Source organism: Astatotilapia calliptera, chromosome 2 (assembly GCF_964374335.1).
Source record: "Astatotilapia calliptera chromosome 2, fAstCal68.1, whole genome shotgun sequence".
Lineage (NCBI taxonomy): Eukaryota > Metazoa > Chordata > Actinopteri > Cichliformes > Cichlidae > Astatotilapia > Astatotilapia calliptera.
The window spans coordinates 21,329,008-21,441,693 of record NC_137423.1 but is presented as its reverse complement, the minus strand read 5'-3'; the positions used below and the strand labels follow the sequence as shown (position 1 = coordinate 21,441,693).

Sequence of the window (112,686 nt, the reverse complement as noted above, 5' to 3'; positions counted from 1 at the left end):
CTGAGGGCAGATATCCTCAGTCAGACAGCTCTGACTTTGAGCACAGTAGCCCCATCAACCCTTCTGGTTGTGAGGGGCTGCCAATCAGAAGAAAGCATGGCTTAAAGTGGGAGGAGCTAGAGTGGCTTGTTTCAAAGAGTGGATGAACTGAATAAAAATGTGGAGTTGACAATGAGCATAACAGGTCCCATTAAAAGATCTACTCAGAGCATCTTTAATAATTACAGTTAATAATAAATACTATGCAGATGTTATGTTTTTAGTATTTTGATGGGAATATTCTTTATAACAAGGCTGTTCTTAACAATCCCATCTGATTTCTAATAAAAAAGACCACAAATTCATCCTTACAAACACAATTCTATCTTTAACCAACAAACAGACCCACTGAAAAGTCATTTCTCTTCTTAGGAAAACATTTTGAGAAGAAAAAAAATCAAAAATGTTATTTTCATAGTCACAAGTCTCAGTACATCCAGTACCTCAACTTCACATTTCCAAGATCAAATCAGATTAAAGACGTTTGCTACAAGCGGTCCTCTCATGCCTACAGTATCATTAGTCTGTGTTTATGCATTCTTTCCCAAATGATCCAATACCTCATAATATATTTTCACTGTCAACAAATGAACAGTGACTCTTTTAGAAACTCTCAAAGTGCAGACTTGGCAGCCATCATGCAAATATCCAGCTATCTCTCTATCCGAGCAAGACGTTGTTTAAAAGTCTGAAGAGGTGACTTTGAGGATAACTGTGTGTCCTAAATGAGCAGGCTATCCAACGTCCAGACGGTCTGCACTGGGGTTGACTATTGGCCTATTTAGAGGCACCCAATGACAGTTCAAGGTGAGAAGGAGCAAGAGAATCTCCCACTACTGTGTGTGCGTGTGCGTGTGTGTCCGGGCAAAGTAAGCATATGGCCACGTGCTTGCATAATATTCTGCCCGTGTCCTGGTTTGCATATATGTCAGAACGTCTGTTTCTGCATGTGTGTCAGCGTGTCTGTGTCTGCTGCGGTGTGCAGGCTCACGTCAGCCTGCGTTTCTGTCTGTGTGCGGGATTGAGTTCACAGGCCAGACTGGCCGACCTACTGAGATCGACACCGACTGGCTCGCTCGCCGCTAATCCCTGCTCACACACACTCTAAACGCCTTTTAGCACACAAGTTTTATTTCAACCCTACAGGAAATACGGCTGATAGGCTTCAGGTGAGGCTAATAATACCACGTAGGCTTGTATCCAAAAACATGCAGAAGGCAATCCCTTAACTACAGTCCTTAAATTCAAGCCTTAACCTACTTCTAATTATGGTTAACTCTGAACACCACCCACACTGGCCAGAAGTCATAATTAGAGGATGATGACAAATGCCCCTTAGTAGACCGAAATAACCAAAGGTGTCTTTTATTCCTCCATCAGAAGTTATGTAGTCTGTCATTAAGAGTGAGCTGATATAATACTACACACCTGCAGTCACAAAGAACCTGCCATACTCTTCAGACCGATACCGTAGTAGAATATTATCTGCTAACATGTCATTTTAATAATGTGCATCAGTACAAAAACACTTTAAGGTGCTACTGAGCCTTGTTTTTGTCCTTGTGCAAACACTTTTATGCAACAATCTCTGGCTAATCTTCAAAGCTTTGGCGAGCTGTCACAGTTATCAAAGCAACCCATCTTGGCCGTGTCACAGTTTGATATCTTAACATCTGCTCTTTTACGCCTTGTGTCACCATCTGAGGATCAATGACAGGATGTGACGGGGTTGTAATAATAATTAACAGCTTTGTCATCCGATGTCAGAGCCGAGCGGTTTCCCCGCAATAATTATTGTGCTGTGAGCTTCACATCTGTGCCAGCCAACAGAGTCCACTCACATAGTCAAAGTGCTTCTCAGCAAAAGCATTCATTTCCCAGTCTCCCTGAGATCCGTGTGTTGGACATGTAGAGGATACATATTTCTCAGACTGCCTTCTGTCAGAACTCTGTGTTTAGATAAAATTACTCCAACTCCTCCAGATCAGTGACAGAAGTCATGAATATCTTGATTTTACAATTAAATATTATACAAATACCACGTGTTAGGGAATAAAAACATTCTAAATACACGTCTAAATATGTGGGTACACCTATCTAAAGGTGCTTAATAAAGATTCAGGTCAGAGGTCACAGTAGGGATCCAATTTCCAATCTGTATGGAGCATTATCAAGTTTAAGATAAGAAAAATTAGAAGAGGAGATGGAATTACAACTTAGTATAAAGTGACAGGGCCTTCAATGCAAATCTGTGGTAACAGTGTCCAGTGGGGTCAGACCATCTCCAAAACTGCAGCTCTCATTCTGCAGCAGTCAGTATTTATCGAAACAGGTGAACCAGCGACAGGGTCATGGAATGCCAAAGCTCACAGATGCCCATGTGGACATTCTACTGTAGCTCAAATTGCTGAAAACGTTGATGCTGGTTCTGACAGAAAGATGTCAGAATACACAGTGGGTATGGGGTTGCATAGCCACAGACCATTCAAGGATCCCATACTGACCCCTATCCACCAACAATGGGGACTTGAGCATCAGAACTGGACAATGGGCAATGTTCTGCTGGGAAACCTCGGCCCTTCCATCAATGTGGTTGTAAATTTCACACGTACAACTTACATAAGGTTGTACATGTCATTTCTAAAGACCATGCAAGCAGGATTTCCTGATGGCTGTGGTCTCTTTCAGCAAGATAATGTGTCCTGCCACAAAACAGAAATGGTTCAGGAATGCTTTGAGGAGCACAACAATGTGTTTGGGGTTTTGACGCAGTCTCCAAATTCCCAGGATCGTAGTCTAATTGAGCATCTGTGGGATGTACTGGACAAACAAGTCTGATTCATTGAGTCCCCACCTCGCAGCTTATAGGACTAAAAAGATCTGTGGATGACATTTTGATGCCAGATACCACGGCACAGTTTCAGGGACCAAGTGGAGTCCATGTTTCAATGGATCAGGGCTGTTTTGGCAGAAAAGGGGGACCGGCACAAGAACAGGCAGGTGGTTCTGATGTTATGCTGCTTCTAGAATCAATTTTCAGGAAACACAATATTCCCTTTCATTGTTTTGCTGATGACATCCAAATATATTTCCCTATTAGATTTGATGCCTCTATCCCACTGACGCTTCTGTTTGATTGTCTATAAGATAGCAAACACTGGTTAACACTAAATTTTCCCCCCTTAATGTCAACAAGACCAAAATGATTGTATCTGGAAATTGTCCCTCATCTAGACTGGTTAATGGATGTCCCTGCCCCCCTTGTTTCTTATTGCTCCTCGGTGTTGGTAGTTTTTTAAAAAATGGCTTTTACATTCGAAATACAACCGACCACAGTTGTTAAGACCAGTTTTGATCATTTACATCAAATTTACAAAGGAAAATCCTACCTTCCTCCACAAAAAATACATTCACGGTCTGCATTTCTTGCAAAATATGGAGGTCAGTACCTTTTAGTTACGATTCCATGACCAATGGTTACCTTGAAGCTGGTAACACGTGGGAAACCTCCATATCTTATCTGTTTTATGGTGGCGGTGTGTGGGATGGGTAATTGCAGCCACTAAAATCACGCAGTAAGGAGGTGATGGCTAAGATATTGTGTTTTCTTTTGTTCTCTTTTTTAATATTTTGGATTTTGTTTTTCCTTTATTTTTGTAATGGGAAAAAAAGGAATATGTGAATTTCTTTTTTCTTTTTTTTTGCCCAGAAGTTAAATAAAAGAATATTTATGTAACTCAGTTTTGTTAGACACATAACAAGATGCTGACAACAGCTGTTAGCAGGGCATGCATTTGACAGTTTCTTGTGTAAGCTCAACTGGAACAGGAAGTAATGTTCTATAAAATTCCGCACACATGGGTTATTTACTTTGGAATGCCTAAATGAAGAAATCTTTTCTATAAGAAAATGTTACTGAAAACTTGAACAAATTAAAGCACATTTTAAAAACATCCTGACATGCTCTCTTTTCAGATTGTCACTAGTATGAGATAGTATGAGACACACTAAAATACATGCTGAACCATGTCAAATCTGTGACACTACAACAAATTTTCATACTCTTGGTCAATTGAGATCGATTACATGTGGTCCCACTAAATGGTGTCATTCTTTGGGAACCCTGGTCACTGTTTACAAGAAACCAGCATGCAGGTCAGACATCCCGCCCCATGGCCCCGACACTGAAACTGTTACATGGCAGATTGTTTTGTAACAGTTTTCCAAACTCGTCCAATGAGAACAGCTGGCCGGCGTCACGTGACACAACTTTTACATAACAGTTTTTTTTTCACCTCCTCGCCATGGTCCATTGAGAATAATATCGGTCCTTCCTGGACTAGGGCATGAACGTGCAGAGTTGTCAGTCGTTTGCAGCGGAGGGGACAGACGTGAATGGCAGCAGCTGGGGTGCAGACATGCACCACGTAGATGAGCTGATACGCTTCGGACAGCCTGCTCTGTATGGGGACGGAGAGTGAGAGCATGCTGCATCTCGCAGCAGAGGCTTTCAAGTCGAAAAACTTCGACCTGGCCGCGGACATCTACGAGTGCCAGCTGGCGTGTCTCGGAGATCCGCAGAGCCGGCGGGAGCTGATGGTGAAGCGGGCTGACGCGCTCGCGTTCGGGGGGAAATTCACGGAAGCGTTTGATGTGTACCGGCAAGCCTCGGAGATAGAGAGGCTGAGACCCACTCACCTGGCCAACCTCATAGAGTACCTGTCGGGTACTATACGGAGGCAAGACGAGGGTGAGAGGCAACGGGGCAACCCGTGTAGGGCAAAGGAGGCAGGTGCAACTGTATGCCCGAGAGCGGGTGCCACAGGTTGCGGGTATGAAGACTTCTCCTGCCGGATATGCCTGAGCTTTCTGTTCGAGCCGGTGACTCTGACGTGCGGTCACTGCTTTTGTAAAAAGTGTCTGGAGAGGGAGAGGAAAGAGAAAGAGCGACCGGTGGTGTGTAAGGAGTGTAAGAACGTCTCAGCAGTGAGCGACAGCCTAGGTCTCAGGGTGAATGTGGTCCTCAGCAACCTGCTGGCCAAGTGGTTCCCCACCCAGTACCAGGCCGGCCAGCTGAGGCGGGAGGGCAACGCACTGTACGCCGAGAAAAAGATGGAAGCTGCCCTGGAGAAGTATAACCAAGCAATACTCGCAGGTAAGACACCGAGCTGCTGCTTCTTATTCTTATTATTACTAAGAAGCAAAAAGAAAGGGTGTGTGTGTGACAGGGCTGCTGTAGCCTACTTCTGTAACTTTCCTATTATTCCATAACAGCATGTCAGGTGTGTTTATGTAAAAAGTACAGTAAAATAACAAGGTCGAGCTGTTCCACATTTATTAGTCATAATCGTGGCGGTGACACAGTAGCTAGCCACCTCTCTGCTGGCATCTAAGAGTCACATCGCCATGTGTTGGATAACAGGGTAATGTGGGCTGGGCCAGTGGACCAAACATTGCGTAAGCACGTAACCCCCCCGCTCCCTCATTGTGTAACGTCAAACAATGGATCAGGCAAATGTAGGTCAAGGGTATTATTGCAGGTCACCGCTGGGCACACCAGCGCTCAGTTTCTGTTTTTGTGTTTTGTTTTGTTTTTAATTGGGAAGAGCTTGGATGGTGATAACATAGGTGAACTGTGACCTTCAGACAGGAATCACTGGCAGTGAGCTAGGGGCAATCCCTAATTTAACATTTTGCTGACATGCATTAATTTAAGTAGCATTTAAAGAGCCATATGCCCCTTCGTTGTTTTCCTATTTCATCAGTTAAATGTAGTGATTAACACAGAGATCAAACTACAGCCCTCTGCGTCTTGGATCCTTAGCCTGTCCTCATTAGACTTTACAGCAGTGTGCAGCTGTAGCTCAGTCACTTAATAGGCTAGTTGTGTAAGTTTGGAGCTAGTGTTTCTCCTTTAAAAAGTGTGCCATATTTTCCATTGCTGACTATCTGACAGCTGACAGGCAGAGTATTTTTACGTTGCATAAGGACCGAACATTTCTGACTACTGGGTTCCCACATTTATCTCAAAGCAGGAGTTTAGCTGGAGAGCACCCACAGTTGTCAACTGGGCTTTTTGATGATTCAACGTGGTTCTAACATGTTTTCCTAAAGGTGTTCTGACAGATCACAATTAACAAAGGTTTTCACAGTTGCAGAAACTGAGTTCCACATCACCTTATTCATAGACAGATGGATGTATGCTGGGTTTTCCTGGATCCTGGATGACTTCTGTGCATTTTCCTGTTGTTATTTTTGGCTTTCTGTCAAAATTAAACCCCACCTCTTAAAAAAAATAGAAGAATATTCCTTTTGGGTGGAAGGCCAAAATCCTCCGTGGTGGGGGTCAAAGTTTTCAAGAACTGGTTTTTTTGTTTTTGTTTTTTTTTTTTAAAAAGGAGTCCATTCCCAAAGGACTGACCTTTTTTTTTTTTTTTTTTTTTTTTTTTTTTAAGGGTTATGCTTTCAGAGTAATGTTGGCTCGAGGTGAAGATCAGGCCCAAAGTTGCATTTAGGCATGCTGCAGTTAAGCCTGGAGATGGTCTCCAAAGAGTGAATGCCAGTCTAAAGAGTTATAATTAGAGCAGGTCTGTGTGATATGTATCTTTGTGTGTATGCATCTATGTTCAGCAAGGCTGCCTGCAGTTAACCACAGTGCTAATCAATCTTCCTTCTGTGATGCTTGTGTTGTGCCTGACGCCTGTGCAGTTACAGGCCCTACTTTGGCTCGTTCTGTCATGTTTGGGGCTCCTGTGTTGGTTTCTTTGAGTGATTTGCTGCCTGTGCCCGTAGCGAAGCTGGGGAAATATCTCCTTCCGGTTCCCATAAGGCTATCAGTGGTATTTGCATAAGTTTTTCACGTTATGAAACCTACAATGTGGGTGACCTTGATAGTACTGCATGGTTTTATAAGGCAGTCATTTTTTTTTTCTTAACACGTTTTGTAATGTCGAAACGAACCCATTTTAAACATTCACTCAGCGTTATAACATGCCAGCGGATACTGTTTAAGACATTTGAAAAGGGAAAATATAGTGGTCGTTATTTATTTGTATTCTATACTAGGCTCAGATCTTACAGGGAACAAGGGTATATTAATAAACAGTTAATTATTTATTATTATTATTTATTAAGCATGCTGGCTGCTCATATATGCGGTATGTGTCACCTCAGTGTAAATTGATATCAGTCAACAAGCAGTCTGAAGATGTTTGTGTGTGTTATGTTGTCATGTTAACATGTTTTTGTTTATGTTTTGTGTGTCTGAATGAAAAAATATCGGCTGATGTATCGGAATATCTGATTTTTAAACTGCCAAATATAGATATGGGTATTAAGAATAATCTATCGGTCGGGCTGTTGGTTTTAAAAGAATTAATTTTATTATTTTAGAAGCTAAAACTAGAATATATAGAGTTCTTGTCAGAAGAATTATTTAAATTATTGTATAACTGGTCAGTAGTCTGTTCCTTAAATGATTGCTCCTCCATATAACTGTCAAATAATCATTACTGTTTTTAATTGCTGGTTGAACAGAAAGGCCATTTAAATTCATAACTCTGGGCTCTGGAAACGTTTCCTTTTCTTTTATAGTTTAAAAAAATATTTTATTAGAAGAAGGGAAAAAATAAGTGGAAAACACGTAGCGCCATTCCTAAAATTTTACAACTAACGGTTGCTTGGGTTCTTCTCTCCAGCACCAACAGACCACATACTGTTTAGTAACCGCTCCCAGATCCACTCGAGCCTGAAACGACACGAAAAGGCTCTGATGGACGCTGAGATGGCCTGTAGACTGATGCCTCACTGGTCCAAGGTACAGCAGAGAAACTGTAGCTTTTAGTTCATTATATTAAACACTTGCCCTAGTGTAGTAGCAAAGTGAATAAGCTGCAACATGCTGCATGTTTCTTTTGTGTACAGGGTCACGTTCGCAAGGGCCAGGCCCTGGTGTCATTGGGCAGGAGTGAGGAGGCTCTAAGAGAGTACCTAGTGTGTCTGTCCATAGAGCCTGACTGTAAACTTGCTAAGACTGAGGCTTACAAGGTAAATATGACCACTGTTATCTTGTGACCTGCCCTACTGCACATTAAATACAACAAATCATTTAATGTTTTAAGGGAAAACATTAAGTGTGTATTTGCAGTGTCATCAAAATAATGACATAATGGCTTATTTTCCTCTTTCAGATCCTGAGTGATCTGCTGGCTCCAGTCAGAGATCAGGTCCCTGAACACATCTCTGACTACACCAATATACTGTCTTCCAGAGCACACATCAAAAACAGCATCGGTGCTCCCTTCCATGTAAGAGATGTTCCACGTCTGGAAGTCAGCCAATCCAAATCAAGTCCACATGAAGTTTCTCTTTAATTTATTTTCTTCTTCTCTGCATCTTTACTCTCCATCCTCAGACCCTTAGTCCCGGATCACTGTCTCCAGAGTCTTATCTTACCTCGACTCTCCCTGCACCAGAGAGGTCACCAAAGGAGAATCAAAGCAAATGTCAGGGGAGGACAGAGGTCGGGAGGTTTGACCAGTGCTTCCTTACCAAACGGAAACGAAGGATTTCAGAAGAGGAGGCAAAGGTGGAACTTCAGGGGAAGAACAACGATCACAAGAGATCCAAATCTGGTGATTATACAGCTTTGCACAATCATACGCTGTCATATACTATTAGCAACTTCAGCATTGTATTTATTGTTGATTACCTCTACATTTAGAGCCAAACGAGGAGCCGGAATATTTGAGCTCTGTGGATGACGACCTCTTTGACCCCGCAGATCTGGAGTGTCCTCTTTGTATGAGGTGAGAGCAGTTTGATTTACAGCTAGGTTTACGCAACTGACACTGGACAAGCAGGCTGTGTAGGGCCAGAATGCAAACACACTGAATCTTACGCTTTAAATAAGGCATTTTATTGCTGTTGTAGTGTAGCTTACCCTTGTTTGTCCGTGGTTTTTCACTGTTTGTGTGTTTCCCATCTAGACTGTTCTATGAACCAGTGACAACACCGTGTGGGCACACTTTCTGTCTTCAGTGTTTGGAGAGATGTCTGGACCATAACCCAAAGTGTCCCCTTTGTAAAGAGGATATGTCTGAGGTAGGTGGCATGGGAATTCAATAAACTTTTCAGACTGACCGTCCACATTCAATAAGGCCTAAGCAATGATTACCAACCAGGGGTATAATTATTCCTCTGCAGTAGCAAGGTGCTGTGTGGAAAGATAAATTACCTAATATAAAGAGAAAAAACAGTGAAATTATAGAGAATTTATGAGCTCTGAAAAGGTTTTGTGAAGAATTTAAAGTAACTGTATAGATAAGCAATAATGAAAAATTTAAAAAGCTTGTTATAGGTATGGCTAACAGTTAAAGTTTGCTAAAAGATATGCTTTGTGTGTGTGCGTGTGTGTGTGTGTGGGGGGGGGGTTAACAGTAGGCATAAACAAAAGTAATTATTAGCTACACATGATAAATAAAATGTGGCTTAAACTAGCTAGCTGAAATTCTGAAATAAAAAGTTGGAAAACTGGTAGACGTTTGGCTAGCTATTGAAATGGTTAGCTAGTAAATGAATGAATATATATATTAGGGGTGCAACGATATTCGTATCGATATTGAACCGATATCGATATTGAATATATATATATATATTACACACACATACACATATATATACATACACATACGTATATGAATAAAAAAAATAGAGGATGGATGCTTAAGGTATTTGGGTTAAAAAAAAAATGCTAATTGATAAACGGTCTACTAAACATAATTGCTAAGGATATTTGATGTTGGGGAAGGTGGTGTCAACTTATCCCACAAGTCTTTGGGGGTTATTGTAAGCTACTGATCTAAGGTGGATTCCAGAGTTGTTATAAATACAGAGTTGGTAACCTAGCATATTAATGAATGTTGAGTCTTTATAATATTGTTTATATTGTTGCAGAAACCATGTTTTATATAGTTTGGTTCATTTCTTATGCTCCAGTAATAATGTCATTGTCAGGGCTTTGAGCATATTTGATTTGTGGATCCCTTGAAACCAGTCAGACTAACAAGGTTGTGGGACAACAACCACAGGAGACATCCTTATTGTGTCATTCTGCTGCTGTTAACATATTCATTGTGTCTGTCTCCAGTATCTGGTCCAGAGGAAATACTGTAAGACGGTAATAACTGAGAACCTGATATCGAAGTATCTTCCCTCTGAGCTCATGGAAAGACAGAAAATCCACCTGGAGGAAATGGCTGAGCTCTCCAAGTAAGTTCATATTTCCCGCTCTTCTCCACTGTCTTATTATCAGGCTCTGCTTATATTTCTTTCTCCCAGCAAGTCTTTTGAGGGATTGCAGCTTACGTGTGACATTAACATTTTGAGAATATCCTCGGCTGTTTGACCTACTGACCTACAACTGACGGCACACGTGTCCGACACAGTGATCTCTGAGTGTTGGTCATTCAGGCTTCATGTGTCACTTTCCTGACGGCCGATGCATAAATTAATTCACTCTCACGTTAACCAGTGTCTTTTACATTTGGCCTAAAGTTCACCTGGAGTTTAAGTTAACTTTTTTTGTTGTTTTTTTTTACAAAAGATTTTCATTCATGTTGAATTTTTAATTGAAAGTTGTTGTTTTGTTTTTGTTTTTTTTGTTTTTTTTACACGATATCTCCTCCTTAATGAAAATAAAAAAGACTTTTTTTTTTTCCGTGTCTCCCCTTAGTCTTAACAAGAATGTGCCTATATTCGTGTGCACCATGGCCTTCCCTACTGTGCCATGCCCTCTCCATATCTTCGAGCCCTGCTACAGACTGATGATTCGCCGATGCATGGAGACGGGTACCAACTGCTTTGGCATGTGTCTGGGAGATGACCTCAAAGGGTTAGTACTTTGACTGCAGCTGTGTGGAGTTGGTGTCGGACTATGAATGCACATAATGTTAACTTGCTCCCTGCGCTTTCTCCTTCGGCCTCCAGGTTTGCCGACTACGGGTGCCTACTGGAGATCCGCGATGTCAAGTTCTTCTCCGATGGCCGCTCGGTTGTGGACACGATAGGCAAACGGAGGTTTAAAGTAATTCAGCACAGCGAGAGGGACGGCTACAACACAGCTGACATAGAGTACCTGGAAGATGTTAAGGTATGAGGTGGTGGGGGTTGTGAGCTGGGAGAGTGAGAGATGACAGGATGAGTTTAGACTTTATAAGGTGTTATTAACATCCTGGTCTGAAAACAAGTTGATGCACAAGTGTCTGAAACTAGCATTCTTTCTAATGGCCAGCAGGGGGCAACCCAACACCAACTGAAAAAGAAAAGCCAATTTCATAATTGATTTATAACCCGAGTAAACATTTTCCGATTATTTCAGAGCCCCAGTTGCACGTTTCAAGTCTTGTTTAATCCAGTGTGATGCTCATTTATTAAAATATGGTTTCATTTAGAAGAAAAAAGAGATGATAAAGCAGGATACAGTATGCTGTGGCTATTTTGGGATTTTTCAAGCATGCAGTGTCCCTCCGTTACTCAGCCAGAAGCACAAGTCAAGCTTTGCATCTGTTTTCAAAAGATTTTATGGTTGTAAGAACTAGTCTATAGATGTATGCAGCAAAGGTGAAGTTTTCCACCTGGAGAGTTATTTAGAGAAGGATGGTGAGCTGTTGCTAAGATGTTAAAGCTCAGAGGTGTTGTTGTCTGCAGGTGGAGGGCGTAGCAGAGCGCGAGCTGCAGTGTCTGCATGACGTGGTGTACGAGCAGGCCGTGTATTGGGTCAACTCTCTGAAAGCTGAGCAGAAAGCTCGCATTGAAGGCCACTTCGGACCAATGCCTGACAAAGACTCTGAACTTCAGGTACACACAGTCTGTTTCTTTTATAGCTTCTATTTCTATATAGTGGGACTAAAGTATCCAAATTTTTCTTCTACTTCATTTTGCCCTTTAAAACCATCTCACTTGTGTGTTTTTTGCTTGCAGGCCAGCCCTAACGGTCCCTCGTGGTGTTGGTGGTTACTAGCAGTTCTTCCTTTAGAGGGCCGAGCTCAGCTACCGTTCCTCGCCCTCACGTCTCTGAGAAACCGTCTCAGCGGCATCCGCAAGGTGCTGCTCTTCATGTCGCAGAACAGGAGCCGGTGACGCGCGCGGCTGACCCTAAAGCAGCAGTTGACCTGCTGTTCTTCCTTTTTGATGCACAAAGAACTGACGCTGAAGGCGTCGCACCTTCCCCGTTCCCCGCCGATGTCATCCAAGCATCAACAGCAAACTTTAACTAAGCAACAGTTGAGATAACGTGGATCTGAATGAATAACAGACGCCTTCCGTCATCACTTTCACAGAGCAGCAGTCCTGGCAGACCCACAAACTCGAGCTGTGTTCAGACAGATCGGGGAGTCTGGCATCACAATTGTCTGTTTAAAACCATCAGTCGTCACGCTGTTACATCACTGTAGTTTGTTGATCATATGCACATGCTAGGTGTACTTTTTTGGTTTGTTTTTTTTGTGTATAAGAAAAAGCTGCTGTGCTGCGATCTCTTAATCTGCCCAGATTGCTACTCTCACCTTTCTGTCTGTCTGCCATGTTTGCAGTTCTCTGCTCTTCCTTTTGCCACACTTTGCAGTTTGGTCAGAGCGTCTTCTAAAAAGATTTGTCAGAAAAACCCAATACGAGTGTCATATATGTGCTTCCTGTCTGAACATCGCCTACAGAGCAAAGACAAATGATCCTCCCAACGAAACAGCCTGCAAATCAAATCATAGCTGGACATGGCGAGTCATTTAACCGACCATGTTTGTCTTTAAGTGTACAAATGAAGAAAGATAAAACCTTAATATGAATATGAAAAATGTACTCTCCCTACATAATATACTCTGTTTACTTCAACTACTCTCTTACCACCTTTAGTGTATCTTGCAATAATTAGTCCATCAGCTCTTCCGTCTTTCCTTCATGGCTCCTCCCTTCTTCCTCTCTCATTCAAACGAATAACAAGAGAATCAGCTTTTACGTTGGTGTGCTTTAAAAGCTTTTTGTTCTTGTTTTATTCATTTTTTTGTATGTTTTGACATTGATTTCCGTTATTTATTCATAGTTTTTATTTATGCATGCAGTGACGTTGTTTACATTTCACAAAAAGAGAGCTGCTCACGTTCCAAAGTCCTCCTCTTTTTTTTTTTTTTTTAATTACATTTTTTTTTAAACTCCACCTATACGCAGCTTTTACAATCAAAATGTGGCACCAACATGAAGCTGGCACGCCCTCAAACCAAACCTTTTTCTAGATGATGGCTGGTGATCCACATTGATTATGTGTGTTGACTTGAACATATTTGGATCCTCGTGCTGTGAGAAGCATCATTCAGCATCATGGACTCACTACCAACAATATTTGGAGTTTGATGCCATTATCTGCTAAATGTATTTATTCAGTATTTATTTGCACTTTTACATCAAATAAGGGAAACGAACATTGCAGGCAGAAAAAAGCAAAGTTCTCTGTTTTTGTTTTTTTAATTAATTTTTTCTTTGGTAAAGGGTGACGCAACAAAGCAAAACACAACTGATGTTTTTTGTAAAGGCCGGTGCCTTCCATCCGCACACAAAGACGATGGTGTGGATCCAGTTGTATACCATTTAAACCAGTTTTAATGGAAAGTTGTTGCTTCCAAATAATAAATTCACAGCAGCATAAAAAAAAAACAAAAAAAACAAAGCAAAAAGCTTGTCTGGAAACCCGCCATCATATTTTTGAGAAAAAAAGTTGTTTGAAAAACAAATGAACATCGAGGCCTTGCTGATGTCTGTGACGCGACTGTTTTTACACGGCAAAAGCCGATCTCTGACAAACGCCGGAGACTGTTGGGCTTTGCCTTTAGGTTCTTTTGTTTTCTATACGTGTGTTTTGATTTCTACATGTTTTTACGTTAGTTGTATTTGATGATTTTCTTCACTCACCGATGTTTCTGCGTTTCATGTGTGAGAGCACTGGGAAGGCCTAAGCCCTGTCATGAGGCTAATACGACGTGGCTGATAAATAATTTGTCGATAAGGCGTTGATACACTTGCAATGTGACAGAGTCAAACAGCAATAATTGGCCGTGTATTGTGTCTGGCATTGTAATATCCATCCATCCATCTTCATCCGCTTTATCCGGGGCCGGGTCGCGGGGGCAGCAGCCTAAGCAAAGAGGCCCAGACCTCCCTCTCCCCAGCCACCTCCTCCAGCTTATCCGGGGGAATACCAAGGCGTTCCCAGGCCAGCCGAGAGATATAATCTCTCCAGCGTGTCCTGGGTCTGCCCCGGGGCCTCCTCCCGGTGGGACATGCCTGGAACACCTCACCCAGGAGGCGCCCAGGGGGCATCCTTGTCAGATGCCCGAACCACCTCAGCTGGCTCCTTTCGATGTGGAGCAGCAGCTGCTCTACTCTGAGCCCCTCCCGGATGGCCGAACTTCTCACCCTATCTCTAAGGGAGAGGCCAGCCACCCTTCGGAGGAAGCTCATTTCTGCCGCTTGTATCCGCGATCTCGTTCTTTCGGTCACTACCCACAGCTCGTGGCCATAGGTGAGGGTAGGGATGTAGATCGACCGGTAAATTGAGAGCTTCGCTTTTACACTCAGCTCCCTCTTCACCACGACGGACCGGTGCAGCGTCCGCATTACTGCAGCTGCAGCCCCAATCCGTCTGTCGATCTCCGGCTCCCTTCTCCCATCACTCGCGAACAAGACCCCGAGATACTTGAACTCCTCCACTTGGGGCAGGAACTCGTCCCCGACCCCGAGTGGGCACTCCACCCTTTTCCAGCTGAGAACCATGGCCTCAGCCTCTGGCATTGTAATATGTTATGTTTAATTCTTACAGAAGACTGCCTGAACAGATATTTGTACAAACAGATATAACATATAGTCATGTTATATGACTGACCCTCTGTTATGAATGGTAACTACTAATAAAAATGATAGCTCAAACTGGACAGGAAAGGGAATAGTCATCATATAATCATGCATTTGTGTGAAGGTGTCATGCTTGAACCTTTTCACATTAATCAGTCTGGAATATTTAAATAAAGGGAAATTTGCCACATATTCTAAAACAGCACGAGGAGCCAGTTCTTTAAAAAACATTAAAACAAAAATCACAGAAACATAGACTTTGGTTTGATATCTCTGAACGGTCTTTCATTCTGGCAGCAGTTTTAGTGCCTTAACTTTGAATTCTTCCATTTTTACTTAAACGCAGTGGCAACTATGGTGATGTGTTGTGCAATAACTTGGGTCTCTCTTGATAACATAGCATATGTTGTTGCAAATATCACCCTGAAAACTGAAGTTTCACTTCGCAGTAAAACCTTCAACAGCTGGTGCATTTAACTTGAAATAACGCTATGCACTGTGCTAATTTATTCCCATACAAAGAACAAAGAAGAGTGGCCAAGGCAGTTTGTAGCATTACCTTGGGACGGTACACTGAGTAGGGCAAATCTCTGTTGGTGTTTTTGGTCACTTAGCCTCTTCAGCAGGCTGCCCCACTGATGGTGGCTGGAGGTCAAAAGCTCTGCAAACCAACCACTGGCTCCACGGCTGATTTTTGGCATCTAGTAGAACTTAGTGTGACGTAATACCAACATTTCTTGTCTGTCCATACAAAAACCAACCAACTAGCAATAACCACTAATGTGGGCTATGTTTCTATTTTCTTTACATACTTTGGCAAATGTATATTCTGGCTTTCTTGCTGAGTGTTCAGTGAAACCAGACAATTTCCTCTGGCAATCGGCTATTTATAAAGTTAACCGTTAGCTTAGCAGTACACCCCCCCCCCCCCTCCTGATATGCCTCACACTTTGTGTTAAACACACATTTTAACAATAAATTGAGCAGTCCCTGATTAATTTATTCCCACTATTTACTTTTTATTCAAATCTAAGATGACCTGTTGCTAGCTTTAACTTTTAACGCACAAACAACATCTCAAACGAGTCATGACAAGAAAGCAAATATAAGATATATTTAAAAAATGTCTAAATGAGGTTAACGTCAGTGATAGGGTAATTGTTGTGACTTAGCCAGTAGTAGCTAAATGCTACAGCCCAATTTATTATTTTTAAAGCACACAGCTTCCTCATGGCTACATTAACTTTAACTAGAGGTACTCAAATTATTACAAATTTTTGTGGGTTTTGAAATTGAATGATGGTTTTGTCACCATGGAGATTCTGTACGCTCAGTCATTCACAGAAGCGAAATGAGAAAAGATGGAACAGCACCGGTTACATTGTCCTGTTGTCAGGGATTGAATCCTTAAAGGTCAAGATGAGTTTAACTGTATCACTTTGATATATTGTAGCAATCCAAAAACTGTGATCATACCAGTCAAATAAAAACTTTTTTTTAAACTAGTTCTCAACATGTAGAAAAAAATACAAATTTGGATCTTCCAGCCATCCAGCTATGCAACAGCAACAGGATGTGTCTATTGCTCACTGATTTCCTGACCTTTCATAATTCAAACACTGACTTATTAAGGAAGTGTAACCGCCATCCTATTTGAGAACTTCCAGAAAGGCAGAAAAATGCTTCCTAGTTTCTTAACAATGTTGTTTCTTCCATGTACAGTTGTGAGACTTTAATCAGTAGTCTACTCTTTTTTTATTTGTGCCCATCAGTCTTCAGATCATGAAACATGTTAGCTTACAAAGCTGTAATATCAAAGGTTTCTGTGTGATGTATTTGAAAAGTGGTTCCAAATGTTTGGTCTGATTTAAGTAGCAACTAATTGGTCTTCCCTAATGGATCGAAAGCTTCTTGGAAAAATACCTGGCTACTGAGGCTGTTTGTGAACTAAAGCACAGACGGTGTCCAGAAAAAAAGGGCAGGAAGGAAATCATTGTCTTGGTATCCTGCCCTGTCTGTTGCTAACCTCAAGAAATGTTCAAGCCCTCCTTCGCTTTTCAAATGTACGAACAGACTTCAGTTACTTCATGGCCTGCTTCTTTCAAATGTTATCAAACTAGAACTTCATAACCTCTAAATTTGTCCAGGTGAAGCAAGATGAATGTATGTATGTCTTGACATTTCTTTGATGTTTTCTGTTCACATCAGTTACTGATAGTAAAAAAAGTATGTAATAATTTGCAGAGGTACAGTCTGAAGCAGGAAGTCATGAATAAACTAAAAAAGGTTTTGTTCTTTATTTTGAACAAACTCTGGTGAGGACAAGTCTGACATCTCTTTATTTTGTGTGTGTTTGTGTGTGTGTGTGTGCACGCGCATCTGTGATTCTTAGACAATGGCAGTTCAGTTTACTTGTTACATGGCAAGATTTGTTCTGAGGCTTGTCACCTTTAGTCAACAGTTCAGGAGGAAAGAGAGGGCGACAGAGCAGGAGCACACACAGCAAAGGCCTCGGGATCAAACTCAAGCTCAATTTTTACAATTTAGAAATTATAGGGAAAAGTTACTTTTTACAAAAAAAAAGAAGCTTTGCTTTAAAACCATGATCGTTTGGAAGGACATAAAACATACAATTCCAGCTTTCAGTCCCTCTAAAAGAATATGCTTTTTGAAAAAATAAGCTCCTCTGGTTTCTTTAGAGAGCTAAGTCTCGAGTATCTGTTAAGTATAAATGAGAGGTGAGTCTGGCTAGTGTGAAATAGTAACTTATAACAAGGCTTGGGAGCAGGAGCAACAGCTATCCTAACAAAGTAGCACTTCAACTAAAATTTCCATCTCTGTCTGGTTTACCTACTAGCTCACTCACACTACAGTAAAAACATGATTGCAACCTTCCTGCAACTGGGAAAAGTCACTGGTTGCCCAGTGCCTGCACTGAGTTGTTCCAATCAGTCACTTTGAACCAATGATCTCAACTCACCCGCGATACATCTCTTTTTAATAGCAGAATTCAACTCAGCTGGTACCACATGGTTAAATTCGTATATATATAAGAAGGGTTGCTAAGCGCCTGAGTCATTTTCATATAAATTTGAAATTAAACTCGGCATCTTGCAGCAACTCTGTCACCATTTGTGGAGGAATTCCTAAATTTCTGTTTCAGATCTATTTCATCCTGGAAAAGATTTGTGATTTTTCACAGATTTATCACAGTTAATTACCACAATATTGTAAACAGATTACAAGTAATTACAAGTAAGAGAAGGCTGTCTCAAGGAGGTGGAGCAAGCCCTTCTTTAAAATGACTATTTAGTAGGCAACAACAGTGCAAATTTATTGCACATGGCTGCAGTAATTTCAACTGCTGTCATTTTGTGCAACTACTTCCGTTAGTTGCATTTTGTGCAACTACCGGAAGTAGTTGCACAAAATAAAACACTGGGTTTTTGGAGGTGTCTGAGTGTGGGTGCAGAGCTTGCTGCTCTGAGATCACTTTACACGCAGACGTGTAGAACTGACCAATGAGGCGCCTGCGTTTAGATGTGACCAACTGTGTTCACAGTTTGATTTGTTCCACGTTTGTTCCACATGTTGCAGTTATCAGTATGAATTCTTGTAGCTGGGTTGAAATATATGCAAAACAAGAAACACACACACGAGAGAGCAGGTCACATGACAGCACAGCATTTTTTACCCGCAGTTTAAACTGAATAACAAATAACTTGCAGACAATGAAAACAAACAGAAATAAGCTTAAAATTTAAAAACTTTTATTGAGGTTAACTTTTTTTCATCCATCCATTCGCTACCGCTTATCCTTTTCAGGGTTGTGGGGGGTGCTGGAGCCAATCCCAGCTGTTAACTTTTTTTTTTTTAAAGTTATTTAAAAAAAACAACCCAACAGGCAAACCCCTCTGAGCAAGAACTAGGCGACAGTGGGGAAGAAAAACTCCCTTTTAAGAGGGAGAAACTTCCGGCAGAACCAGGCTAAATGAAGGGCGGCCATCTGCCACATCTACCATTCCAAGGGATTTCAGAGGTTTTAAATTTTAAGAATAGCCAATTAAATTAAATTAAAGTCCAATTAAAGTCCCAATTAGTTTTCCAGGATTAACACAAACTACATCAAACCCAATGGGGGCTTTATCTGTGATGTGTGTTTGATTAATACTGGCAGTAGTTTTATATTGGGTGTGAATAGTGATACCAGTGGCATTTACAACCATGTTGTTCACATTCTGCAAGTTTTGTTGTGAAACAACACGTTTTGTGTCCTCTGTGTCAGAGTCGTCTGTACCCACACAGCACAGACACAAGCACCCAAGCAATTTTTTGCATTTTTGATTCTTGGGCTTGGATTCAGGTTCAGGAGCTGTCTCCTGTGTCCCTGACTGTGTGTTGGTGACGGTTGATGAATTATTGCCCATTTTAATATCTATTTGTTTGCTGATAAATTGTCTCTTTCTTAAAGCTAGCGTTTGAAAATCCGCTGTTACAGAGTGGTATTTATGGGCTCGGTTTTAACTTAAATCCTTTTCCGTCTTTGACGTCTTCAGTGTCTTTGATCTTAACTCTGCCTACTAGAGATTTCTAAAATATCGTAATTTGGTTCCCAAGCATAAATGATATATTTAAAGTAGAGCTGGGCGATAGAACGATAACGATATGTATCGCGATATAACTTTTACTCGATAGAGAAATTAAGCTATCGCGATAGACCTTGCCGCTCTTGTCCTCTTAAAAAAAAAAAAAAAAAAAAGGTCAGCCAATCCAAATTAAGTAGCGCAGAGCCGAACCAATCACAGCCGCAGCGTCACGTGGCGTGACTTGTTACAGCACAAGTGCCAAGCCGCACGTGTGTTTGTTTGGGAAGCAGCCAGCGGGTAATGGAGGAAATGAGTGTGCCGACTAGAAAAATCAACCGAGCGTGACCGAAGAGAAAACAGATGATGGTTCCAATGCCGGAGAGATTGTCGAACGGAAGAGCCATAGAAGTTCCGTAGTGTGAAGGTATTTCGGCTATTTCAAGTCTGACAAAAACAGAGTAGCGTGCACTGTAAATTGTGCCGAAAGCAAGTCTGGAAATACAATAAACTGGTGCATGCGTCACACTGTGCGCCACGTTATTGTTTCGGTGAAATGAATTTCTACAATACTGTTACTGTTAATTCTACTCTCTGCAGTGTTTAAATGCTTACATATACACACAGTTACTGTCCCTCCACACATACGACTCGGTTCTGCTTCTATGCCCCAGCTTTGTTTACTTTTTCCCACCGAGGCTTCTAGACTTCTGATTGGCCAACATTTCTGCACGGTTAGGAATCTAGCGCCACCTGCTGCTTTGGCATGTTCATAGCAGCGTTTTCCTTCATTTCTGCCTTTATGTGTGGACGGGATTATTTTTTAAAACGAAAAAGGAAAATCTCCGTTTTCAAAAATACCCGTGTACATGTGGACGTAGCCTCAGTCTCTGACTGGAAGCTCCAATTCATCATTCGGCTTTTGTCAGACTAAAGTAACTGTTAAAACTGTTTGAAAAGCTAAGCTATACAACAAGGAGAGATTGAGAATTTCCTTTTAGTTCTCAGTTTATTTGATATTGACAAAAGTTAGTCAGTTTTGTCTGTTCTTCTGTAAAACAAACTAAGATTTATTTGTAGAATTAATATTTTGTTTCTAAGTGGAATTGACAATTTAGTCTGTTTCGTTTGTTCTATTTTGAAACTTAAACGCTTTAGCGGCTGCCTTTTGTGTAGTTTGCAATATTTGCCTTTATTTATCTGAAAAAGTCTCATGTTCCTTAAGTACATCTACCCTGTTGAACTTATTATGGGAAATAAATATTTAAATAAAAACAAGCTGCTGATTATTTCACATTTTACTTGTGAGCAACGGCACATTTAAATCTTACAAATATAGTTATTTGGCTTATATCGTGATAGATATCGTTATCGCCTGAAATGAAAAAAACATATCGTGATATGAAAAAATCTCATATCGCCCAGCTCTAATTTAAAGCTATCTTGGACAGGAGAAAAGTATATATTTCTTAGACAATGTGAAATCTGCACAAAGATAACAGTTTCATGTCATAATATTCGTAAAGCTACCATAAAGCTATATTAACAATGGTGCTGTAAAGTTGTTAGCAGTGTGTCAGCTTGGTGACCTGCCACAGAGTACCTCTTCCCCACTGTTTGTATTTGGTCGTAGGAGCTGGAGTGGGCAAGCTATTTACTTGGTCTTTCTTTCTTTTACCTTTTATTATTAGGTATGTTGGATTTCATGTTGTTGTTTTTTTAATCTTATGTCAAATATGTTACGTGTAAATTCATACTTTATGTTTAATGTAAAAATAAATGCAGGCCCTTTTCTACAATTCCCCTGTGGGAGAGGAGCTGGAGTGGGCAAGCTACTTACTTGGAGGTCTTTCTTTCTTTTACTTTTTATTATCAGACACAATGCAGGAACACACCGGTTAAACACACACATCACAAAATAATAATAATAATAATAATAATAATAATAATAATAATAATAATAATTATAGTCCACACTGCTCACGGACCCCGAGTCCCCGGAACCGGGTCCGTGACAGTTACTTCATTTAAAGATCAGAAATGAAGTAAGTAAAGCTTTTTACATAATGTAAATGTCACTCAACCATCCCTTTTATTATGGATACCCAGGTGCTACAATTTTGCCTATGTCATACAAGATTAATATAGGGTTATAGAGTGTATAAAAGGCCCCAAAGTTCATAGAATAATGCTATTGTTGTTTATAAGTTTATATAAGTTTATCTACTGGTCATTTAATATTCAATCTTCTGTCAGTTTGGGCCAGCCCACCGTTTGGTGACATCATCCGGTTAGTAAGGTGGGCAGTTTAATGTCGGATGAGCAGTGTTGGTCCGGTGGGGGTGCACTGATTCCTCTGGGATGTTATGTGTGCGTGAATGATAAGTGAGTATTAACCTGTGTTGCATTTTGCCTTTGTTTATGCTGATACAGTACTATGTTTACCATTTAGGAGCTAATGTTAGTTCACAGTTGGAGCGGGGTGCAACGCGGGAGGTCATCCCCTTTTCATATGCTAATTTATGTTTGTTAGCTTATCCTGGTTTAGCTTTACTTGACGCATGTACGGTCTGTCATGTCCATAACGTCATTCCTGTCTTATCAGAGCTTCTGTGTATGTTGTATGTGGTGCTTGTGATTGTTTACTTGATAATACAGAGTTTGTAGCGGACAATTTGTTATGAGGATCGTTAATTGCCGATCGTAGTTCGACCGGAAGTATCACGTTCCCGCTTGCCCTTCATAACAAGAGCATTACGGCGGATTATAATGGGAAAGCTCTTCTACAATGATTTTCATTTCAGAGAATGAAATGTCCATGTGTTTGCTGCTGCTGCATCATTTTATCCAACTCTACATATCAGTGTTTGATATGAACTCATTTAGAGCTACCATGGGGTAGCAGTGGAACACCTCGGATCCACATTTGTGCAGACTGCACTGTCAGTGGAAGAGTGAGAGAGATGCAGTTATATATTATCAGTTAGCTAACCAGTAACACAGTTAGTAAATTGAATCGCTCTTTAACAGCAGTTCAAGTTATCAGGTTAACTGAGTCAAACCTAAATGGCTGATCCAGTAAAGGAGCGTTAGGTAGACCCTACAATAATACATACTGAGAAAAACCCAACAATCATATGACCCCTTATGAGCAAGCACTTTGGTGACAGTGGGAAGGAAAAACTCCTTTTTAACAGGAAGAAACCTCCGGCAGAACCAGGCTCAGGAAGGGGCGGGGCCATCGCTGTGATTGGTTGGGGTGAGAGAAGGAAGACAGGATAAAGACATGGTGTGGAAGAGAGAAAGAGATTAATAAAAAGTATGATTCGGTGCAGAGTAGGGCTGTGCGATATGACCAAAATCTCATATCCCGATATAAGACATCCATCGTCCCAATAACGATATAAATCACAAAAATTTAACATTTTCTGTGAATTTCGGGCAGCTCGACTTGCGTGAAGTGTTTCCAGCTGGGTGTCGTGTACCTGGAGTCGAGTGTTTTAACCGATGCATGAAACGATACATTTTTAGACATAAGTTGTAACGGCCGCTGTTTTCTTTGTATTTATTACACGGCGTGCTGCAGGGAAAAGCCTGTTCTAACGTTTGAGTCTAAGGTTTATTTTTTAGCACCTGACGGCTCTTTTTTACTTCTCATCCGTAAATACTCTGCATACTCTTTCACGTGATTCAGTTTATTTTGAAAAGTCTCAACAGGATCTTGAGCTTTATTGTGAAAGGTTTATATGGAAAATAAACAAGCGGACACGCGATGGTTTTACCGTCGTTGTTGCTAACCACAACGCATAAAAACAGGCGCTTGTCCGTCCGTAGTGTGGTTATATAAAATATAAGAGAAAGAGAGAACTTTAAGAAATGAATATAGCCACTACAGTGACCATCAAAACAGTGAAAAAATATTGTCATAAACAGTTTATTTTGCGACACCACGAAACAAACAATAGCATAAAATGAAGCGATAGACGTTTTTATATCGTCATCCGATATATATCGTTATATCGAACAGCCCTAGTGCAGAGATGTATGCAATATACATATACTGTATGTAAGAGACACTAGAGATTTTAGAGAGAAAAAAAAAGTCCAGATTTTTTGGTTTTGTAGCCAACACCTGTGAAAGTGACACCAAGTCTCCGATATGTTTGAATAATGCAAACTGCTAACACTGAGCTGAAAGATGGAGACAGAGGGGAAGCTGGGCAGACGCAACAACTGTTTATGCAAGCAAAGCAAATATACGTCAGACAGTCAAACTTAAAAAGAGATAGCTCTTCAATATAATTACACTGCAGACAGCTTAGTGCAATCACATAAGGAATGATTCCAATGTATTCTGGCATCAAGAACTCAGAGTCAAGAATTTCTCACAATAACCAGCTTAAATGGAAATCTAATTCCTCTAATAAATATTTACTGTGTTTTCATCATCGGAGTAAAGAACAGCAGGCCTTCCTCCGCAGTCTGAGAAAGTTATTAAATTTCTGTAAATGTGACCTTCTGTTAAAAGCTGCGCAACACTGTTAGCTACATCAGTACAATACTGGGGGGAGGATTGTGCGTCTGTTCCCGACATCAAACATAACTGGATGAAAGGCCACAGATTCAATTTGTTGCTTATATGTTACGGTGGCCCTGAGAGGTCAAACGAACAGACACTAAAGAAAACACAGACAAACAGAAAAACACTGCAAAAGCACACAAGATGTAGCAGGAGTTGAATAAAGTGCAAAAACAAAATCTTTGTAAATGAAATTAGCAGTGTATAAAAAAAGAAATCAATCTGTCGGACTAAGAGGTTAAATAGATCAAACAATTTGAATAAAAATTGTTATTTTTATTGAAAAAGATCCAAAATGAAGATCCCACTTGTCCCAGCACTTCCTACCTTGTTTGTGTCAAGTCCATTTAATTCGTTTGAAGATCTAAGTTATTTAAAAGTTGTTACACATAGAGATAAATATCAGTTACTATCAATGCAGGGTTTCAGTTTCCACTTCCATTCATAGATTTTGCCACTAACAGAGCATGACACAGACCTGAATAAATATAAGTAGCATCTTCTGAAGTCCACTAGAGTATGTAAAACTGCTCATTTAGCCCCTCTGGATAAATGACTGAGTAAGTGTTCCAGCTTTTTTGTGATGAAATATGATCAGAAAAAGAAAAAAAAAAAGACAGAAACTGGAAGGAGGGGAGATAATTTAACCTCCTCGGTCCACGAGTGGAAACAAAGAGTTCACTGATAGGAGAACAGGTCAGCTTTCCCTGCAAGCGTAAACCAGCCAGGATTGTCATACTCGTGTTAATTGAAATTCAGAGTCACAGTGGTGATCAAATTCTCAGATATAAGGTCACTGGAAAAAATGACAGCTAGAGAATTTGACCTCATGCAAACTGGGCTCATTACAGTTTGCACACAAAAGTCTGAGCGAGGTCAGAGCGGTCTGACAAATCCAAACACACGTTGTAAATATGTATCAGCTTATATGTGACGATCTCAGAGTAATATCAGATTTATTTAAAACTGTAAACGGCAGTATTAATACGTCTGCAGTCAGCAATCTTTAATATTTTTAGATAAACATTAAATTCAAAGCTCGTAAGTGCCTGTGGCAATGAATCTTCATAAAAGTTTTACTCAAAGGTTTGTATAGAACGCTGGAGGGTGTTTACACGTCTTTTCTGTAAATGTTTTCATTTTGGGTTAACATCACCACTTCCATTAGCATGATTTCACTGAAATCAGGCAGCTGTTAGCAATAGACATGATTTAATAGCATAGACTGTCCATTGTGATGTCACCCACTGGTCTGTGAACTAATTTTTTAAGTCTTTAGCCGGCAGTCTTAGTCTTTGTTATTTGGTTTATTTTAGCTAATGGTACTGTTAGCTAGCTTGCTTTGCAGGGTTCATCTGTAAAACTGTGACATTACCTGAGGTAGGGGCCGAGTGAAAAACAGGCTTAAACCAAAATTGCAATGGTAAACAGCTTTCAATCTGGTCGCAACAAAGAGGTTCCCAAACAGCTTGCCAGCTCCTCCTGCTGGTGGCAGCTGAGGCTGTGTGGGTAGGATGGTGCTAGAGGAGTCAACAGCTGGCTTCTCAGCATCTTTAGCATAACAGACACTAAAGGTAAGCAAACAGTATCTAACTGTCACTTAAAACAGCCATGTGACAATAGCACATATCATGATTAATTAAATTTAATTAAATTCAAATTTCAGTTACTAAGAAGAAAAAAACAACAACAAAAACAGACTCCTGATCAGGAAAAACTAAAGAACTTGGCTGGTGGAGACCAAAACTGAGTGTTCTGGACCTGAAACTGTCACGGTGTTTTTGGTTTAATATTATTTGTTTATTATTGTTCTTGGTTTTGTTTATCCTTCTTCTTAAGCTCTCAGTAATCTTAGTTCTCCCTCCCTCAGTGTTCATCTTAGCCTGTGTTTCGTTTCTGTTCTCATGTCCCACTTTTCATGTCTAGTCGTCCCTGTCTCTATGTTTCCTGTCTCCCCAGTCAGCCACGCCTCCTTGACATGCCTGTGTCTAGGGCTGAACGATTATGGAAAATAATCTAATTGCGATTTTTTGCCCCAATATTGTGATTGCGATGCGATATGCGATTATTTTTTAAGGTCTTTGTCTTCTGTATTATTAAACAAAGACAAGCAATACATCATATAGTATGGCCAATACTATATTACATTAATTTTAAACTGTTCTTTCCTGGAAGACAGACCTCTGTTATGATGACATGAGGTGATGCATGAATTGATGACTGACATTTTTATTTAACTTCTTCAATCACAACAGTATATTTGAACATACACAATAGTTTATTTTTAGCTTACAAACATCTGAGCATAAAGTGCTGACAAGGAACCCTGGTGTAAACATTAAAATGAAAGTCAGTACAATGTGCAGATTGCAGAAATATACACAAAAAAAAATCTGTGGCTTTACCACACTCAGTTTTTCGACATCTGTGAACTACTAGACAGTCATTAAATTAAAAAATAATATTAAATAAATAAAACTAATAAATAAAAAATACACACATCTTACTGATCTCTGCAGTCAGTAACATTACACATAAAGTGCAAACATAATAGCAATTGTATAAACACACACACAAACACGCCTTTAAAGTTTAAAGGCGTGAAATTGGACGGTCTAGTTCTGATTAGCGTCACCGCTGTCTCGGTGGAGTTTAATAAACTCGGCCGTCTGCTTCTTGCTATCTAAAATATAACCAGACACTGGTGTAAATTCTCGACTGTCTCATACTTCTGTTTAATAAGTTTTCTGTTTGACGTTTAGTCAGCTGTGTGAAAACCAAGGAGGAACCCACCCGGGGGATTAATAAAGTTTTATTTTATCTAATCTAATAACTTTAATCTCAGCCAAACCGATTTACTCACGAACAAACAAAACACTGAAAAAAGCCCAACAATAACATTTTTAGGTTGTCTAAGTGACTTATATATTACGTTTAACCCGAGCAGCGAAACTCCGCGGTGATCTGAAAATGATGTGCCGGGAGTTGTGCCGCTCTCGGCCGCATCAGTAACCCTCGAGCTCCCGGCTAGCTGTCGAGCTGGTGGGTAGCAGACGCCTCTGAAAACGTCGAAGCACTTTTGCAAATATGGGATATCTTGATAAACCGAGCAGATATTTGATGTTTACACAACTACTTTCTCGCCTGAAAATATGTTAAAAGTTTATTTTGTGACCCAGAAAGATTAGTATGAGTAATTTTAAAACTTAGTAGCGGCCGCCATTGCTGGAAACTGGAGTTTGGCTGGGCCGCGCTATGAATTCTGGGATATGGTAGTAATTTGGACAGCCTTCGGCACGTCGCTGTGACGTAATCGGTCTACAAATGCGGCCTCAGGAGGATGCAGCCCATGAATTTGGACATGTCCAGAGTATAATCGCAGCCTTTGCGGTTAGAAAATTGCACTTGATCATGTCGCGATATTATCGCAAATGCGATATATCGTTCAGCCCTACCTGTGTCTCCATGCCCGTCTTGTGTTTTCCTGTTTTACTTTGATAGTTTCGTGTCCCGTGTTCAGTGTTTTGCTTCCCCTATGTCTCATTATGTCTTATTAGCCCCAGCTGTGTTTCCCTCCTGTTTCCCCATTCCCTCGTTACTCGCTTGTGTATTTTAGCCCTGAGCGTTCCTCTGTCCATTGTTGCATTGTACACCCTCTTTGCTTTGTGTAACTTGTGGGCTCCTACTAAATTCCTAGTTCTCCATTTCCTTGTTTAGTTCCTTAGTTTTTTGCTTTTAGTTTCTTATTTCTAGTTCCTAGTTTTCAGTTTGGTTTCCTGTAAACGTGTAGAATTATTTTCAGCAATAAAGTTGCTGCTTTCAGTCAGCTTCCCCTGTTTGAGCCCTCCATGCTGCGACACAGCAGTACCTTGACAGTAGTGATGGGCAGATGAAGCCCCATGAAGCACTGAAGCTTTTCATCCAATTGGTTCACCCCAACGCGAAGCTTCATGAAGCTTCATTTGCTCTAGCAGGACACCTACTGGACGTAAAAATAATAGCTGGCATGAATTTGAAGAGTGTGGCATTTTGCACACAGCCTGTAAATGTCAACAACAAAAGGAGTGTGTAAAACATGTATATTGTAGTGATGGCAGTATACTGTGTATATTTATACTGGCAGTATGGGAAATGATTATTTGGAAATGCTTGAAATGGAAATGATCATTTACTGTGAGGTGAGGTGTGGTTGGGGTGTGGACAGTGGTTGTGCTTTTGTAACGTTGAGGTATGGACAGCTACACACTGAGGCTTTGAGCCTCAGTCCTGCCTGTTCACATTTTATTCTGTAAAAACTAAATTTTCACTGCTTTTATGACCTTTTTAGTGGGGAGAACATAGCTAGGATTTAATGATTTAACAAATCTTTTAAATCCTTTGTCCTCCACGATGCTAAATGGCTGGGAGTCCTCAATCACCATGCTGACCAGGTCTTCATCTATTTGAGATTGTTCTCCTGAGGAAAGACAATAAAGATAAAGCACAAATATAAATATCACACACGTAACTTATAACAGTTGTATAATATTGTTATATCATTTAGTAACATTACTGCATCCTATATTATCATTGCATTTGATGGCTCACCTGGTCTTGCTCCACAATCGGTGTTCCTCTTATTCTCATGCAAAGCTCTGTAGTGCCTAAGCATGGATGAGGTGTTGCTGTTATATCCCAGCTCCCTGGCACATAGCAAACACTTCACCTTGTACAAAAGTACAGACAGCTTAACATAAATTGTATTGCACCATCAGTATCATGAAAATACATCTTCTGTAGAAATTTACATACCTTGTTGGGAGGAATAAGATCAAAATGTTCCCACACAGGGGAGGACATCCTCCTCTTCTTAGCTGGCTCTATTCTCTCCTGACTTTCTCTCTTCACTCTCATAAACCTCCAAACTGTCTCCAAACTCTCACTAACCGCAACTCTCCATCAAACACCCACATTTTTGAATGAAGTCTGAGGGGTTTATATCGCTGTCATATCTCGCGGCAAAGTTTGAACCACTTCATGAACCAGTCACGTGGTACAGCCGGGCAGCGAGGCTTCGGACGTCATCATTTTCAGCTCCTCCCATAAATGAAGCAAGCCTCGATACGCGCTTCGCGGAAACGCCCCCTCCATTACTCGACACAAGCTTCGAAGCCTCGATACAGAACGTCACATCACTACTTGACAGAAACATTGTATTTGCAAATGTCATAAGTTAATGACAGGGAAATCTTGTGTCCACAGGTTATTTCACTGCTTTGCAATATTGTAAAATGCCATCCATCCATTTTGAGCTCTTTTACCAGTGGTGTTCATTGGTGCAGCTGTCCAAACAGGGGCACCCAAACATCCCCTACCCAACTTCACCAGCTCTTCCAGATGAAAGTCAAGTCACCTGAAGGACGTTCTCTCTCTAGCTTGTCCTGGGTCCTCCTCCTGGTGGTACATGCCCACAGTGCCATACCTAGACGGTTCCCAGAAAACATCCTGATCTCAAACCCAAACAACCTCCACTGGCTCCTTTCAATGTGGGGAAGAAGCGGCTGCTCTTTGAGACCCTACCTAATCCCTACACATAATTTTCAGCATAGATGGGGACAGGAAGGTAGATCAACAGCTTCATTTCATTTCACGTTCAGCTTTCTCATCACTACAACAACAAGTACAACATCACCATCACTGGTTAACAGGAAAGGATGGTTTAGTAGTGGAAACCTCTGCCCACGGCTTGTCTGTCTACCTGCAGAGAGCATCTGCTGTCAGATCACTCTATCCACCAATCAGCATTGGATCGATGCACAATGACGCTCATGTCGAGGATCGTGCAGTCGGGATCATGGAGCACTGCATGGAAGCATGTTTACACTGGCTGAACATTTCTCTCTGTAGGCACATACACAAAAGAACAATCGCAGCACCAGATATTAACCATTATGCAACACCAGTCTGTCAGCCTCATGCTCCACTGTCCCCTCAGACCATGAGATACTTAAACTCTTCCACATGGAGCAGGAACTCAGAGTGGACGCTCCACCCTTTTCCTACTGAGAACTACGACGTGAGACTTTTAGTCAGAAAATATTTATGTTTAAATCTTTGCACATTTATAATATTTGAAGTAATTTTATGATCCAGTTCAACAGACCAACTTACATCACGCTCTGTTGCCCAGAGATCAACTTGTCCACACAATATAAAGTTACACTATTCAATAAAACACTTTTAAAGGCTTTGTTGTGTTCTACTCATCACTCCTGTGTAAGTGAACGTCCAAATTTATGATGATATCTTTATAGCAGTAAGAGTTTCAGAGCAGGAGGATTTTTCGGTGACTTCTTAGAAACTGTAGTTCCCCGAGTCGACCTCAATACCACTGCCCCTCCACCCACCTCCTCACCTCTGTGCCTCTGACTCCTGCCAACTCCGTTGGTTATATAACCTGTAAATGAGAAGATCAGCACCCAGCTGTCATCACTATGGATACCTGGCATGGACTCACACACGCACTGTACATCTTGGCGGGTCCACTTTGCATGTGTGCTGTAGTGTGTGTATCAGAAGTAGGGCAGCCGCGGTGTTACCTAACTCGCCCAGAAAAGACATCTGGGGAGTTGATTACAGCTTCCTGTGCGCAAACAAAAGGCAACCATCAATCATACGCATGCAAGCGGCCCGCTCACACCCGTTCATGTGAGCAGGCGCGCACAAACATTTGGCTCACATTTTGGCCACACACAAGGAGAAAGGCACACAAACAAATAAAGGCCACATGTTTGCAGGCATGCGTACACGCCAAGACGGTCAAGTGAGTCCATGAGGCCGCGTTTGGGAGAAATTAAAGAAAAGTTTTTGCTTGAAAAATGAGCCTAAGTTTCACTTAAACAATGCAGGGAAAAAAAATATGTTACCCTACTGTACAGATCGACGTCTCGAGTGTTTGATCAGTCCACTCTGCCATAAATCACCCACAGTGGGATCGACTCGCTTGTGTTTTCTGGACTAATTTTCACATTAAGCTATTTTCCATCTGCAATAATTCCACTAGTTTAGAATCTAATCCCATTTCTTTGCTTGTTTGATGCTTACAGTAAGAGGATTGATAGTTAGGAAGGCATCAGTCTGTTACAAGAAGCACATCTGAGTCGTCTGTGTGCAAAAATTAACAATAACAACGGCATTAAAAGCAATTGAAAATAAAATGATTGTAAATATGTGAAACATGTTTTTAAGCTGGCGTGCTGATGTAAACAGATGTGTTTTGAGCTTCTGATATGAGCCAACAAGTCTGAAGTGAGGCGCTGTCAGGAGAGCAGCTGAAGCTGAGCGGAGGAAAGATGACGTTGTGCCAAGTCAGAGAGCTTTCAAAGGCAGAGGAGCAAAATCTTGTATTGGATATGTTGAGAATGTGGAGCTGGATGAGAACTGGCTTAATATGGTCAGCAGACTATACCAGTGAGGACTCATTTTATCTCTGTTTTGTTGCCAATATTTTAAAACTCATACTTGGTTGGTTTTCATTCATATTTTAAACATTAAATGAAATTTCTTTTCACTTTTTTTAAATTTCTGTGATCTTGAGCCTTAAAGGGACACTGAGATAGTGCTCCTGATGCAGTTCAGTAAGGAAGCAGTCACTGTAAACATGCATCCCATCAAACAACCTGACAAAACACCGACTGTGAGCTTGATCTCAGTCAGTCCTGAGCAGCACTTACATCCCAGTTAAAGACTTTGAGTCCGGAGACCACACTGTCAGCTAACCCTGACCTTCATTGTGTGTTTTTTTATCTTCGACTACAAACCTGTAAAGGCGTCGTTGGTGTGTATGCACGGTTCTGATTTTATTGAGATGCCATCATCTGTCTACAAACACAAACCAGCCAAAGAAGTTAAAGCCTTCTTATGATTCACTTCCTGTTTTTGCTTGAAAAGGTTTAAATGTGATGACACATGGAGAGAGTGAAGAAGAAGAAGAAGAAGAAAAAAAAGCTACCAAAACTACTACTGAAACTCACAAAGACGCCTCCTGCTTCCAGAACCATTAGGTGGTGTGGCTGATCCGCAACTATATGGCTGCCATAGTGAAATGTGAGGATGTGATGGATGTTAAGAAAATACACACAACCAAACTGAAGTTTTATTCTACAGGAAATAAAGAACAACAGGTCACACATCCTTTAAGATCAAATCTGCAAAGTTAAAGAGTTAGGGATTAGCAGTGGACCAAACCACTATTAGGCCTGTGGGGGTGGTAGGGTGTCTGTTTTAAAGCCTAAAACCATTATGTGAAGGTGAAAACACAACCAGGCCGTGGAAAGGAATCTCGATAATGTCAAAGTCCGGGGAATGAAAATGCTGTACCGGTGTGCCCAGCCTGCGAGCGTCGGACACACCGGTCATATTTGTTTTAAAGGGTTCAAATCAAACTAAAGTTTCACAGTTAAGACATCACATTTCCAACTGTGCTCCACTTCTGATGTACAAACAAACAAACAAACACAGAAACATGCTTTATAATTTGTTCTTTACTGCGCATTATTATGTACAAGACAAATTCTCAAAAGGCAATACAAAACGAGTATCACATATCTGCATATGCTTACTGCCAGACACACTGAAACGACACAGACGACGCATCCAGCAGCAAACCCAGCTCTAAGTGCCTAAGTAGCTTTATACTTATGTTTCATTTACACTGGAAAAGGATTCATAGTCGACAACACTCTGCAACGCAGCGATGCATTAAACAATTTCAAACAGATGACTGAACGCAGCGGCAGCGCTCACTGATTATCAGCTTTTTGGGGGCGGGGTTTGGGAGATTTCTGCAGGATACTTGGAGTTGATCAAAATATCAAAAAGAATTCAAAAATATCAAAAGTGAAAATGAAAAAATATAATTTACACGGACGAGTGTCCACGGACCTGATTGGACGTGCTTCTCTTAAAGTAGATTTAAAAACAAAGAACAGCTCTGGATTTAATCCTCATCTCACTCTCAGACCACGGACTATTCCATTTTCCTCAAATATATCAGCATTTATACCTGCCTTATAATAAACACACACACACACACACACACACAGGCCGGCAGCATCGTGTAGGTCCATTCTTAAGAACGAACAGAAGATTTTTTCTGTTACTTTATCATCGTTCTGGGTAAATGAAGTGTTCTCATATAAAAAAAACATCTCTGTGCTCCCTTTCCTGAAATGTTTAGTGATGTGAAGTGGATTCATCCGAGTTAAAGTTAAAACGTACTGGTGTGAGGCTGCAGGTGTCTCATTCCGGCACCTCATCCCAAACTACGAATCTTTAAAAGCAACCAAACAAACAAAGAAAAAAAAATATCCTCCTCGAGTAAGACGCGTTAACTTTCGGGGTCCTACCGTGTCATTTAGAAAACAGAAATGAAGGAGTAAAAAAGAGCCTGCCTTCAGCTGTGGAGCTGGGCATTTTACACCAATCTAAAGCCTGAAGCTCAGGATTAAAAGATATTTGTGTGCAAACCGGTTCTGCTCCATCCTGGAGCCTTTCAGGTCCCACGGGGGGCGTGGTTTCTCTAAATCTGACCTGGCCTGTCACTGGACTATCTGGGGCATCTCGCTCCAGGCTTTGGCTTTCTTCTTGGCCAGCGCCATCCAGGGGGGCTCGTCCTGGGCCAGAGTTGTGGGAGGCAGGTTTCGCTGGGAGGGCGGCGTCTGTCCAGGAAGCCCCGGCGCTCTAAGGACGGGCTTTTCCGAGGCGGTCCTCGATGGAAATGGGGAGCAGGTGAGCGGAGTTTTAGAGGGAGATGATGGAGTAGCAGGAGATTTTGGAGCGTCTGGTGTTGACAGGCATCGCTGAGGGGGGTTAGGTTGTGGTGGATACTTTTCTTGGGGTGGTGGGACATAGGGTTTGGGGGCAACACAGGGGAGGGGCTGGGATTTTAAAGGCTGAGGCGGCACTGGAGTCGGAGGAGAGAAAGGCCTTCTGGCCTCCTTGTCTGGAGACACTGACGGCTTGCTCATCTCCAAATGAGCCCCTGCGAGAAAACACACACACACACATAAACAATAAACCCGAGGAGAGACTTTGACAGAAATGTATTTTAAAGTTAAAGCTCACAGACTATTTACTTCTGACCTCTGTAAATAGTCTGAAAGACTTCAATACTAACTTCAGGCTGTTGTGCAACACCACCTTTCACTGTACACCACCCACGTGAGGCCAAGATAGTGTCTAGTGTTTTCTACACTGTATTGTTTATGTGTGGATTTCCACTAAGTTGTTATGTACAATCATTACAATCAGCCTCCAACACAAAGTGTTAATTATTTATCTACTGTAGCAGAGGCTGACCAGACGAGGGCAGCAGTGCATAGTGAAACAGACATTTGCTGAGGTACTGCACAAATGATGAAGGAGCCTAATGAATGGACTGTGTGTGTGTGTTTGCATGTGTGTGCATGCAGACCTTTGCCTTTGGTTTCAGCTGTTTTGGTGCCTTGCTCCTTGCTTGCAGCTGAGCAGACGTATGTTGGAAGTGAAGACTTTCTCTCTTGGTCCTCCTGAAAGAGCAGCAGCAGAACAGTCACATACAGATCACATGGTGGCGGCGTACTCTGCACGCATGCATCCTGTTTTTGTGCATCTCTGTAGGTCTACCTTCTTGACAGTGATCTCCTCCAGTGAGTTTTCCTTATAGATCTTCTGCTTCTGTTTGGCCACAGAGATCCAGCTGGGAGGATCAGATCCAGTAGAAACAGCGCGGCCCGCAACTGAATCTAAATTAACAGCACACACAGTTGTTACGCCACAGGCTGGCTCGCGAGCTGCTTTCTTACACTTGTCGAGTTCAGGATTGTTACGCTCGAGCAGATTAATACGGCGAGGCTGCGCAGCGCGCCTGTGATCTTGTCCGTGAGCAGTTCGAGCGGTCTTTAGTCTGAGCTGTGGCCATGTTTAATATGAACATCCACCACTGACACAGTGTATACATGACAGAAGCAAAGAAGAAGCATGATAATTCCTCTTTAAGTAAAGATGAACGTGGACACACACCTGAGACGCGCTTCAGTTTCCCTCCACTTTCAGCTTGAACCTCTGGCTTCTTAGGCAGCGCAGGTTTGATGCTGACCGGTGGACAGATGGAGGGCTTAACACTGACTGGCTGCGGGGAGTCAACTTTAGAGCTGGGTGGCTGAGTTTGTGACTCAGTCGGAGGCTAAAGGATAATAAATAAAACACAAATAATACATTTGACATGAATTTAAGCTTACAGTTTCAGGTTTCCTGCATCATGTTTGAGAGGTAAGAAGTTCAGAGTGTCCTAGAAACCCTTAAAAAGCTTTTCAATCACCTCTGTGTTTTCCTCCTCTGAGCTGAAGCGCAGCAGAGCCGAAGTCTTTCTCAGCCGAACTCCGAAGGGATTGTCCGGGTTTCCCTCTACAATCACTGAGCTCTCTGCAGGTGGCAGCGTAAGAAAAAGTGGTTATAATTTACCCTCCTGTGATACAGATTAGGACACTTCAGACAGCAAACATCCAGTGTTTGCAAGGTTCACTTTAAAGCATACACAGCATGCACGTGCTAGTCCAGTAAAATCAGCCTCGTCTAAACACAACCGAAGTGGATCCTGTCCCTGCAGAAAACGGCTTCATCATCTACCATCACACATGTTCAGCGCTCTTACCTTCAATGCTCGCAGAAGTAGAGATCTTGGGTGGAGCCGGTGTCACACTGCTTTGTGGTTTGGCGGTTTTCACCCTACTGGGGCTCAGCACCAACTCGACCTTTGGTGAAGTCGCCAGTTCTGCTTTCGTGACCGAATCCTCGGTCACAGTCTCCGGCTCCTCGCAGCTGGATGGTGCGACAGCGAAGGGGGAGGAGACAGAAGCAGGTGGGGAAGGAGGAGGGTTCAGACTTTGTGATCTCTGCCAGGCGGGAGCGATCGTGAAGCGGACTTTAGTATGATCGGGGCTGCAGGGCGGCTGGCTTGTCTTTTCCTCAGCCGGTGCAGGAGATGCAGCGTCTTGATGCGTTTCTTCTTCTTCTTCCTCCTCCACACCGTCAGCTTCCTCTTTATCTGCAGAGGTGGACTCTGTGTCATGTGAAGCCGCTTCACTGGCGCTGTCACTGGAATCTGCAGCAGCTGGAGGCAGCTGGAATAAAGACGTGGCTTTTTCTGAGCTGGGAGAAACTAGATTTATGTGGACGATCGCTGTGCTGGTCTTGGTGGGACTCCTGGCCTCGCTCTTTGGTGACTGCAGGGACAAAGGAGGCGGCTCGGGGGAGCCGTCGTCTTGTTCTGCGGCTTCACTCGGACACTCCTCCATCTGTTTAGTGTCTGACTGCGGCGTTGCTTCCTCGCTCTCCAGCTCCTGTTCGCTTTGATCTGCATCACTCTGGCTCCCTCCCACACCTTTCTCCGATTGGTCTAACCCCACGCTGAGGTCAGCCCCCTCCTCTACTGTGTCTTCTCCCTCTTCAGTCTCATCTCCAGAGTTTTGGTTGAAATCTTGCTCCTTCTGCTCCGTGGTGAGTCCTTGATCGCTCATCTCTGCTGGAATTTGATCATCATCTTTGAGTTTTACAGCGCACACTGCGTCACCTTCAAGCGCCACACCTTCATCCACCTCCTGCGCCACCACCTGAACTTCTTCACCCGGCGTATCCGGAAGCATCTCAGGCATCTCTTCTGCGCCTCTCTCCTCTCCTTCCACTGCTTCCTCTGCCTCCTCCACTTCTGTCCTTTCAGTCGTCTCAACTTCCTCATCCTCTTCCCTCATCTCCCGCCCTTCCTCCTCCATTTCAGACTTCTCCAGCTTGATTGCCTCCTCCTCGTCCCCTCCCTCACTCTCCCCATCTTCTTGTCCCACGTTGTCGTCACCTGCCTGGCTGATAGTTTGGCATGAGAGCACGCTGTCGTCCTCTTCAGGCTTGACTTCTACTGCCTGCTCTTCTCCTTTCTCCTCATCCTAGCAAGTGAAAAAAAGGGAATGTGACTGTGGCTAAATGGCATGAATGAGATTTAAGAAAACATGATCACATCCATCCATTTGCTTCCGCTTATCCTTTTTAAGGGTCACGAGGGGCGCTGGAGCCTATCCCAGCTGCCTTAGGGCGAGAGGCAGGATACACCCTGGACAGGTCGCCAGTCTGTCGCAGGGCTAACACACAAACACAGACAGTGCTCTAGACTAACTTTTTGACATGGGCGCACTGGTACGCCTAACTTTAAAAATTTAGGCGTACCGGCACAAAAGTTAGGCGCACTCAAATTTTTCAACCGCATCGCTTAACACCGCAGTTTTACATGTGCACTTTCTTTTGGGGGGGGGGAGTCCATACAGACAATATTCATTTCTAAATTATTAACTAACAAACGTGTGCTTAAAGTGCTTTGTCAATATTGTAGAAAATGTTAAACTTAATCATCATCTCGGCTCCTCTGACGACCTGTTTGCTGCTGTCTGTTGCTGAGAGGCAGTTGGGAGAGGGGACACTTGTGCATTTATTGCAGCATATAATGTGTTTTCTGGATACACTGTGCTTTTTCAAGATTGATGGCACTGTGTCAGAGCACTGGCTATGACGGTTCAGGCCTTAACTTAACAAAAAAGTTATCAATCGTTCTTTTCATCTTTTCTCATTACCCACAGCTACATCCACTTCTGTCGAGCGTAGGCTGCTCACTAGGGCTGGGTATCATTGCTGATTTCCATAATCCATTCGATTCCGGTTCTCAAAGTCCTGATTCGATTCAATTTAGCCTCAGACAGTCAGAAATATTATAATTCTGATCATTTATCAGTACTGGTACATGTGAGACTTCATCAGAATTGTGAAAATCACAGCAGATGCCTTTATGTGAAAGTAACTGAGAATAAAACACAGAAAAACATGAAGGAGATTTTCCTGGTCTGGCTTTTTATAGCAGATAACCTTAAAAATATTCTGCAATTTTGCATAATTTTAAGAAGTTTAAATTTCTTCAGTATTGAACAGCAGAAATTAGGCTTTCTTGTCCAAGGTCATTTAAGTGAAAAAAGAAAAAGACAGCGCTGTAAACAACGGTAGACTGGTGGGTAATAAGCAAATGAATAATGCAGAAAACAGATTTGAGACGGGACACTGTTCATTAACGGATTCCACACAAAGACGTAAACACAGAGCGGACCCGACGTATCAGAATCGCTAAGCTCCAACAGCGTGTCCGTGTAAAGGCTGTCGGGTGAGAAAGCCGAGAAAGACGAAGCTGATTCTGATGTGTTGGGTCCGCTCTGTGTTTAAGTCTTTGTGTGGAATCCATTAATGAATTGATATCACCTTATTCAAACTACTCACCTCTCTCTTCCACCTGCACTTTCAACTGGACCACAGCCAATCAGAGAGGTCCCGCCCCTGACTATCTCTGATTGGTTTAGTCCACGATAAAGTGTGTCTGTTGACCACACGGAGAGTTGCAGAGATTTTTATTTTTTTTTTGTTACCCGAACAGTTGGTCGCACAGGTGCCACCAAATTTTTTTATTTTTTTTAGTCGCACCACTGAAAAATTTGGTCGCATTTGCAACCAAATTGGTCGCACTCTAGAGCCCTGACAGACAACCATTCACACTCACATTCATACCTATGGGCAATTTAGAATTTCCAATTAACCTATCCCAACTAATTGCATGTCTTTGGACTGTGGGAGGAAGCCAGAGGACCCAGAGAGAACGCACGCAAACACAGGGAGAACATGCACAGAAAGACCCCGGCCTGATGGTGGAATTGAACTCAGAACCTGTGAGGCAATAGTGCCTCCCCCCAAAAAAAACCATGATCATGTTAAATCTGTTTTCTTGCATTTACCTTTTTTTCCATTTCCTGAGAGAAACTAAACTGAATAAAAAGCAAAAGTTGTAATTAAATAAAAATGTTCTAAAAATGAGAAAATAATAACTCTACGCCTCTATCACATCTGAAAGAGCTTTTAGTGACAAATGTCTTTCTGATAAAGCTTTTAGTTAATGCTGGATTTAAAAATCGAAATTCAATTTAACCTTATTTAGATTTTTAAAAATAAAGTGGATGAACATTTTTTTAAAGTTCCCTTGCACTGGAATCTGTGTTCCCTCATTTTCTCCATGCGTGGAACATTCACATCTCATGCGAGTCTAATTCTAGTTTTGGGCCGTGTCTGCATTTGTAGCTTCACATCATGCTTCCCTTTGTTCCTGCCACAGTGCGCGTTGGCTGACATATAAACTGCCTAATATATGAAGACACTCACGAAGCAGCGTCAGAGGAGTTTAGGGTAAGTGAGGAAGGCATGGGGCCTTTTATCTTCCACACAAAATCCATTTAAAATGTCAAATAACCAAAGATTCATACATCAGATCGAATAAATCTCTCCACAGCTGGTTCTTCCTCCTCTTCCTCCTCCTCCGTTTCTTCCTCAGCATCCACTCCTCCTTCTTCTTCTTCCTGCCACAAGGAAGTGACAACCTGCTCCTCTTCCTTCGTGGTCTGATCTGACAGCATGGAGCACGAGGGAGCAGCCTGAGAACTGAGGGACTCATCCACCTCTTCCTCTTCTTCCTTAACCTCCTCTTCTTCTTCCATTTCTACCTCTTCTTCCTCCTTTTCTTTGACCTCTTCCTCCTTCATCTCCAGGACGGCGCCCTCAGTTTTCATATCAAGCGAGGCAGATACGAGGGGCGTCTTCAAAGAGCTCAGCACCTCCTGTAAGAAGGAGTTCTCCTCCTCCCCGTGGTTCTGGAGCCCATCTTCTTCACTTTCAGATGCAGAGTCACTTACATTCTTACTCTCCGCTGCACTGGAAGCCATGCTTGTGTCCGTCAAGCCAGAAGGGGGCTCTGGTGTGGCCCTAGAAGCAGAAATCAAGAGATAAGATGAAACAAACCAAGCTACACTCCTGGGAGAGGAAAACCAAAAGGAAACCATTTCTATTCACCTGGGACTATCCAGAGAGGAGGCGCTTGAGCTGAGCTTGGAGGAGGGCAGGGGCTGGCTGTCGGAGTCTTCTTCCTCCGAGTGACTTGGCTCAGGAGGAGAGGAAGTGTCCGGGCCGTGAGAAACATCCTGTTCGGCATCGGACTCATCTTCTCCCTCCTCCTCATCTCCCAACAGGGATTGTATGGAATGTTGTGGTTGATCCGTCTCCTCGCTCTCCTCTTCCTCATTTTCCTCCCTCTCAACTTCTGGTTTCAGCAGAACATCAGCCACTTCTGAATCAAACACACAAAAAAGTGTCATCTTATCATCAGACTTATAAGTAACAAGGATATGGAAGCTGATGGCAGCCAATATGAACCACTTCATTATTATTTGTGTGAATTATCTATAAAAAATAATAATTATTATGAATAAATAAATATAAATATAATGAATATTAAATAACTTTGTAAAGTTATATTCATGACTGATTTTCTATTATTCAACTGTTGCAATTAAAATTATTTACACTAAAATGTGTGTCTGGTTTCTTGTAAGGTTATGCAGTAGTTAAAATTACTCACAGTAGAATTATATCTTTGTTTCCTTTAAAAACCTGATTTGTTCTCCCCTTATTCTTGTGTTTAAGTGTATGTAAATATAATTGCATTGTAATTTCACATAAAATACAGTAATATTCCATTTAATTACAGTGTTACCAAAATAACTTAAACAAATACATATATGCATCTTTTGCACTCATGTGGACTATAACCCTTCTATTTGATTAAATACTTTTGTTTTAATATTGGCATTCACAGGCTTCCATACATGAAAACTAGGGGCTTTGCGCACACACCTTCTGCCTCCTGCTGGTCTTGCAGCGGTGTGGAGGTCGTCAGCTTCGCCTCCATCTCAGACTCTTGCCCTGCTTTCCCCTCTGTTCGCTGCACAGAAACGAGACATTTGTGGTGACATCAGCATCATCAATCGCCAATGAACAGTCAGCTAAGCAGTCCTAGAAAACTGTAGCAGCACACATGTGATAACATCCAATACAGCAACAGGTCTCATGAATTTGTATCAGTAAAATCACTTTTTTTCTCAGCGTAACTTCTTTGAAAAGTTTGAATGACTGAGAAGGACGAACGCCTGTGCAGACAGGACCACCTGACCCGTTCTCTGGCTGCTGTACTTTTCTGCACTCACTTTAAGTTTAACCTCCATATAAAAAGGTTTTTAGATAATGTGGGGAAACTATTGACTAATCACTTTGATTGTCCCACTGTTTAGGTTTCTTTTTTATAGTTGGGGAATTACTTTGTTAGGTCCAGTTTTATCACAAAACAGAGACTCTATGCAATGAGAGCCACGCCATGAAAAGCTATAAAGATCCATTTAAAGTAATGGGAGTATTAGTGTTTATTCATGCTAGAGCTTTTGTTCCCCCTCTTACACTGGCAGGTCTCCTCCTGGCTTTTTGCCTCAGGGCCAGCTTGTGCTTGGCTGCAGAGTTATCCAGACAGACAAAAGGACTGGCCGGCTGGCTGAAGTCTCCTGGAACCACCAGGGGGCTCACTGCTCTGCTGGAGGCTGCGCAGGACAGCTGGGAAGACAGGAAACACTCATTTAGCATTTAGCAACACTCAACCAGGAGAGATCTCTGGGGACAGAATTTGACCATCCATCCAATTGTCCACCCCCACAAGTGGGACGGTTCCAAATAGAGGTGGTCAACTCTCAGACATCAGCCACACTTGTAAGAAGCTTAAAAGCACAAACATTGAAAAATCCCCCAAGGATGCAAACAAGTAGCCAGAGACTGAGCAGGAGAGGGGGAGTCCAGCTGTACAAACATGAGCAGTCCTTATCTGCAGAACCAACACTAGTCTGTCATCACAGAAACCTACCTCTCTCACCTCTCACAAACTTACCTTTTCACTTATTTCAACACGAAACCCACAAAAACACTGCTCTTCTTCCACTAAAGACACACACACACACACACACACACACACACACACACACACTACATGCTAATGTCTGTCTGCATCTGTTAGACTGTAAAATACCATTTCATAGTTTTCATTCTGCATGTAAACCAAAAAGTGTGTTGTGTTGTATGAACACATGGTTTGTTTTATGATCTAACTGAAATTACCCTTAAAACATATTCATGAAATATCGCATAACACAGTACTTCTTTAACAAAATATAGGTTTCCCTGTGTGTGTGTGTGTGTGTGTGTGTGTGTGTGTGTGTGTGTGTGTGTGTGAGAGAGAGAGGCAGACTCTTAATGCTTTAACTACAAGCAGACATGCTGACTGCCAAAGAAACCATTGGAATGCACTCTGAACACTCAACACACACACACACACACACACACACACACACACACACACACACACACACACACACGGTCAGTGGAATAACATGTACTGTGGCTGGAGAAAAGAAAAAGAAGGTCAGAGAGAAGGAAAGGGGGAAAGCAACATACAGAGGAAGAAGAGGTCAAGCTGCAGACTTCCATTTAAGGTTTGAAGAGAAGCTGGAGGATTGGTTATGACCACACCCAAACAGACACACACACACACACACACACGCACGCCCATCTTCCACTATCACAGACGGCACATGACAACTATTTCCTGTGCTGCAGATATGTGTTGAACATAAGCCTCTCCATTTATGTCCGTACAGGATTTAAAAACACGACACTGAAAGAAGTAAACAGCCAATCACGTTCCAGTCTCCATGGTGAGAAAGGATGCTGAGCCAATGTTATGTCTGAAGCACCGTTTCATCACCGAGTCTCAAACAGTGACTCACAATTAAAAAACACTGATTCCTTAAACCTGCAATAAGTGATACACTGTAACCTTATATGTTAGTATCCATTCGTTTCCAATTGGCCACCTGATGTTATATCCAGTATTGATTCTCCTTTTAATTCATCTAGATCTCATCTAATAACAATAAAGATTATGCTGTTAATCAGCTGGTTGCTAACGCTGTCAGTGTTCACTTACATAATAGGTGGCTTCATATACATGGCACTAATGGAACCTTTGAGGATGCTGGGAAACTTTGGGTCCTGCTTTGACACGTACCGCCTAACTAAGCACTGCTGCAGACCATGTGCAGCCTTTCATGCAAACAGTATAGATGGCTGTGAGCCCTTTCAGCGGGATAAAGGACCCTGTCACGAAGCAAATATAGTTCAGGAATGGTTTAAGAAGCACAACGACGAGTTTGAGGTGTTGATTTTGCCTCTAAATCCACTTAAGCATCTGTGGGATGTGCTGGCCAGACAAGTTCATCGTGGTGCCAGATACCACAGCACAGTTTCAGGGGTCTAGTGTTTCCTCGATGGGTTAGGACTGTTTTGGAAGAAAACAGGGGACCAAAACAATATTAGACAGGTGATTATGATGTTATGTCTGATCTATGGACAATCTGGCTTCTTTATGCAACTAGCAGAGTCGCTCCCTGCTGGGATCTGGAAGTATTACAGACATTTGTGTGCCGGCTTCACTTTACAACACAATGGAAACAATAAACTCAGGAGATGATTCTCAGATCATCTCATTCTCAAACGATGTTCTTTGTCTTACACACAGTTTGATCATCCACTGCTAATAGAAACAGGCAGTCTGAACTCCTCTAATGACCAACTTATATCCACAAACTACAGACAAGTATGTGTGAAAAGATGACAAAGTCTGCACTCTTTATATTTACTGTAAATGCATTTAACACTGGCTGACCTAGACCTAAGTCTCCACAGTGACGTATGCTGACAGCGATGGTGTGAGTCAAAGCCTGGATTGTTGCAAATAAATCAAATTCATTTTCTAAATAAAGCCTGGGGGGAAAAAACAAAAAAGAAAACAACAACAACAACAAAACCCACAATCAAGTAAACAATTGATGTCTTAGTGAATTCTCAGTGGATGGATAAACTGCACAAAGTGCCACTGTAAGTGCAGTCTATCCTTGACCACATTCCTGTGTGTGGAATTGACTTTAAAGGGGATATTTTCAGGGTTTTGTGTGCCTGTCATTGTAGCCAGCCATTTGTGGCTCTTTCCAGTGGGAGAATGACCAAAACCCGCCTGAAACTGCTAAAAGTACACTATCATTAAAGGCTCCTTTGTCATAGTTTGCTGACTGTGCTTCTAGGCCATATTATAGTCAGTGAGACTAATTGATGTTCTCGGGACATTTGCCTTATCGTGAACTGGCACTGTGATTCTCTAGATCCATAAAAAGGACTCATTTGAAATTATTGTTAGGGAGAATATGAGGCATTCTGGGTAACACTGGTTAAACCGCAGATTTATACGCAGGGTCAGGAGGACGACAATTTAAGGATACAAAAAAGAGAAAGCTGAAACAAAAAGACTAAAAGCAACAGAGGGGGAAAAAGAGCGCCAAAGAGCGGGAACATAGGGAAAGATGTCACTTTGCATGAAGGGGCTTTTATTTAGAACCAAGAGCAGCGTTTTAGTGATTAGACGGGATCATGAGATTTGTTCTCCGCCACAGTCACATGAGGAGCAATCGCACACAGCTCCAACACATCCACAAAGATTCCTCCTGGCTTTAACAAATCACATCGATCTTACTTGAATCGCTGTTTTGGTTGCAATGCCACACGCAGGACACGGTGCAGATCGTAAAGCATCGCAGCGTGGAAGTTCACTCGTCGGTAAATGTGTCGGTTGTGAATGGAACAAAGCATGAAATAAACAATGCAGTATCTTAGTTTTCGTTGCGCTGACGCTTACCCGGTCCTCATCGCTGTCTATTCCCTCCAGACTGATGGAACTGTTCGCCTGAGCCTGATTCTGGGAGACGCACCAAGAACAAGGAGAAGAATGTTAGGAGCCAAACTCAGGGGCACTAACAGAAGGAAGGCATCATTGAAAGCATGTCTTTATCAAGACCGTGTGAACTGTTGTGTATTCTGGTGGGCTGCAGGGTAGGCCGTCATCCTCAGACATGGTCGCAGGATCTTCTGCCCTCTTCACACACATCAGAGACGGTGGAGAGCCCAGTTTGATGGCCTGCTTCAGCTGAAGCTGCAGAGGAGGGAAAAAAAAAAAAAAGCACATTTATGACAGCAGGGTTAGTGTGTGCACGTTTCAGGCATGTGCTCACCTGTTTGTTTTATAAGGAAGTGAAGGTGTTTATCATTACTTACAGTTGGGGAAACACCATATCTGAGAGCCTGTTTAATAAACTACAGCTCTGTATGAAAGGCTAACAATGGCGTGTTTGAGTACATGTTTATTGAGCATTACAGCTGTTTGCAGGGGGAAAAGATCTTTACTGTGGTGGAATATGACTAACAGGGAATGACCAGTGAGGACTCATAGCTGGGCACTTGACAGAGAAGCGAAAGCCCTTTGAAAGTGATTGTGTATCTGTGTGTGTAGCTGGTATCGCAGAAACTCAAACAGTCTTTATCTGCGTGCTTCCCTGTAACAGTCAGTCAAGGACTCATTTACTCAGTTTCACAGCACAGGACAATACAGCTTTTCTGTTGCAGGGCTGGACACTGGCACGCACCAACACACACAGACACACACGGACACACAATACAAGTTTCTTGACAAAGTCACAAAGAATCTGCTGTTCTAAATGTTTCTATTTTAACATAATCAGCTTATATACTGGAAGCTGTTTGTGGGTGGAAGCTAAAATTAATCTGAAATGTAGTTTTTTAATTTAAATGTGCGTGAAAATGTGCTTAAAGGGAGGGTTCACCTCAAAAACCACATTCATGCATTTCTCCCTTTTAGCACTGGTTTGCCCATATCAGCTGTACACATGTCTGCTCTCTGTTGAATATAATGGAGCTAACTGACACTTGCACAAAGATTCTCGTGAGCATTTACCCTTCTATTAAACTGCACCTGCCAATCATATCACTCTGCTCATGATGCTAGCTGCGGTGTGACAGGGTGGACATCCTCAAATTCATCCTCCGCTCCGCTGTAATAGTGCACTGGTAGTCTATAGGTCCAACGCAGAGCACGGCAGAGCTCCACCTGTATGTAGTAGCTGTGTACTGTCACCAGGGGGCAGCATCAAAAATATGTTGAACCAGTGGTTAGTGTGTTACAGTTGTTAGTGCTTGCCCTTTAGCCACGGTCCCACAGAAGACAAAAGTCTTTGTAGTGGAGTGAAAATTGTCCACTTGTCGGGCCACAGACAGTGTAAAAGATGGAGACACTGTAGCCGCAAAGTTGCATTCTCTTTAACGGCCACCAGGGGGTGATAGCTGTGGTTGCTCCTGTATACACCAATGAGAAATCGGCTGTCAGCTGTGACCACAGTAAACGATTTCCTGATAGGTTTATGGACCAGGTTACTAGTTTTGGGTAAGAGTGAGCAAAATGTTAAACTCACTGACAGAAAGGAAGATGATCCAATGTAAATGACTTCTGATAGACATGTTACTAGCCTGTGAGCTTCCTGGTCAGATTTACCCCTCGACTGCAACATCCAGCTTCAAAACACCAAAGAAGGCAACGTTGAAACATAACACAACTTCATAAAGCAGTGGCTGACCTCACAGCAGCTACACCTGTCTTTTATATCATCTCAGTTGGCCGGTGTCCTGTTTTTGTGTGATTTTTCTGGTAGGACAGGATGCAATTGCATCTTTGTAGCTTCTGTATTGTCTGAATTCCTACGCTTAAAGAGCTATATTACTGGACAACAAACGCAGGCCCAAAAACGCCATCAAATGGAATTTTTTCTATCTGAAGCTTTCTGGACCGGTCACAGTGGCAACACCCTTGTTTAGTGAGTTACTACATGACAGTCACTCTCCTGTGCATCATGTTAATGGCCTTGTAGTGTATCGATCCTTACATAATGTGTTTATTTTTGGCTCTGGAATGGCCTCATTCTGCTTATCAAACAGGCAGCACAGCTCACAGCGAGGATTAAGGTCAGGAAATCTCCATTAGATTGTTTTTCCACAGTAAATTCACTTTATGGAAATCAATCTATTAGCAACTTGCATCTCGCCAAACTATCTGTGGCTGTTTTGCCTGAAAACTCTTGGATTTGATTATCAGGCACTCTGCCCGTGTCCGTTACACACTTTCTGATCTACAAAGGAGCCCAAATCAAACACTTCCTCTGTTTTATTTTAGCTTACAGGAGAAAGTGTTTCTTTTTAGCAAAAATCGCTTAAAGGAGTTGTTTGAGTCTCACTCCTCTGTAGCTCAGCGGAGCCGTTTCATTGGAGGTCAGCGCATCCATCTGGGTCTCATGTCTTCCCCTTTTAGCCCACTATTGTGACAGATACTCTTTCTATCTGTCTGCAGTTCTTCTCATCACGCGGTCCTTTCATTTTGCTTTGACAGAACTTTAATCTCTATTTGTGAAACACATCAGTTCCGCCTGTCCAAACCGCTGCGTTTATCACATTACACATGGATCAAAACTTGTGTGTAAAAAGTCAAAGCTTATTTAATGCCACTTATTACTCGTAATCCCACAGGCTTAATATATAGCAGATCTGCTGGCAGCACTTTGTTCAGTGCCCTGGGGCATAGAAGTGCTCACTCCCAAACACACTTAAATGTGTCAGACTGTGAATCTTTATTGTTTATTATTCCTTAATAACCCCTGTAGTCAAAGGTCAAGGGGTCGGGGATCTCTGGTGTACTAGACCTGAGAGGACTTTAACTTTAACATGTTTATCTTTGATCCGGTAACTGCGTTTGTGTGTGCATACCTGGAGTGATTTCACCTTCCCATGAATGCTGTCCTGCGATGCCCCCAGAGCCTCGTTCGCCTCCGATGAGTCAGAAACAAACACGGAGTCATGTGACAAAGCCTTGCCTCCCAGACTGATCTTCGACCTTTGGGAAACAGGAAGACAAAGAAATAAACACAGCACAGAGTGATGTTTCACAGCTTCTATAACAAGACAGGTAGAAGAAAAAAAGAACCAGATGGCGGATCACGACATACAACAACATACCATAAACTACCCATGCAGAGTGTTTGGAATGTGTCGTATAAAAATATATATCAACTGAAAAGACACTTTTAGTTTTTTAAGTGATGGTTTGTTGTCTCCCAGTAATTAGGATGATGAGAGAAATCAGTAAAATGTAACTAGATATTTCCTGTGACAGACTGAGACAAAGCAGGAAGTGGCACCGCTTAGGAAAACAAAGAAATTCAGGACTTTTCCACAGGAAAACACACATTCTTCTAATTGTTACAAAACAGGAAGCGCCGAGCCTTCGCTGAGGTGAGTTTGACAGAACAGGAGATGGATGTTAAAACACAACCTTCCTTTTTTAAATGTGCTCATGACGTTATTGACCTGAATGGATGGATGAGCTCCAACAACGTGAGCAGAAATATATCATTTGGCTACAGAACGGTGCGGTTTCTTGATGAATCCCTTAAACATGGCAGTAAAGTAATGATATAATATTCTGGATTCATATTTTGCTGGGCTCAATTAAACCCCATAATAAGAGCTAGCATTTTAGATGCTTTACATCTGAAAGGGAAATGGGAGGAAAATGGTTCTGCTTAAAAACACACCGTTTATGTAGTTTTAGTTCCATTCCATTTCCTTCAAATTGATTTTTGTCATATTGTCCTGTCCCTCACAAACAGAAGCTTTGATCAACAGGTCGGTGGGCTAGTCACAGCCCGAGATGTGTGCTACAGATGACCAGTTTTTAGATATCTCTTCTCTCTGACATCAAACACAGCCAGGAGTAGAAAAAACTGTCTAAAACTGAGTGTTCGGAGCATTCTGAAGCCTTTCGGCTCACAGGGTTTACCTAAATGGTAAATGGCCTGTATTTGTATAGCGCTTTACTAGTCCCTAAGGACCCCAAAGCGCTTTACACAACCAGTCATCCACCCAGTCACACACACACACACACACACACACACACAGGTGATGGCAGCTACATTGTAGCCACAGCCACCCTGGGGTGCACTGACAGAGGCAAGGCTGCCGGACACAGGCGCCACTGGGCCCTCTGACCACCACCAGTAGGCAACAGGTGAAGTTGTCTTCCCCAAGACTGAGACTCAGGTTGACCTAATTATTTGAAATGTTGGTCCATGCTTAAAGGTAAAGTGTGTAAAATCTCACCATTAGATGTCATTAGACTAAAAATCGCAATCAACTGAATTTTGTCTTTATCCTGTCTTCCTTCTCTCACCCCAACCAATCACAGCAGATGGCCCCGCACCTTCCTGAGCCTGGTTCTGTTGGAAGTTTCTTCCTGTTAAAAGGGAGTTTTTCCTTCCCACTGTCGCCACAGTGCTTGCTCATAGGGGGTCATATGATTGTTGGGTTTTTCTGTTTCTGCATGTATTATTGAAGGGTCTACCTTACAATACAAAGCGCCTTGAGCCGACTGCTGTGATTTGGCGCTGTATAAATAAAACTGAATTTTATTTTCCTACTCCTTCCAGTTCTCCCAGTTCATGGAGAGAAATTTGCCTCAAAAGGGTTGCAAATGATTATGATATGATCCACAAGCATAAAGTAAGATTTAGAAATGTGTACAATGATTTGTGTGTAAGGACTCACACCCACACACAAATATGAAGCAGTCTGAGGACACGTAAAACGATTTTACAAATGCGTCCATCCAAACCTGAAAAAACACCGAACATTTATGCACAATTTATCAAGTTCATGAATCCGGAACAGATTAATCCAAGTTTAGCGATTTGTTGGAAGATATATGATGCACACTACTCAATGTATATTTACGAGTATTTACAACCGACTGTAGCTTTAATACGAAGATATGACAAAATGAGCATATAATAAATAAGTAGAGGCGTGACAGGTCTTAGTTGAGCTCTGTGTACTTTCGTCAGATTGTAAATAAAAGCATTTCATTCAGCACACGTGTGCGATCTTACCCAGAGCCTTTATCCTTCTCTGCTCGAGTGAGTGTGTTGCTCTCTGATGCTTTGCTGACATTGTCACTCGACTGGCTGGCTTTAAGGCTCGCGTCCGCTCCTGCAGCTGATGGATCCTTTCTCTTCTTCCTGGCAAAGAACCTTTTAAACGTTTGGAACTTGGACTTCTTCTTTCCTGAGAAGACAGAATCATGAATCATTGCATGGTGGTGCACAGTTACATGCTGATGAGAACATTACACACACGGCATCTTTACACACTGCCCCAGTGTGAACTCGAGTTATAGAGCAATTAGTCCTGTGGTGGATGTAAAGACACAGGTAGGCAGCCCAGAGGGAACCACACAGAGCAAACGATGTGTGCATGTGTTTGCAGAGGCCAACATGAAAACTGAAAATACACATATGCATAAACAGACACAAACTCAAGCTTGTAAACCTACCCCCACAGTGGGTCCGTGTCTATTAGCACCACAGTGGAAAAACTCAACAGCTCTTTTATAACTTCTTAAACAGCTGTCATCAAGAACCTGAAATGGTCCTCGCTCCATCTCACATGCAACAGGGATGTGGGCTGGCTCAGCACTTATACACTACGCATTTGTCTTCAAACCACATGATCAGTATAAAGAATAGTGCAGAGTTGGTGTTTTTTTTTTTTTTTTTATTCATCTACATAGTAACAATGGTAACATGTATAGCACTTACAATGTTTACTATGTTCATTAGCTTAGCTAATATTTACTGGGTCAAACCATAGACTGTACATAAAAGATGAAAACAGCCTGTGGTTTAGAAAAACAAAGCCATTATAGAAGTGCACATTGTTTCTAACGGCCAGCAGGGGGCAGCGCTTCTTGTTTCAAAAAGAAGCCAGAATGATAACGTGGTGTAAGACAGCAGTTCATAAACCAGTGTGCAATGCATTGATTGCAATGGTAGAGGTGTAGACCTGTATACAGCTGAGGATGATGGGGAAAAAACAAAAAACTAAATCTGAATGTAACTAGGCTTTCCAAACTGTCAGTGGTTGAAGAGCATTGTGGGTAATGTAGGTTTTGTAAGGTGGGGAGAAAAAAAAAAGCAAAAAGCATTATTGTTGTATATTTTGAGTAAACTGAAGTAGCCATCAAATAGAAAGACTTGTAATCAGACAAAAGTCATCACAAAGTGCAACATGTTTCATTGTTTTCACAGCTAGACAGAAACGGGATTTTAGCAGCAGTGACAATATTTGGAGATTTAGATTTTCCAATATATTTCTTTCAGACACACTAAACATAAACAGATTTCTAACATTTAGTTTATGTAGTTTCTTTACTCGTCCACGTTCAGCCCGACTCTGCTCAATCAGCTGGCTGCTGTGTTTGTAGCATCCCAATGAGAGAAGAGTCCTCTGGCTGGCAAACTAAGTAAGACCTATAAAATGTTTGAACAGTGTTTTTTAATGTTTCTACTCTACTTTTTAAATTTTCATTTTGTGGCCTTTAAAATCCTGATGCCCATAGGAGTGGCAAATAGCTAATATCACCTGATAATATCGGCCAACCTATAAATCTATTGTTACACGCACCACAGGAGGCACTTAAAACATCCCCAGAGAAAGGAAACAGAAGCTGAGTTGCAAGAAAGAGAAACAACAATGAGAAAGAAGAAGTCGGGAGCAAACAGAACAACTGTAGTCAAACTATTTTGAGGACTCCTACCCCTGAGCCATCCACAGACATTCTTCAGTAGAGATTTCAAAATAAGATGCATTTTTGTTCCACGAGCTGTGTCATTTTCGTCCTCCTCCCTGTGGGGAATCCTTGAGCATTCCTTCTTTTCTAAAAATATACTTTCTGGTTGGAGCTAAGTCCCAACTGAAAAATGTTTGGAATCCAAACCTGGTGCTGAGGCCAAGATGCTTTAAATCTCTGGGTCACTCACTCAAGATCATGTTAAGCACATGTGGTGCATTTTCTTTTGGGATTTTTTTGTGTAACACAGAAACCCAAAGACGTCACTAAAATAAAAGTCTGTCAAAATATAATGAAAACCAATTTTAGCGTCTTAATGAGATGCCATTAAACCGCACACAGAACAAGTTATTGTTGGATAACTGCAGTCCACAAAGTGCTGTCTTTACTTGAGGAGGTTCCAACCTGCTTTTTGATGAAGCTTCAGAGGCCTTTCTGCATGGCCAAGATGAACTATCAGGGGGAAGCACCACCCAACAGTACCATTTATTGTGCTATTTTAGGCACAATACTCTATTAAAGCCAAAAGGTCTGCCTAGAAAAAGGCAGCTGATTCAGTGGAAGGTCAGCGTAGAGCTGAGATATTATAGTTTCTCCATATGCATTCTGTTATGACTATCAGGACCTATACACAGTCCTGAGCTCAAAATTAGGGACAACTCAGCTGAACTGTGAGAGGATGGTGACCTTTGAAAGGGAGACAATATCAGGGCTGGGATCTCCATAAAAACAAAACTACCAGAAAAATTAGAGACTGTTCATTTCTTGTGAAAAGCAAGTGAGCAAACTTGAAAATTCAGCAGGATTATTGCACCAGCATTAGCCCAAGATTCAAAACTGAACCGAGAGCTTCCTGAAAACAAACTTCTGCCTGTTATTCACTCACATTATCTTGGACCTCAAGCCTGGGCACGAAAGACCAGTTTCATCACGTCTGCTTAAGTCACTGTGTTCACAAGAAGCTCACAACTTAACCTTTCCATGTCGACACACATCTACATCCTGGTTCCCACTCTGTTTGTTGTTAATCTGTGTGCACGTCTGTGTGCGACAGCCTTGTGTTTTCCTCCATTTCCTGCCACAACCTGCAAGGAGATATTTGTGTGCGATCGTTCGAGCTGATTGGATCTTTGCTGGGAGTGAGTAGAAAATCTCATTGCTGATATCGCTGGCAAGTACCAGCATCCAACCATCTCTGAAACAACATTTATTATTGTCATCAGAGCTGAAAGCACCAGGAGTTTCTGCATGTGTTCCCACTAAATGAGACCTCAGAGATTTACAAAACATGCACTGATAAGATTCTACTGATTTGGAAAAAACATGTATTTTGTTTCAGTTGTTGCAAACTTTCAAAATAAAATTAAGCAAAAAAAAAAAAAAAGAAAGAAAGAAAAAAGTACAACGTTTGTATTAACACAATCTTTTCATGCAGAAGACTTTCATCTAGAAAACTGCCAAAGTGCCTGGATTATCTGGTTTTCACTGCTCTGTACTGTGAAATTAAAGCAAGGAAGCCTCGTTAGCTACAGCCTGAATGATTACAGGATGGACAGTAACTCATTAGCTGTGCAATCCACAGAAAGTATGAACCATCTGCCGAATAGAAACAGTTGAAAGGTCATTTTCACATTCTCCCTGTATGTCGATGACCTTGCAAACTCCAAGTTGAAGCGGAAAAGAAAAAAGGTCGAAATGATGCAAATTACAGACACGACCTTTTCATGTGATTACAGCGAAGACAGCCACTCAGCATACATTAATACTAAATATGCCTGGATTCCCAATCAAACATTTACAGAAAACATTTAATCAAACTGTTACCTGAGCACTCTTCCTGGACTTCAGCAGGCTCCTGATTGGTCGTCACGTCTGGAGTTCCTGATGCCATGGCAGCACTGTCACTGCTGGGAGGGAGACAGATGATGAGTTTGATGATTAATAATAATAATAATAATAATAATAATAATAATAATAGATACTTTATTGATCCCCATGGGGAAATTACTTGTTTTTCTCTGCATTTGACCCATTCACTCAGTGAAGCAGTGGGCAGCCCACTAAGCAGGCGCCCGGGGAGCAGTGTGTAGGGACGGTACCTTGCTCAGGGGTACCTCAGGGTAGCCGTTAAGTGGATTCGAACCGCCGACCTTCCGATCATGGGGTGACCACTTTACCTACTGAGCTATTACAAAGTCTTTCATAAGTTTCATGAACAAGACCAGAATCAGGCTGGCTGCTATAAATCAGTAGAAAAAAAATAGAAAAAAAATAAATGTCTGCATTTATCTAAACCTGCTTCTGCCTTCTTATTTGGCTGATATGGCAGCTACCTAGTTGCAATGTGATCAGATTAAAAAGTGATTAAAGTCCTACTTAGAAGTGTCAAGACTGCTGGTAAAAGTGGCTTGGCGTGGTCGGACCGCATGGACAGGCGACTGTTGGGGCGGATTACATCCATAACAAGTCACCACCTTATAAAATCCCCCCAAAGCTCATTATGCAACTCCTGGATGCATTAACGGTGATGTAGTTGTTCATTCATTAAACAGGTGGAAACGTGTGAAAAGTGCTTCTCTTTGCTATTTAAACTTTAATCTCCATCTGATGTGTCTCCACAATCCAAACAGTCCTAGCGGAGGCACGCCTGCTATGTTTCCAGTGTACTCCTGCGCCGTTAACTCAAGTGTTCATCACGTCAACAGCAGGTGCCCAGCAACCGCCGAACACAACCTTAAACAGATATGAAATCACATTATGAGCGGGTGCCTCGTTAAGGCTCTGTGTGCAGCAGGACTGAGGGCTTCACATTCGGGCTGCGAGTCAGCCTTCACTCTACAGTACAGTAGGTTCATTTGCGAGTCATCATTTTAACATTATTATTATTTTAAATCACTCTTTGCACTGCACAGAGCTCTCTCGAGCCCACAGGACGTCTGAGGCCACGTGAATGCAGTTCCAGCATGGTGAACCAGTTAGATGATCCTGTATAAATGTTTTACTCTAGTGTCAAATCTAATTAGCCGTGCACTGTGCTGTGTGTTGAGGATTTCCTGAGCCATTTGGCAGGAAGTTGACTCATTGCTGATATGGTTTTCAGCAAACATGTCTAATTGTAGCTGTGCCACCATTTATTTCAGGTCTGCGGAATCTGTGGAGGTTAGTTTGTCAATGCTTCACTGGGCTGAAAACAGAAACTCGATGATGTATCAGCGTGAAATTTCATAAGGATGTTTGCAGTTTCCAGAGATGAATTCCAAAGATTCTGGAGGTCCCCTGGCTGTTTGACAGCTAACCCCGTGATCTGACTCAATACAGAATAAATTACATTAACATGGATGTATTCATTGTGAACAAGTGCAGGTTGTCTAACCAAAGTAAAATAACAATAAATGAACGAATCTCCTTTGGTTTAAAGGTTTCTATGGAAACTGTGATATGTTGTTTTTGTTGAACCCAAAATTGGTGGGAAACGGGCACTATTCAAAACCCCTTTTTGTTAATCACAATAGTTTTATTTATTATGCATATAAAACCTTAAACTTGATTTCTTGTGCATCCAGAAGCTCCAAATTTTTAGTTTAGCAAAATCAAAAACAAGTCACATAGTTGGATTTTATCACGGATCAACTTTAACCTTTACCCCAAACTAATGTTATCTAAATGTGTGATTTCTGGCTTTTGAAATTAGTTTTCCCAAGTCCGTATTCCTCAAGCTCTTTCCAACTCAGATTCCCAGAAGTCCACGGCTCACACAAATATTTCTAAAACCAATCACTAACAATAAAAAAGATTCAAGTTTAATTTTGCACAAATAAAATAAAGGTCAGCATGATGTTTTCCCCCTGGTGATCCACACTCAAACTGCAGTCCCGATCGTGGCTTTACCACCTTTTTAAGTCTCGTCAATCAGCGAACAACAAACACTCAGAGCCTTTCTGTACTTTTCAAATGGTCCTTTTATGCTTCTCTAAAGCGTAGAGTTTACTTAGGGATTATGGTTACTGATGCCTGATCCCCGGTGTGATGACTCACAGTGTCAATGAAAAGCACCCATGAAATAAAAAATAAAATAAATAACAGGAAATTAAAAAGACTGAATGTTTATTCATTTTAATTATGAGGCACACCCGTAAAACTGCTCATTAACACAGCTATCTAAATCAGCCAATCACATCGCAGCAACTCAGTGCAATTAGATTATATAGACATGACAACCTGCTGAAGTTCAAACCAGCAACAAAGTTGCTTCAAGGGACTTAACAATTACCATGGTTACAGCCAAAGGATACAGAACAGCATCTCTGAATGCACAGCGGCCTGAACCTTTAAGCTGAAAGGCTACAACATGCTAAGAACAGGAAATTAAGGCTACAGTTTGCACATGCTCACCAAAACCTGAGCATACAAGACAAGACAAATGCTGACTGGTCTGATGGTTTTTCATTTCTGTTGTGAAATAAGGATGGTAGGGTCCAAACTTTGCATAAACAACATGAAAGCATGGATCCATCCTGCTTTGTACCAACAGTTCAGGCTGCTGCTGACGTAACAGTGAAGAGGATATTTTGTGGCACACTGTGGGCTCCTTAGTTCCAACTGAGCATCATTTAATCACCACAGTGTACACACCTTCTGATGGAGGATACCTAGTTATGTCATAAAGCTCAATCATCTCAAACTGGTTTCTTGAACATGACAATTGAGTTCACTGTACTGAAATGGCCCCAAGAATCACAGGATCTCAACCCAATAGAACAGTGGCCTCAACCCACCAGTCCATGAGTCTGTTGGTACCAGGCCGCGGGAGTTGAGACTCGGGTGTGAAATTTATGGTTTTCAGGGTTTTTATCGGTTTTATCATTAACTCAGTTTCCCTGGGTCTATTCCCGTGTGTTATGAATAAATCTTCCCTTTTTTTGGTACCGGTACTGGTTTTATTTGTTGTATTTATCCACGGCACCTTAAAGGCCAGTCCGTGAAAATATTGTTGAACATAAACCGGTCCGTAGCGAAAAAAAGGTTGGAGACTGCTGCAATAGAGCAGCTTTGGGATGTGGTGGAATGGGAGATTCTCGTCACAGTAGCTGACAAATCTGCAGAAACTATGTGATGATCTTTTGTCAGTATGGCCCCAAATCTCTGAAACAGTGCCTTGTTCTATGCACAAAGAATTAAGGCAGTTCTGAAGTCAAAAGGGAGTCAAAACTGGTACTAGAAAGGTCTACTTAGAATCTATATCCATAAATAATATTGCAGTTAATCTTAAACCTCACGTTATGTAAGCGAGGATCATGGGAAAAGTCAAACCATGAACACAGTTTACTTAACAGCAAGCCAACAAAGACGAGAAGTCCTTAAAGAACTAAACACAATCACAATAGGCATCAAGTTCTTTTTATCAGCACCCGTGTCCATGACTACAACTGACCGATGTCCATCTGCTTATGAAGGGTGTGTCGTGACTGCTCCAGGTAAGAGCTAACAGGTTAACACTGTGATAGAATCGTTTGTGCTAAAAAAAAATTTAAGGTGGAGAAACCGCCACTGTTTTTTTCCCCCCAATCGTGTTGTTAGTGTGAGAAGACTCCCTCTCTGTTAAGGAAGCAGCTGGAGAACTTCTTGTCAACTGTGTTTACAGTGAGCTGTGTGTTAAAGAAACAGAGAACATTCCAGAGGGTCTATTGACGTACTGAGGGCCTTTCACCAGTATTACTATTATATAATCATAAGCTATTATTGGTTTGTTAAAGTCGTGTGAATCATCATCATCATCATCATCCTGTACAGACTCTGTAGTCTAACACCTTCTCTTATCAGAATTTATTTCAAAGCCACAAACGACTGAACCTCACCGATTTGTATTAAACACACGGTGGTTGTATTGTTTTGCTATATACATTATTTTTTATACTTGAAGTATTTTATTTAAATGCCATGGTTACAAACTGGTATATGCCAATGCTGTTATCAGGTGATCACAGTACAACCATGAGTTAACTGCATACACACTTACATAGACTCAAGCGTATCTAGAAAGCAGCTACACGAGCAGAAATGAGCATAGACACTCATACAGTGTTGTGATATGAATGAAATCAATACCAGGTAGAGGTAAGAAATAACATCAATGTTTACAGGTGAGGGCCAAAGTATTGATGTTTAAGAATTAAATTATGGGGTCCAAACTGCTGCTCTCATGTCTGGGTATTAAGCATTTAATAGAACTGAAGCCACCATGTAGTTAGCATAGAAAAAGCTAGCATTGTTTTCTGCAAAAGACAGTACCATCATGAATATTTAATGAATGCGTTCTCATGAATGCACGTATTGTATCCTCCTGAGCAGAGTGTAGTCAAAAACACTCAGCTCAGGGCTTCATGACAGGACATTCTTAACCAGTGAATGACGTCATGGTGGCGGAAGCCATCTTTTTTATACAGTCTGTGTACTTAAAACATAGAAATTTATATAGGATCTTTGAATTCCTGGCAGGAGAGTAAAAAAAAAAAAAAAAAGTATCTGCCAAAAATAATAAATCCTGATATGTTAAAGCTCAACTTTCATTTTAAAGAATGAGCAACAGAGCTTAAATCCTGAACCTCCAAGGGACGGATCCAACAAAGTAAAAAAAACAAAAACTCTTTTACAGTGACACAGATGTGTTAGGATGAAGATCAGATGGTCAGGAGTCACAGTGACTGACCTGTGCCCATTTCCAAAGCCGGATCCCCATGGTGACATCCTCCGCTTCATTAGAAATACAGATAGACGAAGGCAGGCGAGACAGAAGGATGGATTTGCAAACTCAATGAAAAGTGCAGATGAGACGAACACAAAAAGCGAGAGGGAGTGAGAGAAAAGAGCGAGAAAACCAGAGGAAGGGACAAACACAAGAAAGCGGGAGGGGACGGGGTCAGAGAAAGGGGCTGTGGGAAAGAACAGCATGAAAGGAAAGATGAGTCTGTTAGATAAACACAAGAATATTGGGACGAAGAGAGAGACAAAAGGGAAAACAGACTTACAGTAAACACAGAGGCTTCGCAGTGGAAACAAAACACAGACTTGCAACCAAAGATGGTAAGAAGACCCTGGACAAAGTTTTCCCTCACAGAGACATTTTAGTAAATAAACAAAGGGCCTTAAATTTTAAACAGATAATCTAGGAGATCACGACCTTAATGCAAAAACTTTTTATCCAACCATATTCAGAACAAACAGGACTTTTTCCATGGCTACTATGTCTGCACTGAAGCTTGCCTGTGTTCTTTATGTAACCTTAATTTGAGTTTACGATGAAGGACTTTTTTCAGTCTATGTTAAAGAGTTGTTGGGGTCAGCTTTGTGTTTGTAGTAAAACCACATGATTGTAACTGACTTATGGCATTTCACTTTGAAGCCAAGTCTGTGGCACACAGAGCCGAGGTGGCAATGGTGCAGCTAAGATCATCTCTGGGGCTTCAACCAGTGGATTCAGAATATAACCCAGTACTTCTTAATACACACCATACACCTAAAAAAAACAAACAAAAAAACAATAATGCAGGCTTCACATGTCCATCAAGATTCTTTCTCCACAACAGGCTGTTTCACTGTACACTGATTTAAATGAAAAGAGCTGCTTCTGCCCACTCTCCTTTTAACAAAGAGTGCTGTGGCTTTTCTTGTGTTGCCATGGATATCCTACTGGAAAATAAGGAAGGGAAAAGGATAGTGACTGGAGGTTCCTCCAGTAATATAAGTGGAAAAAAATATTCAAAAACAAAAAACCAACCAAACAAAGAAAAACTCCTGCTAAAGTTTTAACAGCAAACAGTTACCATTTTTAAACTGACCATTTATTTAAAAAACAATCTAGGTCCTGTCCTTGTTTATTGCTGTCAAAGTCCGTGTTAACATTTCCAGAGTTTCTGACTAGATTAGAACAGTTAGCTCTGGAAGCTAACGGTCATGTTAGCCACATTAGCCACATGGCATGCTAACGCTAAAGATTTTGGCATAACAACAAAAATGTGAGTGCTCCGCTGGGTCTTTCTCAGATGCCAGGAGAGCATCAAAACTCCTGTGCACGCAGAGAGGAACAAGCGGGCTCGTAGCAGGGACATGTAGAGCAAAAGATAAACAGGCTGTAGCGACGGGGTAATGCTGGACTGTTAGGCAGGTGCTTATTTGGAAGAAGTGGGCCGTGCTGGAGGTGGTAACTGTGTAGCTTTTATACTAAAGAGGGCATAAATACTGTTATGAGTATAAGCAGAGTGTAATCTCAGAACACAAAACTTATATTTCACAGCAATATTTACCCAGCAATGCCACAGGAGCCATCATAAAGCCTTAATTGCTACTTTTGGTTTACCGTATTTCAGGCTTTGTTTCTTTTCAGATTAGTTAGATGTTACGGGCTTTTTTCCCCCCAAGGTTGCACTGCTTCATGAGAATCTTCTGTCAGCTGTTCATTAACTTATTCTTGTTTCATACTTATCCTTCAGCAGCCTGACTTTCATGCAGTGCAAACACTCTCAAATATATAATTAGCTTTATTTGGAAGTGCATGACTCTATGGATGGTTGACAAGGACTGTGTGTGTGTGTGTGTGTGTACCTTATTACATAACAATGGATTAGCACGAAGAGGTATTCAGACCAGCAGGGAGTTTGCCTTTATTAGACACCTGAAATAACCTTATTAGCACCCACGTAGAGTGAGCACGCACACAGTAAGCATGTCCACATTTGTCTGTCATTAGATTGTTTCTAAAAACACACAAAAGAATACTTTAAAGCCATACTGTAAACTGCTGGTGTGGACGAACCCTGACCAAATTCAGCTATGACAACGGGATTGAACAGAGCCCAGATTACACAGCAAAAACACTTCATCTAGGAGCTGTGTGGAGACCATAGTGTCACTGTAAGCTATACAGAAGTAACTAAATATAGATAACTGTGGAGAGCGGTGCCCACAGAGTTCAACAGTAAGCTCCGATGACTCCAGCCGGGTGTTGTCCATGTGGCTTCTGTCCTTCTGACGTAACGCAAATCCAATATCGCCCAGCTTTAATCTCTCAATGGATCCAGTGTTACGAGACTCATTACACTACAGGCTTATGGCGCTGACTAATTGGCTACTGTCAACAATGACATTCAATGGTACTGACTCAGAAAATAAGCTTCTGATGTGATTAATAACCCACTCATCATTCCGAAGTTGTTTGTCTGTGTTACAGCCTCTCATTTATCTGAAAGGACTAATCTAATCTGTAAGTTGCTGTAGGTCTTACATAAAACAAATCCACCCTGCTCTGGGCCCAGTTGTTGTGAATCAGCAGTTAAACTGGCGAATATCAGCCTGATTACATTACAAACAGCAATTAGGCTCTGCATAGTGAAGGGACGGAGCCTAGAAGCTTAGCAAAGTGTAGCGTTTCAAAGCTAAACACTACTGAAACCAGGCTTCCGTCATTGCAACTGTGTCTGTTCGAGGGACTCTTGTAATGGTCTGTCTCCACAGACTTAAAGCAGGGACTTCCATTAGCCTCAAACAGAACAACCCCCTTAGCTGTGCGGCTGTACGTAGCAAAAGCAGAGCTAAACCAGAGTCACGCGGCGGCTGTTAGAGCTGAATGAGTTAACAGTGTCTATGAATGAAAATTTGTTTTCTGCCTTACATTCCAGCCCCTGAAGTAGACGCGTTCATTCACAGAGCATCACCAGAGGGCTGGTATTTCCTCCTGAATTCAGCATTTCTGAATTCCTTTTATTTATTTTTTAAGGAAGGCAATATAGACCAACTCTTAAATAACAATTCCCTGAGGTACCCCTGAGCAAGGTACACACTGCTCCCCGGGCGCCCAATGGCTGCCCACTGCTTCACTGAGTGAATGGGTTAAATGCAGAGAGCAATTTCCCCACGGGGCTCAATAAAGTACAATAATGTACACACTTTCTTCTTCTTCTTCTTTCTTCTTGAGCAGGATCACCACCGACCCAACACAGCGTGGAATCCGTCACGAAAAGCTAAAGAGAAAAAAAAAGAAAGAAAAAAGCAAAAAAAAAAAAAAAAAAAAAGCTATTTTTAGGTGCTTAGCCAGCAAATCTAAAAAAAACGACATTCCCTATACTGTATGAGACACAAAGCGAGCCTTAGGAGAACATGAAAGGCTTGAGTGGAGGAAGCTGGCCGAGGGAATAAGATGTTAGTGGGTCTGTGACGAGCCGAAAGCCTTCAATTTCCACAAAGAGAAAAAAAAAAAAAAAAAAAAAAAGACAGATGCAGGAATGAATCAAGGCAGAACGGCGAGGGAAGAGAAGGAATTTTTTCTTTTCCAGGCAGCTGAAATGATAAACTTGGCCGAGTGGATGAAGCGCTCTGCGCAGATAAGTTGCAGACTGCCATGTTGTATACACAGATAGAAGCAGCATGGGAACTTCACTGTGTTTGCACAAAATAAAGCATGCAATCTGTGGTGGTGTACATTTACTGCTTTTTTAAAACTAGAATTACTGCCTTGTGGTTATACGCTAACCAACAAGATGCATATTACATCCCTGTCTGTCCTGACTTGACCTTTGACCTTTCTGATGTTTTCACTTAATCATGTTATGCTCATTTTATCCTAAACCTACAGCTAAAAATGTGGTTTTCTTGAGGTCATGGTGATCTTAACCTTTGACCACCAAAATCTAGTCAGTTCATTTTTGAGTCCTTGCAGCTTCTAAAGAGATAAATGGTCCATGGCAATGGTCATGGCTGTCATCAGCACGGCGTTATAATGACCTGTAATCGTGTTGACGTGGTTTAGACAGACATGCACATACTCACTGTGGAGAATTATAATATCTGAGGTTTAAATCAGGCTAATGCCTGTGGCTAAATCTGCCTTTTCCTTTATTTTTCTCTTCTGTGCACATGCAAGAAGAATCATAGCATTTTGCTTTAGATGAAAACTAATGATGATGTCAAATTATAGAGACTGTAGTAAACAATGTTCTTTTATTGGAAACAGCTGGAGAGGGTTCCAGCATTGTGGAGAAAATACGTCGTTTTACACAGAACTCTGTACTCACAAAGCTTTGTCATTGAGCTCTATACACTCGTCACTGAGCAGAACCAGTTTCAACAATGCAAGTGTTTTCACTGAGGACAATGACTTGTAGAAGACAATGCAACTGAAACAAAATAGAAAATGAAACGCAAATTATGATGTTTAGCCTAATGCAAAAGTCTTGTGGAGCAAAACCGAAGTCAAGTCCACTGCTTACAACAGCAATTAATCTAAATACTTAAACGGAAGTGCTAAAGCAAAGGCCCAGCCACTCTGCTCATTGAACTGAGTGAATGTTTATATCTGCACAGTAAACACGAAGCAACAGCCAACACACGATAGCTCAGCTTAGTATGAAGACTGCAAAGATGGATGAACCGCTAAAAAAAAAGGTTAGAAAATGAGCCTGGCAGCACCTCTAAAGCTCAGGAAACATGCTGTATCTTGTCTTTTGGCAGGGACCACATGAAGTCATGTTTGTCAGTCTAGTCTTTATGCTTACAATAACCTTACTGTCTACAGGTTCTACAATTCTAGAGTTTTCTCATTTATCTTAAAGGACTCTCATTTATCAGAAAGGACTAAATTTATTAAGTGTCTGAAGGCCTGGTGTGTTTGTGCTGCTCAGACTTTAATATCTTTACGGGATAGATAAAGCAGTAGTTCTTCCTGGGTCTGATGCCCCATCCCACACTGCACAGGGTACAGTCTGGTTTGATCTGCCATCTTGTCACATGCCTTTGTCTGCATTATTTAATAAAAGATTAATAGGGGAACAGCATGGAAAAAAGGCAACGTCCTCGTAGGATAAACATCTTCCATTCTCCCACTGCTCTCTTCCCAGATGTTAAAGAGCTTTTACATGACTTTTGTTATTGTCTAACCCATCTCTGTTACACGAAGGCGCTCAATGCGAGCCAAAGGGCCATAAAAGGACATGAAAAATGTATAAAGAATGCATCCAGATAACACAGCTCCACATCATCAATGCATTACCCCTCCTTTCTCCTCATTCTTTTTACCTCTCGTCTCATTATCTCACCATCCCTTCCTTTCTCCATCTTTGTGCGATTCCCAGTCTCTTGTCTAGCTGCGCATACCTAACTGGGAACATGGCCTTTAAAACTTTGGTATTTCCTCTTGACCCATTCAGCCAGTCCACGCCTGCGCGATCAGCAGGAGAAGGTGACCGAGAAGGAAATTAGTCATGAATTTTTACTCCTGAACTCCAAAGAATGTGGCTGTGACCTACCCTTGCAATGCAAAACAATTTCTGGTTTAAAAGGTGTTGGGCGACAGATGTTAAAACAAGTTTAGGAAAACCATTGAGAAAAAAATGTCAGAGTTATTCAGTACTCATTAAAGTCAAGCTCAAAACTGAATAACGTACCTACATTTTTTATGAAGAAGCTAGCATTAGCGCAAATGCTCGGCATGCTGTGAAAAGTAGCAAAACAAAATTCAACAAACTTGATTAAAATAAATTGCTCAAGAGTTTATCCTTCTCCAGCCCAACTGCACCTGCCGAGTGACTTGGCAGGACTGTTGTGAAAAGTGATTCTAGAAATAGATGCAGCTACTGTATAATGAACCCATTAGCCATTAAACATACAGATTGCTTTCAGTAGCATCTCAGTGAATGGGAAGAGAGCCACAATAACCATGCCTTTAACCATAGCGGTGTACCATTTACTATTCATCAAGTTCAAAACCAGTATACTGCAACACCTCTATGCATATGGTCTCAGGCTACAGTGCTGTTTAATACTGGAAATCCATGCCACATTAGCTAGCCAGTGCTAACACGCTGATATCGCCGTGTATTAGCCTGTCAGCTACTAAGAAAATAACAGCTTTAAATAGTATCTTGACTGGTCTCCAGCACAAAATAGACAAAAAAAAATAAAATAAAAAATATTGCTGTTGCTTGGTTGTCAGTGGGAAACCCTATTAAAGATAATGAAAACAGTCTGTCTAACTTTATCTGCCCCCAAACACAAACCTTGAAATTCCCAGCAATGCATTTAGTATTCAAGTAGTCACGATTTAATCCCATCAAGCATTATAAGAAGCCGTCGAACTACAATGACCTTTAACACTCAATATGATGCTGCACTGCTCTGCGTGCTCATATCACAGAGGAGCACCAACATAATGTCTGATATTCCCAAGCCTTCAGTTTATGTAAACATAGAGCCTGAAAAATAAGCTACTGGGAGACAGTGCAGATGAAGTATGAAGTGGCAGTTACAAAATGTGGTTTCATTTGAAATGACTGAAATAAAACAAGACACTGCTTGTTGCAAAGCAATTCAGAGTCCCAGATAAGTCAGAAGACAGCTTAGCTTTTTATTCCAAAATTGCATTCATCTGAAACAAAGTGATCAAGCAGAAAATAAACACTGGTGACAAGACATTGGTGTTTGAATCCATTCACCAGGCACTAAAAGGCAGCTGAATGTTGATCAGTTATTTATTGCTACAGAACATATATGCTCGTCCCTGCTTTGCTACTGCCACAACTGCAACACAAGTCTTTGTAAAAAAAATAAATAAACTGGACCTGCGATCACATCCAGGTCACTTCATAACTCTGAAAGTTACCAAATTAAAGGCTGGTGCATAAAATGTAGGGATATTGATTTTATGTAACTTGGAGTTTGAGTGGTTCAGACTTAAAAAAAACAAAAAAAACAAAAAACTTTTAAACAACAAACTGCAAAATGTTTTTCACCCTGAGGTTTGGTTCAAATTGAGAAATCACTCCTTTGCATTTGGAGGTTCCTGTCAACATCCGGCTCTCGTTTTCTTTGCCACATTCTCTCCTCCATCTCCTTTCCTCATCTGTCAGTGCTCTTAGCAACAAGCCTTACATGGACTCAAGACAGCAACTGACCAAACACTTTCAGTCACTCTACACAGTCTACATTCATTTCCAGCTGCATCACCATTTCTTCTATACAAACTCAACCTGCAGTAGTTGCATAATCAGTCTTGGACCAGAAAATCCCAGTGGGGACTGGTGGGAAAATGAGAATATACCTTATCATCAGCTTTGATACTTTTATTGTGGAGTTCTACTCTACTGCTGAGCCAAACTGGAAAATGACATCAGATTTAAACAAAAAACTATCTGGGTTAGGGAGATTTAAACATTAGCTTTGCTTCACTTACTAACCGCAGAGATATATTAGCCACAAAAAGGTTTCTGGTTTGACAGACAGGGTGCTTCGCCTCCGTGCTAGGGCTCTGGCTGGGCCTTGGGGGCTTAGGTCCTTGTTGGTGTGTCGCCGAGGTTGTGGGCGGGTGGGGGCACAGGGGCTCAGCCCTGGTGCAGGGGGCCACTGGTGCATCGGCCTAACTAGGGGGCTCTTCAACTGACAGGGAGTTTGTTCCATCCTTGCAGGAGTCCACTCTGCAGGTGGGAGAGAGTCACAGGAGAGGTGGAGAATAAACTTAACCTGGGTGTCTACTGTCTTGTGCAGTCTGGGAGATGATTGAATGTTAGGGTAAAGTTTCCTCTGCAGTGGGGTCAGGTGGGCTGCCCCAGGTCCTGTGGGGGCTGGGCGGTCCTGCTGCCGTAGGCCCCGGTCTGGATGGGCCTGGGCTCCCTTGCCTTGGTGGGTGCCAAAGGACGGGGGTGCCTACTGGGGTCAGCGGGGGAGCTGAAAGCCCATAGAAGTCGGAAACATTTAAAAGGTTTAAAATATACAGGGCATCCAATAGTACTCCAACTATAATGCTGTTGTAGCCACTTAAATACCAAATGCTTCAATTTGCCCTGACTGAAATAATAATCTCATGACTTCAATTTAAATGCAGGCTCAGCCTTAATTTAGTGCATTCTGCCAAAATGCACTTGAATAAAATATAGTACAAAAGTCTTTTCTCATTTTTCCCCATTTCTAAGTTGTAAGTGATCTTTAAGAAAAGCTACAAATTCATCAATATGGATGAAGGAGGTCAGAAGAGAGACAAAGTGAGTATCTACAGTCATCTATACAACACAATAGAGCCTCTGTCATGGTTTGGTGGTTCAGCCAGTGGTGGCGATATTGATGGGATTATAAACAGAAAATATTTAATCATCCTCCAATACAACCTAGAAAGTGTCTGATTGGCAACTGTTTCAGTTTTCAACATGACAATAACTCCAAACACACGGCCAAGGGAGTAAAAGCATACCTGACAGCAAAAAGCTTCTCCCCAGAGCCCAGACCTCAACATTATTGAAGCAGCGTGGCATCATGTTAGCAAAGAACAGAACAAAAAGGCAGAAACATCCAAAGAAGAGCTTTAAATGTCCTTCAAGAAGCCTGGAGAACTATTTTCAAAGACTACTTAAAGAAATAACAAGAAACTTTGCCTAAGAGAGTTCAGGTTGTTGAAGAATAAAAAAAGGTACCCAGACTAAATATCGGCAAGCTTGTTAAAATTGCACAAACACTGTTTTTGCCTTTTAGACTGTTGTTACATGTAGTTTACCCGAGGCGGGAAGTAACAAAGTATTCCTACTTCGTTACTTCACTTCACTTGAGTAGTCATTTTTCTGACCAGTTTTTACCTGCTAAAAAACAAACTGAGGTAGACTGTGTTATTTGAAGTTTGCATGAAAACACTGTTTAGTACAGGATAAACAGGTTACTTTGCTGTACTGTGATGGATTTAAAGCATGTGAGTGATGCACAGAGGCTGTAGTGCTGATGGTCAGAGTTAGGTTACATAAAAGGGTTGCAGAGATGAATTTGAAGTTAAACTGATGATCCTTAGATTCATTTACTGAATTCCACCTTCATATGAACCCATCTAGAACAGGGGTGGGAACTCCAGGCCTCAAGGGCACAGCTGATTCAAATGGCTAAATGAGCTCCTCAAAATGTCTTGCAGTTCTCCAGAGGCCTGGTAATGAACTAATCATTTGATCCAGGTGTGTTGACCCAGGGTGAGATCTAAAACCTGCAGGACTCCTGCCCTCGAGGCCTGGAGTTTGACGCCTCTGGTGTAGAGGGTGGAAATCAGATGGAAATCAGCCAGGACAACTCATGAAACAGCTTTTGACACAAAGATAAGTAAAACTCAGCGCAGCAGTAGCAGCAGGTCAGCTGACCACAGCCTGTACATGAGAATCTAATGGCTCCCCATACTGAGCCAGTACAATTGATTTTAGGGTTCCTCCACCTGCTGAATCCACTGTAAACTCTTCCCTACACATTTTCATGTTGAGAGGCAAAGTCACCCTCTACAATGGAGACAACAGAAAATAGAGCTTTTTGTTCCGTTTCCCTTCTTTCTCCCTGCTCATGTTCTACTTACCTGAGTGACAATTTAGACTGAAATAAAGTTAGTTTCCCATCTACTTATTTTATTTAATAATTTAATATAGCCCAAGGTTCAGTTTGCTTTTCATAAAAATAAGAGGTAGAAACGTTCTTCGAGGAGCTACCTTTACTTTCTTTGAGTACGTTTCAGAGCCTGTGCTTTTTACTTTTACATGAAGTTGAATCTGTACTTCTACTTAATTACAGGATGCTTTTGCCACCTCTGATGTTTACACACCTTTCATCAAGCTGGATGCACTCATTTCCCATTTTCCTGGCAAAACAAGAAAAGAGGAGAGACTCAAGATTTTTGCTCAGTGTTGTATGTGTGTGACTGACACACACACACACACACACACACACACACACACACACACACACAATTTGTTCAAGCTCCACTCAGGCGGCTGTAAAAGCTTTCACTGTTCAACTGTCATGAGGCTGGGAGGACAAAGACAAAGAAAGTTGAAGGGGGTATCAGTGTAACCAGCACCACATCTACACAGCTCTGTTACAAAAAAAGACACTTTACTGTAGTCAAAAAGCTAAAGGCACTCATTATGCTGAGCCTCTGTGGTCCAATCACACTGCCAAGCCCAGTGTCCTATATTTAGCCAATTCAAAGCATTAAAATCACAGAGGACTTCAATCAGCAAGAACAGAAACATGCATCCAAATTTAAATGAGGAAAAAACTCTTAACACGGCCACAGCTATGCAGCATCAAACCTTAATGAGCAACAACATGAACTGATCCTGTTCCAGGAAAACATACAGGAAATCATGCCCATCCACCTGATTGTAGTTTACAGCACACATGACAAAAGCGAGTTTGACTCAGATTTACAGACTAATCACTGACTTCCAGTCAAAACCCGTCTTGCGAGTTACTCAGTTGACCGTTTGTTCCCAAGCGAGTCACTAACTGTGGTGACAAAAAGAATACAGACTGATTTGACCACTGCATTAAAAGACGGTGTGCAGGATACAAATGCAGGTCAGTGCACTCTAAGAGTTTTTATTTTTCTTGCTGCATGCACTTGTAGTCATACCGTGGAAAGCAAAAAATGAGTGGAGCGCAACAAAGAAAACACATTTTGTGGTACTAGCAGCAGTCAGCAGTCTGCATTATGATAGAGTTTTACACTGAAAATGACAAATCCCGTGAAAAAGGCCGACACCACCCATATCCTGTGACACAGGTTTGCAGAGACTGTGTTGATGACCTGAGTGAGCAGTTTGATGAAGCAATATCTGTGAGCAATCCAGTTTTTTGTTTTTTTTTCTTTCCTCGTGTGATGCAAGAACAAGGTGTTGCAATCTTCAGGTAATATTTTACAACTGAAACTTACTTGCGACCCTTAAAGCATCCGTACATCCCTGCCATGGTATAACGATGAGATGAAGCCAAAACGTGATTTGTGCGTTTTCCCGATGATGCCCAGTTTCTTCTGGTCTATGAATTTAAAGCTCTCAAACCCAAAAACTTGAGGTTTTTGTCTTCCTTTGCCCCTGTATAATGAAGACTTCTCGCTCTTCGCAGTAGAAAAGATGCCACTCCACAAGAGAAGATCGCCTTCCTCCAAGTCAAACCATCCTCTGAGGTTCCTCCCACTTTTGAGTTCCACTGAAGTCAAATTTCATACTGACCTCTCTCCTTTCATAAATCTGGCAGGAAAAGCACCAAAGCTAGCCAGTCTAAACCACTCCAAGACTCGCATTCAACTGCAGCCAAAGTGGGACGATCATAATATCGTGCAAGCAGCACAAAAATAGAGTTAGAAAAACTGAATCGCCCTTTAAAAATGAACAATTCACCAGAGAGAGAGGAAAACGTCTCTTCCCCCAACGACCACGTCCCACAAAAGAAGAACAAATTCTTTGAGTGGTACAATGCAGTGATGAAAACAATGAACTATAAATGACTGACTGGCTGCTGCATGCTTTGCTCCTCTCCTCCCAGTCACCACGACTGGTAATGCTGCTGAAGCACAGAGGGAGGAAAGATAAAGAGGGAGGAGAGAGGGAGGGAGGAGGCATGTGTGAACAAGATACTCCCCCCACGACCTTATCCTTCACCGTCTCTTTCTACTGTTTAGATATAATTAACCAGTGAGTGCCAAGTGGTTTATTGTTAATGTTTACTTTTACTAATATTACCTCAGATGTTTCCCCATAAAGACAGTGAGCAAAGTATAAAGTGTGTTGTTATTTGCAGTAACAGCACACTTTATATCCAATATAGCCTTCATAGTTAACCCTAAAGACAAATGATTACAAATCACTGTCAATTGTTATATTGATACAGCCGGTTAAGACCAAACCTAAAGAAATGTTTAAACTGGGCACAAACATGCCACTGTCCTGTCTGTCCAATATGAAGCTGGAGCCAGCTAGTTCTCGTAAAAAAGTAAGAAAATCTACTAGTCTTCACCGCTGAACCTCATTAGTCACCATGTAAATTCCAAGCAGCAAGCTCCAGGACTGGATAAAGAAAAACAGAAATCAATCTGAAGAGGAAGTGATGGAAACTGTGGTTTCGTAAATGGCCGATTTACTCCCTTTTTATAACAGTTTTGGTTCTTTTTGGTAATTATATCCACAAATAATAAAAAATATATTTAAAACAAGTAAGTGCCTTAACCTGCATTCTTTTTAATAGCCACCAACAGATGATAGCGGTGGTTGCAAAAAACACTTTGGCCCTCAAACTTGATTTCAGTAAACTCTTTCCTGGTGACCCATTCAGTTTTACTAATTAAACTATTAAGTTGATTTTGTGTATTTTTTTTGTCACTTTGCATTTCAGAAAAGTAGACTTCCCTAGCTCAAGAAGTAGAGCATCTACGAATCAGAAGGTTGGTGGTTTGATCCCTGATCCATGCCAAAGTTTCTTGGGCAAGATACTGAAGTTAGTGTGTGCGCGAATGTTAGATAAAGACACTTAGAACAGAAAAAAGTGCTCCTATGAATAGTTGTAAATGAGGTATAAAGCGTCTTGAATATACTAGAGTAGAAAAGCGCTACATTTCCATTTACCATTTAGCTGTGACGGACAAATTGTTAGCTGGTGAGGATGCAGGTTCACAGTCTCTTATCAAGACAGCAATAATAAAAAAATGGTCATCTTTAAAACCGGACTTCCCGACTAAAACCTGTCACAGAAATTGCATCCATCTTTAATACCATCTAATAGATCAAGGCTCAGTGTTTTGAATTAGCAGGGTTTGGCTTCTTCAGCAGTAGCTTTAGCTGCTAGCTATCTACGGGGCTTCACCTATGCCAATTTCAACCATATTTGCTACCTTTAGAGCCATTTAAATACAATAGTCAGACAAATAAGAAGACTTGGAGTACAGTTAATTTCAATAAAAAAAACCGACCAATGCTTGCTTTAGTTTTCTTGCTTTAGTGAATGAAAATGCTGCTTAACCTTAAACACAGAGACATTGCTAATCCTAAAAAAGCCTTCAAAACAGAACTGTACCACCACAGTAGGTACACCCATGTTTAACACATCATCTGTGGTCATTTACACACAATGATGATGTCCTGACTTCATATCCTGGGCTACTTTAGTGCTGGTATGTTTACTAAGCTATTTGTTTCTATTTTTTATGCTAAGTTATGCTAGCAGTCTGGCATCACCTGGAATTAAACCATAAACTCTCCGTTACAATGCATTTGACCACATGTCAGGGTTTAAAAATTAGTGGAGCATTTCAGTGTCCTTCAAATACAAAAGGACAGAGCCCAATGTTCTCTGCATCTCAGTAGGAGGCCTAGCGGTCGCACAACAGCCTGTCGCAGCTAATCGCTATAAGTAGGAAGCTTAACCACTAACAGCCACTACAGCTCAGAGCGCTTACACTGTGTGTGAGTGGCTGTGAAGTGACTAGGGGCTGATCCTGAGATTTCCTGCTACAACACTGAGTCAATTTTAGCTAAGAGGCCAATTTTTTAAAATGATCATTAGAAGATCACTATATATCAAAACAACTAGGAGCTGTATGCCGTTATCTGTAACAGAGCATGTGTTTACATGTTTAAACAGTTAAAAATGTTGTCGGAGTGATAAGAGTGAAAGTATAAAGTCTTGCTTTTGTCACACTACAGACATTTTTATCCTAGTGATCTTATAGTGACACAAACACACAAATCACATGAATCATCATGGTGTTGACATAGTAATGCTGTTAGTGGAACAGATTTCTCAATCCCAACATGCCCAGACTGAATACTGTCTGTGTGATTCAGTATTCACTTCAGACATGTCAAAGCTTTAAAAGTCACTCTGTCTGTGTGTGTGTGTGTGGCAACGCTGTATCAGTTCCAGAGCTCAACAGCTCCATTTCAACACAATAATACACAAACACACAGATCAGTTTTAGCATGCTGGGATTGTTGGGAAATGTCTTTACTCATGCGTACACACCCCTAGCATAAAGTCCTACCAAGGACTGAAGTTGTGTAGACGGAGGATTTCCACCGATTTAATCTACGGGTTAATCGGCGTTTCCACCAATAAATTCACTGCTGAATTGGCTTTAGTTGAGATTGATGCCTGAAGCAGGCTCTTGGGATTTCCCATCCTGGTATAGTCTGTGCATTTATTCATTTCTAGTCCGTTTTCTTTTAATCGTGTCTCTCCCTGACACATTTGTTGTACAAAACATAATTTGTAGAACAATAATTCTATCACCTACATTTTTTCATATTTTAAGTCTTTCGAGGAACTTTAAAGTGCCGTTGGATGATTCCGTAGTGAAATAGAAAGAAAAGGCTCAAAATTTAAAGAAATCTAAAGTCTGCTTCCTGTCACAAAAAACTGGGTCAAACCAATTAGACAAGTTAAGTTGGTGCTCGGCTGCCAGGCAGCAGGAAAGGAAGTGATGTACAATTTTGATTAGGCAATACACCAAACGCTGCACAGACAGCACTGTAGTAATTAGGAGGCTATCAAGCTGTGTAGGGCCCCAATGTTTCTGTGTTTTCTTATTCATCGTCTCTTTTTCAGGCCATTCATACTCATAGCCCCTCAAACTAAACAGCAAAAGTTTAGAAAATAGCACGCTTATTGGTAATACTCTCCTGGTGTTTTTCACCAGTTTTCGTGACTGTACCTCGAGTCTCGCACCACCGAAAGGTCAAAGGTTAGAGATGCTATCGTTAGGCTTGGGTGCCGGACTCTGTGATTTTCAGGGTAACAACCAAATTATGTCCATACTGAGTGTCAACAACCATAAAACTACTAATCATCCAAGTTAACAATGAACAATTTGAGATTTGAACCTTCATAGTGCCCTAGTTGGAACAACCAGTGCATTACTTTTAGCTTTTATGAGTCATGTAATCCAAGGATGTCAAACTTAAGGTACAGGGGCCAAAATTGGCCCGACAAAGACTTCAATCAGGTCCACTGGAAGGCTTTGGAAAATGTAAACGAGTGAATCTTTATCTGTATTTTTAGAACTTTTACAGCTTTTCCTGCCAATAAAGACCTTTTTAAAAACTTTTTGAACAAACAAAAGCAAAAACAGTCAGTCCGTGGTTAGAAAGAAATTAAAAATTCTGTGAATAACCAAAAACATTATCTTTTACAAATACAGGACAATCTGAACAATGAGCTGTCAGGACTTTTTCTGTAATTTTACACATTTATCATGCAGAAAAACTGAGATTTACTGTTGAAATTTGTTGTTTGCGTCTCAGGAATTCAATGTTTAGGTAACTCATTCAATGCCAGCCATTGGCAGTGAATGAGTTAAACCCATTGACTCATTCACTGCAATTGACGGCTATAGACGTCAATGGCAGTGAATGAGTTAAATGTCTTCACTCAACCCACTTAAGTCCAAAGTGGGCTGTATGTGGCCCATGAAGTTTTATAGCGGTCACAGAACAACATCAGCATTTATGACCTCCGCTAAAGTTTGGCAGCGTTTGCCTGTGTGTCATTCAGTCTGTAAACACAATAGGTCAAAAAGTTTTGAATGATTCTGATAAAACTTTGTCAAGGTGTAGAGTGGGGTCGTGTTAACGAGCCATTCAAATGTAGCTTTCTCCGCCGAGGTCTTCAAGTTCAACCTAATGATTTATTGGGTGAAAGCTGATCACAAGCCTTAAAACTTAGAAACTGTGATTCTTACAAATGGAATATAGATATAGAAAGTAACACATAAAGATTTGAAATATCATGTCACATTTGAGCTCCGACCTTTCTTCAAAGTCAGTGATAACAATACTATTTAAATCTATGTTACTTACTGCCATTGTGTTTATCGACAGCATATAGACATAATTATTTATACATTATCTAATTATCACATTACAGTTTGCATCCAAATATGATGCCATTGTGTCATTTACATTTCAAATCTGTCTTTCAAGTTAACTCCACAATGTGTTACATTTTTAAAGAAAGTACCATCAAGAGAAAGAGCTGCATTGTTAGTTATAATAATACTATATAATATTTCTAAGCTCAGGTTACTCACGTCCAGTTATTTACAAATCAACACCTGTTATGTGTAACCAGAGTAGACATCGGTCATGTTACCCTCATCTAATTTTTACTGCACTACAAACTTCTTAAAGTACCTTTAAGAAGAATAAAGAAAACAAACTTAATATATACAACATACATACATACTATTCCCTTCAAAGTAAATACTGCCCTGAGTGAGGCGCTTTGCTGGAGGTTTGCACTCTGAGTGCTTCTTGTTTAGAAATGCATCTCTGACTATTTGACGTATCCAAGTCCAATATTCACTCTTCCTTTAGCTCTGTGTTGTTTTCCACCAGGTCCTGAAAGTGATAACGTGTTCAGGTTTTGTGATGTATGAAGCTGCTGAGTTATTATTTAAAGTCTGGTGCTAAACTATTAGTATACAGTAAGTCTATAAGTTACATTAATATAAACAAAACTGGAATAAAGGCAATTAAAGTGATCAACAGGCCATAAAACCAAAATATTAATGAGAGCAGCTTTAACTCTACATGTGGGGTCTGTCTGTTTTCAGGTATCAGTAACACATCCAACTGAGGCAGCTTTTAAAATGAACTCAACTCACTAAATCTCTGAGGAAAAATAGACTCCAGCCAAAGGAGATTTATAACATCCATTTGAGTAGGTTTCCAGAGTCTCTGTGTACACAAATTTCTCAGTGCAACTCATCATGGCATGGCGAGTGCATGTTCGTATGTGAACAAGCATGTGTGAATCAGACAGCTTTCTGTTTATAGAGGCACAAGGAATGTCGGTCAGTTTCCCCTGGAAGAGGGGGGGAAAAAAGTGGATACTGGTATTTCCTGAAACGACCCCGAGTCTGGACCCACTGAGAGAGAGACTCAAACAGTGATGGAGAGAACGGACGACTCGCAAAGAAACAACTAAGAGATATGAAAATGTGTCATCTGGATCCATCGGGGATGAAATACATTGATAGAAGTGAGCAAATTATAAGTTCAGCATGTTTTCAAACAAGAGTCTAAAAATAAAACGAATCTTTTTTAATTTAATGAAACTTAATATAATCAGTGATGGACACCTCCATTCATTAAGCTGGAGCCACCCTCGGCACAGCTGTGGGGTCTTCACTGAAATGACTGATGGTTTTTCATGCAGTGCTTGTCCCTCCTACCTACCGTGATGCCAGAAAAGCCTCCACTCGGCTGAAATGCCCCAAGTTAGATCTCTGGACTTGTGGTCAACCCGGAGGCCTTGCTTCTCTTCTCTATTCTTTCCATCCCCTTCCTCATCTCCACCGCTCCTTTTCCCTCGGCTGGCTCCGGTTCTGCTTCCTCACTCACCCTCAGCACAATGCATTCTCCTTCCCCTCCGGTTTGTGGTTTCTGCGCGTCGCCTATTCTCTCCAACACAACGCACACAAGCTGATCTAGATATCTCTCCCTGTATAGAGGAAGAGGAGGGGAATCACATTGCTCTGAATTCCACCTCACATCTGGAAACCATCTTCTTCCTCTCCCTCTTTTTTTCCCTTTTCTTGCCAGTCTCTCTCCCCCCTTCTCCATTGCTCTATGCTGTAATGTAAATAGGCCTGTAATCATACTCCTGCCCTTAGCCTGCCGTGCTGGGTGGTGGTGTGTGTGAGAGAAATCTTACACAGAACACACTTCGCCAACAAGCGGAGATCCCCGTCTTCCTTCCCTCTATCTCAGGCCCCAGCTGAGCTTTATGGGGCGATAAAAACAAAACCCTATTCTTCAACTCTATTTGCATCAATTGCATGCGTGTGTGTCTTTGAGTACTAAAGCAACTGGAGGCCCCTTAGCCACTAATACAAAGTATATAACTGAATGCCGATGACCTAATGACCCGAGAGTGAAGATTTTAAGAGTGTCATCTCATTGCTCCATAAACTGAACTCAAGGAGAAGCAAAGGTACCTTTGTTTAACTGAAGCAGTGAGGGTTTATTCTTGGGGTACAACACACCGTTTTCCCCTAAAACTGTTAAAGAAGGTTTTGTTTGGGTACAGTTGTCATGGCAAAGTGAAGTGCTTCTTGGTTTCCCAGCAAAACCTGGCAAGTCCATCATTAACACTACACGTTTTACTTTCTTAAAGGACCAAACCAAAGTTTGCTCATTACTGCCTGTATCTAACCAACACTTTGATTGAACACAGACTGCTAAATGCTGCCAAAGATATCAGTATTTAGCAACTACTGTGCTCATCAGCTAAAAACTTAATGAATCCCATTCGGTTTGAGAGACAAATTACATTGAACTTAGAAATTCTTCCACAATCTCAATAAGCTTTATGGGATAGCTGCTCATGTAGTCGCTCAATACTGTAGCGGTTCACACATTCGCCCAACAAGTTAGAGAAGCCGGTAAAATACCTACCAAATCCAACCGATGGAGCCATTTATAGTGTAGCTGTCCATTAATACAAAGTTTTGACTGATGACATTTAAATTTCCATCATTTCTATTCCCACCACACGACACCTGCCCAGTGTGCAGCGCCATTCAGTGCGAAAACAACCTGAAAGTTTCAACAACTATAGTTCCTCTAATGACCACTCGAGGTTGGCTTTAAAAGTGATCGATCCCCAACAGAGGCCTTCATCATTGATAAATGGAAGAGGTTTTGAACCACCAGGACTCTTCCTATAGCTAGCCGCTCAGCCAGTCTCAGTAATCGGGGATAGAAGGGCCTAACGCTGACACAGCTTCAGCACTGCTCTGTCGGCGTTAGACGAACATCCCAGAAGGACAACCATTATTGCACTGCTCCACCAATCAGGCCTGTATGGTGGAGTGGCCAGATGGAAGTCACTCTTCAGTCAATGCTGAGGAGACAGCCAGAAAATCTGCCTGGAGTTTGCAAAAAGATACCTGAATGTTGTTTCCCAGACCACGAGAAACAAAATTCTCCGGTCTGATAAAACAAATATTGAATTCTTTTGCCTGAATGCTAAGCATCATGTCTTTAGAACACCAGGCACTGCTCATCACCTGCCCAATGCTGTCCCTACAGTGAAGCATGGTGGTGGCAGCATCATGCTGCAGAGATGTTATGTGACAGGGAGATTAGTCAGGGTCCAAAGTTAAATGGAGCAATGTACAGAGACACCCCTGATGACATCCTGCTCTAGAGTGCTCTGGACCTCGGACTGGGTGAAGATTCATCTTCCAACAAGACAAACCCTAAACCCACAGCCAAGATAACAAAAGGACCGGCTTCAGGACAACTGAATGTCTCAGCCAGAGCCCAAAATTGAACCTGAACATCCCTGCAGAGATCTGAAAATGTCTGTGCACTGATGCTCTCTATCCAGCCTGATGGAGCTTAAAGGTTCTGCAAAGACAAATGGGAAAAAGTGCTCAAAAACAGGCGTGCTAACTCCTGCCACAATCGCTTCAGTCAAGTACTGAGTAAAGGCTGTGAATTCTTATGTGCATGTTATATATACATAATTTTTTTAATAGGTTTGCAAGAATTTTAAGCAAACCCTTATCCCATTAGCATTATGGGTATTATTTTGTGTGTAAAGTTTTGAGGTAAAAAGTGAATTTAATCAATTTTCGGAGGCTGTAACACAACGAAATGAGGAACAAGCAAAGTCCTGTGAATGCTTGATTGAATAGGCTGTCTCAATGCTAAAGAGGTTTTCCAGGACTTTAGCTGACACGGACTTGTTTTTCCTGACTTTGATGAGCAGGGTGGCAGATGAAACCATCCAAAAAGATTTCGTGCCTCCGAAGTATAATCGATATGAAAAGATAACGCTCACTCAGGCTGCACAGGAAGCAAGAAGTTAGGTTTTAAAGACCATCCAGTTACACTCCGAGTCAGACACACAGGAGCATGTTCTGTCAAATTATGAATGACTGAATTGTCATGACAGCACTCCCTCACAAAGAAAAACTGTTTTTTTTAAAGTGACCTAGTGATGGACGACCTAATCAGACCTTTAATAAAGAAGACTTTGACAGTTGACAGTTCACACACACTCTCACAGAAGCCTATTTCTCCAAGCTTCTCAATCCGACAACCAGCAGACAAACTCGTGCATCTTCATTCAGTGTGATAACTGGATTTACTGCAAAGTACTGAGTGATACCACGTCATTATTCATCAAGATCTCAGAGCGCTTTGACGTGTAATGGGAATCTGCTTTGTCGTCACTTCCAGAACAAAGAAATGACGCAGTCAGAAGTCAACATCGTTCTCAGATCAATAGTGTCATTTATTCAGTCACACTGACAGACAGCATGACTCTGTTCTGAATCACTCAGTGTCTGTGTTCAGAATTACGGTGGTGAAACGCAGCGAAAGATAACTGTTTAATCTGGACCGTCCTTGACCTGCCTCCACCAAACACTGAGCTCACACGCATGCACTGTGTGTGTGTGTGTGTGTGTGTGTGTGTTCTCACTAAGTCTACAGGGTTGTAGAGAGTGACTGATCAGGACAATAGGCCTAATATGCCTTTAAAGGCTACAGTAAATGAATTATATGGAAACCTTGCATGAGAGGCGGTGCATGGATGAATCACAGGCACTGAGCTGCTGAAGGAGAAAAGATCAGCTGCTGCTTATAACCAGGGTCCTTTTGACAGGTTAGCCAATTAAAACTAGTTCACTGAAAACTTACTTGGAGAATAGATTAAAACCTCAAATGCATCTTAATGTTCCCAGAATGTTTCACAATAGATAACAACAAGTGGCAATCTTTGAAGAACCAGAACAGCTTTGCTGGTGTTAAATCATGTGATGGAAAAAGTGCCTGACCAAAGTTGATTTTTAGGGGGATTACCACCAACCTACTTCCAGTTTAGCCAACGTTATACACTAATCCAAAACAGAATGTAGTTGAAACACCAGCAAAAAACAAAAAATACATAAAAACTAAGTAAAAGGACTTCAGGAACTCCAAAGAATAATTACAGCCCACCTACAGTGCTGTCTGCAAATCAGAGCCCAAAGAGGAAAAACTAAAATAAAACGTTTTATCCCCTCAACTAATTCAGTTCACACACAAACAAGCACAGCAGCGTGTCCGGCACACTGTAACAAGCACATGTATCGATTACTACCAATCAGACATCTCCATCTCCGGGCAAAACAAAGCTGAAGAGTCCCAGAGATGACGCACAGTTGGCCGGGAAAGCTTGTAGCCGTTGCGGGGATACTCACTGTGTCTGCTGAATCTCAAACGGCCTCAGGGTGAAGTCATCCCTCAGATACTGAAACCAAGACATCTGCGCCGTCACTGGACTAATGATTGGATTATTTGTCTCAGTCGTGGGCTGGCGTCCTCAGGTCCGTGATGCTGCGTTCAGGAGACACCACGGAAACTCCGCAATCCCGTCTCACCAACAAATCATTAGTGTTTAGGTTTACACTCCAATCCTATTTTTTAATATATAAATATATATAAAGTTTAATAGCGACCCACACTACTGATATCTTCCTAGGTTGGGTTCAGGAAATAAAGAGGCGTTAACCGGTTCTCGGGGTATTTAATTAGCGGGTTTTGATGCCTTTGTGGAAGATTTCCTCTGGGTGTTCTCAATGTGGAAAATGCTCTAATTGCACTTACACAAAAGCAAAAACATGCACTCTACTGGATATGTCGTAATACGTCCATTCAGCAGCGATCCTTGTGCTTTTTCCAGGATAGGTGTTTACTGAACAAAACAAGAGTACACACAGTCCAGCGTGCCTGTGGTTAATAACGTTAAAACCAACTCAAGCATGTAACCCATGAATTCTATTAGTATACTTAAAAGAAAAAAACCTGGAAAAGCTTTCGAAACAGACAGTTTGACAATAATGAGAGGATTAGGATCAAGTTACATTAAACAGCTTCCCCGTCAAGTTTCTGTTAAACACAGGTTGTAACTTATTAAGGCTGAACAAACCACTAAATGGTCTTTGACGTGGGTCCCAGTAGACTGGTTGCTAGGCTAAGGAACAAATCACAGGACGGTGTAGTATCGTTGCTGTTGATCAATACGCATTTTTCCAAGGGACACTTGAACGCACCTTAAGCACGAACTGAACACCGCCCAACTGACTTTAGATCAGATAAGAAAATTATGTCTGCAAGAAATGATCTTTTAACAAAGTCACAGCAGCTCAGAGGCAAACTGAGGTGTGTGTGTACAAACTCGCATTATACAGCTCCGACTGTCAGCGGGGCTGAAGGGGAGACACAGGTGTAGCTACGAGGCACAGGTTCAAATGAGCGCAGTACTTCAGATCCAAAAGTATGTATGTGGTGTTAAGTTAAAGAGAACCTGCTATGCTTATTGCTAGCTCCATTTTTCATTGTGTGTGTATTATTTTTATTCTCGGAATGCTACAGCAGCTTTGTATGACAATTCGATATAATCTTTATTTGTCTCATACTGGGCCTTGGTAGACCCGCCCCCCCAGTTCATGGAGCCTCCTCTAACTGGCTGCTCCTCTCAAATAGAAGGTTCGGTCGCTTTAAACTGAGAGTTTCGAGCAGTCTGAAGCCTGACCTTCAGGATTACTTCTACTGTACATGCACTGACCTCACCACTTGAAACATTGTTTAATATGGACATCAACACTGTTAAAGTGTATATATGACAGAAAATGAACGAAGTGCAACTTCATTGCGTATTTTGGTTAAAAGTGGTTGTGTTTATATGCAAAAGAAGGTTTTATAATTTGCTTTCTTTTATGACAAAGTGAGAAAAAAGTGAGACTCATGATATTACCCAGACTGGAGATTTAGTTTTACAGTCTAGCACATGCACAAGAATGTCTTATCATCGTAGGATTTATACTACCATCTAGTGCAGCAGCTGAGGAACTGTGGCTTTGGATTCTCTGCTGTTATACATGTATTCCAGTGATATGATAAAGAAGCATGTCCAAACACGCTGCCAACAGTGAAGCTATAGAATGCCCCCTGTTGGACAAAATGTGCAACATCAACCATCACAACATGCTTGCATGGGTTTCTTCAAAGGCTTCTTTGCATTTTAATTTTTGACATATCAGTCATTATAAATGCAGATACAGATGCAGCAGCTAAAAGCTAATTTTGGTTGTTGGTATTAGTTGGGCTCTTGGACTGTACCAGTTTAGCTTTCCATGATTCACAGTTTAAAATTGTCCGTATAGATCTTATCCCAGAGCTTGGTGTAACCCCCTCTGTTCATTATGTCAGAAAATAAGGCAAGAATAATAGGCCTGGTTATAATAAACCAATTATGTCTTTGAAGGATTATTGAAACCAACACTGCAAACTTAATACATTTTATTAAAGAGTTAGAAACCAAACGTACTTTAATTTAGTTGACAACATTCAGTCAAAAAGCACATCAAACACACTGATTAAAAAATGCTTCATCTACTGTTGTGTTTTTAATCACAACAAGACTAATAACAATTTCTGACACGACTACAAAAAAAACATCAGAAATATACAAATTACTTTTGAAAAAACAGAAAAGTCATAAAAACAGACTACAAACCGGATCAGAGTGTCAATAACGTTGTTCTACAACATAATGAACAGAGCTGTGAACTGGCATTAAAGGATGATCCAGTTTACAGAGACAATATTTGATATGGATTAAAAGTTATGGGCTGGAGTAGCGTGAACATTAGCATGTCAAGCCAACTGATAGCATTCAAAACAAAAAAACCCAGCTGTAAAGCTCACGGTTTGGATGGAGAGAGAGAGGCGGTGGATGGTGCTCTGAGTTTGGTTCATTACAGCCTCCCTGCCTCCTTGAACTTACTGAGCAGTCCATCATCTGCCCTCAGGGGGAAGTAGAGTGTCCGTGTTTTGTAATACTGGGGGTTTGACTGGAGGTTCTGGATGACATCAGCGATGAGATGGGCTCGCTCCACACCGCAGCCCGGCGCGTCATAGCCCAGCTTGGTGAAGTGGACGTGCAGGTGGTAATAGGAGGGCTGGTAGTGCAGGTAGACTCTCAGCTTACTGGCTGGAAGGTTGTAGCGCTGGAGGATGGCTTCCTAATTTACACAGATATCATCGCAGAGAATGAATGAAGCCACATTGAGTAAAGATGATTGATATGCATATAGCTCTCTTTAACTGAGACCTGAGGATCGCTTTAATCCCACCTTTCCTTTCTGGAAGATGTTCTGCAGCAGCGGGACATGCTCTGATGTCAGATCTCGAAGGCTCTTGATGTCTCTCTGATGTGCTATTGCAATGAGGTACAAATCATCCACCTGAAAGAAGACAGATGTGCTGAGGCTGTTAAGTGGTCTAAAAATCCAAGAACTCGCCATCCAGTAAGCTTTTGAGTAAAAAGCTCCAGGGGCTGAAAAATGAAGCTTATAGTTCTTTGAATGGCTGCTTGAAGCTGGCTCACTAAAGAGTTAATCCACAGTGACCCCATGTTAGAGAATACAATTTCAGAGCAAGGGAGTGAATTTCTATATAGCTAACCAGTTTAAATTGCATTAAGGATTGTATTAAGTTATGCAGTATTGGTGCTGTGGCAACTTTAATTGACAGGCAGATGCTTTTTCTAGTATATTCGCTGAACTGTAACGTACGAGTACATTCTAGGGAAGTTTTTCACTAGCCAAAACTTGCCTTGCTAACCAAGCTAGCCAGTGCCATTGTTAGCAGAGTCCCATGGTTTAGTTACTATGACCTGAAAAAAGCGACTCCGCCCAAAAATGTCATTAGGAAGGTTTTTCTGACGTCACAGAAGTGGGAACTCAGGGCCATTTTTCCATAGATTTCTATGAAGTTGCCCTCTGCAGGCCAGTATATGTGCAGGTTTAATCACACCTGCACATATACTGTGTAAATTTACACTCTTAACATAAAGCCTTAAGCCAAAAGACTTACTATATCAGTTACACTGTATGTCCTCTTCATGAACCGTAACCAGCGTAGGGCAAGTTCATCATAAAACACAAATAAGTTACTTTCTCCAAAGTTTCATTTTCAAAAGACACATCAGGTTTGAGATATTACCATTTATCACAATCATTAAGGAAAACTGTAGATCGATCAGTCTAATTGTGTTAATCATACAAATAATGGCAGACTGTGATTTATTTACTTATTTTTCAATAAAAGGAATATTGCATGAAGGTGTTCCATAAGCACATTGGTGCACTCCATTTTGGGCTTTTGTGCTCAAGAACATTCTTTCCAATAATACCACTTTGCATCTAAATGTATATTATAATGTTAAAATGCTCCAGCCTGGAGTTGTCATGCAATGCTAAATGAAATATTACAGAGGTACAGAAGAATAGTGTTTGTGCCACTGTAAATGTAAATATATGATTGTCTGCATAGAAATGAGGTCTGCAAAACATGCCAGAGCTTTAGTGTAAAATCATGTTCTAGTTTATTCTGGTTGATCAAGAGGTTTTAAAGTCAGTGAAGCAGTGTCAACATTAGTGGCCTCTGACCTGTTTTTGGTCCCACTTGAAATCCGGAAGGAGGACAAAGCCGACGTCAGGATCTGGATCTTCATAAACGATCCTTTCAGCCTCTGCCTTCTTCTCCAAGATGTTGTAAACCCACTGCAAGGTAAAAATCAGGGAAAAGTGAGCAATGTGCACTCCAAAGAGCAGACTGGAGCAGAAGAGGTACTCCAAAGAGACTGACCTGCACACTAAAACTCTGCTTCACAATGTGGGGTAGAGTAATATTCTTATAGTCTTCCTCCGTTTCCTCGACCAGGAAACTCTCCTTACGCTGGTATTTCTTTATATGCTTCTCAGTGGCTGGACACACCACTGTGGTCTTAATCTCTGTATAACAGAAACACGCAGGTTATCTGACTGACATCACATAACATTCAGACAGTTTACTAGTGGGGTAGCATACCATTGAGATGAGGGGGAGCCTGGAGCCGATATGTGCTGTAGATGTCGTTTTTCATCTCCAGTTTGAGTGTGGAACCACTAAAGAGCTCAGCCAGTGAGTCTTCTCTGATCGGGGTCTTTTCAAGGATAACCACAGCATCCTGATCTGCAACCTTAAGATCATAGTAAGATACCATAAGATCAAAGTTCCTATCAGGCCTGGTTTGCAAAAAACAAAAACAAAATAAATGACTATTATTTTGAAAGGTCAAACCGGAAGCTAGTGTCGTACAGTTCCTTACAAATCATTCAAAAGCCACTTTCAAAAACGGCTTCCTTTAAAACGCCGCTTGCAACTCTGTAACAATAGTTACAAGTAACAAATAGCTGCATATGGTCTGTACACTGAGCAACGGTAGCTAACTTTGCAACAACGCTACCTTTCCGTGGATAAAGATGTTTTTCTCTCGGGCGGAGTCACTCAACACGCTTGAGGTTTTGAACCCAGACAGAACATTTTCCTGGACCGACTCATTTCCACCTTCTCGCCCATTCTCATTGTCAGTTTTCCCCCTCTTGACGTCTGGAGCTGGTTCACCAGTTTTATCGCTGTCGAGTAGACGTTTGGCGCTCGTGTCCGCCATGTTCAGTGTCGCTGCTTCGAAGATTGTGTATTGTACACGATGTTTTCACCCCGACTCAAAAATAAATATTATTAAATAACAAATATGCTATTAAATGCATGTAAGATAACATTAAGAATGTATATTAACATTGTTTTCATTTCATTATCTGTAAAATTTAATAAATTGATATTTGTATTTGTACTTATTGACTTTAGTATTCATTCTCCTGTTTATATAGTTTCCAGTTGGTTTATTTATTTATTTATTTATGTAGTTTTATTATTTTGGATTTATGATTATTATTACTTATTATTACTTTTTATAGTAACTCTCATGTTTGTTTGTTTTTTGAGTTGTTTATTCAATAATTAAATAACTGTAACGGCAAAACAATGACTTTGGGCGTTTTTTTTCTCTCACACTTAGCAAACAGTAGCTTTCAGGGAATGTTCCCTATAGATTTTGCAAAATAAATAAATCAATATATTTGAAATTATTTTTTCCCGCAACACTCCAAACACTTCAGCTTTCGTTCTGTTTGTAGGCAGATCTTTCTTCTTTGGCTCTGGTACCATCAACAGCAGTTTCTTTCTTATTGTTGGTAATTCGGTTAATTTGCGGAAGTCAACAATGTGCGGAGTGAGACCTCTCACTCGCCTCCTATTCTTCAGTTACGTTAATGTAAATTTAACGGATAGAGATCATCGCCCCTATTTATTCTGTGAAAATGAAAGCTGAGAATTTCTTTTAACTCTTTTAGGGCTACTTACTCCTCAGTTGTTTTCACGGCTCTGTAATTAAACTGCATTTTCTTTATTCTGAGCCTGTTGTACAAATGAAGCTACACGCAGGCTGACTGGCAGATACTCGGGACGTAACTGATTTGTTACAACGCAAAAGTTTCATTAGACTGCGGCTATCATCTCATTTTAATTAGACTGGGTGCTGGTATTCAGCGGGACATTTAATATGACTGACACGTGACTGAACTCGTCAAATGAGCCGCGGGCGCCGAGGCCGTAGCTGAAATAGCCAATGAAGAGTGACAGCTGGTTAATCAGGAAGTAATTAAATCACTCAAACGGGCACGCTGTTTTGTTTTGACGGGAGTGCGCAGGACGGAAGTTTGAACAGCAAGAGGCTAACGTCAGGATATCACGCTATAGCCGTTTTTGGCTCCTCTAAAATGGACATATTTGTCCTGAGGTGTTTTTTCCTGCTGGTCCTTCACACGTCGACGTATCCTGCTGCCGCGGGGAGAGGTAGGTGGGGTTTGGACTTCAGGTGTAATCTGATTGCTGCTAGCAAAACTTCATAGACTTTCTAATGACTGTAACTTGGTTAACTTATATTGGCTGTAATGAGTGCAGAATATTTATTGACTCAGTGGCTGGTGCTACTGTTGGCTGTTAGTTTAATTTAATTTACCAACTGAATGGCGCTTTGTTTGGTATGTTTTACGCGTCCAGCTTATTTTCAGGTTCAATTTTTAAGTTTCTGTTCTTGGATGTTTAAATGCGCTTACTTTAAGTTTACTAGAATAATGGTACACCCTCACATTAGTGTGACTCTTCCTGGAAACTGTGCCATAGCGCTCCGTGGCTGATTTGAGGGCTTGGAGAGAAAGTGAGTAATCTGTGATTGTGTTTGCTTTCAGAGAGGAAAAATGTCCTTTTCATCATGGCAGATGATTTGCGGACATCTCTGGGGTGCTATGGGGATCCGGTGGCTAAATCGCCCAACATTGACCAGCTGGCATCCAGAGGCCAAGTCTTTCTCAATGCCTTTGCGCAGGTCAGTTGCATTGTTCGTGTTAGCTGTGGTGAATTGAACTGCATTGCTTAACCTCAATGGATCTCTCTTTTCCTCTCTCAGCAAGCTGTGTGCGGTCCCAGTCGGGTATCCATGTTAACCAGTCGGAGACCGGACACAACCAGGCTCTATGACTTCAACTCCTACTGGAGAGTCCATTCTGGAAACTACACGACTCTGCCACAGTACTTTAAATCTCAAGGGTACTTAACTATGTCTGTGGGCAAGGTGTTTCACCCAGGTAGGTTTAACCAGGTGCATTTTGAATAGAAATCCACAAAGAACTGCACATGCACCACTTTCCAGTAGAAAAGCTGTGAAAATAATTTTTTTTTCACTCTGTAGGCATTGCCTCCAACAATACTGACGACTATCCTTACAGCTGGTCCATCCCAGCCTATCACCCACCTTCATTCACATATGAGAAAAAAAAGGTACGACTTTCACCGTGTTGATTATAAAAGGAGCCTTTCAAATGGAGAGCCTGTTTCTCAATGTTAATGATCCTTTAGCACACCGTGATTCATCAGTTTCCGAGAGGTACCCCCTCAGGGAATAATTCACCTGTATCAGAATACACGCTACCAACCAGTTACCTCCTGGGCTACACATGCAGTGTCATGTCCCATTGTCCGGGCAGCTGGAGAAGTTTTAGCATTCCCAAGTGTGTTATTTACTTATTTTCAGTTGTCAACTTAAACCTGGAAATATCTAAAGTCTGTGTTGAGCACAGACCTTATTTCATCCATCTAACCAAAATTCCAGGGATCTAAATTGGTTTAGAAAAAAAGGAACTGGGAGTATAAAGTGCTAACTCATTTCCTTGTGACTCTTTTCTGTGGCAGAACTTTGATTCTATTTATGACTGAAAACTGTTTTCAACAAAACCTCTAAACGCATCATCTACACTGGGTATCAAACTGCTTCTAGCAGCTAAAGATGTTACTTAAAGTACAGCAGAGCCCAAAGACATTGGTACATAAGCAAGTCGATTCTGGAGTCTTTGTGGCCACAACACAACTTCAGATGTCACATAATTTTCATACAAACGTTGTTTCCAGATGTGTAAAGGGAAGGATGGGAAACTCCACGTCAACTTGCTCTGTGCTGTGAATGTGAGCGAGCAGCCTGGGGGAACCCTCCCTGACCTGGAGAGCACAGAGGAGGCGGTGAGGTTACTGAAGAGTCGAGTCAACGATGACGATCCTTTCTTCTTGGCTGTGGGTTTTCATAAGCCGCATATACCTTTTAGGATTCCACAGGTTTGTCACTTATTATCCATTCCTACTGTTCCTCTGGACTGCTTGAACTCTACTGTACATGTTGGTTAGCTACAGCAGTACAGTTACAAAGTATTGATATGACTTCCCGGTGACTCTCTTCTTCAGTCCAGTCACTTAATATTTGCAGGTTTCACATAACTCAGTTTCTGACTTGAACTAAGACTTTATAAGTCAGATGAATCCTCTTATATTAAGCACTGAGGAGTAGAGCTGCACCATTATGGCCAACATGATTATCCCCATTACTTTGATCTATATTGAGATCCTGAATATTTATTATGATTATTCTTATTATGATTATTCTGACAAATAGCACTTTTACAATGTTGCTGTGCTGCATTCCTGCTAATGTGCAAATGCTAAATTCAGTCAATCCCTGAAGGAAAATATAAATAAAAAAATTGCACAAAGTGAAATAAACAGGTCACTGCTTTCATTTTTGCACTGTGGTGCCGTCCTGGTGTTTAAACATGTTTCTAAATAAAGTTGCAAACGCACTCAGGCCGGGTGAAACAAATCTTTTGTTCTGTGAGTTGACAGCTTCCCTGAAGCCTTCAGATTCACCGTGTTTAGTGGACGTGATTGTGGCGGTGATTTCCGTTGGTCTTTGTGAGGTCGATGGAGTGACGAGCTGTGCGGCTTGTGTTTATGAACACAGCCATAAGCAACCACTGCACTGGTGGCAGTTTGATTGGTGTTTGTTGCTGTGTGTTACAGACGCAACTCTGCAGCTTTCTTTATGTGTGATTTGTTGTCTGTTAGTAACGCTTGCCCTAAATCTGAAGTATTTCCAAATGGTGGATAATGAGCCGCTGTGTGCAAGAATAGTCCCCGTCAGTGAACTCACTGAATGATGCGGTTTGATTGAAAGGCTCATTGTCCTTATAAAAACATGCACAATCATGTCAACTTTAATGTCAAGGATCAGATTTGAGTCTTTGCCTGCAGTCCACGGGTGAAACTGCAGTTCACTGAGCCTGAAGGAGATGCATCGGCTCAGGAGAAGCATGAAGCATGCCTGGTGTTTTTGACATTCACATGGTTGTGCACCATGAATTCGCCCTCGAGGGTCAGGCAATTCTGATCTAAGCTGTCAAAGGGAAAAGGTTTGTGCAGACGACCTGAACTGTAGCAACCTGCTGTTCAAACAAAGGCTCTCGCTGCTGTCCTTGACACAGTGAAGGAGCACGTCACAAATATGTTAGATATGGTCTGTAGCAGCAGGAGAGCTGGGAGTGCTGTATAGCTTCACGAGACGATAACCCTGAAGAAGATAAAGGGGACATCAGAAGCATTTTGAATAAGTGTGGAGCTTATTGATTGCACTTTATATCACTATTGTAGCTCTAACTTTGAATGAGTTGACAAAGATCAACATGATGTAGTGAACCTCGACTCAGAGCAGTGTTTTTAACAAGATAATACTAATTTTATTTCAGTTGCTTAATATTTTATTACTCTACTAGACTTGCTAAGTCTTGGAGTTTTGTAAGACCTGACTACAGAAAGCATTTAGTTGAATATTTCACTCATACTGACTGATTTATGAGTTTGCACAGTCCTGGAGTGAGCACTCAAAGTCTGATTGGCAGCACTGAAAAGAAACGTAACGACTGCTGATGGAATCTGGGTTATTCACACCACAAACAGTAACTCACTGATGGTATACTCTATGCAATTCAGTTAGTCCTCAGCCCCTCAGGGAACAGCCTGTCCTTAGCACAAAGGTGGCTCAGTGTGTGAAGAGTGGAAGATGTTGTTCTGCTGCTTAACAGTAATGTTCATTTGGACAAAAGAAGCCTATAAGAATATTGAAAACAATAAAGTACAACTGTAACGCAATAAAAACCAATGAGATCGATGTCTTGTGGTGGGTCAAAGGCCAGGGAGTGTCAGAAAACCCGAATCAGAAATAATTCTGAGATTTTTCCACAGGAATACCTGACCCTGTATCCTCTAGACCAAATGACTCTGGCCCCCGACCCAGATGTCCCTGAACGCCTTCCCACTGTGGCCTACAACCCCTGGACGGATATAAGGAAGAGAGAGGATGTGCAAAAACTCAACATTAGCTTCCCCTACGGCTCTATACCAAAAGACTTCCAGGTATGAACCAGCTGCTCTCAGCACCTCCAGTTTGGTTACCGTGGTTGTTCCTCCTGAAGCGAACAGCAACACTGTTTTTTTTTTTTTATTATTATCCTGTGTTCCAGCTGCGTATCCGTCAGCACTACTATGCTGCAGTGTCATATATGGATGCTCAAGTTGGTCGGCTGCTCAGTGCACTGGAAGAGCTGGGGCTGGCAGACAACACTATGGTGGTGTTCACCTCTGATCATGGTGAGGAGACGCGTAGCTGGATGAGATGTAGGCAGCTAATGTTAATCAGTTTGGTTTGTTTCTTTCTTTTTAAGCATTTAGAAAAATAAGTTGCTAAAATATCTTATCAGGTGTTCTGTGCAAATTAAACAAATGGTTTATTGAGCTTGTCATGTTTATCTTGCACCACCAGATGGCACTGTTGTAACAGCAAATTGTGCCATGATTTGTTCCCATAGGTTTTTTGTTTTTTTTCTACTCTCTCTACCCTCAGCTCTTTCTCTGCACCACTTACCTTTTTTGGTTTTTGTTTTTTTCAGCTTTGTGACTGGAAAACTCTGTTCTCTTTTAATGTCTCATTCAGTTGAGAGCACTAGACTGAATCCTCTGTGTGACTGTTTGATGAATCACTGCGTAAAGCCCAGTCAAATGCCGTCATTTTCATGACTGGGACAAACATCAGTCAAATGTGTTGCCTTAAATGAAAAGTATTATTTGTATGACTGAGACTGATCAATTTCTTTGTCTCTGGTTTGCCCGAGTCTTAATGAACTGTGTGTTCCTGGGTTTCTGTTGCTGCAGGTTGGTCACTGGGTGAGCATGGTGAATGGGCTAAATACTCGAATTTTGATGTCGCAACACGCGTACCTCTGATCTTCTCTGTTCCTGGTGGCAATGAAGCTGGTACATCAACCTTCCCGTTTATAGACGTCTTAAGGGAATCTGTGCACAGCATCAAAAGTAAGACCCCCCCCCCCCCCCCCCAAACAAAAGCATTTAATAATATGCTTGTTTAACATTAATACAGTCTTTGATTTCTATATAGAGCTTAAAAATGATTTACACAGGGATACACTTTGATATTTTGCCTCCAGAGAGCTTTTACTTCAAATGCAAGTGATGCAATAATCATGAAATTTAAGTGGAGGATATTTAGTAAATGGTAGTGGAGATCTTGACTGGCTTCGTTTTTAAGGCGTCTGTAATTGGGTGACTTTTATCTGTCTTAGGTGGCAAAGTCAGAAGTAGGGTGGTGGAGCTGGTGGATGTCTTTCCTACTGTGTCCTACCTGGCCGGCCTCGAAGTTCCCGTGCAGTGCCCTGACATTTCTTTCCAGGTATCAGGATATGAACCTCCAATCTATGTTTCTAATCACAAGAACAAATTATAATCGGTCTGCAGCTTTGACCTGGTTACCTGCAAAACAGATGATATTCCCATCAGCCTCAAAGACCAGTGTGCTCGGGACAGCACCTTTGTGCTGTCAATGAGACTTTAGTTGGATATGAGCGCCTGAAGTGTTCATGTCGAGCTAGATTTTTCTTCAAAGTGGAGAATACCACAGCTGGTAGAAGTTCCTGATGTCTAGAAGTCTTTAAAAAAAAAAAACCTCTGCGGTTTATTAAAACGGAAAATAAATTGATGCTGTGAATGTCTGCTTAATGCTAATATGTAGAGCAGGGCGATATGGCCAAAAATATTTATCACGATATATATTTGAAAATTTGCGATAACGATATAACCGACGATATAATTGATGCGAGACAAAATACAACTCCACAACATTACTAGCGCAAAAAGACAACCTTCCATTTATATTCACTTAAACAAGAAGCTGGTTTTTATGTACATTAAAGCTTTATAAAAATGTAACAGTACAAATGCAAATTGCTTGCTGAAAGTTTAACCAAAAGGCATTTCCACTAGAAATGGGCTGACATGTCCTGAGCATAACCATGTATAATATCCACTGAAGTTAAAAAGAGGTGCTTTGCAACATTAAACTGCAGTGTGCAGTACGCATTTTTCGGACCATAAGGTGCACGGGATTATAAGGCACATTAAGCGAAACAAAGCAGTCAGATGAATCAAACTTTATTAAACTCATTCTTCTTGCTTCCTCCACTTCTGTACCATTGATTCATTAATGTTGAATTCTCTGGCAGCTGCTCTATTCCCATGTTGTTGCAGTATATTAATGACTAACCTCGTATTGTGGATGGATTATCTCAGTTGTTCTCCTGACTGAAGTTTGGTCCGTTTACAGCATCCTGCCATGCGATTGCATTTGTCTCTAACCATGAAGAACCTTCACGTTAACTTTTATAAGTGGAAAAGTGTTAGTGTTCGTCCTCCAGCTTCACTGTTTATGTTATGCTAACATAGCTGTGTCGCTAGCGATCACGTAGCACATCATTATATACCAGCTAGCCCAACTTCAGTAACCCTACAAACGTCACTGCTGTTTAGTTTCCTGTCTTCATTTATGTTGCAAGTGATAGCAGAGCTGTACGTTTGATTTTTTTTTTTCAGAAATCTCTCAGTCAGAACATGCAATATCATGCTTAGGTAACTAGCAAAACTAGTGAGCTAACTTCCGCTAGCTTCCTGCTAACTTCTAACTCCGTTAAATGTAATAACTTTTGTTTTCATGGATGCCTGGAAGTTAAACTTTATAGTTACACCTGGTAAAGCAGCAATGCTGATCGTTTTATTAAAGATGAAAGAATTTAGACAGTTTTTAACTCTAAGTGATGCTGCAGTGTTGTTTGACCTGAAGCATACGGAGTTTAGGACCCAGATTACTCCCAGATTTAAGAGCATCTTAGTCCGACAAATACGACAATAACAACGGCTGCTTGCATGTTCTGCAAAAAAATGTGCTTTGTTGTGTATCTGACGGACAAACACCAAACCAGTTCCACATCACTGAAGTTGCACCATTTTTACAAACCAATTCTGGATCATCTGTTTCACTCAACAATCGGCCATGTGCGTATGAAAACAAAGGCACTGCGCATGCGCGTTTTACTCCCATTCTATCGCGATATTTCATTTTCCTATCGTTGCCTAACATTATACCGGTATTACCGTGAACGGTATAATATGGCCCAGCCCTACTAATATGTTACTATTGTTGGAGTAAGCGTGGCTGTAATCAGACAAACCTCTGCATCACTGCTGCAATAGAAAAACTCTGAACTCTGTTTTCTCCGGGTTGCAGCAGCTCCCTCTGCATAATCTGTAAATCTGTGCTTCTGCATTCATATCACTGAAATGGCCTCAGATTCTTCTCACCATTGTTGTTGCGCACTGCAAAAGTGACGGCGTTCCCACTCCCAGGCTGTACAGTTCGTCGGCACATATGCGAAACAGCTGAAATGGTTCACACGAGTCCATTAGCAGCCTCTCACTACGAACACGCCGGACTACTACAATCGGCTTTCATTGATCTTCAGACTGTGTTCATACTACACTCTGCCTAACGAGACCAGAAGAGAACTCCATCCATCTATCTTCTTAACTGCTTATCCACGCAGGGTTGCAGAAGCCTGGAGGCTTTCGGAGCTGACAGGGTGTGCCCTATCATTCGGATAGGTCGCCGTTCCATCTGGACTCTTAACACAGAGAGACAGATAATCAGGCAGCCAATTAAGAACCATGAGTGGGCCTAACATGCTCGTCTAAAGAGAAAGCACAGCACCTTCTCGGGACCTTCTAGTGGTGAAGCAGCTCTTTGCCTCCCACCGTACCTGAACTAATATCTGCAGCTTAAAGCATCATGTCATTGCGATCGGAGTTCAAATGATGTTGCGTTAATATGAGAAAGTAAACCAAATGAAGCCCAAAGATGGCAGGCATGAATGTGATCCAACTACACCCGACATCTACTCCCTTCACCTGTTTAGCCCGTTTTCTTGCCTTCAGGTGGAGTTGTGTACTGAAGGAGAAAACCGTGCCTACGCTGCGCCACAAGGGCGAAGCGAGAGGACTCCAGAAGATGTAGCTTTCAGCCAATATCCTCGCCCTGCTGATGCACCACAGGTAGGTAGTTTGTTTCAAAAAAGGGGGGGAAAAAGCTCTCATTAGCCAGCTAAGGTTAACTCATTAGTTTTGTATCAGTGTGGAAGTAATTGCAGAACAGAAGGCAGGCATGTTATTAATACAGACGTGTCTTGATGCTGCGTTAATAAGTTGATTATGAATTTGTAGTTAAATGTCTGAATTTGCAGAGGTCAGCCACTGACGTGCGCGTGCGTGTGCATGTGCGCGTGCGTGCGTGCGCGCGCTGGAGCCGCCATCAAGCACAGTCGTTGTATTAAAGTATCCAGGCCAGTGCTGCTCCTGCTGTAGGTTAATCTCTGTATGCAGGAGTTTGGCAGTCTGTCTGCAGCTGGCTCGCAGTTTGAGCTGGCAGCTGCAGATCTGACAGCGCTGCATGAGATTTCTCCAGCTCAAAGATGCTTTAAACTCCAAATTCTTCCCTTAGGAGAACTCTGACCTCCCTGACCTCAAAGACATAAAGATCATGGGTTACTCTCTGCGCACCTGGGACTACAGGTACACTCTGTGGCTGGGCTTCAATCCCAAAACATTTCAGGTAGGTAACCACAAACTCATCCCGCATAACGGTCGTCTTCCTTTCATCAGCATCGGTCTCTGTATTCTCCCCCGAGTGAGCGCGTTAGGCTCAGCCTGGGGAGTTGAACGTGATGGATCCATCCATCTTGTCTCACAATATGTTGGAGACGGAGAGAAGCAGATTAAATTTGTCTGTATCATCCATCCCGCTCTCCATCCAGGTGAATGTGTCTGACGTCCATGCTGGGGAGTTGTACATGTCAGCAGATGACCCCGGTCAGGACAAGAACATCTTCAGTAACTCTGATTACAGTGAGATAATGAGGAAGACTGCCAGCCTTCCTCAGGTAAGTTGGGTTTTATAGACGTTTCTCCTCTTAGACATTCATTTACTCACTTCCTGACCCGTGGTTGTCGTCCAGACTGTCGGTTTGCAGATGAGAATGAAGCTGGAGTTCCACTACCTCACAGCGGGGATGAAAACGAGCAGAGGGAAGCCATGAGGACAGGAACTAAGCACAACAGATGGGGACGAGTAAAAAGGGACGATGGAGTGAAAGGGGAAAAAGGCTTGAACATGTAATTTGTGTGCACTTGGTTCTTCAGACTGATGTTTGTGCTTGAGAAATCATTGGTAGGCAGGTCTCATGCTTTGACTTGGAAAACATTTCAGAGCAGAATAGTTTGACGCTAACAAAAAGAAACGCGCCTGTTTGCAGAAACTTGTAATTCATACATGATATGAATGCAGATACTTTATTTTAACCAAGCGCACCATATTTGTGTTACCAGTTAACGCCAGAGCTGGCTTGGTTAGTAAGGCACATCCTTACATGATTCACTGATACGTGTGGTTGGAGGAAAACTGGGCTTAGAACAAAATGTACTCTGTGGAGAAATGAACATTTGACTCAAAGCTGCAGTTTGAAGCCTTAATGAAATGTCACCGTGTGAGTCACGTTAGGATTGAACCACCATACTGTGGGCAGAAGCAGGGACACCGGTTACCAAACCTTTTTTTTTCTTTTTTTTTTTTCTCTTTTTTGGTATCAGCGTGTGAACATGTTTTGTTTTCTTTTTATTTAAAGTTGGGCATTTTAACACGAGAATCTGTGGCAACAGACACAACCTTTGGAGCCGGCCACAAGTGCATTTTTGGTATTTGCTTGTTTGCTTCATTTCCCCCCCATACAGTTGTGTAGAGGAATTGTAACCTTTGGAGCTCGAGCTGACTTATAGTCTCCATACTAAGAGTGTCCCGGTTATTCAATCCAACTCTATTTTCCCTGAAAAAACTAAAGCAAACCATCATTCCTTGAACACGTCCCATTAAACCCACAGGTGTCTGTGCAGGTGGACCACTGACGGGTTTCTGTGGAAATCTCCACCTCAGACTAGATAAACGTGGCATCTGGAAGTCTTTTCATTTAAAGGAATATTGAGGAAACTTGCAGAACTCCTTTTAATCAATGTTGACACTCATGTTTGACTTCAGTGTACTGGTAAACTGCTTTAAGGAGAAGTCTCTCAGAATAGCAGCCGATAGGGACTTTTGTACTGTAGTGTTAAACAATATGACATTTCTATTTGCACTTGATGTTACTTGCAGCTATTTGCCCCCCCCCCCCTCTCGTAAACAGTCAGTTCAGATCAATTCAGAGACCTGGAATGAAGGGAGTAAAAGCCACCCATAATTAAATGCAAATGAAACAGACTGTAGCTACATTTACTGTGGTTCCAGTGCGTGAACACTCGGTGCCGTGATAATTTAGAAGAAAGCAATTTCAGCTTGAACTTCAGGTCCAACAATGAATGGAAGGGATTTGCTCTGTCGACTTGTATTGTTGGCTGCACCGGCGTCATGTTAATGAGATCTAAATGAATCTTTTATCATCAGCTGGCTTCTGACAGGAGTGAGGATGTGGAAGAAATCTTAAGGTGGTTGCAGTGATTCGTCTGTCCTGGTTTCCTGTGTGCAGTAACGCGCCAAATCTCAGGAACCGTAATAATCTGTCAGTCCAGACTCTCATTAGCATTAGAGCATCCTGAACAGTTCTTTCTGACGGGGGGGGGCACAGGATTAACCAGATTTTAGGTATTGCAAGAACACACTGTGTGTATATTTGTCTGTTTTGATTATTAAAAATAAGAATAAAAAAAAATTTGTTTTGCATGAGAATTAAGTTTGTGATCACAGCTCCTGTGTGCGTTTGTCCTGCAGAAACACTTTGCTGCCTGTCCACGCGGCCCGCTGCTCTGTAATGCGTTTTGTGTTCACTCACAGCTGAAGTGTAAAGCTGCAGGGTAGTGAAGCAGCTCCTCGGGGACCTCGCCAGTCTATTCTGTGTGCTCGCTTTCTTTACAGAATGAACGCTGCTCTCTGGCACTGGGGTTTTGTTGTGGCTTTTTATTTTTTTTTTTATTTTTTTTTTTTGCTTGAGCCAAACATCTAACTTGTGTGTGATGCCACCGAGTCGATCTGTCTGCGTGACACAAACTGTTAAAAGCCTTGTAATTGTGTTTTGAGATATCGTGTGAATTCAGTCCCAGACTCTTTTCTTTTTTTTTTCCTTTTTTTTCCCTGCAGTTTTCAATTTTCAAGCAATCATGCAGAACAATTTGTGGAACTCGATTTGAAGTGAAGTCTGTACGCCACACATGAAAATCAAAAAACTCTGCAAAGAAGGCCAGGAAGGCACTTCACATGTATCCCCTGCCAATTTCACACATGCTCTGATCATTTCCAGTCCTTTTCATTTCATTTACTTCTCTTCATACCTGGTGAGTGTATTTTTTTTTTATTTTTTTCCATTATATGCGCCTCCACCTGTTGAATGATAGTTAATTGTTGCACTCTGAGCACTTTTGTTTCCCATATCAATGAGTCTGATTTTTGGTGCCTCGCTCAGCAGCAGCTCACTATCCACTCTCCACTATGACGAGGTTCACGCTCATACTTGTGAGAATTAGGTGTGAGTGAGAGCAGCTGCAACTGCTCTCCTCCACTCTTTGTATTCATCACAGCTCATATTTCTGCCTCAGCGGTTTTATCAGATCAATATTTATCATCACAAGCGGTGATCTCTGACCACCATCAAATTGATCTAATGGCAGTTACACTGTTTACCTGGTGCTTTGTTTTGGTATTTTTCCTCTACCTCTCCCGCTGCCCTCATTCCCTCTCACTCCATCTTACCTGCTCCTTCTCTCCAATCCACTCAGTCTTTGTCTCGCTCTCATCGTCTATCATTATGTTTCATACGCTGGTAATCGCATCACCGCTACGGGCTCGTATTTTGGCAGGTCACACTGCCTTTCTGTTAACGGTGGCGACATGCACAATTACATTAGCGAGAGGGAGAGGTGTGCACGCGTGCAGAAAGCGCTTAGCTCAGCTGCATTAAGACAAGAGTTCGTCTCAAGGGTGTGTGAATGAATCCAGGAACGGTAAACAAACTGTACTGTACTCAATCTCCCAATTACATGATGAAGTGGGCCTGAAGAGTACTTTGTCAGAGGAGCTGTTTTTCAGAACTGCCTGCTAATTAGCTGCTCTGCTGCTGCATGCAATACTGCAATTAAAACTGACTGCAGAGTCACTTACATGTTGGTCCTTTAGTGGTCAGTACCACTGCTAATGACACTGTTCACCCGTCACCTGTACAGTAATGTGAAGCCATTAAATATGTGGAAAAGAAACAGGAGCAAAATGTTTTGCCTCTGTTCATATCGAAGATTAATTTTAAATAAATCACAACACCCTTTGTGGCACTTTAATATTTTTGATGTTGGATTGTTTGGTGTTTTAACACGTATAAGGTGCTGTATGTGTTAGTGTGTATATCTTCCAACAAATTTATGCATTCTCTTGTGCTTAATTTGTCCATTTAAAAACACACAGGAGCAGGTTTCCGATAGCTGCCACGCTGCGCCGCCATCTTGAATACAATGGCTGAGAAAGACGTCGCCTAATTGCATTTTATGTAATCTAGAGAACGACCACATCTGTAGCGTGGCTCATAAGTTACTTTTACATCAAAGATCACAAATAGATGAATACTCTGCTATAACCAGAGATGGGCAGTAACGGGCTACTGTAATCGGATTGCTTTTTTTTTTTTTTTTTTTCAAGTAATGAGTAATGTAAGGGATTACTATTGTAAAAGAAGTAATTGGATTACTGTTACGCTGCGTACTTAAAGTGTGGACGTAATCACATTACTTTGAGTTTGAATCTGTAAAAAGTGACAAAAACATTAGCGTCAGCTGTTCACTCTGCGTGGGAAGAAAACTTCTTTCTACAGCGAAAAGTTAAACTTCTAATCTGAGCGAGCACGCTGCCACGGGAACGTGACATTCACAGAGAAACCCCCGGATCCCCCCCACTGACATGACCGGTGTGGGCAAACCTCCACCCGTCCCACTCCTGCTAAACAGGTGACAATAGATTTAAGAGCTGCTGAGTCTTTGATTTTATTTATTTCTGCTGTTTTTTACTTTCATCTATTTGAAAGAGTTTAAACACAAAACATTATTTTATTTTATATGCTGGAATATGCAGAAAGTAGATTTAAGTGTTAAACAATTTCATCAAGTCAAAGACTTGCATATTATTTAATTTTTGCTTGATACAATGTGCATAAAGTTAAAAGATTAAAACTAAAAACTGTTTTAAAAGATACTTTTCCATTTGTTTCAATTTTATATGATGGGTTATGCATAAAAATTAGAATTGGGCTGAAAGGTGTTGCTTTATTATGTATTCAGGTTGTGCATCATGTTTTTGAAAATTAACTCCTTAATTTTGAAAATAAGTCATCAGTAAAGTAATGGGATTACTTTTTGGAGAAGTAATTAGTTACTAATTACTTTTTCAAATAACTTGACTAACACTGGCTATAATTTTATCATAATTATTATGTCTAATTATAATTTATTATACTCATATTGTATATAGCATTTGTATTCTATTTTATTCAATTGTGTATATAGTATTTAATTTTTATTTTATTCTATTCTGTTGTGTACAGTATCTTATGGATATATTATTCCAGTGGGGTTTTTTTTGTTTTTTTTTTTTTCTCCTAATTTTTCTATGCAACTTTGCACTGTCCACTGTTGTAACAAAACAAATTTCCCACGTGTGGGACTAATAAAGGTTATCTTGTCTTATAACACACAAAAGTGTGTGCAAATAGCAGCTAGCTATATGCTAATGTTATGCTAGGCTAAAGTGTCCTAAAACCTTTCACGTCCCACCTGATAAACGGCTTCATTACATATTCACTTTGTATGAGAGTTTGTTCACTAAGTGTAAAACAGTGTTAGATGCACTTCAAAGACTAGTGTTGGCTTAGAGAAGCTAATAAAAACTAACAGAGACAGAAACGGCAGCGCCTACTGACAAGATATCTGCGACAACTCACCTCAGTATCACAAGTTTTACAGCCTGGTCCAGAGTAAGAGAGGCGGACACACAGTATATTGATAACTGAGGTAAATAGCAGACTGACGGCCTGCACTCACTACAGGTGAATGGTGGCCGGAGTTATTTGTCCCACAGTGGCCACTGTAGCTGGGATTATACACTTGAATTGGGAGCGGTAAGAAAACAGAATGCAGGTAACAGCAAAAAAAACTGCAGTTTTTGGGCATCTACCATTAGGCAAACTTTTCAGCCCTGTTGAGCAAGCTAAAATTTGCATCAGGATAACTAAACAGAGCTGCACTACCTTTTAAATATGGCAGGGTTTATATAGACCAGCGGTCCCCAATCGCGGACCAGTACCGGGCCGCAAGATTTGAGGATTTGGTGTGAAATTTATGGTTTACAGGGTTTTGTTGGTTTTTTTTGTCGGGTTTTTATAGTTAGTTTTTATCATTTTTATCGTTAACTCTGTTTCCCTGGGTATTTTCCCTGTGTGGTTTTTTTGGTATCGGTACTTGTTTTATTTTGTTGTATTTATCTGCAACACCTTAAAGGCTACTACTTCTCTGTTTGTATTTCAGGGTTTAAAACATTTCTAACATGCAATGTGAGACTTTAACCGGTTTTCCGAAGATCTCTTCAGACCAGAGTAAGTAAACAGTTGCAATGTAACGAACACTTTCACCAAGGAAACTGGGGTCTGCAGGACAAGCACTTTAAATGTGGTTTCTTGTTCAGTTGTTCTTGAGATAAGTAACCTGAATGAATATTGCCTGAAATCTTATATTGTTGATTTTAGACTCACAAAATATTATAGCTGTGTAAAGTAATAAAGCGAAATTCTTTCTTGACATTCCACTTATTTGGGGCTTTTGGTCAATTAAAATGCACACTGTCGTCATTAAAATAAACAAAGCATTATCCTGGACCACAGCCTTTCCTGACCCTGAACGCAGACATCTGCATGGAGCATTGCGGAAGCAGCTGATTAGAAGTTGGACAAGATGCAATATGTTGCCTGTCAGTGTGAAACTAGTTTAATCAGGAGTCATTCAATTACAGCTGACGAGCTCTTACCTCGTTAGCGCCTCTGGAGCTGCGAACCACAGAGCTAAATAGAAAAACTCTCAGTTTTAACAAAATCACTTGGCAAAGAATGAGGGGGAGGGGCGGCCTATTAAAACTGCCACTCTGCAGATTGAGACGGAGGGAATGGATTAGTGAGTGGGTTTCTGTAATGAAACTGAATGGCTGTAATCAGCTCTTTGGTGGTGACTGGTTGGTGGCTTTAACAAAAAGGGAAAAATATATTTTGAGTAAGATGTTAGAGCAATGTCAGACTGTTGTTTGGAACATGAAATCAATAAATATGAGAGAACAAAAGAATTCAAGATGTTATATCAGTGATTCAGGAATGCAGCAGGAGTTTGTTCATTTATGGTATTGAAAAAGATGAAACTTATGTTTTGATAGCACAAAAGCTACTTTCTTCTCTCTTGATTGGGGTTAGGGTGGGTGGGTAGGGCTGCCTTTTGTCACCGATTCTGTTCATAATTTTTATGAACAGCATTTCTAGGCATAGCCAAGTGGCGGAAGGCTTTCACTTGTTTGGTCTCAGAATCTCATCTCTGCTTTTCGCGGATGATGTGGCTCTGTTGGCTTCTTTGGGTGATGGCCTCCAGCTCACACTGGAACGGTTTGCAGCTGAGTGTGAAGTGGTGGGAGAATCAGCATCTTCAAATCGGAGGTCATGGTCCTCAGCGGGAAAAGGGTGGAGTGCCCACTCTGGTTCAGGGACCAGTTCATGCCCCAAGTGGAAGAGTTTAAGTATCTCGGAGTCTTGTTCTCCAGTGACGGGAGAAGGTCTGTTGTGGTGAAGAGAAAACTGAGTGTAAAAGCAAAGCTCTCAATTTAACGGTCTATCTACGTCCCTACCCTCACCTATGGTCACAAGTGATTGCGGATACAAGCGCCGGAAATAGGCTTCCTCCGAAGGGTGGGTCCCTTAGAGTTAGGGTGAGAAGTTCAACCATCCGGAAGGGGCTCGGATTACTGTGGAGAGTCCTCCACATCGAAAGGAGCCAGTTGAGGTGGTTCGGGCATCTGACATGGATGCCTCCTGGGTGAGGTATCCGACCGGGAGGAGGCCCCAGGGCAGACCCAGGACACGCTGGAGAGATTATATCTCTCAGCTGGCCTGCGAACGCCTTGGTGTTTCCCCGGATAAGCTGGAGGAGGTAGCTGGGGAGAGGGAGGGCTGGGCTTCTCTGCTTAGGCTGCTGCCCCTGCGACCCGGCCCCGGATAAGCGGAAGAAGATGGATATTAGGAAGACTAATCAGAATCAGAATACTTTATTGATCCCTGGGGGAAATTATTTAATGACGCAAACGTAAGACTCCGACCTTTTCTACATATAAAGTTGGTCACTAGTAGATGTTCTAGGCTCCAGTTGCATAGGTACCTGTTTGTATGTATGTCTTACCACCCTGCTATTTGCACAGTAATGTGAAGTTTCATCTGGACTCTGCAGTCCTGTGGAAAAGCCTTCCACATCATTTTGGAGGACTTTTTCATTTTATTGATTTATGTTGTTTTACAACGTTGTTTGAGGTTTCCAGGCGTTTGATTATGCACAGCTCCCTCACTGGTCCCACTGCAGCATTTTAATTGGTTGAAGTCTGGACTTTGGGCCATTTCAACGTGCTGCTGCTGTCCTTCGGATCAATGTTGGCCTCACATTTGAATCTAGAATCCAGTTTGTAGTCAATTCAATAACTGCAAGGTGCCCAAGTCCTGTTGCTTCAAACCAAACCATCACCCCTGCACCAGTGGGCTTGTGAGCTGATATGCTGTGTTTGTTTTTCTCTACTTATGTAATCGTCTGTCCAAAGGACATTGTTTCAGGAGTCCTTCAGTCTGTTAGCCCTTTGAAACCTCAGCTGTGCTGCCAGGTTCTGTTTAGAGAGAGAAGAGGCTTTCTCCTGGTGACCCTTCCAAACAAGCTTGTTCAGTGTTTTTATAATTATGCATGAACTTTAGTATTTAACATGCTAACTGAGGCTGACTGTCTGACCTTGGGGTGAATGTGCTCAGACAGAAGATTGTGGTATTGTGTTAACACACACCTGAACTGGCGCTAACACTTATTGATGATCAGTTAGTCAAGTGCATGTCATCAGCAGCACCTGGCTGCTACCTAGCTCCTTAATCCCTATGGAAGTAGAAAGAAAGTGCTCAGTTTTTCAGAGTGCTGCAGAGTCCTGTGAAACATTTCCAGAAAATTTTCACTATAAATATCTGTATGTATGTCTTTACTATCCTGCCATCTCTCTATCAGGGGTATGCTTCACTGCCATTGGTACTTCATGGTTATTTCATGTGGGACATGCCCACATGAAATAACCATTAGTGACCTTGCTGTCACAGCAGGTCACTGACTTTCACTTTTTCTGGTGTCTGGTTGCTCAATTGTTGCTAGACTCTTCCTTGACTTGTTTAGCTGAAAGTTTCCTGTAAACACCAGTGTTGGGTAAGTTACTTTAAATTAGTAACTTAGTTACATTACTAGTTACTTATATCAAAAGTAACTCAGTTACTTCAAGTTACTCGTTACTTTCAGAGTAACTAGTTACTAGGGAAAGTAACTTTGATTTAACTCAGAATTCTCTTGTTAATGTGTTGCTTCCGTAACTGGACACCCAGCCAGACTGCCAGTCTTCTAGCTTGCTTACTTGCCACAAGTGCACTGTGCCACCTACCATTAGAAAGGAAAAAAATAATGTGCACACTTCCACGAGAGAAATGCCCTACCTACGCCTTGGCAAAACTTTGCTAGACCCGCCCCTGCACAGTTACCAGCTGTCAGCTACTTAGAAAAGGATCCTGGTGTTATTTGTCTCTCAGAAACAGTTCATAACTTCCCTTCAACTCATTCATGTTAAATGGTAAATGGCCTGCATTTGTATAGCGCTTTTCTAGTCCCTAAGGACCCCAAAGCGCTTCACACTACATTCAGTCATTCACACATTCACACACAGGCGATGGCAAGCTACATTGTAGCCACAGCTGCCCTGGGGCGCACGAACAGAGGCGAGGCTGCCGGACACTGGCGCCACCGGGCCCTCTGGCCGCCACCAACTAAAAGGTAAACCTGTTTCTCCATCACCTGTTCAGCTCTGGTGATTCAGTAAGGACATCTCCTGGTTTCATCTTCATGTTTCCCTCTCACCAGATAACCAAACCATATCATGACCAGCAGCTTGGCTGTGGCTCCAGCAAACATCAGCTGATACTAGAAATTAATATTAAATAAATTCTAACAACAGCTGATCAAGCTTAAACGTGCTGCTGTTGTTTACCGCGACATCCGCTGGTTTCCTCTTTCTGGGCCAAAGTGGGCGATAAACAAACAAGAGAGAAAAGCCGATCAGCTGATCATTGATCAGTTTCATGATTGAAGTAGAAACAGGAGAGGGAGGGAGAGAGAATGAGAGAAGAAGAGGCAGCTGTGCAGCGTAAAGACAGAATAAATCCAGCTTTGTGTCTTTTTCATTGTAGCTGAAGTCCGGGACAAACTGTTCCTTTTCACCTCAATACGAAACGCGTAATAATTTCTCTGAATACGAGACGATTCTGTTTTTTACGGGACGGTTGGCAACTCTAATAATTAACCTTATGAACAAAATAAAGTTCAACATCAGTAACATAGCACCACCCATGACGGAGCTGTATAGAAACTCCGTCATGCTAGCTAGCACGCAGTACGAAAAAGTCAGCATAACAAAAATAAACTCAACCTAAACTTGGTTCATATCTGACCCAGAATGACTGCAGGTCATAACTTCTTACCTGAAGTTCAGTTCACCGCTTCGGGTCTCTCCTCTTGCCTCCCTTTTCCTTCATCCACCTGCTGGCTTCCACCACTTGCTAATGTTATTGAATCTGTGGAAGCTCCGCGATAGCCACCACACGAAGTAACGAATAACGAGCCTATCTAAATCTCAGTAACGAGTAACGCGTTCCTGGTTTTGGCATAATAACTAGTTACCGTGCTCGTTACCACAATAATAACGTAGTTACTGTAACGCGTTACTTAATAACGCGTCAGTCCCAACACTGGTAAACACACAGAGCTGGCCTATTACTGCTGTTAGAAACAGGAAAAAAAAATATTTCAGAAACGTACAGATCTAATATTTATTCTTCTCTCCACTTAAAATCTAGGCATTGTTTTTCAAAAAGCCTGCATTTGAATATACATTTAAAATGGGCCGTCTGCTTCTCAAAGTCAAGTCTAGCATTCTTTGATGCCAGGCTTTTATTCAGTCTGTAAGAATATAACATAAGAATGGATAATGAGCTTTCCCAACTCGTCTGTGCTTTGGGACCGCTCACAAAGGGGGTGGAGGCGGGTGGGTTTGCACATCGGCTATCTTGATCACAGCGCCAGTCCACATGTAAAAGTCGATAGCAGCAGCGCGCATCAAGGTTCCAGTGCTCATGCCCCATTAGCTGTGTTTCTAACAAACTGTCTCAACACCCTACGGAAACATCATAGAGAATAAATCCAAGGAGTTTTTGGTAAACACAGAGGTGGACTTGTGCTGCCTTCCATTACTTAAACTAATTAATAAATGATGTGTTAAAGATATCGTGATCCTTGGTGGTGCTCGTTCGATCGTGCATTTTTGTCTTCTATTCAAATCATGGATACTTCTTAAATGTAAGTCTGTTTCTAAGCCGTATCTGAGAGCCTATTTGACTGCATGGTTACCTGTGGCAATTAAAGCTATAAATCTAAGCTGTCAGTGTTTTGCCTCTGCACCAAGGACATGCACATGCACTGAGAGCAGGATATCTGAAGGCCTGAAAATAGTTTCCACCTCCTTATTCATTTATGGAAACACAGAATTAGACGGGATTTACGTTTCTGAGAAAATAGACTTTTTTTTTGTCCTTGGTTCTTTTCATTTCTCTCTCACATTCTGAGGTCCATCTCTCTCTTCCGCCATCACGCACACGGCCCGCTTATTCCCTCTCGAATTCTAATGCGTGGCTACATTCAATGAATTAATCATGCATGGTGAAGTAGGCTAATAGTTCCTATGATGTAGAGTAAGAGTTCATTAGTGCTAATAAGAAGACTAGCTTGGCTCTTAAAATCTACGTCAGAGCCGCTCTTTTATTTATAAAAGAATCTTGAGTGTAAAATTTGGTTGATTTGGTTCATTAGGGGAAAAAAACACACTTGCTGGAACCTTTGGCAATGTCTCAGCCTTCTGCTGTTGCCTCTATGTGCAATGTCAAAGGGAGGTTCAGCACATCCTTGCAAGGCAACTTTGAAGACCTCAGCCCGAATGCAATAAAAAAGACAGAAAGAAGACAGTGAGTACGGCAGGATGGCTGCTTCAAACAGATTTTAATCCATATTTTAGAGACATTAAATATTTAAAAACAATGGAACTGCATCACAACTTTTGATCATCACATAGAACAACTTCATTATAAAAAGAACCATAGAAAAGGCCAAAAGATAGCACTGATAAAAACAGAAAAAAAACTGTGCAACACATTTAGAAATACAATGCAATCCGTGTTGGACAGAACTTTTATTTTGTTCTTTATGTTTCGTTATGCCAGTGATGTGCATCAGATTCACAGACAGATTAGTCAGGCTGGATCAGAGGCACTGTGCTGCTGCTGTACCACCAGTGTCAGGCTTCAGATACACAGTCTTAAACTTATTTGGTTGCCTAACTAACACGTCACAGTTTGGATTTAAGCAGTTTAACGTCACTGAATACCACACGTGGCGTACGCTGTATTCATGCGGCGGGAATTCAGCCATGTGCTTTATTGCACTAATCAGGAAGATGGCGCTATTCTTCCACCGCAACAAAGATGAAAGAGAAAAAGGCTAGACGAGCTGATGACAATTTTTCACCAATGAATCTTGAGCAATTACACTATTATAGTTTAAAAGCTGCTGCCCTTCTCGAGATTAATTTGGACATTATTAAGAGTCGCGGAGCAGAAACGAGCTTATTCGAGCAACAGTTTTTCACCGCAGGGAACAGAGCGACTGAAAACCTTAAAGAAACTTCCTGTTAAATGGGTCGGTTACACTTGGACCGTTTTGATTTCCCACATGATTTAACACTGTTATGTTCCAGGAAGAAAAGCAAAATAGCAATCACAGAAATGCTACACACAAGGCAGTGAAGGCTTCATGGTAGAAGGTCACGTGATCGTAGAAGGAATATCATGGACTATTTGGAAATATGATCTTGCTTTTTCTTTTTTCCACTTTTCCAATATACTGTAAAATAGAGAACATGATACAACTGAAGTGCTGATTATTAATAGAAATTTTATTTTAGAATAGTCAATATTTTATCTATCCTCGTCAATAGGCATTATAGGAAATGTTCTCGTTGCTTTTCTTTTCAGGACACTACTTTCATGCCAGATGTTTAATATGGGCTCAGAACCATAAGCTCATTAGCCTAGCCTAGCCTAGCTAAAATGTTAAAAGTGGGCTTAATCTTCTAAAATGGGCTAACGATACAGCCACTTAGAACTGCTGGACAGAGACTCTGCCCTCTCTCTTCTGGGGTGTCTCTACTTTCCACTATGAATACACTAATTTTAACTCAATTGCAGAGTGTCTCCAAGAGATGGCGCGTTCTTTACTTCTATATTTTTCAAATATTTTGCCATCAACAGAAAGCGGCTAAGTATCGTACTGCAGAGATATTATCTGAAATCGCAGCATGTTTGTGGCCGCCCATGTTTTTAAGGGCTCTGGTTCCAGAAATGACTTTCCCACTTCCACAAATTCAAGCCTTGAACAAAAGGCTTGAATGTTTATTCAAGCTTTGAACCAAGCAACACAGATATGAAGTGAATCATGACTATGCAGAAGTAGCAGACTGTGTACATAAATACTTTTATTGGTGAACTACCCATCCCATAACACAAGGCAGGCGACTTTAAGGCCCCTCAAATGTAATCCTTTTCTTTTAGTGTTGTATAATATTAATTGTGAATATTATGTTGTAGTTTATGTTGTATGTCGCTGTTAAGATTCTGGTGTAGTACCATTCTGAACCACAAGATGGTGCAGAATGTCAGTATTCGTATATGACTTAGAAATTGTACCAAGATATTAATTTATTGTATTTTTCGAACCATAAGGCGCACCGGTTTATAAGGCGCATTAAGCGAAACAAAACAGTCAGATATGTCAAACTTTACTCAACTCATTCTTTTGCTTCCTCCACTTCTGTACCATTGATTCATTAATGTCGAATTCTCTGGCAGCTGCTCTATTCCCATGTTGTTGCAGTATATTAATGACTAACCTCGCATTGCGGAGGGATTATCTCAGTTGTTCTGACTGAAGTTTGGTCCGTTTACAGCATCCTACCATGCGATCGCATTTGTCCCTAACCATCGGGAACCCTCATGTTAACTTTTATCCAGTGGAAAAATAAGTTAGCATTATGCTAACATAGCACATCATTATATACCAGCTAGCCCAACTCCAGTAACCTTACAAACGTCACTGCTGTTTAGTTTTCTGTCTTCATTTATGTTGGAAGTGATAGCAGAGCTGTATGTATTCGTTTTAGAGGCGCAGTTTTTGACTTTGAATAGAGATAGGGATGTAGTTTTCCACTGCTTTCTAGCTTAATGCCAAGCTAGGCTAACTTACACTGACGTGAGAGTGGTGCTGATGTATTCATCACTTTGTAAGGCAAATCAGAACATTTCCAGAAATGCCAACTTTTCTTTACTAAAGAACAGTCAGAGAGATGCTTGTTGGTTATCTCTTGATTATCGATCATATTTCTTGTTTTTGTGAAGAGCATATTAACGTCTCCTTCCACTAACCTCAACAAATTCTTATTTATTGGATAATTCTTATTTGTAACACTGCTGCATGACTCTGACAGTAGAACGAATGAGGACGAACACAAAAGAAAAGAAAACATCTCTCTGGTAGATTACAGGAATTTGAGAAGAAAAAATCAAACCCTTTATTATCTTTTTAAATCCTGCTAGTTCATTTATTGTATGAGACAGTTTTGGCAATCAAAGCGAATCTGTGATTTTGTGAAATGCAAACAAATATTAGAGACACTCGTCACTACTGGAGAGATTATCAGTGTATTATCGGCTTGCTACCATCTGCTGTCAAAAAATAAATCAGTGTGTTTAGCTCTATTGTAATCACAACAGCAGTGATGATGTTTCTGCCTTCGATAAACAAGTTGACAACTGTGATAATGCAACAGGAGCTAATGAGATATTTAATAAGATGCCAGCAGAATAAAAGGCCATGCTGAGAAAAGTCTGTCTTCAAAATGTTTCAGAATATACCCACATATTGACATTGCATATAAATAAACTGTTGCATGAATTCAACATTTACCATAGCTGTCATGTGACATGTACCATAGTGGAATGAAACTGATATTTCCCATGTCACAAATGCAATGTTTCTGACTTTTTACAGCATATTATTGTATATTGTACCGCTGCATACAAGAAGAATAAGGGACCATTAAGTGAACTTAACAATAACCATATAGTAACATCACAGTTTCACCATAAAACAAAACAACACCAAACATCATTGAATTGGACTGAGCAACACTGCGGACCAACTATCGACTTGAAACGACTGAGGTCAGAGAGAAACGGTTTGCGGGTAGTGTTTACAGGTTGTTGTAGAAGTTCAGTGGCTCGCTGGGACAATCCTAATTTGGCTTCAAGACCTCAAATAAATACAAGAAACAACTGTAAAAAGCGTTATTGTTAAGCAACAGAAAGTGGAGCTTGGACAGCTGTCTAAATGGTGATTAGTAAGCATTTTAGTCGTTCAGATGAAGAACCATGAGTCCATTTTAAAGGAACAGTTTGACATTTTGGGAAATAGTCTTATTTCCAATGTTTAAACAGTAAAACGCTAGATGTAGCTAGCATCAGCATACACGTATAAAACATGAACGTAGCTTCTAGGTCAAAAAAATTAAGCCTTAAACTTGCATTGTCTCTGAAGGCCACCAGATGGCACTAGCTGTGGTTGCTGTTACCGTATGGTGCATTATGTAAGCAGTGTTGCCAACTTAGCGACTTTGTCGCTATATTTAGCAAGTTTTCAGACTCCCTTAGCAACTTTTTTTCTAAAAAGCGACTAGCAACAAATTTGGCGACTTTTTCTGGTATTATTGGAGACTTATTTATGACGACTTTTTGACGTTAAAAACGCGTATCGCTCTTATTCTCAACAAGCAGCGGTGCTGCCGTGGGCACCTCACCCATGCCAAAGCGCTCACAGGCGGAGGATAGTCCACCCCCCGCTGCTATCAGGGCAGCAGATGTTCACACCTGTGCGTCCAGACTGCAAATGAATCGCGCATGACCGAAGCCGCTATTCCCGCACTGACTGTAACGCAGTTAGTCTTTTACTGTTATGCTGTTTTGTGGATCACAAGGTTTAAAACTACTTATAAACACACACCCACTCACACAAAGTAACTCCACCAGAGTGCCATTTTCGGGTTACTTTTGCCGGTCCAAGCCCGGATAAAGGAGCAGGGTTGGAACTGTGACATTAAAAAAAACAATAATTGCTGAAAGAAATTTAATTTGTAGTTCTAAATGCAATTTTTACTCACTTTATGTCTCTTCCACGATGTTGTTTCTCTCTCCAACAACTTAGGTTACAATTACATTAGTATGACCAATTATGCAAATTAGGCGATGACGTCAGTTAGCGACTTCTAGCGACTTTTAGGACAACCAATAGCGATTTTCCTTACTGAGGAGTTGGCAACACTGTAAGTCTTGGTTATACTACATTTGGATGTGTAGGATAATTTGGTTCCTTAGCTAACTTACTTAGCTAACTAATTTATGATTAACAAGTAGTTCACCAGTGAGCAAGTGGTTTCACGTTTAAACCCACCCGTCCTTGTGGCATCTGGTATTTTGAAACTAAAATTGTGAAAATGGTAATGTTTAGTATCTAAAATGGGATATCATGTTAGCTACGTCCATTTTTTATACCGTTTAAAAAAACAAATTTAGCGTACAACCAAAATAGAGATGCCTTTTATTCAAATGTAAACCATTTGAATTTTATTTGTTGTATTAAAGCAAGTTATGTATAGGGGGCATAACCGCTTGTTTGATATTGTTTTCGTCTACTTTGTTTTAAGCTAATAGCAATAGCTAGTATTAGCTTCCCAGTTATATCAGTGAATTGTGAATATGGCTCGCTAAAAAGGCTAGCTTGTAACTAGACAAGCTAGCTTAGCCTCTTCTTTTTTAAAACAGTCACATCTGATTCAAAAACAAAGAAAGATATAAAGCTTCAAAACTGTAGTTTTTGAAGACTGTTGGGTGGTTACGTCAATCTTTTATATACATTCACTGAGCTTAAATTTTTTACTAATTTACATAAACTAGCTGTTAGTTATAGGTTTTATATTTCATATACAAATATGAGTTTTTATTCTCAGAAAGAAGTAAGAAAAATATTCCCAAAATGTCCACTTATTTCTTTAAGGTTTAATGTTCTTGAGGTTTCAGACTGTTAGCTGTAGCGTTGTGCATTTAAATGGCTGTGTATTTTCATGAGACGTCGACCTTTGCAACACTGCATGTGACTTATGTAACAAGAAATATACTTTTTTTTTGTCAAAATGGACACAAGTAGTTCTTGGTCTGAAGCTATCATTTATTGCATGCGATGACTTAAAAATTTCAGGTATTTCAGACAAACCTATACTTGCTCAAACTGTCAAAAAGAGAAAACACAGCAACAGATGCTAATTTGGCACATTATCACGTTTGTTTGTTTGCTTTTTTCTTTTTTTTCTTTTAAAGCCAAACCCTGGTGTCTTCATAAACGCCAGTAAAAAGCTTATGGAAACATTTGATTTTACGAAAAACAATCTCATATTTATACCAATATGGTATGGAAAATCATTTAGATTCATTCTTTGTTTTAAATAAATAGAGCAATTCCCACCGGACACAAATAGAGGCACTTGAGTTTCCTTTTTTTTTTTTTCCTTTTTTGTTTTTGTCAAAGTGAAAATTACATTTCACATCTGCATTGTCTTCCATACACATTCAGTGATGGTCAAATGATCCAAAACTTAAAAATTCATGCTTAATGTGCTGGATTTACAAAGACCATAATAAACTGATTTGGAGTCTTGATGGCGAACGTGAAAACGTAGAAACAGCGTGGTCTCTTGTTTTTAATGCGCCACGATGACTTCAAAATCACTTTGGCGCTTTGTAAATGCAGCTATAGCCTGCGCGCTGGCACACACACGTAGATGCCCCATTTACCCGCAGCACTTCCTCATTCGCTCACATTGAATCATTCACAAGACACAAGAAACACTGTTTTCAGGAGTCACAGTCTGTACATTATTGTACACAAACATCGTTATTGTTCGGTCAG

General features: G+C 41.3%; 4 protein-coding genes across 9 annotated transcripts; 2 read left to right on the top strand and 2 right to left on the bottom strand.

The window, feature by feature from the left end:
- Positions 1–4,326: 4,326 nt before the first annotated feature.
- On the top strand, positions 4,327–12,924 carry LOC113033171 (LON peptidase N-terminal domain and RING finger protein 3). The gene is made up of 12 exons (XM_026186645.2): positions 4,327–5,194; positions 7,737–7,855; positions 7,963–8,085; positions 8,229–8,345; positions 8,453–8,672; positions 8,762–8,846; positions 9,027–9,141; positions 10,187–10,308; positions 10,772–10,930; positions 11,026–11,188; positions 11,746–11,895; positions 12,019–12,924. Exons 1-12 carry the CDS (start codon positions 4,504–4,506, stop codon positions 12,175–12,177), a joined length of 2,223 nt encoding a protein of 740 aa, XP_026042430.1. The 5' UTR covers positions 4,327–4,503; the 3' UTR covers positions 12,178–12,924.
- Positions 12,925–32,600: 19,676 nt separating this feature from the next.
- LOC113033157 (uncharacterized) lies at positions 32,601–79,854 on the bottom strand. 6 transcript variants are annotated; one of them, XM_026186606.2, is made up of 16 exons: positions 79,716–79,854; positions 53,516–53,598; positions 49,953–50,127; positions 47,776–47,902; positions 44,966–45,100; positions 44,807–44,866; positions 41,473–41,622; positions 40,876–40,963; positions 40,036–40,309; positions 39,453–39,948; positions 35,768–37,052; positions 35,435–35,538; positions 35,137–35,299; positions 34,741–34,859; positions 34,550–34,643; positions 32,601–34,117 (listed from the first exon to the last, which is right to left on the bottom strand). In XM_026186606.2, the coding sequence occupies exons 1-16, from the start codon at positions 79,778–79,780 to the stop codon at positions 33,675–33,677; spliced, it is 3,861 nt and encodes a 1,286-aa protein (XP_026042391.1). In that variant the 5' UTR covers positions 79,781–79,854; the 3' UTR covers positions 32,601–33,674. The 6 variants fall into 6 exon arrangements, with proteins under 6 accessions (XP_026042391.1, XP_080162226.1, XP_080162236.1 ...); XM_080306100.1 differs by having other exon boundaries at positions 53,516–53,595; positions 79,716–79,795; XM_080306110.1 differs by lacking the exon at positions 79,716–79,854 and adding an exon at positions 79,616–79,647.
- A 1,945-nt stretch (positions 79,855–81,799) lies between these two features.
- On the bottom strand, positions 81,800–85,045 carry dcps (decapping enzyme, scavenger). Its single transcript, XM_026186593.2, has 6 exons — positions 84,809–85,045; positions 84,391–84,541; positions 84,169–84,314; positions 83,970–84,083; positions 82,653–82,763; positions 81,800–82,541 (listed from the first exon to the last, which is right to left on the bottom strand). Exons 1-6 carry the CDS (start codon positions 85,010–85,012, stop codon positions 82,275–82,277), a joined length of 993 nt encoding a protein of 330 aa, XP_026042378.1. The 5' UTR covers positions 85,013–85,045; the 3' UTR covers positions 81,800–82,274.
- A 1,003-nt stretch (positions 85,046–86,048) lies between these two features.
- Positions 86,049–95,425, top strand: ids (iduronate 2-sulfatase). The gene is made up of 13 exons (XM_026186578.2): positions 86,049–86,256; positions 86,652–86,788; positions 86,870–87,047; positions 87,152–87,240; positions 87,868–88,068; positions 90,025–90,195; positions 90,303–90,429; positions 90,991–91,149; positions 91,419–91,525; positions 94,117–94,233; positions 94,679–94,789; positions 94,992–95,117; positions 95,193–95,425. The coding sequence occupies exons 1-13, from the start codon at positions 86,181–86,183 to the stop codon at positions 95,271–95,273; spliced, it is 1,680 nt and encodes a 559-aa protein (XP_026042363.2). The 5' UTR covers positions 86,049–86,180; the 3' UTR covers positions 95,274–95,425.
- Positions 95,426–112,686: the final 17,261 nt, after the last annotated feature.

Bases quoted from the DNA above. Each gene is read 5' to 3' on its own strand.
- LOC113033171 (XM_026186645.2), top strand. From the start codon at position 4,504: ATGGGGACGGAGAGTGAGAGCATGCTGCATCTCGCAGCAGAGGCTTTC. The intron at 9,142-10,186 runs GTAGGTGGCATG...GTCTGTCTCCAG, and splicing joins GTAAAGAGGATATGTCTGAG to TATCTGGTCCAGAGGAAATA. The intron at 10,931-11,025 runs GTTAGTACTTTG...TTCGGCCTCCAG, and splicing joins CTGGGAGATGACCTCAAAGG to GTTTGCCGACTACGGGTGCC.
- LOC113033157 (XM_026186606.2), bottom strand. From the start codon at position 79,780: ATGTCTTGGTTTCAGTATCTGAGGGATGACTTCACCCTGAGGCCGTTT. The intron at 47,903-49,952 runs GTAAGATCGCAC...TGTTTCCCAAAG, and splicing joins GAGAAGGATAAAGGCTCTGG to GTCGAAGATCAGTCTGGGAG. The intron at 35,539-35,767 runs GTAAGAGCGCTG...TGCCACCTGCAG, and splicing joins TACTTCTGCGAGCATTGAAG to AGAGCTCAGTGATTGTAGAG.
- dcps (XM_026186593.2), bottom strand. From the start codon at position 85,012: ATGGCGGACACGAGCGCCAAACGTCTACTCGACAGCGATAAAACTGGT. The intron at 84,315-84,390 runs GTATGCTACCCC...TCTGTTATACAG, and splicing joins GGCTCCCCCTCATCTCAATG to AGATTAAGACCACAGTGGTG. The intron at 82,542-82,652 runs GTGGGATTAAAG...TGTGTAAATTAG, and splicing joins ACATCTTCCAGAAAGGAAAG to GAAGCCATCCTCCAGCGCTA.
- ids (XM_026186578.2), top strand. From the start codon at position 86,181: ATGGACATATTTGTCCTGAGGTGTTTTTTCCTGCTGGTCCTTCACACG. The intron at 91,150-91,418 runs GTAAGACCCCCC...TATCTGTCTTAG, and splicing joins ATCTGTGCACAGCATCAAAA to GTGGCAAAGTCAGAAGTAGG. The intron at 95,118-95,192 runs GTAAGTTGGGTT...GTTGTCGTCCAG, and splicing joins AGACTGCCAGCCTTCCTCAG to ACTGTCGGTTTGCAGATGAG.